At 38.0% G+C, this 103,354-nt stretch overlaps 1 protein-coding gene across 1 annotated transcript; it reads left to right on the top strand.

Annotated features, from left to right (window-relative positions):
* The first annotated feature begins 525 nt into the window (after window positions 1-525).
* On the top strand, window positions 526-74,740 carry LOC108676662 (SH2 domain-containing protein 3C-like). Its single transcript, XM_047881759.1, has 16 exons — window positions 526-1,126; window positions 33,881-34,032; window positions 38,594-38,705; window positions 60,714-61,566; window positions 63,365-63,431; window positions 64,635-64,781; window positions 64,990-65,090; window positions 66,121-66,211; window positions 66,371-66,525; window positions 66,797-66,916; window positions 67,121-67,257; window positions 67,854-68,307; window positions 68,720-68,932; window positions 72,150-72,342; window positions 72,567-72,773; window positions 73,171-74,740. Exons 1-16 carry the CDS (start codon window positions 1,027-1,029, stop codon window positions 73,480-73,482), a joined length of 3,414 nt encoding a protein of 1,137 aa, XP_047737715.1. The 5' UTR covers window positions 526-1,026; the 3' UTR covers window positions 73,483-74,740.
* Window positions 74,741-103,354: the final 28,614 nt, after the last annotated feature.

The raw sequence follows: 103,354 nt of genomic DNA on the forward strand, positions 1-103,354 counted from the left end.
AGCAGAAACGGCTCCTATGTCAGAATAATTTTCAATCTAGAATCGGGGGTTCTTCCAGCGTTTCTAAAATAAGAACAATTGCTTTTAGTTCACTGTTGAACTTCAACATTCGATTTCATTCTCATTTAATGTACATTGTTCAATAACTGGGTGAATCAATCGACGGCCAAGTATTTTGTGGTTATAATTCCAAAATAATGATTTAAGTAACGTTTAAACTATTTCAAGGTTTAGTTTGACAATTCTTCGGTTTGGAGTCAATACGGTAACCATGGCTTTTAATGGTAAATTGGGCCAAGTTGAAACTAGACTTCGCCCTGTCCAAACTTGCTGAAAGTGACACAATTCTTTTAATACCAACGTAAAAAATCAGCACATTTTGCACTCTTGGTTGTTGTAAATAGTTCATAAGTTTCATTAACTTTGCCTGGAAAGCTTGTGGACCTTGATTTAGTTCTTATAAACTAATTGCCGTGATTTTTGGCATCCGACTTAAACTTATCATTTGAATGCATCTTGGTTTTTCAGGAATCTATTCCGAGTTTGAATATTTATTGTTAATCTATGTGAAATTTTACGTTAGCGTCGAGTGATTGTGAAAAAATTTCAGTGATGGAATGTTGGTGAAAGTGTTGTACCAATGTAAAATTAGCAGAAAAATATCAATTGTGTGCTAAACTCTAAAAAATATGAAATATGTTGAAAGGAAGTTTGGCACACGCGAACTTCATTCTTGAAAGATACGTGTAATAATGTCACTTGGAAATTTGATAAAACGGGCTCGTGTAATCACCTGCTTTCACTTCCGGTAAAGTGGCATGTAGAAAGGTTTACCTGCATGTTTTTTAAATGCCGGAAATAAATGTGCAGCCTAAATGATTGTTAGATCCTAATTAGAAACTGAATCGATGTTTCTGATTATCTTTGCTGTATAATTAAACCGAATAATGACGTAAAACGTGCATAAAATCGGGCTTGAAAAGTTTGAAAACGATTTTCTGTTGACTCCTGGTCGAATTCTCCGCCATGGGCAACCGGTGGGGGTCCCAGAAAACGCAATCCGCGGCGGCGGCGGCGGCGGCAGTGAAGGAGAAGGAGGACAAGGAGAGCAAAGTCCGGCCTCGAGGTAAGGACTTGAGCTCGAGTTTCAAGTTATGGGTTGAGAATTAAATTGCATGCATAATTAATGTTGTGCTGCCCATGCTGAGGTGTCCATCTATAGCCATAACATCCGAACAATTATGATTTGAAAGCGCGTTAGAAAGCACTTGTATCATTTGGCTATTGCATTACAAGTTGTAAAATCTACGTGTTTCTGCAGTAGTTCAGTAATTTTCGTGCTTAGTGTCAAGTTAATCAGTATTATTACATATATTTCACCTAATAATTGTTGAAATATAGTTACCATGAAATAAAGCGTTTGTTTTCCTGAATACTTCCCTCATTTATATCATTTATAGAATATATGGTGCAGGCCTTCGAAAGTTCGGCCTGAAAGCTCAATAAATTCCGGCATCATTGGCTTCGTGGAGGGGCAGATGAGAATCGAGAGCCTCATTTACAGAGCTCAATTAGAGTGCGCATTATTAAACTACGAAGAGCATTAACGGAGGTGAAAGTTTGAGCCCCGGCTGCGAACAATGGCCACAGATGAATCAATTGCATGGGATGGGCCTCGTCTAAAAGTCGTACGAGTCGTTTCTACTGCGAAAATTTCCGTTTTCGGTCTAGACATTTAAATCGGTAACATTCTTTGCATTTAAAGCTGGGGTAATTATTGTCACTGGTCACTTAACTTCGTTGTTTATTCATATGAATTGTTCAGCTCACGTCAAACTCTTCATCTCGTACAATGTAAAGGCACACAGTAATTCCGATTGATGAGAATTGTTTTTGCATTCCGTTATCATGATCAAAAGTTATCAGTAAGTCTTCTCAATAGACATTGATTATGATGAACGAAAATTTTTTTCTGCTTTTCACAAATTAGAATCATAAGTTACTATACGTCTGATTTGATTAGTTATTCGCCTTCTTTGAAATTTGAGAATAATTTCAATGCCAAATTTATGTGTTTCTAGCTAACGAAACTCTTCATGGATTCTCAATTTTCTTCATGGATTCTCAATCTGTTTTACACTTCATTATTTTCCGAACTTTCATCCTTGCCTTCAACTCGTACCTTCCTAGCTTTGTTTGTCTCACTACATTTGCTCTGTGAAGCTGTTTCATTGGAGCGCTGCTGGAGGTTTGTGATGATGCCATCTGCCGCATAATGCAGCTCGGCAGGGCTGCCTCACCGTCGACCTGTCGCTAACAAATCACTCACTCCAGAATATAATGAAGGGAATTAATCTGCAGACTTGAGCTACCATTGTATTTTAAAAGCCTGTCATTGCGCAGCAGTTCTCAGCAGGACAAGCTCATGATATTTAGTAGGCAAGATTGATGCGCATGCGAGGTCATACTAAACACTGGCTTTGGCTGGAGCGCTATATAGGCTCCAAAAATGTTAAAATACACAAATGTAATGTTTTTGCCTTTTTATGTTTTGGTGGGCCGTTGTGGAGCTAATTAAAGTATAGATTCTTAATTTAAGGTGGAGTAAATCATGAATATAAATTTTTGGATGATCTATGATTCTTTTACTTTAGATTATTTAAATTAACAAAATTTAGAACGCTTCAGCCCGGCATACGTGCTATAACAACAGTATCCGCTATAACATTACAAAGCATTGCCTCTAATTTATAAGTTCAGCTGAAGTGTACAATTTTTTAGTTTACACAAATATTACCATTATCCACTATTCAATTGGAAAATCGTTTAGTCTGCGTTATAGAACTGGCAAAGGCCATTTTTTGTTAACTTCCTATTGTTTGCAAGAAAACTTTTATTGCAGTAATGTAGGTATATACATCTGTCCTGTTGATTTTAATATAAGACCACGCTGACGAGTTGGCAGTCAACGGACAATATCAGACGAAGCAAAAACATTTAATTTTTGTTGATGAAGCTAGGTATTCTAACATATTTTTCAAAAACATTATTCGACCTACAGAATTGTGAGAGTACGAACTTGGATGATGGCGGTCTATCGTTTGAATGATTTGGGTCGCTTAGGTTTAAAGCTGATTTCATAACACAAAGATGTCATAATTTAAATTTTCATCCAATGTTTGAATTTTGTTTAACATCTCTTCTGCAACATATTCGGGTTTTGCCAATTCGCATTTATACTGATGAATCTGTTACACTTGTAACGAAGCTATCACTGGCTAGCTATCAAACCATACAATCATACACTCGTCATGATCCAACTGTCAATCAATTTCCGCACTTCGCAACGGGAAAAACAACTGCGATTTATCACTCCACTTCATGATCTAACTATAGGCGCTCTGAATATATATTTATGTTGCACCAGCAATCGCTGCCTCGTGAAAGCCGTGGAGTGAAGTATGCCTGTTGTGGTCTTGAGATAGGATGAACCCTTGTGTATATCTTGCGATCGATCATAACAGCTCTATAATATGAATCGAAGATACAGAAATGGCTAATTGTGTTATCCTCACAACATAGGGAAAAATACGAATGCAATATTACTAATAGAACCAAGTCTATTGAAATTTCACATTACGCCGTTACGCACCTCTGCTGGTCCCATTTCGTTTATCAGTTGATGATAATATCGACGAACGTCTTAATCATTACAGAGGTTATATGATCATAATAAGGTAACCAGTAGAGTTGTCAACAAAACATCATTCTAGTCTTTTGCAAGCGACGTCTCAATGTAGTGTTTCTTAAAGATTATGCTTCGATTTTCTGTATAAGGTTTACCGGCCAGCACAAAATCAACATGATCAGAATCATATGTTTGTAGAGGTTATTGGTCCTCACAGATACATATTCAGTTTGAATTTAGGAAACTAGCTATTTGAGAAGTTACCGGCTAAATCACCGCCAGTCAACAGCCACCAATTAATGGTCTATCGACCAATATAACGCGATTTTTTCCATCTGGAATGATAGAATTTGGTCGAAGTCGAGTATGAATTCGTTTTTCCTGTAGTCGTCCCAAGATTTTCATGGGCTGCGTACGACATTGAGAAAGAATGTCTTGCAATTGATGTCTCAAATCGGTTATCACTTCTTTTTGAAGCAAATTACTAATTAGAATTATTCTAGAGTCATAGCTAGATGCGAAATCCAAATTCAAGACTGGATTCTTTTTCTAAAGTCTAATCACATTTTCTTCTATCTTCAGGAGAATGCTTGATGAATGACCAAGACATACATCAAATGGCCATTTCTAAAAATATATGCGTTGTAGCCTTTGCGGCCCATTAGTTCATGAATGTGTTGTCCTTACAACTAAATCTTAGGTGTTAAATTCAAGTATCACGAAATAATTAGGTGAACTTTTAGGTGTACGGCTTATAGTGCCTGCCAGAAGTTGAGAATATTCATGATTGCAGGTTTGATCGTTCATCTTACAACGTATTGTTGTAGTTTCTAGATAAAAACAGCAATGCGGCCACGTGTTGGTTCATTTAAAGAGTTTAAAATGAGGTGTAATCAATTAGTAGAAGAGTCATTAGCGAAATATGTACTTGGTAAACATGAATATTATTGAAAAGCACATGCCATCGTGTGTAGGCATCCTCACGATAGGAAAAACAGCATCTCCGTCAAGTACAGAATTTAATTATGTGTGCTTACTAGAAACATCTTCTGAGTGGAGTTAGTTCCAACTGCATTAAACTTAGCATCTGCGTGACTTCTTCATACTGAATATTATTTTCTGCCCTACAAATTGCAAGAAAAATGGCTCCGACTATCCTACCGAGCGCTGTATTTGCTTGCACGATTTTGTCAACAATCAAGACCGACCTCCTGAAGTGCCTGGCTTCGCTGTGAGAGGTTATCAAGAAATGCAGTTGAAGTTTAAAGGCGTCGTGCATTGTTGAAAGAATTAGCGAACAAACACAACCGACGTCTGGCTCAGTGACGCTAGGCGGGAGGAAACTTTTCATGAAACGTCATCGATGAATTAAAGTTTTTTGTCTCTAATTTTGTATTCTGTATCAATTGAACTTTGGGTATAGATTCACTTTTATTCGACACTTCCCAAGACGTTAGTCTGTTTGGTTCCTAAATACGATTTTTTGAGGAGGAAAGAGGGACAAGGGGGGAAGTTTTCATGAAATACTAAGGAACTCTTCTTAAAAAGTTCGATTGTGCCTACCGGAAAGGGCGTCGGTTTAAAATTCTGGATGAAATCTTGGGCGTGGTCGGCGCTAAAGAAAACCCGGCTATAAATGGCCAGAGTGCTTAAATTCAGAAGATTTTTATGGACGGAAGGCTTCCATCGGACTTGTGCTAAAATATTTGTGTGGTTTGTGGGAACTAAATTTGCATTTATAACGTTAGAAGTGGTGCAAAACTTGCAGACTGCATGTACTTACTGAAAATATCGTGTTTAAAGAAATGACCCACATTAAAATCATATGCTGACAATTTTACGAGTTGCTTGCTTCATACGCGGTACAATGTATTTACGTTTACTTTTAACTCGCCAATAACTCCTTCAAATAATTTTTCATTCATTCAAATCCGGGCGTTTCTTACTCTGAAAAGTGGCACAAAATTCCAGAGAATATTTCATCTCAGCATTCAATAATTTCACGGCTTTTGCGACAATAAAAGTTATGTCGAGGTTTAACGCTCAGAAGCCTGAATACCAAGACACCTCACACCCAAACAAGTGTCGAGAAGTTCGCTCGAGGAAGACAATGTCTGGGTAAACAAGCTTCACTTCGCCGTGCCTAGCTTCTGCTTCTACACGTGATGTTTGTTTCCTCTGGCATCGAGACGTAAACGTATGTAGTATACCATGTCACCTTACGAAGCTGTTGTCAACTTCGTGGAAACCTTTATTTTATTTATGCTATTGTGTTCTATGGCTTATGTTCCTTGTCCGTATTGCTTGTAAAAATTAGTTTGTATGGAAAGCACCGGGCAAAGTTTTTCTATGAAACCTCGGAATCTAAATAAAATATATAATAAGTAAAACGCATATACATCACGGCAATTAATATCGCCAAGTTAGAAAATATATATAAATGCCCTCAGAAAGACATGGCGCTGAAACGAGCCCTTACTGCAGCGAGTCTTTGAGCCAACATATTGTACTCTTGAAATTTGCCTGTGCTAGTTATTCTGTACGTTAGCATAATAGCATTAAAACAGAGCGTTTTAAATACCTGAATCAATTTCTTTGTGATATTTTTTTTGTAATTCTCTTTGATCATTGACCTTGTCGACGAATAACACACGACGTCGTATAGGAACTCCATTGTTATTTTTCGTGATGGCAGGTGCAGGAGGAGCGATAAGATTATGCTTCATTGTACACGCGATGACCATTCATTGCCAACAATATACGCCTTTCAAGTGCGACACCGCAGCACTTTAAGCCTTCATTTCGGAGGCTTTAATTGCATTCATGAAAATGTCTTCTTGTCCATTGATATGATTGCGCACAGATGTTAATTTTAGTTGCTTAATATGACATTGCATGAGTGGTTAGAGATACAGTACTGTGCAAATTAGTACGGACAGTGGTTGAAATAACACCATTATTTGCCACATTGAAGTTTTATTTGAAAAAAAACATGCCAATGGTGCCAAATATGATATAATTAATAGCAGATATGACCTACTTTTGCTTTTACAAGCATTTGAACACAATTTGTATGAAGTTTAAGTTTGCGCGATGTGTTTCGAGCAAGAACGTTAAGGATACCTCCCCTATATTCTAGACGTCATCGCTTAGTTGATAACGGCAGTTAAGGTCGGTTATTTTCCTTATCCTTGGACCATCAATGAGGCCGACTTGAGCAATAAGGGCCACTTAAGGTTTACGATGAACAACTTGCATACATGAGTCACCAACCCACGGCTATAGCGTAAATAATTGATTCAATGTTTAGCTAGTGACTGTGTGTAATGTATCAATTTTAAAGTGATAGCATCATAACGGCTCTCGAGCGGTAGGTGGTTGATATCATCTGTGATTTAATGTTCTATCGAATTGCTCTTTGATTCAAAGAGCTCAGTCTTTATTGATCACACTCGCAGTAACTGATCGAGCCAAGTACTGAGTGATCGAATTTCCAGCAGTGAATGCATATGAGTAATATTTTATAGCTTACTTTCTAATCAGCTTCAACATTTAGGCTCTTAATTCGCGCAGCAGATGCCACATTTAAACATGTGCGAATTACTGGTCAAACAAGATCAAGTCTCTGGAAAATGTTAAAATGAATTCTTTGTGCTTTTCGTCGCACCGCAATTGTCTTGAAAATTCATACTTCTGACAATCCTGAGTGAATTCAAATCTACGCGGTGATCTAACTTTGAATAATTATTCATCATAATTAAGATCTAATGAATATGAATGATGAATCTATTATACATTAAGCGAATTTGTAACTCGCCAGCTATGTCATTTTATGTACCTTCGTACATTTTTAGGATTTACGTTCCTAAAATTTATCAAAAATTCTGATACTTATTCGCATTTTCCTGAAAAACAGTCCATTCAATTTGTGTTCTATTAATAGAAACGAAACTTTTCATAAACTTTATTTCAAAATTTTTGGAAATCAAAAATTATTATTACGAAAAGTTTGTTTGACAGATCATAATGTTTTCATTACTCTAATTGGGTCATGGCCCGAAAATCGACCTTGTATTTCTTTAACCATTTCAAGTTTGAATATTCGAGGACTATTTACCGATACGGCAGATATTCCTTGACAGTGTTGCCGTGACCTGAAGGTGAAGCCATTCATCGAATTAGCGCTGACTTATTTAATAATTATTTTATCTCCAAGTATTGTGTGACTGTTAGCTTTAATTTCATTTTTGCCTCTATTTCTTTACGTTCATCAAGTGATCTTGTATTTTTTAGTGCAATAATATTATTTTGTCACACAACTCGTATCAACAGTATACGCTCCTGATCCATGGCACGAAACGCTGCCCCGACTCGACAGGTTTTCAGCAGCGCTGTCCCGCACCGCTCGACCAGATTCTCACGCTGTCACTCGACTTTAATATGATATCATTTTGTTGCCTCCACGGCTTCTTGCATCATAATGCCTAACAATGGGCGAGGTGATGCGCACGTTAATTGTACTATCTTCACTCTCGGCGTTTCTTTCATTTTCACTCAGCGTTTTCGACGCAGATTTTTCTGGTTTGCGTTATGTCTTTTGAACTTATTGCTTATCAGGATTCAAGTTGTTTTTTTTTACCGGTTAAAAGTTGATTTGATTCTCGTTCATTCATTCGATTTTGCGTATGATGAACCTCGTATAAGCGCTTTCTATTTATTTCGACCGTTACAAAAGTGCGGCGAGAACAGAAGTTCAAGAATAACTTGCTCAAGAACAAAGTAAAAATATTAATTACGGGTCCTGAAAGGAACATTATAAGGACTTACTTTATTCGTTTATATGTTGTCAAATCGAATCTTGTGATTACAGAGTACGGGGGTGTTAATGTTATTAAATGTGGTAATTATCGGCCTCAAAATTCATGGTTAATGCTTGGATTTGTAATTGCTTGGATTTGTATCCACCATGCAAAAAATTACCTACATTCAATCCTATCACTAAGAAAAGTATGATGTTTCATACGTATGCTTATTTATTAAAGGTTTGACTTCATTTACATTGGTCTAAGATATTTCCATAGTTAGAAGGAGCCATAAATTGTCATTAGCACCTTAAACCGTTGCCATCAACCAGGCTTGGTATATAAAACAAGTTATTTACGAGGACCAAACACGGCTACTGCGTTGACACTTTTTCATCGTAAACAAATTGTCTCATTGGCATTATAATTTCTATACACAACCCATACGTGCTTATTCGGCCCTTCCAATGTTTGCTGTCTCATTGAGCTCATTGACAGATGAGTTGTTTTAGGCACTAATTTCTTTCGTTGCCTTATTGAGGCTTGGCCATTGCACACCTTAATTTATTCAGGTAATTGCCTAGCCTTCCTTGCTTTCCTTGAGGGTGAGGCAATATTCCTGCGCCTTGCCGGGGGTATTTTACTGCCGCTCCTTGGCGGTGTAAACGCAGTATCGCTGTTCAGTGACTGCCATATTGCTACGCCTTGGTGGTGTTGCCGTATTACTCTGACCTAACTGAATTGCCATGCATCTTCATCTTTATGGTGTTTCCATATAACTGCGGCCTGTGTGGCCATTCCTCCGCCTCTCAACTGACGGTGTTGTAACGCAACCTTTTTAACAGGGTTGCCTTGTTGTGAACACTTGACAAGAATGCCATATATCCGCTTGCTGGCGGGGATATCAAGCATTTTGTGAGGGTGACCTGCATGTTTTTTTTTGCAACTACCTATACGGCAGATTCGTTGAACAATGTTCTCCAAACCGTGAACTCAATAAATTCAGGTAGTCTGATTTTATTGGTATAATTTTGTTTTGACCACAATGTTGATATCGTAGCGCGTTTGTTTCAAGCACAAACAATATTTGCAAAATCAACGAGCATTTGATGTTACCGAACTCATTGCAAAATTTCTACTTAACAGAATTTAATAGAAAGTGGTTGAAAATTTTATTTCTATTTGATGCCGGGAAATCTTTTGCATATATTAATTTCGCTAATTATCACAAATATATTTTGATGCTACAACTGGATACTATATAGAGTCGCAGTTTTTATCGTCGAGCCAACTGGGTAAAAACCTAATTACTCCAAATCAAACGCGTTACTAATGTAGACAAACTTATGTCTGCATGGTAGTAATGACCAAAATAACCCTGTATAACTATAGCTAATAAACTAAAACTTCTAATTTGCAACTATGTACCCGATAATCGTGGCCTTAAGCTTCTCACACGTGCACCTGGCAGCACAGAAGAGAAAAGCCCGGGCGTCTGTTCATTGCATGCGAGAGGCTGCGCTCGCTGAGTAAACATTTACCTCCGCGTCCAGGGTTCGCTTGGGTCGATTGCGCCGAGACAGCGAGACAAGCAACTGATAGGGGCGGAAGGATTGGATTTCTTCTAAAATTATGTCAATAATATTGTTTCATTATGCTATGAATGTCCTATCTTGGTCTTCTGTGATTGATTGAATTGCTGTAAAAATTGTGCGGTCGGAGGCATGACATCGTGAAGGCGAGAGTACCCCAACTGAAGGGCGCTTGTGACCTGTGATCGAGTTAGAAAAAAATCCGAACGATGCTAGTCGGTCATGTCCTAATTTCCGTGCTTAAATTACGAAAAATTCGGTGTTGATGTTCGTAAGCTGTCAGTTATTTTAAAGAAATTATTTATGACTGATGAGATGATTTGTTTTAGTCTGGCCTGAGATGTGGAGGTCGAGCGACATGAACTGAGCGTGTGACCGCGCGCGCCATCCTCGGCTGTTTGCTGAGGGCGGCTTGGTGAGATCCGTCCACCTGTTGCAGGTGTCAGAGTCGCCCGCGTGTGAGGAAGGTCGTGTGGTCCACCTGTCTTAAGAGTCGTGTGGTCCACCTGTCGAGAGCGTCGTGTGGTTCACCTGTCGAGAGCGTCGTGTGGTCCACCTGTCGTGGGCGTCGTGTGGTCCACCTGTCGAGAGCGTCGTGTGGTCCACCTGTCGTGGGCGTCATGTGGTCCACCTGGCATGAGAGTCATGTGGTCCACCTGTCGTNCACTTTTCTGCCTGAACCATGCTTCACATCATTATCATAATTAGACAAACGGGAAGATGAAAATCTAAATTGAGTCTGCATTTCAGACATCATGCGGGCTCCTATTTACCGCTTACCTTACTATATAATCGCCCGATCGCTCGTTAATACTTAACGCAATGCAGGCCATAAGAAGCCAAGATATTCTCATCATTTGTCTGCCCGTCATTCAAGGAACAGGTTTGCGTTGCAAGAAAAATGGTAATCCAGTACCGCGGACCCGGCCGGCGCGTCAGGAAGGTTGCCTGGGCGTCGCCTCCTTAGCACCCTGGCGCGCGGCCAAAAAAACCGGACCCTCGAATGTTGCTCCCTGTCAACCCGAGGGTTAATTCTGTGCCTGCCATTACCTGATTACTAGCCGTACTTGTACAGTGCATAGGAAATAGCGCATAACTGTTAACTCGTGTTTCTTTAACCATGAAACTTTAAACTACCTGTACCAACTAAATTTGTTCTTTTTAGTGTAGGATTAAATTATGAAATTGATAAAATCTTTTTAAACACTTTATAGAAGAAAAATTTGTCGTCACATAATATACCGTGGTTATCTATGACAACCTAAGCGAAAAGCTCAACAAGTTCATTATACCACAAATCGTTCATAAATTTAAAATAGTCCAGTTTGTGAAGGGGAAGCCTGAGATGCTGGCTCAGTTACAATGTCGGACCTGTCAGCTGCCGCATCAGCTGAAGCACCGCATATTGGCCTATAGTGATCGTTCGTAAGCTGAATGCGTTGTTTGACTATTGATTCGATAGCACTGACTTATAAAGGGCGCTTGTTGGCGTTTCAGTTCAATAATTTTATTCACGTAGCAGAATAATACATTTGACCACGAATCGGTATGGCTAAAGTTCATCTAGGATTAAAGCTTCGTGATTAAATCGTTCGGAACACTGTACACGTAAAAGATGGCGTATCATGGAAGCTATATAGAATCTGCTGTATTCATTGCCACGTGTCTCTTCCAATTGACTCTCCGGCTATCCTCCCAACAATCTACAGTTCGCATTTTCTAATTTGCTAATTTGACGACACAAAACAAGTCCAGATATTCAGTCTAATGAAGCCTGTGGAACATGCTTTTTCAACAACAGTGTTGGCTCCGTTACAGTACTGGCTCAGTTACAGTGCTGGGTTGTCGGCAAGGGATTTGGGGCTTGGAGGCTTGGAGGTCCTTAGCCATTCTCACCCTACATGGCGCAGCGATTTTATATTTTGTCGGTTGGCTTTTATGCAAAGCCCTATCTGCTGAACGAAATTAGTTGAATCATAGAATATTGCATGCCCAGGCATGATTATTCGCCATGACAGTTGTAAAATAATGTTCAAATATAAACTGTATAATCGCGCTTGTCATGATTACTTAGGCCAAAAACCATGATATGCTAACTATACATACTGTCAAATTCAATCAATCCTCAAAAATATCCTGGTCTGTAGTCCAAATTGATACACTGCACACATTGAAAACGTACATTGGACTGCACCATTCTGAAGTAAAATGTTATCAACGGACGATGTTTAGCTGACACATCGTGCAGGAATTTCTCAGGCATATATACATACATCAACGCTGGCAGGGAGGAACTGCCAGGCCGCAGGGCGACGCGGGTGCCGCTGTATTGAGCGTCACGCCGCGATCGCCTACGCCTTGAATTATGACAGCCGCTCTTGCCCATCACAATCACGCGCCGATCAGGCAACCTCAAACTTCGGCCTATGATTGGCCTGAAGATTTTATGCGCTTGACTGAATTGCGTCCCATCCAGGCTCCTCGTCTTTGTGCAGAGTACTTTGTAAGAGAGTCATTTTGATTTTTTAGTTAAAAAGAAGAGGAACGAATTTCATTTTTACCTCTGGCGCTTTCGCGAAGGTCCTCGGCGTTCATGCTCGTTATTACTTCCTTCTCCATAACAAATGCGAGGTTTTTGTGTTAACCCAACTGAAGAAATTTTTATGTGAGGTTACGTGCTCTGCTGCACTTACCTATGTTGCTGTCCTACCTTAAAAAATAATAGGGGCATTGGTTGCGTGCAAATTTATACTCGTGCTGCTGTCCTATATGAAGTGATGAAAATAGAATTGATGGTTGCGTTCAGCACACACATGCTACAGTCCTATCTCGGTGAGATGTAAATGTGATACTGTACAATGTGATGATACTGTACAATGTGTGTGTACAAATGTGATACAATACTGTACGTTGCTTGCGTACAGTATTGTTCTCATGTTGCCGACTTACAGGTACTTGAGGATGAAAAAACAGGATTTTTAGTTGCGTACAGTGTTTAATATATTGTGCCGGAAGATCTTCAGTCATGTAGCGAAGTTACGCTTGTGTGAAGGATTTTATGCGTATAGAGATTCGAAGTCTCACTGCGCTGCTCTTCCGCATGTTATTCCTCTACTACGCCAGCTCAGCTGCATTCATGTGTAGTAGCTTAACGAAGCACTGCGGTGACTTTACAGGAGATTGTATTTCACAATCAAGATGATTGTCGGGGAATTTCGGGATGATATTCCTCCCATGTGGCGCTGGACCAAGAATGTGCACTGTGGAATTGCATCTGAGATAAGCTCGGCAGAAGCAGCTTGACGTGCTGCGCCCTCTATTTAACCATTTGCATTCGACTTCACGAAGAAAATTTTAAATAATTCTCGACTTATTATTCCCTTATAGCGTACCGTACATGGAGAAATTTTCGAGCTTTTATAAGATTCGGCGCTCGAAAATTTTCACTGCAAACCGGTTGTTGGCCTCCATATGCATGTCATGAGCAGTAGAGCTTTTTTATGCATCGAACAAAAATGCAACTATTTGTAAAACCTCGCGTTCGAATTATAAGTATACCACCGAAATTAGTAATTAGCAAAAACCATTCAGCTCGGTGTTTCGAGGTTTCACAAATATACATTAGTATGCCATTGTCAAAACTATACATGAATATACCCTCTGTCATATTCACCGCGTAGTTGAAGTGTCCATTATTTGAAAACGGATATTCTTTCGGTGATGAACTGAGAGCGAGTCAGAAGGGCCGTTATTCCCGGCAGTGATGCAAGGATTGAAGACTGAATAAATTATGTTCGTTGGAAGGAGATAAGCGAGAAGGAGGAAGAGGGAGGCCGAGAACTGCGATTCGATGCTGAGGTTCGAGTGGTTAGCCTTCGAACGCCGTCAGCGATGCCGTTATATCATGTGAGGTATGGACACGCGTCTGTCCGCTCAATTTACAAGGCAGATAAGCGCGGCACAAGCTAGCGGCTTGATCCATATTTGCTCGATGTTAATATTTATCTGAGAGAGATTTAGTTTCTGAGATGCGCATATATACCAGCAAATTGTGATTATCTTCATTTAATTAATGTTAGGTGGCTAAAACGGTTGTGAAAAATTGTAGTTTTCTTGTGCTATTTTACGAAGAATGCTTCCGTCATGGAATGATAATGTAAATTCATTACCAACATCAGCATATTTGTTATTAATCAGCTACCACCCCGTGTGAGTGATTGTTATTCATTCTCGTACATAAATTGATTAAGGATATTACCCTCCCCGGTCATTTGTTAAAACCACAAGAAAACGAAATATATTTTAACTCGTAATCGAGAAGCATCTTTTATGGATCTGTTTTTTTTTTTCTTAAAGTCCCTCCCGTCAAACTAGTCCTTTGATCATGCCAGACATCATACCAAATTCAAACAATGTACTTCTTATCAGAACAAGGCTTAGTTTTGTCGTATGATCTCCCGAGAACGACAAACATGAGGGCCATTAGGCGCCCAGATTGCGCTGTCGCGTGCTTGTGTATGATTGCTTGAGTGCCTGATGTGTGCAGGAGTACCAGCTTGCGTGCAAACACACGTTTGGTGCAGTAATTGGTAGAGGCATGTACATGAAGAGCATTACATTTGCATAATGATGATGGTTATTCTTACTCATGTAAATGAAGAGTCGCACTTATTTTTATATTAGTTGTTTTACAGATTTTATAGTGAGAGATTTCAGTTCCCTCACAGACAATCTATGCGCAATCGCTGAAATCGCTGACGCCGTCTACGATTGTTTTTCTAAATACCTTATTTATCATTTAGTTTCCCCTTCTGTCTGGTCACTCTTATCGCCAGACAAGTTGCGCAGGTGGAACTGTACGCGCGAGCATGACTCAGCATTTTTGAAGCAGCGGCGACTGACGCGAGCCATGCGCCAGACTTGTCTTCCCCTGGCCGGTCGTCTGCCGCTGTTTACTGACAACGCTTCCCGTGTTTGAATACCTGGTTGTTATCAATATCTTTTAAATTATGGTTCCCATTGAATAATACTCTTTAATATTCAATAAATCCTTGCTCCTCCCTTGACGTATTGTAATTGGGCGTTATTGAAAATTAACTGTGCAGTATTTTTCGCCTGAACAAACTCGCTAGACTGAACTAGATACCCGCCGTGTACCGGCTAGCCTGAACTGGACACTCGCCGTGTACCGGCTAGCCTGAACTGGACACTCGCCATGTACCGGCTAGCCTGAACTGGACACTCGCCGTCCACGGTGCACCGCCTTGGGCTCCTGCCAAGTGGCCGCCGCTGCGATGCGTGCCAAATCTTGCGTGTCAACTGAAACTCTGCGACTCCATTTCCTGGCTGAGGGAATATTCTTACAGTGCTTACCAATCCAGTGTTGCATTTCTGCAGGATCGAAAGTATATCGTCTTAGTATGTAACTATTTGGAGGAAGAGATCTCCGAGACAAAAACGGAACGTTGTTAGTGAAAGAGATAGGTTCTAAGATATTTTAGGTATTGACCTTTACTCATTTTTAAACACGATTTTTGTCTACTCCTATCAAGCATATAATGAACTATAAATTTTTAATGTTGATTTTTAGTCGAAATTTAACCGGCATCAAGGCGTACGTCGATTCTCTAATTCGAATTTTTTCGTTAAAAAAATCTAGTTTTGTTTCTCAAATGGCAAAGCGTTCTACTATCCAAAAACAGTTTTGATCAGTGTTAAGCCTTCTACTGTTCTACATTTAAACGAATTTGCATTTCCGCGAATTGCAGTGTCACATTGTCATGTAACAATTAACTCTTATTATTTAGAAGTGACATTGGTGCTTAAAATCAGATGAAAAAAATGACAAACTATATGCCCGCCAACGTATCAAAAACACTGTTAGATGCTCATGTACATTTTCCCGCCATAATTTGAGTCGCCCATAGTCCTGAGTGGTCTTCACTTACCTCTACGATGTCCCCTGTTAAATGATTTTCTTCACTTACCCCTGCGATGTCGCCTGTTAAATTGTTTTCTTCACTTATCCCTGCGATGTCCCCTGTTAAATGGTTTTCTTCACTTACCCCTGCGATGTCCCCTGTTAAATTGTTTTCTTCACTTACCCCTGCGATGTCCCCTATTAAATATTTTTCTTCATTTACCCCTGCGATGTCCCCTGTTAAATGGTTTTCTTCACTTACCCCTGCGATGTCTTCACGTACCCCTGCGATGTCCCCTGTTAAATAGTTTTCTTCATTTATCCCTGCGATGTCGCTGGATGTCGGCTTTGGCAGCGCGCCCATCGCTGTGCCTGTAGCGAGGAAACTTTGCGCGGTGCTCGCGACGAGTTTTTTCCTTGAGCCTGACTTGATCGAGCTCCTGGAGATGAATATCGGCGGCTGTGTTGTGAGTTACTTCCGTGCTTTATTTGAAGAGAGACATCAGAATTTCAAGTCGTCTGCTACTGCTAGTACTTACATAAGATGACGGGTTGAAAGTGCAAAATTTGCGCTGTTTAATAAATCGATTTCTGGAAATCTTTTGTGATAATTATCAGCTGGAAAAATGTGAGTTGGTATCTTATTGCCTACTTTTCATGTCGTTTCATACCCTTTTTATGCCTCTAATTTCAAAATTGGCAGGAATCGAATATATTATTTTAATATTCGTATTTCTAGTACCGGTATCTCAATATGGATCTATCGATGACTCATTCGAAAAAGATTTCTTCGCCTCATGTGGTAATGACATATAATTTATTACTCATTTTTGTATGTTTTAACATTCTACCTAAAGAAAAAGGTTTGTTAAGAAAGAATATGTCTCGCTTCAAGATATCCCACGTGGCAACACTGACACCTTTTCAGCGGCAATTCCTCGACGTCCAACCAAGGTACATTTGCCGTCCTTGTGCGGTTTCAATGGATTGATGATCGTCTACCGCAGAAGTAACCGTTCGTCTTCTTCTGAGACAGAGAAGAAGAAGAAGCTTCTCATGTGATATGAGGGGACCTTCTCATGAAGTCTTGCGCAATAAACACCCCCCACCAAGGGTCACTTAATTACATTTGGTGGCTTTCAACAAAGACTCTTCTGTGCGGTTGAGAACCTTTACTGCGAGGGCTCATCACTCGGCCACTGAGGGTGTGAACGACGTCTCTGTCCTTGCCTACGTTCTCATTAGGAGGAAATTCTTACAGCTTGACGGAGATCCTTTGAGGATCTTAGAGTACTTTAGGGCACGGCGACGGCGCTTTCACTTACTACTGATCTCTGTACGTTGCTATTCGAATTTCAATTTTTTTTTCTGGGACTCCGTCTTGGTTACAAGAAAATTTTTGTCTATTACTGTATTTTGTCTATACTCTATTACTGTACTGTACTTGTAGAAATACTGTATAATTATTGGCACTCTCTTCAATTATGTTTGCCAATAATATTGATTATTCTCTTTCGAATATATATAGTATTTTATTCGTGCTATTATTCTTCAATTGTTCGTTAGTAATTTATTTAAGCGAAGGAAATTGTTTTAAAATTACTGCTAATTATGAAATACAGAAGAATCGAGGAACTTTTCTCCAATGACATCGTTGAAATAATGACCCTCCAACCCTTTGACTTTTTCTTTCAGCCACTCCTTTCAAAACGAATGACAGTGGAGGCAGATGATGCATTTATGGACAAATGGCGTAATATTGTATTAAATTCAACTGATATCCATGGCATAGATCGGTTCTAGGATGGAAGATTTTTTTTTCTAATTGAAGCGAATTTTAAAACCTATAATGGATTAGCGTAATTCAATCAATAAAATAATTTTGTTTCTACTTTCTCTATTTCTATCCTTCCTTATGTGTTCTAAATAATTTACAAAATATATCCTTACGAGGTACTCAGCCCTAAAATACCTTTAGTTCAGTCCACACCAGATCTCTGTGAAGCTGCTACCACCGAGCCTCCTCATCCATCAGCTGAGTTCAGCTCCTGTACACGCGCCCGCCGCCGCTTGCAGACGCGCTTCTCAGAAGTGTGACGCCATAGTAGCCTTGCCTTCACTTGACGCATCACGACTCAAAATAAATGTCTGACACTCGTATAATTATCGAATGCTGCTCTACTCGAACGCTCAATGATATCGGCTTGAAACACTGCACGCTCTTTATATTTGGATTGATGGATGCGATTGAATTATAAGGTTACTCGCTTTGGCATCTTGGGGGCTGAACACACCTTTTATATATTCTGCGCGAATTAAGTACAATTCTGAAATCTACACGTAATTCTCCTCACTGCAACTTCGTATTCTAGAAAATATCCACGTAACTCCTTATTAAAACTTGATAAACAAGAAACTCTCCACGTAACTCTCCTCACTACAATTTCGTACACAAGAGACTCCACGTAACTCTCTTCACTACAAAATCGTATACCAGAGACTCTACGTAACTCTGCTCAATACAATTTCGTATACAAGAGACTCCACGTAACTTTGCTCTCTATAATTTCGTATACAAGAGACTCCATGTAACTCTCCCCACTACAATTTCGTATACAAGAGACTCCACGTAACTCTCTTCACTACAATTTCGTATACAAGAGACTCCACGTAACTCTCTTCACTACAAATTCATATACAATTGAGACTCTCCACGTAACTCTCCTCACTACAATTTCGTATACAAGAAACTCCACGTAACTCTCCTCACTTTAATTTCGTACACAAGAGACTCTCCACGTAACTCTCCTCACTTTAATTTCGTACACAAGAGACTCTACGTAACTCTGCTCACTACAATTTCGTATACAAGAGACTCCACGTACGTAACTCTGCTCACTATAACTTCTTGTACTTCAGGTTGTCGCTGCTTCCTGGAAACCTGATTTGCTGCTCCTGGCCAGCCAGCCTCTAACAGGCCTCTAATTCCAGCACTTGTTTGGTGGTCTTGTTTTTATTGGCATATTATGTCTTGACTTCAGCTGTTAAATTTCTTTCTGAATTGACAGAAATTTCTTTCTGAATTCAATTCTTTCTTATTAGGTACACATTTGGTTCATGAAATAAGGCGTATCAGATTTTGCAATTAGATTTTTTTGGGGTTTGGAGTTAGTGTTCATGCACGCGATAAATATTTTGTTTGATGTAAACTTCTTGTTTAAATCCCTAGTAACATAATTTATTTCAGTTTCTTATAAAATTAACTGTTAGTTAAAATTTCAAAAAATTATGACGATACCGTTCATAATTATTAGTGCTAATAAAACTTAATTCATGCCACATTTCAGATATTGTCTTTTAAAGAGCAGAAATTACAAATTCTTCATTTCAATAGCATTAATGAATCTGTTAAATAGTGGATATTTCTAGTTTTATGTAATGTGACATCAGCTAAAATTATTATGCCAACTGCAATTGGGCCCGTTTATATCGTTATTAAGATTTCCGTTTTATTGCACATTTTCGAACCTGAATTTGGGTTCTGAGCCAGTTTACGTTTAATGAAATCAAGATTCAATCCAAAATCTGCTTGAATATAATCAAGTATATTATTTTAAGGTAAGTTTATTACCTCAATTTAAGCCGATGACCGACCTTCATTATTATTTTCCAATTGTAAATAGATTCGTCGAGAATGCTTGATCTGATAGATAATCGAAAATACTCCTTCATTACCTTAAAAAAAAACGCTAGGACTCTTGAAGTTCAGCACCTCCTATACTCAGAATAAAATTGGTTTTCTGTCGTTGCATTTCTTCTCTATTGTGATAACTTCTCTCTGGCTGCCGTGGCTTGACTCCAAGCCGGCTAGCTGAACTGCTCTCGTTATCTTTTATGGAACCTACTTGGGAATTCGTTGCACAAACTCGCCTCATTAATTCTCGACAGATCAAGCGTAGCATTCCTTTCGTTCGAGCCGGGAGGTTGATATCATTCCGTATAACCTGGTGGAGTGAGTGTAGGCAATGAGAACAGTGCCCCTGCTAGGTCATAGAACTCTCTTGATTTTTGATATTCAATGTGAATTATTGATGTCTATAAAATCGTGACCCTGTTTATTTTTATTGATTTTTGCCATAGTTCTCTAATGTTCTTTTGGTACCTGCTAAATTAAAAAAATAACTTGATAACTGTCAAGAGAATAGAAGGTGTAGCTCAATCATGAACTACGAATTGAAAATATATAATCTCGCGTCACTCTCTTTCCGTTGATAATGTTGAGATTCCTAATTGAGTGATTATGTAATAGATCTTTTAATGGTTCAATAGATTGATGAATATTAAATCCATTGGATTAACAAATTGGTATAGACTGTTTTGCATCTTTAATATATTTTTTTCAACTTCCCGCGTCAAATGAATATTCCAAAAGCCAATTTATGTTGCTTACTCTTTATAAAATTATTCTAATATTCTACTATTACGGACCAGGTGCAGCGGAAGGCCTCATTGGTACCTATATTACTTGACAAAGTAACTCGCAAGAGATAAACTGAAGCTCGACAAGTCACTTATCTTATCGCCGTCACTCTCGTATATGGGCTCGTATCTCTGATATGACATGACCGTCAAATATTTGAAGGGCCTCCTGTAATAAATGTATCTTTTATAGCATATCCGGCTCCTGTGTCACGCTTGCGATATAAATAGTTTACCGCCGTCAAATTTCTCCCGGGAATGAATCTTTGGATGAAATGGACTAGCTTGCACCAACCGGTATATTCCTGACATATTTACTCATTTTTAATTTATGTCTAGTATCAGTTTACTTATTTTTTTGTGAATCTGTGTAGTTGGTTCTACGTCATTAACCACTTATTAAGCAAGTTATCAGAATACTAGTTTTTGTCTTTCATTTTTACTCACAGTTTTTCAGTGCCTATTTCTGAATAATTACTTTTTTTTCATAACATTTAAGGTAAAGCCAGCAGTGATATTCAGCACACTGAATCCCATGGCCCTTTATTCGATTCAAACAGAATAAATGAAGCCTGTAGGAGTCGTCCAAGTTACCTGCCAGCAGTTATGTTGAGTGAGTAACACAACCAACCTTTTCACTCACAAACCGCCATTCCGTTTAAACTCAAAATGTACGGTGCTCTAGCCCGCTCAATAGATAATTCGTGGTCACTCTGAATAAGTGTGGTATCGCAACCAACCTAATTGTCAAACATCTGTTGGCTACTCACTTGTCTACTAAAAAATTTGAAATCGAGCAAGACCCGATTAGTCTCGAGCTGCTACTGATTGTGTACAGCAGCGAAAGTTTTCAGCCATCGAAGCTGCGTTATCGCGCGGCAGTTACGCTGTGGTCTTTCTTGTTTGAGTTACGATAGGGCAGCGATAACCGTGCTCGACAGTCCGTTAACGCTGCTGCATGTTGTCCATCAGGTCAACATTCATGTTGTCCATCAGGTCAACATTCATGTTGTCCATCAGGTCAACATTCATGTTGTCCATCAGGCCAACATTCATGTTGTCCATCAAGTCAACATGCTCGCATAAAAATCAAATGGTTTACGACCGCGTTCACTCATCGTGTTGATAATGCGGCTCTGTTAACAGGGTGCCCCCTGAGTATACCTCATGCAGTGTATGCTGTCTACTTCAGGTAGTAGTCTGCTTCAATTTACTACTCAGGCGCTTAAGTCACATTTGAATAATTTTGATCTGACACATCTTTCTTTCATTACTCTAGTGCCGATCTTGAAAGTGAAAATTTCAATTATTACTAACATTTAATAAGTAATAACTTACGTGCGATATTAATTGTCATTATTGAATATGCAACTTTCTTTAATTCTGTAATATTAGCCCTAATTACCTTCTTGTGAAGCAATCAGCTGACGGTAATTAAAAGCATGGAAATAACTGACGTATCACCAGCCGCTCGGCTGTGACAGGGTCTGCTGAAATTAGCTTTCTATATGAAATAATTATTTCTATCGGCGATGGTTTGAATTTAATTTTTGGGATTGCTCCGCTAGAAAAGAAATCTCAATCTCTTACTCTAAAGCGTGTCTGCCCGTAGCGGCTGAGCTCGCCACCTGCATTTACCATATTTAGTTTTTTTTTTCTCCCTGAGAGCGTACAAGCTCAGTGGCATCCATTGCCACCATGGTTGAGACGAGCTTTCTGCCTTCACTAATTCATTTAGACCTTGAAACTCCCCTCCAATTCATATTTAAATAAGAACAAGACAACAGCGCTCTGTTCTCTACATCCTGAAAGGCTAGCGCCAGGATGGCAGCAATAATATGAAACTCTGCACAGCACTCAGCACCATCACCGACATCACCACCGCCGCCTGGAAACGATATGATTTTTGTGCTCTTGGCTTTTGCTGAGATTTGATATCGAAGCTGTTTTCGCTGTCACCACCTCGAGAAACTTCAAGATCACTCTGAAAATAGGAGGTTTTGGAACTAATTTCAATCTAGTTCTGACAACTTGTTCGCAGAAGACCAATAAAAAATGACCAAAAGCGTCTATTCAAACTATCTAGATTCTATAGCATTCAAATCTGAAATCAAATTAATTATATATTTTTCACCAGAAAGCGTTAAACAGAAAACATCGCTGCAACTTTAGAGTGTTATATAAAAAGTAGTGCTCGAAGACAGTTACGAGTAAATGAATATAGCTCAATTAGTTGAATTGTGTAAGAGATAATTAGCTACGGATCCGGTTTGAAGGCTTCGGAGATCAACACTGATTTACGAGTTGCGCTTGAACGTAAATGTCTCTATAAAGCTTTTAACGTGGAACGTGTTATCGTGGATGCTCATTTCTTTTCATTGGTTTTGAAATTTTTCCTTCGATATTTACTCTACATATGAACATTTTCCTTCAAAAGTTGAAAGCAATTTCCGCTTCTTTTCACTCCATCGCTATATGACTCTACTACCATAGTTACCAATACAACTCATTGTTTGACGACTTCAATGACGACTTTACACCTCTGCGCCCCACCGTATAAAGCCAACTGCGTGTTTTACTGTGTAGACTGTGATGGGGGTCGTATAGTGTACAACTGTGATAGGATCGTACATGAAACTGCCCGATTCGAGACTCGAAAATTTTCGGGTGTCGATTTCGATTGAGGGTCAAAAGCTCGGCTCTGGCCGCGTAAAATTCTATAAAATTTTTTTGTCACTGCAATGATATTTTGTAGAAACTTGTACATTGTACGATTGAGATAAGATCGTACATTGTACGACTGGGATAGGAACGTACATTGTACGACTGTAGTGAAATCGTATAATGCAAGGCATAAATACAGTGTGGTTTCCACTCTTTGCTGAAGCATATCTCGTATACGGCCAATACTAATCCCAATGCTATAGTGTTCAATTTTTGATGCCTCTTTTTTCCCTCGCTATAACATTCAATTGCAGATGCCTTTTCCCTCTATTGCTTATTACTCAATTGCGGCAGTCTTTGCGGGACGCTCCGTTTCGACGCTCTAGAAACTGCCTTTGAAATTTCCTGTATACACTCAGAGCCGCTATAACATGACTCACGCGGTTACGATTGATGACCGACGTTGTGGTGAGAGCTACGGCCGCCAGCCGAGCTGACGATCCTAGTATTTCCTGCACCAGGGCTGACACCCTGGCCAGCTTCATGAATTCATTGCGGTCAGCTTTACATGGGGACAAATATACGGCTTTTTGCTTAGCAGGAATATAATGCAGGAAAACTTGTGAAACTGACGAAAACGCGGACCGGGACGAGAAAAATTACTTTTATGCAAATGATAATTGAGTAATTCCAACACGTTGCATGTTGCAATATGTTATTGTAACAGAATTATGAGTCAAAATACCGACAAAAATCATGTGTGAAGTTAACGATTTCTTTCATGTCCATTAACATTCGAATACCAGTGCTTCTTGGATATTTTCGTTAGGAGAGACAACAAAAGCACTGCTCTATAAATGGTTACGTGGTAAGAACTTCTTTTAAATGTTCATACCACAACGGGTATCGACTTCGTCAAATTCGAAAACCATTCATTATATATAATTTTTTCCAATCCTTGTTTTTGATAGGCAGTTGGATGCTTCCAGTTGAATGATCTCGACTTAATTATGTGAGATTGTTGAATAACGACATGTTAATGAGACCCCAAACGATCATTTTTTTGCTGTACAAAAGTAAATACAATAAGTGAGTTACGATATAGACTGTCACTGTTGAATTGAAGTGCCTTTTGTTGTACGGAAATAAGACTGAAGTACGCAACACTAATCATAAGCCAACCTTCGTTATTTGTTCCGTTCCGCAGCGCAGTCACAGAGAGCACTCCGCAGATACGATCTTTACGGGGAAATTATGTCCGGGGCTCAAGAAACATCGTTGTTCGAGCGCCGTTTTTCTCGACCGGTCTTCGTATCGGACTTGCAGATGCGCTAAATGAGACGTTATCTTGTCGCGTCCATCGCATGCGCTTTGATTTACGCCGCATTTTGTATCATGGTCCGCTTGATAATTCAGCCCAAAAAGCTAGAATATGTTATTTGGTTTATTGAGCCGGTTTTTTCAATTTTTAGACTCGCATCTCTAGTGCTACAGTGTTTTGCAGCATCTCTATAATTATAGCTAGATTTTTGCTGATATTTAAATAGATAATTTAGTTGGCAAGTTTTCAGTTAAAAAGGCTTGGCACACAAGTTACAGGGAATGTGGGATTTTTAATTTTTACACACCACCAGCCCTTTACAGCCGAGAACTGTATACCAGAGTGAGACATGCTTGCCATGACAGCGGAAAGATGGCTGCTGAGGGATCGCGATGACATTGTGGCTGTAGTGGAATTGTGGTTGCGGCTTGTTTTGTGTTTATGTTCGGTGTTGTTCATACTGCCTCTCTTCATTATTGTGAACTCGGTAATTTTCAGGGATTAATTACAAGAGTCTGCATCTAAATTGAACTGTGTAGCTTCGTATAGTCGCGTCTTTAATGAACTGTGTGGCTATGTACAGTCTGCATCTGCATTGAAGTGTGTAGCTATGTACAGTCTACATCTTCAATGAACTGTGTAGCTATGTATATTCTACGTCTACAATAAACTGTGTAGCTACGTACAATTTACGTCTTTAATGAACTGTGTAGAACGTGACGTTGCAAAAACAAAACACCCAACGCTCGAAGCTTCTATTTCTGTACCGCAATAACTTCCTTCAGTGTTTCATGTGATCCTTCCGCGCTTGGGAGTTTAAATTTAAACTTTCACGCTTTGGACCAGAAATTAATTAGTGTACTTACGTATGCCGCCAAGTTAAAAATTTATTTTGCTAGTTACAAGAAGTATATAACTATATATGTTTTGTGCTCGTATGCCATCACTCAAAATTATTCTGACTAAGACAGTAAAAATGAAATCGGACTCTATTTGTTTTTTCACTGAAAGAAGATTAAGTATTCACAAATAAATACTTTTGCTCACAATATTTCGCGAGTATAATGCCATTGTAACATTGGGTGCTCAAATGATTCCAGTGGCCATCATTTGCTTTATTTTGCGTAACAAAACTTCTACGGAATAAAGCTAATATGTGGATATGTTAAGGCATACTATTTAGTGGTATCTCTAATTTTGTATGATGGATGGTCTACAGCTTGATAAAAATTAATTATCATATTAAATGTAAAATAGGTCACCGAAACACAGAGCTTGAAGTTGGAAAGTAGGTTATTGTAGAAGTGATCGATTAGTTTCTTCTTTGGTTGTATGAAGAGCTCTTCGAGTCGCAGGCAGTTATTCTCTGATTGCGATTTATTAATTTACTGCGTTTGCAGGATTTGTAATAACCGTTTAGCAAGGCATGACCCTTTGATTTGATCCTAACAATGAGCGTATCACTAACACCGACTGTTGGAACTCTACCATCGTGGTTTTGGATCATGAAATTGGAGGTCTATACTACATTATGAAATTGGAGGTCTATACTACATTATGAAATTGGAGGTCTATACTACATCATGAAATTGGAGGATCGTGTGATGGCAAACGATGGGTCTACTGCCGAGACTTATCCAACGTTGGGCGTTACCTGAATTTCCCCAACAAGTAAAGCTGGCCATCTAATAAGAAAGAGGTTTGGACCACTAGCAAGCTGATAAACCTCTAATCAATAGTCACCTCACGGGGAGTCCTGCAATGTGGTAGAACGTGGATAGTATTTTGATTAACCGACTCCTATCATGATCGAAACTTCAGCCAAAAAAAAACAGGCCCTTAAAATTATTATCATTTATCCTTTCTGGGAGCTCATCGCACACGAATTATTATCGTGACGAATCTTTTCGTGGATTTCGAGGACGTCGCGTAATATTGAAATTAATTAGAGAATATCAATACCTCTGGAGATCATTTTTTTCTAAACCTATTACTTGGATAGAACGAGCCTCCATTTACTCCCAATTAAATCACTGTATCAGACTCCTGCTGAACGCCGTAGATGTTCATGCTGAATGCTAATCATAAGAGATACTGCTGACTGGCACTGTCTCGCTCTCGCCAGACATGAACTTGCAAGAAGCAGACGGCGTGCATGCGTGTGACGTCGACTGCGTGTGTAAGTACACGTTACACACGTGATGTGTAGGCATACGTAGCTTGACGTGCATAAGGAATGCTGTGTTTTGCTTGCCTCGACTGCTAGCTCAGTTGCCTGGCTGATAGCTTGCAAGGTCTCGCCGAGCCTCTGCATACAAATCGCTTATTTGCTTCCTTGCTTGACTGCATCAATGGTCTTCGGATCTTAGCAATGACATTTTGTCAAGATATTCTTACCGCAGGACTGAATGCTGTCTAATTAGTCAAATTTCTACTGAGCTCCTCAAGTATTTTGTCATTTTAAAACGCACAAGTTTCACTTTTTCAATTTAAGAAATGAAAGTTTCAACTAATGCTCTTCGTTGGAAGAGAATGGAGACCTGCAATTGTATACGTTTAATGTTAATTTTTACGTCACTGATGTGTGATTAACCTTTTTATTTTTTTTCGCGAGGAATTGTCACAATTTTCCTTGACTGTGGTGCGGCCAAGGCGTCTTGATTCCATGCGAGTCCGTGGGAGGTTTTGTTTTGCAGGCTTAACATCAAAACAGCGTCCTTGCAAACTCGCGTATCGGGAGACGTGAAATTAAAGTCAAGATTTTGGCGTCCAGTCTGCAGCTTGCCCTTTGTGGAGCGAATTAGGCTCGGAACTTTTATGGGAATATTCTAAAGAACGGATTTGTTTGTGATCCCTTCTTTGCAATTCTGATCTTAAGAAAGTAAAGTGTATGTAAGAATTCGAGTTAACTTTCAACTTCTGAAAATTTTTTTTAATCGAGGTGATTTTTTAAATGTCTCTTGATAAATTGACAGTCATGAACACGAAACCCAGTGCTGAGGCACCTAATTTTTCCCTGTCGGAGCTGCTCCATAATTTTCAAAATGAGGTTCCAATGACATTTGCCCAATGACACAACTATAATATTTCATCTTCGTTAGAACATTAAAAATTTACATGATGTTGACATGTTGGCAATTGATGTTTCAAGAGTCGCTTTCGTGTGCGAAAATGAAATGTTATGAGTCGTTTCTACCACTAGAGTCGTAATTGTGTCTATGAATGGCGGACGACTCCGACCTGAAAACGCCTGTTGCGCCGAGCTCGTTGACGACTTTCAACGTAACAAGAAATCGATCTTCCATCTCCCCGCCTCTCATGTGACGCAATGTCATTACCGACGATGCACTGCGCTCATTATTTATTGTATAAATTATCGTCTAGGTATTGGCAGTATTTTGGGTATGATGATGGGCTTGGGAACATCGCGCAATGCACCTTTCTTTTTTGTCTCCCTTTGTGCTATAGTGAAATTTCAATGCGTTGTATTTCGGTGCTTGTGAAAAGTTCAAACTGTTATTTTATACACGAATTTTTGCATGTTCTTGATATGATAGTTGGTAATTTTTTACAACACTTCGCTTCTTGTTGTTCGTTTGTTTGTTGTTTGTGTCGGAGACATTGCACGAATGAATTGACAGAATATATAATTTTGGAAATTTAAATTTTTAATATTAAAAAAATTTAAAATTAATTTTTTAATATATGAAAATAACATTAGAAATTCATTGTACATATGTAACATCGAAGACACTGGATTCTTTAGAAGTGTTGTCGTTAAAAAGTAATTTTAAACGTGTATTATTTAACTCCTGAGATCTTTTCACCGCAGGTGTTTCAACCTTTTGCATTTTTTCTGTCCAGTTTGCTGGCAAAGTTTTGGTGTGAAAGTTAGCGACAATGCGTGCTAGTGTCATGTCTTTAAGCACCCTTTGAGGCGGCGAAATCACACGCTTGTGTCACACTCGCTCCACGTCGTCATGCTACGCTGTCGCATGGGCTCGATTATAGGCCAGCTTTTGAAATTGTTTGGGTGTCGTTCGGTTGAGGCTTATCCTGCGATCTGCTCTGACATATCACTGCTGGTCTCCGTTGAGTCTTGCGTATCTCTTGGCATGCCTGTTGTTTTGTGTAATTTAGTTTCGACATACAGAAGATTGCGTAAAAGGAGACATTATTTAGTTTATGTTCTCTTGTGTATGTTGTTGAAATAAATCTGTTTTCAATGCAACAAATGAGTAGAAAAGCGCTAACATTTTAGTTGTCGTTAGTGATTATTTAATTCTTTAGTTGCAGACTTCGGCGCTATTCAAAGCTGTGATTCATGGAGTGCATCGCCTGTGCTTTTCTCTTCGCTGTCTCGACTTCGATTGCACTGGCGCTGAAAAAAATCAGCGCGGATCACAGTTTTTCTTTGGGTGAACAAAAATTTGTTACAAACTTAAAAATTAAAAACAATTCGGAGGTCTATGCAAAATATCACAGGAATTGACCTCGACATAGACTGAGTTCAATTCCCCTCAACAAGGAATGTATTTACGACGCCGAATATCAATGTTTTAATGGAAGGAGTAATATGAAATATTTGATGATTGATTTATTCAGGCCAACGGAAGGTATAAACTTCCTTACATACAAATGCCGGCTAGGCAAATAGTATATGTTCAGTAGTAGCGTCGTATTTATGGTTTTTCCCTTTAGCTCATTATAATAGCTCATTACAATAATTGCTTACTCATGTGCCATTGTACCCTGTTCTGTGAATATTAATTTTTTGCTTATAGTGAATGCGAACTGCCATTTACGTATTATTGAGACTTGGTCGCTGAAGACCAAAGCAAAATGAGGCGCATATTTCAGTGAGGATATACCCAGGTTTGAGTGAAGACAACCTTGCATCATATTAATAATATGAAACCAGCAGACAAATTCTTTAAAAATCTGGAAATGTAGACTTAACTCGTCACGATTAGAAGGTTGTGCGCAGTGATGCTGTGGAGCGCAGCGACTACGGACGGCGGATGTCACGTACGCGTGTCAGTGTCATGCGTCGCCTGCCTCCGGTACGTCACACGCAAATAAATTAATCTCTTGCTTTTCCCAAATAATCTCTTGCTTTTCCCCCTCTTAATTTTCCCAAAATAAATTAATCTCTTGCTTTTTCCAAATAATCTCTTGCTTTTCCCCCTCTTACTTTTCCCAAAATGAATTAATCTCTTGCTTTTCCCAAATGGATTAATCTCTTGCTTTTCCCAAATGATTAATCTCTTGCTTTTCCCAAATGGATTAATCTCTTGCTTTTCCCAAATAATCTTTTGCTTTTCCCCCTCTTACTTTTCCCAATTGGATTAATCTCTCAATTTTCTCATATAGATGGATTTCTTATGTTTTAAGATGGTTAGTTTGTTAGCTTTCACGAGTAAAAACAATGTTAAATGGTTATCGTTAAAATAATTACGTTCTAAGTGTAGGAACAGCAGCTTGTATTTATATTTTTATATATTTGCTGCTACCAGTGGTGATATTATTCTTCATTTGTGAGACAAACTGGGCGTTTTTTAGTACTTCTCCATTTGTATAAGGGATAAAATTAATCTTCATTTAAGTCGTGTATTTTCCTTTATAGCTGCCCACACATCTGAGAAATAAATCTCAGCCTAGCCCAATTAATCTCCCTAGAGGATATAATTTGTCTCGATCTGTCTCCTTCCGCTGAGCCGGAGGCTTTCTTAATTAAGACCGATACTGATGACTTTTATACACTTCTCGATGCCGTCGTGTAAGACACATCGAGCCTTGATAATAAATTTATGTATTAAATACCGGTTTATGTGCTTCGTTCATAATAACCTCATTTCGTTTGATGAGCTTTAAAATACTTCTTACATGACTCAGGACAATCAATGCCTGGCATACTCTAGCTGATGTCGCCACAGTTCCTTTCTCTTCCAAGCGCTATTTCTACGACTGATTCTGGAAGTTTGTGACAATTGCACAAAAATCGAATCATCACAGAATCATTTCTGTTCGTATAGTCAATCATCAACTATTTTATTTTGGATTTATGTTTCATTGTGACTACTTCGAAGTTAATTTCAAAAAAATTTATGAACTTTCGTAAAATTATGATCATGATTTGAAATGGCGTGACTTGGCTTATGAACGCTGCCGAAGCTTCCATTAAATGCTGTTAATAATTAAATTCACGTCATTTGTGAAGCAGCCATTTGCGGTGCTGCGTTGATGTTGAAATTGTGGGCGATAATTTGATGACGAATACGTTAGATGATGAAGATTGTTCCATGCCGGGAAAAAGGAGTATTAAACTCATGATCATGTGCAGCAGAAGCAATGCTTGTTGGCAGTGTTATGTGCAATAAAAGATTCATTGTTATTTTTGTGCGTCTTGCCATTGCTGTTGTAAGACGCATGCAGTAGAACTCGTCTTTGGGCGTCAGTTTGATGTCAATAAAACGGAAGCTTGACTTGAAATTATGATAAATTGAAGCGCAATGACTTCGAAGAAATTATTTATCTCAATAATTTCATCAACAAACATGATGGAGCGAAAGGTGGAATTTATTAGTAACGTTCGAACTTCGAAAGAATTTATATACATATACATTTAAACCAACTAACAATATTCGACAATTTTTCGCCAAAATCGACTATTAATTTTTCCGCACTTGCAATGGGCTGCTAAAAAGTAATTCGAAAAATTTCTCTATAAATCTTCTCGATTAATTACCCTTTTATATTTATATTTGTTCAGTTTGCATAAACCTACATCCCACCTCGTTTATGTTATATTTTCATTGTTTCAAACGATCTAGTTGATGCCAAATATCATTTTTAAAAGCATAATTAGCTACTAGTTTTTCATTTAGTTATGCAAGATCACCGCAATGGCAGCCGTTCAATGAACGTTTTTTTGCCGCGTTGCATTGCTGGCAAGTTTGCATGCAACAGGCTCTTCGATGCTTGGAATGCGAAGTTTTTTTTTATGCTATGCGTTTGCATGAGACACGCGCCCTGCATGCGTGCTGCTTGCAGAGAGTTCATTCACCAGATAGAGAGACGCTCAAACTTAAGAATTTGTTGTGATTCGCGAGTTTCAAGGGATATTGATGGTCAATTTATAAAGTAAATCAATTTATTTTCAGATTTAATCGACCAGTATTGAAATATCGCAAAATAACTTCTTAAATTTCAAGCGTCTTGGCAGTAGCTTGTTGGTGCAATTATTTCTGGATTTAATACGCTTTTTTTGTCTGTTATCACATCGAAATCTCAGGGTTCTGTGGACCAACGTATTAAATAACCAAATCAACGATTTTATTTGTTTGAATTTTCAATGGTCTTTAAATGCGTGTCCGTGTATCGAATGTAAATTTCCTTCCCTGCTTCTACGATATTGTATAACAGTTCAAATAAGTCGACACAATCTATGTTTTTTCTTGTGATCTCAAAGACTACAGGCAAACGTCTTTGATCATCGCCTGACATCATGATGACGTCACAAGTAAAGGCCGGATTGCTGAGAGCTCGTTGGGAATGATGCTGTTGCTGCTCCCATGGTTTCATGTCAACCAACTTGTTACTTTTCCTTTCATCATTATTCATGTCGTGTTCTTATGCCCCATTTGAGAATATATACAGATATTTAAACATTGACCTCAATCAGATCGCGAAACGGTATTCATCAGATTACAATATACTTTAAAATGTCTGAATTCAGGTTAATTTTCCTTTCTATTTTTTTCATCACTATGGCATCAGTGCACGTATAATTCGAATCATTTGTGCGTAGCCATAATATTTAATATCCGTACATTAACAAAATTCTCGAGAATTTTTTAATCTCGAGAATTTTTTTTAATCTCGAGAATTTTTTATATGTTTCCTCTCATTGCTGGTAATAGTCGTGAATAAGTTATCACAAATTAATATTTCTTCATACCGCATTCTTTCAATGTAGTTTTCGTTGTATTTACTTCAAGTTATAAATGAGCAGTTGTACCCAACTCACATTGAAAAAAATACGAACGAGTGGTCACTTTTACTGCGCTAAAATTGCCATGTTATTCAAAAAGTCGTGTTTTTAAAGCTACTCAAAGCCTTCTTTAAATGTCGTAACTTCTGAGCGAGATGCATAATAAAGGCACTGAATGGCCGCATCTGCCGCGCTCTTTTCTGCCCAAATAGTTGCAGCAATCTATGTTTATGTTCGCCTGCTGACCAGGATATTGTTAAGCGGGCAGACTTAATTACCAGGCAGGTAAATGCCTTTCCGAACTGGCGATGCGAGTTTCACATGAATTACCGTGTTGCATGGATGGAGCACTGTTGCATTGCCGTGTGCTTCACAAGGAGCAGTGTTGCATATGGTACCGTACCGGTGCTGCACTGTTGAAAAAACGGTGAAAAAGCGGTCCCACTGGCGTTTTAGTGGCCGGACGCCCAGTGAAAATAAACTGTTTCGCCGTTTTTATCAGATGTTTTACGGATTTTTAGTGTTAAATTAGAATAAAAACGACGACACGGTGTTTCTTTTCACGTGCCAACCGGCCAGTGAAACGCCAGTAATACCGTTAACGATAATTATTCTAACAGTGTGTACTGTTGGAAGTGTTTTATGTGTCATGTTATCGACTGATGTTGCGTTAGGGATGACGAAGTGCTGAGTGGAGCATGAAGTAAAATGTCACCGCTTCATTTTATTTGATCTCATTTGTCCAAATATATTTTAATATCTTCAATGTGTATTTTAGTTTGCTATTTGTTTGTGCATATGTTGTGGGATTTTGAACAGATGAAAGAGCTGTACTCCGAAACATTTTCTCTTATAAATAATTGGTTATTTTTCCGCTTTTAAATTATGGGTAAATTTCATTTGTTATACATTTCGAAAACCCAAAGATTTTTATAAATGAATGGAAAACAACACGTCAAAGAGTTCCTGATAAGATAAGCCAGTCATCAGAACGGGTGACACTTGGTAATCACGCTATCGATCACCTATCAATTACGTCGTGCTATGTTAACCAACAAGTGTACGTACCCGAAGGACAGAGTCGGTATATATTGCAAATTAAATTTCGGTGCACCCATGCACATGAGCATATCATAAACGTGTCCATCCATCACTTGGCTGTTATCAAATTGATTTACTTTATGGAAGTAAAGAAAGAAGAAAATTTATTTTCGTTAAAGTAATAGTGCGAGCACAGCATCTGATATGAAATATGTGAGATCGTGATCGTCTATCGAAACGTAAAATCCATATAGGCGTATTTATAAATGTGGAATTGACGAGGACCCATTAATAAGCTCCTCATTAAACTTCATTGATGTTCTGTCCATGTAATAAAAGTCATTAATACTGTATTTGACGTTTTATTTTTTGTTAATTAGGTTGGTCGATCTCATCGCTACGGCGCAGCAAGCGAGCGTCGCTGCGCCGCATGTCGTGGATCCCGCGCCCACATCTGGACGCCGCGTCATGGCTGGCCGCCTTAGAACTGCCGCAGTACGGCCCTTACTTTAGTCACTACACCGGCGTCGAGGTAAGTAACTGAATAATTATTGATGTTTTTGCACTTCTTTAACTTGAACTTTTATCTTCATCCTTTTGTTTTCTTTCATGTTGCAATAAACTGCAGGACTGCTGCTACTACAATTTTAACCTGAATCGACATCTGTTTTATGACATCCAACAATCATTTAATTGTTCTGTTCAATCCAACAACTCCTGCATTGATTGTCATTCATATTTTAGTACTTGGAAGACTATTGAAACCAATTTTTTCAATATCTATCATATGTTGAGTACTACAATAGGTACGTAACTTGGTTTATCCACAATCATTTGATGATTCACGAAAGCTTTCTCATTGATTTTCCTCTTAAAAATCATTATAGTTTTAGTAAGACACTGAAAGATTTCTAGTTAAATTTGAAGATTTTTATGTTAGTTTGAATTGAGGCTTTGAAGAAACGTATTGTGGATCATTATTCGCATCGCTTGCGGATGTTGCTGTCTCCTGGGCATGTCATTCAGATGTTTGGATGCGACATATTGTCTGCATTCATTTTTTTTAGTTATCATTCAATTGTACTGCCGTTTTAATATAAAAGTTCGTCATTCCTATTTTTCATGCAGGTCATTTATCGCAAATGATTTTAAATTACTGGCTACCTTTCCAGCTACGAGCGTCGTAGGAAAGCTTCATTGCTTGAAGTATCACATGAGAATTATTTCCTGCCCTTTGTTCCACTGGGAAGCTTATTGATTTATTTATTTTATTTTAGTTGTCTTTTTATTGCTGTGGGACATCAATTGCTGCGTATCAGGACTTCATATTCACCATATATCTGTCGCGAGCTGGTACAGAATAGCACAGCTCGTTTCTATATATTTCTGTCAAATTCTGTGTACTATTGAACGGTACAATACTAATGCGTTATAGTGTTGTATTTTAGAGCTTTCTGTTTGACACTTTTCTGGTACCTTAATTTAAATCTTCTTTTCGTATAGGTAGATCTTGTAAATTTTTATCGAAGGTTTGATGCCAAGTTCATGGAATCTAATTCTCAATAGTGTCTTTATTCATTTTATTTATACCACCGTTTATTCAAACGATGCAACTTTACTTTATTTTTTACGCTTCAGAATCTTTTGTTTGTCTGTTAATCTCGAAACTTTAGATATTTTTGAATTTGTTTTCCAGTACCGCATTTTATTTTTGCATCCTTACAAGCTTTCTGCATCTCCACCGTTGCCGTTATATAGCACAATAAGCTCCCATATCGCCACCTATCATATCAGTGATTATTGCCTCTGCCTAAACACTCAGCTGCTATCGACTGAACTCGAGTTGTGTTAGATAGACCAGCACCAGCAGCCGTTGCGGCAGAAGTGCCAATTGCCTGCTCAGTGCAATGCTGAAGCTGTCTGTGCTTGACTTTTATACCTTTCTACTGTCGATAGAAATTGTTGATTAAGTTTACAAATTTATGCGTGTTATGTATATCAACTATGTGAAAATAATATAAATTCGTAAAACTATTTTCCAATCGAATTGGTTCTCAATATTGAAATTTCAATTGGTTTTCGATTGATTCAAACTCTTTTTTTTTTATAACCGTCACGTAGCACTGACAAATGATTATTTCTTTAGTTCAATTTAGTCCAGATATTGATTTAGTCAAGATATTGAACAAAGAAGTCCTGCCTTTCAAAATGCATACCGTAATGTACATGTATATAACGATGACAATTCCAGAATTCAAATTTGTCTTCTGATTTGTGTTTCTATGTGGAAATTCATTCAAATTTATTCGATTAGGCTGAAAATGAACTGGAAATAACCATTCTGTGATCTTATATATGGTTAACTTTTATGCTTAACACGGATGAGTATCAACATATGTTCTGAAATGATCGATAATACCTATAATGTAAAGCATTTTATCTGCAATTTCATCTTAATCCTTTTAAAATGTCGTCTTTGCGTCAATAACAATCTCTTTAAATACATTTATATAAGTGAATAACTCCACCCTGTTTTTTTACAAGACTCAAACTGAATATTCGTGCAATCAACGAGCAAACAGTAGCCATATTATATGCTCTCTAGTGAGCCGTAAATGTTATTTGATGCGCGTTATCTCATCCAATGCAAGTTGATGGCTGAACTAAACGTTCTTCGACCTGGCATTGACTATAAGATTGATCTCTATCAACGAATCAAGTATGAATATTTAAATTAACATTGTGGCACCTCGGCGAACTGACGCCAGTGATTTGTAATAGTTTTAAATGATGGATTTTATGATTTGTTAAATATTATTGCTACTTCGATTCTACGAACATTCAATGCGTCTTTCTAAAGCTAGAAAAATCAACACCGTAAACATTATTTGTTTTTCATAGGGATAAATTATATAATATTAACAAGAGTGTTGATGCACAATCTCTTCACCGATCGATGAGTCTCGACAATGATAAGTTATTTATTTAGAGGCCCTGCGTGGAGGTCTTGATTGGCTAGCTGGTAATTGGATAGTTAACTAATGAGGTTTACTTATATTAATTTGTTGCAATATGCATGAAAGATATTACCAAGCTTCGACCCCTCTAATTTGGTTCGTTGGAGCTTAAGAGTTCAATTTATACTCATTAAATAGTTTAATTAATTATTATAGAGTTGTTGCGGGTGAAATGAACGTTGAGGTGTGATTATACGATCGCTAAGCCTGTTGATTGTGATTAATATGATTAGAATTTTGAGTATGCTTGCCATTCAAATTTTTAATGAATAGAAAAAATAAAAAACCTTTTGTTTCAATTCTGTCACAGCTAAATTCATTGATACGGTTTACTCATTAAATTATTTATGATTATACCCCATGTAAAATCGATAATTGAATCACTAAAACTGCAAAAAAAAAAACATTTTTGCTTATTTTATTCCATTCAAAAGAATTTGTAGCTCTATTATAATTACCAATCGTATCTTTGAGTCCTTGCTGACACAAGCTTTGCACAAATTGATTAAAAAGTCCCAACGTCCAGGATTGTTGATCGAACGATCCTTCACCTCCGTAACCTTCGATCCTTATCGGCCTCTGCATCCAGAACTTGCGATCTGCCGCCCACTTGCTGTCATTTCTCATCACGATGCTTATTAGATAAAAATTTCCTGTAATAATTCTCCGATTACATCCAAACAAGGCAGGACAATTCGACCTATCATAAATCATCTTGCCAACCTTATTCATGTAACTCGTTGGTAAAGAAAAAGCTCTTGTTTTCACTGGATGATGGATCTAGATTGAGATCGCTGTTCAGCGTAGCATTAATGGCTCTTGAAGCACTCAAGTCGGGCAGCTTTATAGCCGCACCGATTAGATCGCTAGCCGCTTGGTGAGCTGAGAAAAAAAATATTTTGGCAGGGAAAGTGCATCTGAACCGTCTCACCTGCATGTGTATCTCTTTAAGCCCTGAGAATACAGTGATATGGTTCTCATCTCTCTTTCTATTTGGTTAGTTAGTCGTCGTAACTATAGTTTCTTTTAATTTTAGTTTAATCGATCTGAATTCTAATTTTGTTTATTCATATTCCTTTTGATTTAGTCATCGCCAGGCATTCGTCTTTCCTTTTTTCGGACCCGATTTTCCACTCTTATAACTTCCATTGTAAAAAATTTTTATTTCGAGACCGTGCCTCGCTGATTTTATCAGTGCAACATTTGGGCGCCTCCTTCAGATCTCTCAAGATTTTTTTTACCTTGTAAATTTCATTAAGCACCTCGTTCGACAGCCCTATGACTTTTCTCATTTCAAAACATCTTGCGCTTTGGTGCGAGAATCTATTCAAATTCAATTTATTTAAGTGCTTCTGCTCTTTGCATGCATTAAGAAGCGCCTTGCAGTCTACCGTCGTTGGCGCCGTTTTAAGCTGCTGTGTCGTTTTAATTAGTTCCGCTTCTCTTGATGCATTTACTTCAGAGATTCTTGACTTCCCGTTAATTTGTTCATAAATTTTAATACATGGTTAGACTTTCTATACGACCGTGCTACATATGGCTCACCTTCACTGGAACTTTACTGCCTATGGAAATAATCCGACACTCAAGCAATCCGACACTCAAGCTTACGCTGGCATTCAGGGTTCCCATCTTGCTGTACTCTTTTGATTCTCTGGTGTCCACCAAAATATTTACATGCGCTTGAGGCTTGGCTGATTAAATAAGCAAGCTTGCTTACACGCATTTTTATATTAATACCATGATGACATCGTTTGGGTGAAAGACATCGATTAAAATTTATTTTATTACGTGTGTGCTAAACGGTTTCTCATTTATATTACAGGTACTCTCCTTCTGGAGGAAAACATTTTGACTATGCAATTACCTCATTTAAAGCCCTCAGTAATGAGGGCTTTGTAAAAATATTGAGCAAGCCCGCGCTATCAAGCCCGAATATTCTTAATTTTGATAACGGCTGAATTCTCTAGTTTTATGTTATATAAAATCCATAATCAATAAAAATATTTCTCAGGAAACATTATTTTGCGTGTTATTCTCTTGTTCGTGTGATGGTCATTGAACTTGTTTTTACAGGACTTCCTGTATTTCGAAGAGGGCGACATCGAGAAGCTTGGCGTGACCTGCGGTGCACATCGCACCCGAATCATGAAGTCCCTACGAGCGCTGCGTGACAAGTACGAGAAAAGTGAGTACCTCATGGTGTTTGTGTGAGATTTATTCGGAAAGTGAGTTTAGTTAAATGTTCAAATGATATTTAAACGAGATTTCCTGAACAGAAAATGTCATTCGTAAATTTCGGCAGTAGTAGTAAGCGAAAAAAATGATGCAACAGCTATGGTACGGTATTCATGAAGCCCAAATTTAACGATTGTTGAAGAAACGTATGACTTGTGGTCACGAATTTATCTTTTTTACTTTCTTATATGCGAGGCAGAGTTAACCAAACTATGCTATTACTCTCCAATTGATCACAGAACGAGTTTCTGTTTGCAATTAGTTGATGTTATGTGAACTAATAATGCAGGGATGCTCAAACTTGCATTTTCCTGCAGCATCAGTAGCAGACGCTTAGATCTGGAGATACCAGCTGTGTGAGATGACCGCAGCGATAACAGCAGCGATAACTACTACAGATTGCTATCCTCTTGTTCATAACTCCGTAGTTTGGACTCGCAAAATAGACCCTGCAAAAGTGTGGTATGCTTGGCTGAGCGGTTTTGAGCTTGTGTTTTTGATCATCTCTGACGGATGAGTAGAGGTGAACCAGAACTGGCACCGTGCTGCTGTTGGTGCTTGTTGCTGTGATTGATCTTCCTATTGCTTTCAGTACATGGTGTCTAGACGCTGCTCCAGCTTCCAGGAGAGAGTGTTATTGTTATTTATTTACTTGTACAGATTAACAGGGCTTTGCGTATTATGTAGGTTTCAGTTTTATTTATTTTCGAGCAGATATCGGCGTGCATTGTCGTTTGATCAGTTTAACGTTTGCACGCTGTGGCTCGGCAGATTTAATTGCAGGTTTTGCTTCATAGCCCGAACATTGGATCATCGATATTAGTTCCCAATAGCAAAGGCTTCAGACGAAATGCAGTATCTCAGTTTGCCTCTTCTACTCTATCGTAATATTAGGTTGATTTGGGTAATTTAAATAGAGTAATTAAGCCATCTGCAGCTTTGCGTCATTATATTAATGATGCTGTCTGTATTTTAGCTCGAAGCCTAGAAAGTGCTGGAGCTCCTTATAAATAGGATTTGTTATTTATTCCAGAGTAAACCTACAAAAAGTCTTGAAATGACGTTTAAATCCCAAGTTAATAAAACGCGTATTAACTGCTACTTCTATTTCTATTAGAAATAGAAGTAATATTCTATAAGTTATTATTAGATGACAGGATTTACTTGTTTACACACGTGCGATTGATGACCAGAGAATTCGTTGGTTTATATTATCAGGGAGTGGAACTTTTCTTCAGATGACGGTAGATAAAAAGTATATTCGATAAGTATGCATGTAATAATAGACAGAGGACATAGTACCTCACGAATACAGCGCCTGCACCCATGGCCTGTATCCAGGCTACATGACCTACCTCGCGCGGGAAAGCAGCACCACAACTTGTCTCGTGGGATCAGTGGTCTGCCCAAGATCTCGTTTCTCAAGTTTATTTCTGATACTTTCCCCGTCGTATCCTATGCAACCGATGCCCATGAGCGTTCAGTCAGTGTTTAGGTCTTTATCATGAAGTTTCTCATGATCTTGCAACGCGAAAGTTAAAATTGTTAAGGAAGGAATTTCTTATTCAACACCGTTCACGATTGTACGGTAATAAAATCGTAAGTCAAACAAAGCTCTTAAATAATAAAGTTTGATAAGAAAACTACCGGTCACAGGTTAAACCCGCCCTCTATCACTGTGAAGTGTTGGAAACTGCACTGAATAAAACATTCTCTTATTTTGCATAACAATGGCTGTGAAAAGCAATCTACTTCAAAGGAAATCCATTTACATTAAGCTTTAAAGTCGGGCAGCTTTATAGCACTCTTCAATGTTGCTATCTATGACATCTAAAAAATGACGAAAGGATCGAAAATGGAATTGAACAATTTTTACTGCGCCGCCCTGCCGTGACAACACGACTGTAGGTTTCTCCGTATGAATGACGTCGCAGGTGCTGGTGGAAACACGACTGTGGGTTTCTCCGTATGAATGGCGCCACGGGTGCTGGTGGCAACACGATTGTAGGTTTCTCCGTATGAATGGCGCCACGGGTGCTGGTGGCAACACGATTGTAGGTCTGTCTCTTATACACATCTAGATGTGTATAAGAGACAGGAATTATTTCCTGCCCTTTGTTCCACTGGGAAGCTTATTGATTTATTTATTTTATTTTAGTTGTCTTTNGTCCCCCGACATGTCAGCTGGCAAGGCGAGCGTGACGTGCCTCAATCATTGTATGATAATGGCTCCTGTAGAGGTCGCTGCTGCGCACGACTCTCCATCACTTCAATATCACCGACCAAATCTGAAGCGCCAGACTTCTTATTGTATTTCAACGCTTCCGTCGATCAGTGGAACGATCGTTGGATGTGTCTCTTGCAAGGCATCTTATTTTGTGCCGGGTTTATTTAAGGTGGCATATCAAGAAAATAAATTTAACAAAGGAATTGTAAATGGTTGACATTATTTCGTATTCGCTGGATATTAGTCCCATTTTACGTCTTCGGTAGTGACAACATGGTTTTTTTCTAAACCTTGAGAGTAAATGTTATTATGATACATCATATAAATTTGTCAAAATTCGTGTATGGGTTTAAAGCCTCGTGCCGCAAACACAAAGCGGGCGCGTATCCAAAATTCATATCGTATCGAGAAATTACCTGGACCAAAAAATTTATTCTTAGGTAATGAATAGCCAGGCATTGCTAAACTGGTAGGAAATTTTTGTACCAAAAATTGAAACGTACATGACTTAAATTTCAAGTAGCATTTTTTTATTGCATAATTTAAAACGAATAACATGTGAGAGCCTGATGTTCATAATATGAGATTGAACGGAGTACTTTTAATTAGCATACATAAGTATGATTGTGAATGGGATTATGGACAACGGGAATGAAGGGATTTGTGACATCGGGATTCGAAAATTGGAGGGATTATGTCGGACCCTGGTGATGCCAGGCTAACCTGCTAGTGTTGTACCTCTCTTAAATTGAATAATAAATATCTTAGAAAAGTCTTCGAAAATTATGCAAAATTACGTGTTCGAAAGTTTTGTCATGCGTTCGTTCAGGATCCAATAGAATCCCTTTCATTAATTAAGTTCGGACTCTCCCTGATATCATCAAATGAGTAATTTTTGCTACTCATTCTTTCACTCGCGCCCGTCTCACAAATCGCTACATGCATGAGTAGTAAGGGGCTTGCAAAACATAAAGCTTTTAACTTGTTTGTTGCGGGCAGAACGTATGCAGGTGCCCTGAATATTACAAGGCTTCACGGCTGTGGCCGCCGCGTGGGAAGGGAGCCATTAAGCCCAATCTTCGCTCACGTATCCATGGTCGTGTCTCGATACTGGATCATACTCGTGTCTCAATACTGAATCATACGTGAATACTAACAGTGCTTTTAACCGTTTTTTCAGATTTTTTTTGTAAATTTTGTCTTCAAAAAAATTTTGTCTTAAATTGACTTGTATAATTATCTTGATCTATTTTACACTCACGCCGCCTTTGTTTTGGAGTTTGTTTTTACACATGAGCGAGTGGTTTGATCGTGAAAGCAATAAACATTAGCTAGATTAATACTAAGGCTATGATTATCTATGCCTTCCCGGTGATGGTGGGCTGATTTTAGGGTAAACTAGCACTTGACAAAGTGATGCCATGTTTCCGTCACGATATCTCTTGCCAGCAAAGTCTTGTCTCGTGAGCGCAATTTTCAACTATTCACTCGAATNCTATTAAATCTAAATCTAAAGAAAATAATCTCTTACATTCCATGACATAATTTTTTTGAAGTGCTGCTCGTCACCATGAATACGTAAATCTTGAATTTCATGGTATCTTTGTCTGACTTGTTAGGTGAGGATTTTTACCTGTTGGCTCATTCCTATAGCATTCTTGAGAGAGCTTAATTTAAGCCTTTTCTGTGCCACACTAATTCACGCCGTCGGATTCGCTCCTTAGCAAATCAGTTTCTCATTTTAATAACATCTCACAACTAATGGCCGTACTCATGCATGTGTCTCTTATATGTATCTGCATTCGGTGATAAAATATTTGGATAGGTTTCAATTTTGAATATGTGATTTTTTCATGTCGTTCTTATACGCTCTGGATAATTCAATTAATTATTTAGTAAATTATTCCTGCATTAAATCAGTTAAGCAAACCTTATCTTAAACGGTACAAATTGCAAGATTATAGCATGTTTCCAAGTGTTGCGATCAGGAAGTTTGAATCAATCTATGTTCTTTCCGTGTGTAGAAGAACATGCATGAATTGATTCGTCCCTAGTAACATTAATGCCGGCCATCAACGAAAAATTTGTTGTTGTCTTTTTTATCTATATTTTCATGTGATTCAAGGTCAAATCAGGAGAAAATATTGTGTAAAATTAGTCATCGTTTTCATTAAGAGATTCACTCATGTTTTATGCGATACATATACCTTTTAGGCCCTGATAGAAATAATGCGAAATACATTGCACGTGAATGGTATAAATTATAACTTAATGATATGTAAAACACATGCATGGCAGGTACGCAACACACGAATATTATTAACTGCTAGTCGACATGTATCGAGTTTGTGCACGGGTATGTTCAAGATTTCTATCATAGAAATGTTAACGTTCATTGCTCGCACAGATACATCTTGTAAAAAATAAAAATGCATTTACTACGAGGTCATGCTATTTTAGAAGTCATGTCATGAGTCTCTACCTTCATGACCTTGTTGTAGAACATGGTTTATCGCACACGACGAAATGTTCGCCCCCTATCCATGAGTGTTCATACATGTCGTAGATGATCTCAGTATAGCCTTCCCCCTACGCTATGCTGGAACTCGTGTCGAAACGTTGTGCAGCACAGCTTCGTTATGCAGAGTAAATAATGAATTAAACTGCGCCGTGTGTCGTAATAATGATTTTTTTCCCGGCGGCGAGAACTCTCACTGTCTCTGTGCAGTTGGTAGAATGCCAAGCTTCCATTCCCTCCCTTCTGAATTGCGTTCAATTTGGCCGAGCCTGCCCCCAGGTAGCGCAGGTGTCGACATCTGGTCGCTCAAGCGTAGCATTTCGTAAGCGCCGTGCCAATCCTAAGAACAATTCCCTTCGCACGCACCTTGGCAGAAAAACGCGCACCTCTTGTCTCTGTTATGGAAGTGCTGAACTTTGTCAGGGCTCAGAGAAGATGTCCTTTTTCCTGTCAAGGAGAACGTTACGACAGATCCGACTCGCGATAAGCAAATTAGCGCCCTGAACTTTCTCATCATTCATTTTCGCTGCAGCTTGAAAAAATTACCTGGCCGGTTGAACTGTTCAAACTATCCATTGAAAATTGTGTAAAGGATGTTATACAGCATTTTTGTATGGCGCTAGTTGACACATCTTGGATTTAATGTACAATTACAATAAGAAGAAATTGTAATTTTCCATTGCTCTGTATTTATTTCTGTGTTTTTTTTTAGCTGGAGAGCACTTGTAGGACTCGAATGTCAAAATTTGATGCGCGGCAACTGTATCACACCCGACAACCGAATGAAAGTTATGAAGGTACCAATGAAGTACCGAATGAAAGTCATGAAGATATGAATACATAACCGAATGAAAGTTAAAGGCTTATCCAATGTCTACTAATTAAGGCTTCCGTCCATATCCTTATCAGTGCTGGCAAGCGAGGCCACCTAATGTGGCAAAGAAAAGCGTCATCCAAAGTTGGATCGACAATCACGAACGATAAACGCTTTCCAGTGACCTCAGTGAAGAATATTTGATGGCAAGGCAATTCGCATGAGAATATATTTTATTCATCAACCTTTCACATTTTACCCTTAGGTTGTCCTATCAATGTTTTTTCGAATAGTAAATCAAAATTAAATACATGTGGAGATCAGAGTTAGCCTATTTATGCGAAATGCTGTAAATATTATGTATATTACTATATATTATTATATCACCTAAATTTTTTTAAAATATTTTGTAACAAATTCTTAGGATGTGCTCAAGGGAAACCTAGTCTTGAATCACGAAGTATTTTATCAACTTTTCGTGATTCAACTAAATGAAATATCAGGATATGAAGTTCCGTGGAAAAATTTTATAGTTGGTCTTCAAAAGTTTTCTTTGTCTTGAAGGAGAAAATACTTTTTGAGGTTAACTACGAAGTTTTGTTCATTCATACATTATGCTTCAACACTAACTGAGGCCTGAGCGAGTTAGTTACGTTACTTACGCAGACTGCATATTTTGATTATAAGAAATTTACTATTCGCCCAATTATGGTTAAGAGCATAGATTAAGACTCAATATTATTTAATATTGGCCGAGCAGCAGGGCCGCGGCCGCGGCGACGCGCGAGGTACGGACCGCACGGTCAGGCGGGTCAGCGTGTCAGGTATCCGTGCTGACCGTGCGTCCATCCGCAGTCGTTACCCACTAGTCACTACGCCCACACCAACACCAGGCAGCCCTAAGAGGATAAAATGCAGCATATCTCGTATTCCATGAATGTTTCAGTCGCAATGTATAATATTTGTTACAAGATTATTTTAGGAAAACAAAATGTGGAACCGTGATTAGTTTTCTCTGGCCAGCGACAAACTAACTGATGACATTGAAGCAGTCGTCGAACAGGGCCATGGTTGGTTGTGCATCACTTTAATGTTACTTGTCAAGTTATCCTCTTAGATCTACTATTGGAAAAACAGCGAATAGAATGTTGAAGTTGAAAGCAACATTAAGCCTTTTCCGTAATCAAAGGTGTAAAACAATGTATGTTTACGTATGTTTTATTTTTAAGTGTTGAATCTTCTTACCCAGGCTTTACACTGGAATTACAGACTATTATTATTTTTTTACGAATGCTCTATTCCTGGCTGAATTTGAGATAGTCTTTCTATAATTAGTTTTCTATGAAAGTTTTACTATGGCGGTGGTGCAGGGCAAAAAGGGGGGAGCAATTCTAGTAGTAGCACCTCCTTTTCATTGATCAGCTGTTGCTATGACAACAGAGGCGTGAGTAGCAGCGGTGGACAGTTCAATGCTGCGGGCCATTGAGGCATTCCAATCTCATTGTGGCATTCCAAGAACTTCTGCTGGTTATTCGTCTTCTGATGGAGTTTCTTGCTGTTTTAATAATTACGAAATGACAATACATTTATTGAATGTGTGAAATGATTTTGCTTGATGGTGCCTGGTGCTCGATTTATCCTTGGCATGTTTATCCAAGGTTGTGATCGAAATTAATTTTTGTCTTTGGCATGTCGAAAAACTATAAAAATTTTGTCGAAAAACTATAAAAATTTGTCCAAAAATAATGCAGGAAAAGAATGAGTTTAATTATTGTAACGGTTGCTGATGTGTGATTTTTAAATCTATTTATACCCAAGTCCAATGCTCAAAATTTTTTAGGGAGTACGCTTTGTAGACACGTAGCTATTGAATAATAATCAATATAAGTTTGTATGACGTTTTAAGGTCCAAACAATTCCCTCTTTGCTATGATAATTTGATAATTATCGATGTAACTTCTGATACTTTAATTACCTATAAATGTTGTCTTAAAAATCGGAACATTTCGCGACCTTGTATTTGTGGAGTTTTGTGTATTCACTGTCATATTCCCTTGAATTAATTGGTCTGATTAATAGCTTCGTTTGTTAGGTATGGTGTAACAAAGTTCATGTATATGAGCTTTTTCATAATGGGAGAGCTACCGAATGTGCAGCTCAACTATGACTAGTTTATCAGACAGCTGATAGCCGCTATCGGACGAATATTAGAAGACGAGGTGCTGATGGTGACGTGTCGTATGGGGGGTGGGGGAGAGAGGAAAGCTGATTCATGCACCCCACGGTATCGGACGAAAGCAGAGGGGAAGGGAGGGTTGCAATTTAGCTTCAATGCACTGCACCAACTCCAGTCACGGTGGCGACCAGATCGAGGTAGCGCAATCGTTGAGTGCAGCTTTTTCATTACTGCTTCAAATCAGGAACGTTATCAATAAGTGTTTACAATGTGCTTGATAAAGGCATTAATTACTAGAGAGAGGTGCTGCGATAGCAAGGGAGTTAGAGTGAAGCGGCCTGCTGCTCGCTGGTCGATACTTTGAAGGGGCAGAGCCCAGCCACAGACGCACGCGACTCTCGTGAAACGGGCGTCGGCATTCGTGAAGTTAGTCTTGGTGCAAGTTCTTACGGCACCTGACCGAGGGCTGACCAGTCATATTGTAGAATAAAGGCAAATGTCAGCAGAAGTGACCTTATCCTGTCATAGAATAAACGTTTGTTGTTTCACTTGGTGGTATTGTTATGATGTTTAAAAAGTGGCAGTGGAAACAACGCGACAGGTGTCGGTGCTGTGGATGAGACGCTCTATGGTTTCGTGTGAAGTTTATTTAATAATTTATTGTCCGTATAATAGAATTCATTGTATGGAATATATGACTTGAGGTCATAAATAATATGCGTTTAAAAATTACTTTTTAAAGACAACACTTCTGAACAATCCAGTGTCTTGGATGTTACACATGTACAATTAATTTCTAATTTTATTTTCAAATATTGAAAAAATATATATTCTTGAAAAAATTTTTATGATATCAAAATTTTGTAAATTTTCAAAATTATTTATTCTGTCATTTGATTCATGCATTGTCTCTGACTTTATGCAATTGTGCAAAATTTCAGATCAATTGGACAGGTCAAATTGTGTTATATATGGATTATAAGATTTGTAGCAGACGAATTTATTTTTTAATTTTTTTTATAATGAAAAAAAATTTTAATTTATAAAATTAATTATTCTGTCAATTGATTCATGCATTGTCTCCAATTTTCGATCGATTGGACAGGTAGAAGTGTGTTAAATATCGATTATAGGATTTGTAGCAGACAGACAGACAAACAAACAAGAAGTGAAGTTAAAGAGAAGTGTTGTAAAAAAGATCTTTATGAACTTTGGATGTTGAGAAGTTTCTTTCGTGAATAAGCCAAGAAAATCATTCCATTTGAATTATTCTACCGTGTTGCTAAATTCCAACTACTCTTATCGAATTGTCACTTGTTTTAAATATTCATTCCGACCTCATGACAATTGAACTCAAAAATGTCAACCTTCTAGTCTAGTCATATCCTTCAAGCGTAAATTCTCGAACATGACTTACTCATTGTATGTATGAGTGAGTCATATGCTGGATCGTTCGCTGCTGGCCGTTCATGATTATCGTTGTGTTGTCACGAGTGTTTTGGTCCAGCATTCCTAATAGTGACGTTCAATCATGTAATCTTAACAGAAAGGTTGTTCGCTCACGCATTAGTAGCAGAGACGTACGGCGTTTTATTTGCTTCCAGATTGTTAATTAAATAGATAATAACTATTATAACTTGAAAAGATTATTAGGGAGGATGTCGACTTGAAACTCTGTCTGCTATGCTGTCGATTATGTCAGAGCAAAGACAAAAAAAATTATCGTCTGAATCATGCAGTTTATAGCAAATTTTCATGCTTTAAGCGTCAAAAATGTATAAATAATTAGCACCGATTGCGTTTCTCCATTACCTGAATCCATTAACGGCCCACAAATGTCGTGAGCCAAATAGAACTATGATGATGTGTGATGACGAACTAACAGAAATATATACTTGGTTATACTTGGCTGGCAAGCGGGATTTCCATTAAACTAACTGCCAATAGAATGCGCATTCATAAAAAATTAGGAGAAGATTTTTGAGCAAAGGTTCCGGAAATTGACCAATTCTCGCTCGTCTTGAAGTGCAGGATTTCGTGCGGAGTATTCGCAATGTTTGTCATAACCACCTGACTTGGCAAAGATGTTGAAAGTCAACAGTTGATGCTTGCTCCAAGCACTTCTATTCATCATACTCGCACCGACTCCCTCATTTTGTGTGACAATTTGAACCTGGTCGCATGTTGCGCTCTCTTTCGTCCTTTCAATGAAATTCTGTTGAGTTTGTATGATTGTATTATTGACCTGAGCAGACTTATGAGAACGCTACGAGAAAATAGCGTCTTCTTTAGTTCTCTAACAAACTCATTCGTTCAGCTCTTGAATTATAGATTTTTCAGAAAAATATATTAGTTTTTAAGGTTTCACTAGCTCCACTGAATCGACGGGTTGTTGAAGCAAAATATTTCATTAGATTAAATTATTTTTGGTGTTTAACTGACAACTGCAGTTGGGTACCTACTGTTAATTACATGATTGTGTGTATTTTATTCAAACTCGTGTTGGGGAGATTCAATTTTTTAACGCATTTTCTCATTTATGGAAAAAGGCGCTATTATGTGCTCGTCCGTCCGTCCGTCCGTGACTTCTGAAGTTGAAATAGCAAGAGAAAATGCGCTCTCTGTCACTCACTGCAGTGAGTACTGAGTTATATTTTTTCATTGTGAAGAGAGTCAAGGTCACAATACTTCTTGATTTTTAAACTCGAATTGCGCAGATAAGCTGTTTAGTTATATGTTTCTGCACCGTGCAGTGCGATAAAAACTTAACAAGTGAATAATAGGCGTGAGATTTTTTGCATCTTCTCATGTTTCAGGTTACATAATTCAAGGAAAAATTATCTGTTTTTACTTGTTTGAAATTTTATTGAAGAAGATTGAAAATGAAAAAAGTTTCAATTGATGGAGTAGTTGGAGCATTTAATGTGTTTCACGAAGTAGCATCTGTCTCACCATTGAAGTGGACAAGCGAAGTGCAACACGTGTGGCTGTAGATGCCAGTCGTCACAATCAGTGCCGCCTTCTTTTGAATCCCAGGCTCAGGTGAGTGCCGACCTATTCAAGATATCTTAAATACCAGATGTAAGATAGTGGAATCGTATTTTTATCGTGGGTATTATTATCATCTCGGTCTTTCGTGATACAAGACAGACTATTTGCATGGGCGAGGTATAGGGAATTAAATGCTTTATTTTTCGAATTAAAATCTTCCAATTTTTATTGATGCATGAAAATTTTGCCAATCGCCAAAAAAATGTTTTTTTTTTCTTATTGCGGCAGTGTTCTCATGCCTTCTCGTCCGAATAAAAAATTAGCAAAGTATTTTTTGGCGCCCAGATGTAACCGAGCATACCGCACCCTCATAGCGCTTGCTGCATCCCAACATGGACGCGTTATCAGTACGATCTGCGGCGCTAAACTTCATCTGGAACCCTGCTATTATTGAGGCATCATACCCGGGCACATTCTCTGTACGACGCTCCGGGCCTTAGGCTGGGAAACGTTTGGGCTGGCGGTGGCTACGCTCCTTCTCAAGCTAACTTCTTGAGACCAACAACAACATCAGTCTTGTCGGCTGTCGGGCCACCAAAAAGTTTTGCTACGCAGAAAAATTGCGAGTAATGAGCAAGCCGTTTTCGTATTTTTGCTTATTTAGGTTTGTTGCAATACTTTTACATGTAAAATTCCCTTTTTTTTGTCATGAGCATTGGAGCAAATAGTGAACTTCAGGTTTTAGAATTAAGTTCATCTTATTCTAAGCCACATAAGAGCAGCCGTGAGTTGCTCACAACTGTTGTAATTGAGTGTCCCTGAAGTGCAGTCTTGCCACTTGAGTGCAATTTGAGGTCAAATGGCGAGTAGCGGTTCTCTATTGAAGACGAAACGCTGTCCGGTCCATAAAGTTGGCTTCTACATTCAACTCTAAGTTGAGGTCAATTCCAACTCTAGCGCTGTTGGTGTAAACCTGCTATTTTAAGCATGTTGACAGCAACAAGTGTTGCTCATTTTTCAGCATTTTTTTAATAATAGGCTAATTTTTTGTGCAAGTAAAGGTTGCATGATTTTCTTTCCAATATCTGCATGGTTTACTGTGGCTTTAAATTATAATGAATTATATTTTTCATTTTGATTTTGAACCTCTTTTGGTTCAACCAAACATCAACCAAATGTTTGTTTAATCTGATTTTAAATGAACTTGTCAGATCACCTCCATCCTTATGCATCGATTCAATCAAGTATCTTTGCTTGATCTTTTGCAGACTTGAAATAAACAAATTCGACGACCTCAGTCCTCATTTCATGGTTCAATCAAGTATATTTGCCTAGGCTTTTATCAGACTTGAAATGAACTAGTCACCTACTAGGATCTAGGAGCACCTCCTGCAGAATCTGGGATGTAACTCGCCAGTGTTGTTACGACTGTCGCGGTGTGAGGCTGTTCGATGAATCGCTCTCGAAGCCCTTGTCGGCGACGTACTATAAATTTCTTGCTCGTTCCTTCTCTGTCGCGATTATTACGCATGTAGAATTCTTTCATATTTCCAGTGGATAACAAAAAATATTGAGCGACAACTTATTTGTCGATTCGCTCAGAATCTTTTTTGAGATTTTTAGCGTGTCGCTGATAAATTTCATAATTGAACATCCTTTTTTTTTGTTGGCATGACTGTAATGACATTTTTCGGAGGTATAGAAGTATCCAACTAACTTGAATTAACTGATTTTCGAATTTATCATTTCCCCGCCCATGTTCAGGTAGAGTCAGGCAGCAGTTGCCAACTTAGTACGATTTTATACATTAATTAACAATTACGAGTTGGAAATCAAGTGATGCTGATCTTCAATTTTTTATTTTGTAAATATATAGTTTGAAAATTATGTACTTTGAAAATTTTATGCTTAGAAAATTTTATATTTTGAAAACTTAATGATTTGAAAATTTTATATTTTAGAGTCGTTAAAATTCAGCACCAGCTGAGTTTAATGTTGAATCAAATAGCGTAAATAAGCTCAGCTTTAACATAATAATGAACATTCGAAAAATATCGAACAGTTGTTGCTTTTCAGCGGAATTTTTTCATTAAATTGATCGGTAAACAGTCCTACGCAGTTACGTATGTGGGAGACTGCAGCGTCCTCGGCTCACCAGCAATACTTCATTACTTTATCACAAATTTGTAGATCCTATAGTTCGTCTGTATTTTAATGCATTTTTACGTTCTCTCCACTTATCTAGTATCATTAAATATTTAAAAGCTGTTCCTACCGTCATTAGTCCCTAATGCTCATACATTTCAGTTCCTAATTAGTTACTTGAAATGACGGCACACGTCATAAAAATCTTATATTTCTTTTGCTGAATACTATGAATACAAATTATATTTAATAAATGACTAAACTGACACTCGTGAAATTATATCAGACATTTTGCCGCTTAAAAGTGAATAAATTTCTAGGTTTACATCTATATTTCTAGGTTTAGAAAGTCAAACAAAATGTTCCGTGCTAGTTGACGATTACTCACAAACTTCTTACCTAAAAGGGACTTATTTGATCATTTTTGTTTCAGGAAGGAATTCATGAGATTTTGATATAACGTAGGCTCATGCAAGGAAAAGATGCGTTTTATTTTTTTACGTGCATTTAATTTGATGATCAGAGACTCGACTATCGGTGTTATTGGTTGTTAACATTCAACCATGAGTTATTAGGGGAATTACGGAAAATAATGAACGGATAAATTCTAAGTCTGAAAAAAACTAAGATCCCGTCTGTTTCCATAAGTCGTACGTTATCTATTAACCAATAATTATTTGGGCGAAAGTGTGCTGCCTATTCACTCTGAATAATCTCGGCAAAAGTTTTGCCTCATTAAAATTGACATTCCTCCTCGAGCCGGTTTTTCTAGCCCTGCTCCGGTTCAGATCTGCAATTGGAGTCAGGCTCTCCAACCGCACTAAACAAAGTGGCATGCAATCCGCGGCGCCTTTGCCATTACTTTTGTCGAATTCTCTAAGCTTTGAAGCTTTTCGGAAGAAATTAATTCTTACGTTTTTTTATGCCTCACTTAGTTTTCAAACTTTGTGTACACGAAGAGTTATGACAAGAAAACCATTAAGTCGAAAGTATGTGTAGGTAAAAATGTGTAGTACGTCCGGCTGGAAGTCATCGATATTGTAGTTGCGCGTTAAATACAATAAAATTAGAGAAATTCTGCGTTTCTTCACCGAACAAGAAGTGGTGTGACTAAGATGTGGTGTGATCCCGAGGTGCTCAGACAATGTGGTTACAACGGGGCAAACGCTCCTGCCAAGGTGTTGTTCCAGTACTTCGGTGGACCGCCCCCTTGTGACAAGCGGGCATGCTGCTCTAAGGGTGAGAGAACGATATGTAAATTTCCTTACGATTATTATTAATTAACGGAATATTAGTGGTAATCTTTGAGAATTCCGGTGTCTGTACGAAGTGAAATTTGCTAAATTGATAATAAATTTACATGAACCAATCAGTAATTTTATAATAATACTTGTTCGGGACACACACAGTGCCAAAGATGCGGGCAAATTCATATGATCCTTTTTCTAACAATTATTTACTCGCTGTTTTTATTTATATTTGTTTGTATTGTTATCGACTATCGGTATTTCAATGCAATCATTGTTTATCCAATTATTTATCTCAGTTTTGATTGCATGTTGTTTGAAGGGTGAAACTTTCATGCATCCCCACACAATCATTTGCAAATTTCATTGCTGCTCACTACATACAGTATAATTTTTTTACGCCGTGCAATATTTTGAGGCTCAGCTGTCGCGTTGACTTTATCCTTTAATCTAAATGCTCGACTCAAAGCAGGACGATATCTCTGGTTTATGCGCGTCTTTTGTTATCAGGATTATGGCAATACATTTGCCGCCTATGGTCGCGGGCCCTGAGAAGTCTCCATAAAAGGAGGGGGTCTTATCAGTCCACTTTGCTTACTTATGGTGTCTTGTTCGACGGTATCTTGCACGACCAGCATCGCATTGTGTACAGTTTCATGCGAGTATGATCTCTTAACAATGATCTCATAGTTGACCTTATGATTTAGAATTGAGACATTTTTCCACATTTGTGGTTGATTTTAATTACTGTGCATTTTTATTGTTCAGATGTTCATGATTAAAAGTTTACTGTTTCGCTTGAACTTACGAATAGAGCGCTTGTAAACAAATTGATTGGCAATTTATATATTTATTTTCGATTTTTGTATAGAATGTTCGACTCATGATGAGAAAAAATGTCGTTTTAATGTTAATCGTGGTATTAATTTTATTGATTTTATTTAGTGGGGGCCTTCAGTGATGCTGTTGTTGTTGTGGTTCCCCGGTCTCGATATATCTTGATGCTGTAGGTATATTTTGTACAGTGATGCTGTCTAGGGTCCTGGTTGTATCGCGAAGCTTCTCTCATCTTTCGCCTTATCTATAAATACATACAATTTGTTTGCGACTAAAATTGTCTAGCTGGTCCACTGCACATTAAGAAGTCTCGAAGTTATCGATGAATTGAATAGAAATTATTTCAATGGAGATCGATACTTTGATTCGTCTTGCCTGCTTTACAATCATTGGGATTTAGCCTTCGCTTCCTGGAGTCCAAATTTTGCGCGGCTAATGCATATGAGTTAAAGGTCTAGTTTTTATTCCAGACTCATTAAACACCTAGATGTGCTCGCTGCATTAGTTCCTTCATGATGCTCCGATTGTTATTTGTTTGGAACCGCTTTCGCGAGTTTTCGCGCGTTCAAATACAATCAATACCAATCAACAAGTCTTTTTCGCCTATTTATGCGATTTGTGTGTTGATTCTGAAATCAATTAGACATGTAATTTAAAGCTCGCACTCGCCTTTCATTGGCCTTACACGTTACCCGACTTGTATTCCGTCAAACCTTAAACCTTGTTGTTGCTGGAGCCGCCTTACCCACTTAAGCATGGAGCCTCCCACGCTGTCTGCTGCAAGCGTTGCTCGTGGCAGCTGCATGCAGGTGTTGCTGTCAAGAACTTTCCTTATAAGGAATGCAGGACACTTGAAATTAGTCCAAAAGTGGCCATTCATTACTTTTGTGGCCGCGCCCCCGTTTTGTGGATCACCTTTTCTCAGAAACGAGGACGTAATTGTTACGACGCGGCTGTTTTGAAGCGCTTGTTTTAATGATTTGCGCAAATCACATCTGCATATTTACTGTTGTGAAGTCATGCTGGAATTGTTCGGTATCTCGCTATTTATTAACTGTTAATTTAATTCATTTCTCTTCTGAGTGGCTTTAAAATTAATACAATTTCAGTAGTACATCGTTTTATTTAAGATCAAATCTTCAGTCTGCAAAAAAACTTTTAAGTAAAATTGTTCTACTGACACCGTAATCTCTTCCTTTCCAAAGGAAGCCACATCTACCAAAGCCCCCTTTTAAACATTCTTGTGTTGAAGTTGAAGTTCCCCCTGCAAATAGCGCGTGTTACCTCCGAACTCGACGGCTTCACCCTAGGTTCCCAGAGCGCGTGTTTGTTTGGACGTCTGCGTGCGACGTTTACGTTGCGCGTGCGAGTCTCCATTTAGGTTCGAGTTGCTGAAAAATTGTAACCCTCAAGCCAGCTAGAATATTCAGTGACGAAGCGAGCATCAAAGTTTGATGTTCGATTCATTCTAGCAAGACGGATAAGCAATTTACACTTTTTTTCTCCAATAAGAGTAGGTTGTTTTTTTCGCTGTTAAATGACCGCTCAGAAATGTTTTATGCAGCATAATTTATTTTGAGTAAATATTTAAACTAAAACGAATTTAATTGAGCACGTGAAGGAATTCCTGTCAATATATATGCACTGACTTTTCCAGAAACATTTTTCTATACCGACCATTTCATGAAAAATCTACCAGCGTTTTCCGTTCCACTTGAAATGGTGGGATTGTGTTGGATGTAAAAATTTTCTGTTTGTTCTCGACTTCATATTGAATGGAGGAGACCTTTGCCTTCGGCTACATTTTAGGATCTTCACTCGCAATCGCCTGCAATAATTAACTACGAGAGCACCCGCCACCCGGTTGCCAATTCTCTTTTAATTTCGGGGGTTTAATTTACCCTCTATTAGTACATATGTTCAAAGATTCACAAATCGCAATGTTGTGCTCTTATTTCCATGGTTCATGCCTCTTTCTTATCACTTCCAGCCGTCTAAGTTTTGACTCGGTTAAAATTGGTAGAAAGTTATTGGGACTATTAGGTTCAAATTGATGTTTAATTAGATTCAAATGATTTAACCAGTAGGTTCAAATGATTACCTGATTTATAATAATGCACACTACTGATGAGTCATTACATTATATCCTCAACTTTTTCAGTTAATTAAACTTAATGATATTGTTAATGAACGTCCCATTATCCTAATGTCTATGTCTTATAAAATTATTGTTACCACACCATAATTACAATTAATGGACCACAAATTACCTTCATGGTCCCATCTCGAGCTTTCATCACGTGACCAAAGTAAGTGAAGCTCTTAGCGTTAACTCGCTCTTGCCGTTTCGACTCACAATTGATGCACTCAAGAGTTTTGTTACCATATTATTGCCCTGCTTGGGGTATCAGGTGTAAAATTCTTAACTGATAAGAACTAAATTTCAAGTCGAATAATTTGAATGAAGTCAATGCTGCTTTCTTACATTACATATTCTATTACATTATTGGAATTACCGTGCGATGTCGTTCTATTACATACTCCACATTGAGATATCAGATGCATAAGTGACTTTACTACTGTTGCCTTGTAGACCATGCAGCTACGTCACGGACCTTGATGCAAGTACTAAGCTCAACATCTGATGTTGGGTGAGCGATCTCTCACACTTTGTTTTTATTGAAATCATACACTGACAGCTCGCATTGCGGATTTAGAGACGGAACTCTATACTGAAGCATCACTTGGTCTGCTGTGTGGCTTAATTTAGCGGCTGCAATACTAGTGTGTGATGCCCACACATCCGTTCCATCACGCGTCTCTGAAGTCTTCTTAAGGAAATGTATAAAGTTTCATGTTAATAAAATGTATTACGCAACACTTGATGCGATATCTCTTCAGTAGATCATTCAATATTCATCAGTGCTCAGAGGCTGTATTAGCAGAAATATCGCTCGTGATAACTTATAAGTCATTTCGTGCAGTTAATCAATAAAATTCAGCCGGCACAGCATCCACAGTTCTTTAAGTTCTATCTCTCTTCCTAATTACTGCTTCACCATCGTTTTGTTTGAATGAATATGCTATTTATTCTTAAAATGTATTTACGCTGTATAATTGATTATTCTATGGTACTCTAGATAAATCAATAATCAATTATTATTAAACTCAAGTTTCAACCTTACCATGAACAGAGTCTCCATGCAGTGTTTGCCGAGGAACACGTTTCCTCAGCTCAGACTCACGTTATTTACATTTTTGCGCATTTTCTCATTTATGGAAAAAATGCACTATTAGCTCGCCATGTCCGTCTGTCTGTCTGTCCGTCCGTCCGTCCGTGACCTCAAGTTTTTGTCGACGAGAAAATGCGCTCTCTGTCACTCACTGCAGTGAGTACTGAGTTATATTTTTTTAACTTTCCAAAGTAAAGTCTTCAGCTATACTTTCCTATTCTCCGTCAAGAGTATCTTCTTTTAACTGATTTCTTCTATATATCTAATTTGCCACCTTCTAACAGCATTAGCACTCAGAAGTATCAAAATTTTAGGTTTGTAAATTTTGTCATTCTTTTTCGTGTCATTTTGAGAAATATGGAAAAACGCCATATTTTGCTACCATGGCATTCACTGCAAGATTGCAATCGCCTCGGTCATTCTGTATATATACTCCAGTATATGAATATTTCAATTCAGCCGCCTAATCAACTGGCCCGACCAACGCCAGTTACAATTGCATGTCTTCAATTTCAAAAAATATCAGCTGAATCTATTATTGCTTTATTTTTGTCCGATTGTTAGAGTCCAAAATTCCTCACACTGCATCCGTGCACACCTTAAGCGTAAGGCTCAGGCTTATACAAAACATTTTATTATTTTACCTGCAAGATCCTGGCCTTCTGTTTTGGTCAGCGCCTGAGATAAACGTTCGTACGTCCTTCTTGAACCCGGTCGCTGCCAGCCATATTAGCATCGCTGCTAATCCTTCACCCTTTTAGCTTCATGTTTATATTTTTGGAGCAAATAATTTTGATTGGATTCCCGCATCTAATGTTTAATTTAATTTGTAGTTCATCACTTTTGAATTACTGATCAACAGTCTTAGCATTATTTACTCCAATTTCTTTTTTGATATTGTATTTTGAAATGTTGAAAAATGAGCTAAAACTACCACACAAATCGAGTAAAAACTTCCCCACAAGAATGAATGGCCAAGGCGATATCTTTAAATGGAAGTTTCCTCCTAACCCGCATCTGGAACGCCACACGCGCAGTCCAGCGCCGCTTATTTGGCCACCGCGCCTTGTCCACCGTGACGCTAACTGCGCCGCGCCTTTTTGGCCTGCGCCGTTAACGCCGTAAGTCTCCGTCGCCTGTCGTGGTGCCGTTCGTTCTCCGGCGCATTAACTTCCCGTCAAGTTCAAAGTTCAGCATTGCATACAAAGTTTGGGTATATACTGGATTCGTTGTTTGTTTGATATATATAGCATATTATACATAAATATAAAGGATAATAAATTATAGCGAGGGATATGGAGCTTGATTTTCAACAAACTGATTTCAATCACAGGATATTTGCATCATTTGATATTTACAAGTAAACACAGAAATGCGTAGAAATTTAGATATAAAAGGTTAGTGCATGAAAGTTTGGTTGATCCTTATAAATATTCACTCCAGAGGATTGCTATGAATTTTGGAAATTGAAGATGCATATAAGACTTGAAGAATTATATAATTAATTCTGGTTACTGCACTTTTCCATATGATATTATTTAAAATTGATCATGCATATGGAACGGGAAACTATCTACCTGCAATTTTATTCAATATAAAAGTTAATATTGATAGTTATTTAAGGGACATTACACATCTCCCTTTGATTTAGAAAAGGCTGATAGCATAAATTTTGGTGTCGAACACTTTGAAATATTTTATTTAAATGCTCATGTAATTGCTGATCATTTTAGGGGCCATTGCGATGCACGGAAAGATGGGCAAATGATTGGTGATAGGCAACGGTATGGTAGCGTAGCCTCAAACACATTCCACGGGACGTATATGGTGCAAGGGCCGTTTTGGGCGGAAATTTGAAGTCACCATTTATGGCAACTTGCCCGCTAACGGGTTAAATATAGTCTGTAGTAAGCTGCGTTCAGGCATTCTTACTGTGATATATTTTACCGCGCCGTTTTTACCGTTAGAAGAATAATTTATTTGTTTACTGTACAGAAAATTCAGTTCCAGAAGAATTGGGCTAACAAGATCTCTCGCACGAGTACTTCTCGAACAGCAAACTATATAGTAGTCAACATTCTTTTTTATAATGTTTAGATCGTACTCTATAATATATTATGTATTACATTTTCTACCTTTTTAAATGCTTTCAATCAAAGGCAGGAACGGACAGCTTACATTCCAGAAGCTGCACAGCACAGAAATCCTTCCCCGATTTTAAGCGTCTTTCCAAAATTGTTAGACCTCAGGTTACCGATCGAGGCAAACTATAGCGCTGCGAGCTGACGTATCTAATTATCTCCGATCGAACCGGTCTGTATCTCCCAAAAATTTTCTTGAGGACAAATTTTTTCGTATGTTTAATGTCGCAATTATATACGTTAACTTCGTATCGGTAACAAGAATAATGCAAGACAAATCCTTACTATATGTCATGAATATGAATTGTGTTCCTGTATCCGCATTCATTAATTCATTTAAGAACTGAAATTAAATTTGAACGTTTCGTTTTTGATTTCCCTGTTGTTGGTCAAGGCGCCGAAATTCAATTCAGAATTTTTTCTTTTGAACGAAAATGTTTCTGTTCAACTTGGAATAAAGAAGTCCGTCATCATATTGATTCTCGTACAGACGATTAGCATTGACTCGTGTATAGGGTTGTGAGACATCATCGTATAATGTGGTCTCGAGTTTCAATGATGAATTAGTTTTTTTTTTAATGGAGAGGATAGCTTAATGTATACGTATTCTTATTAAATATTTTTCGCCAATTTATCGATAGTTTTTATCTGGAATACTCATCCCACAGCTATCTGTTTCTTCAATGATGAATTAACGTAACAATAATAATAATTAAATGCTTTGCAATCGTATAGCTTAAATTTTAAAAATAACTCAAAGTTTACTTATTTTATCTGCCGAAAACTAGCACTGAAGAAGAGTATGCGTTAAAATTGATTTTAAAACATTTCATATATATTAATTTCAATCAATTTCAATTTATTTAGTATAAATCAATATAAATTTCTATCTTTGACTTTATTTTGTTACACACGCGCTTTTTTCTTGTCAGTTGGTGCTTGTCAGTTTTGCATCAGTTGTCTGCTTGTCAGTTGGTTGTGCGTTGGTTGCGGTGTTACAGACTTTCTTTGACCTTCGCTACTTTCTACTCACGGAAATGACGTGGCGTTTTCGAGACACTCGTTGCGTTGAAGTTTTCGAGACACTCGTTGCGGCGTTATCAGAGAGGCACAGGCCGGTCTTTGCATGCAATCTGTACATTGTTGTTGGATACCGGAATGCGAATCTCTGTTGGAATTAATTTTTTTCACACTTATAAGTTGAGGTGCTTTGATTTTGTTAACCAAATAGTTGAAACTGCATTCATTTTTTTAATGAAGAATAATTAATAATGATATTTTACATTTCTTAAAACATCATCGATGGACGTCGACATAAATTACCTGGAAATGATTATTTCTACTAAAATGGTAGATCGTTTCAACTTTTATATTTCTCTAGTCTGGCAACGCCTAACTTAATTGCAAGGCGGGCTCCATAATTATTTCTTAATAACCATATTAATTACAATTCATGGAAATTTCAAATAATTTCTATGGTCATTTTGATACGTTTATTGCAAAATACAATTCCTTAGCTTTGTGTATATGAAAGCTATGCGAGAAAGTTGTTTGTCATTAATTTCCGCTTTGCTGACATTCACATTGAGATCAGAAGAATAAAATCTGTTTTTGTTTTTCTCTTTTCAGATCACAAATTGAAGGGCGTGGACCCAAAGCCACGGATCAGTCTTGTGGAAGACCCCGACAATCACTTCTCAGTGATCCACACTCCCCTTCCTCCCACCCCGTGCTCCACATCTACTCCCATCTCTTCCAATAACAATTCTACACTTTATTCCTCTGCGAGAAAAAATTCCCACAGGAAATCTCACGAGCCTCTTTATTCTCCAGTCAAATCAAGCTCCTGTGCCGATCCCTACAAGAAAAATTTTGCATCCGCCGACTCTTTGCTCAATGATTCCAGTAGCCTCTGTCGAAATAATACGGATTATCTCGTTGATACTACAAATACTAGAACATCCAATTTATCAATAAACAATCGGTATAACAGCCCATCTTTACAGGTCACTTCATCCACTGGGCACGGGAAATCTTTTTCCTCCAATCCCAACATTTTATCAGACAGTGGGTCCCTGGCCCCAACTAACTCCCCAATCAGTCCTTCGTATCAGACTAGATCCCACTCGATCCAGCCTCTCCAATCCCAAGACTCTGATATTAGAGTACGGCATTTCTCACGTCACAATTCTATATCTCATTATCCATCAGAAAATATTTGTAAAAGTCCCCAGAATCCTGTTGTTAACGGACACACTCCGGTATCAGATCGCAACGGGTTTCCTATTCAGAAAACAAGCGGCCAGCCGAGTCCAGTAACGGACAGTTCCAGCTTCTCTAACTTCTCGCGATCGTCCTCGACCCGCGCTCATTTCTCGCCGACTTCAACGCCTGCAGTTTGCGGACGTGCTTCTGAACTCTCGTCGTACGCAAGTCAACAACCCGGCGATGGCCAGCCTGTGAGGCTCAGAGATCAGCCATCGTGAGTATAACGTGAACTGTTTTAAATAACATTAAAACAATGCCTAAAGTTTTAAATTGAACTTAATTTTTTGAATGAAGGTAAAGACTTTTGGCTATAGACCTTAATGAAAAGGTAGTACCATAAATGGACTCTATGATAGAGTTTCAATTAATTGACGATTCTCTGAGTGTTTTCATCTCATGGTGGGTTGGCGGAATAAATTTTTGTCCATGCAATGAAAGAAACAGTTTACCAGTTGGCAGCTAAATAATTTTTCTGGATCTCACACTATCAACTTTATTCATAAATTTCTTCGGTGGAAGCTAAAAATACCTCTTTTGGTGAAGTTGTGTGACAATTTTGTCTCATCGTTTTCACTTCTTAAATCATTAGAAGAGTTGGGGATACGAAATGCTTGACTATTTTAACACTAATACATATCATTTATACTTCAGCTTTATTCAATAAGATGAACTGATCTAAAAACCCTTTCAAATTCTCTCTTTATGCCCTCAAATTTATTTAGATCTAATATTGAAAGTTTATGTGCCTCATTCCCTTTAAACCCCCATTTTATTGCGTACGGTATGCGAACACATGAAAATATGCATGCATAAGCATAGACATGAAATGAAAAAAATTCGTCTCGGTAAAATTTTGTTCGCGATTTACTGCCCTTAACTTGTTGAATTATAGCACTCCCCATGATAATAAATGGTGAGTAATATGATTAAACACCGCCAGGGTTGTGCGGTGTGCATATAAACCCGTCCGCTACTCCCACTCAGTGCCGCCTCGGCTCGAGTTGCTGAGCACATGGCTGGTTAGATGAGTGGCAGCTGCTCGGGCATTTGCTTCTATATGAACTGCTTTGAACAAGACAAATCTTAAAAAAACATTTATACGCTATTTATCACTCTAGATAGCTGTAAGAACTAAATTATTCACAAAAAATCATAACACTAACTTATTTATAAAATCAGTTTCAAAAACCATATAAACTAAACTTTTCCTTTTTTATTTCTAATCCACAAATGACTTCTAGTCGCTGAAACATACCATAACCTCATGAACTGGTTTTATTTCTCTGTAATGTTGAATCTGTTATAAATCAAAAGAACAATCAATATTACTATATTGGGTCACCAATTGGCAAGAAGTAATGAATCATTTCCGCATAACAATTTTTATCTCGTACCTAAAAGCTTTTTTCATTAATGTTGGTTACAGTTAGAATGTTTTTTCTCCATTTTTTCCTCAGTGACTCATCATTGCAGACTGCAGAGCGGCCGAGACATTGTTAGCTCGCAAATGAAGTCAGCAGATGCCTTCTTTGTATCGTCGTAGCTGTCGTGGCATCGACTTACTTGCCGGACGTTCAGTTTTATTTGTATATTTTTATCTTCATCTTGCATCTATCGTTGAGCTGACGCAGCAAACGACTGGTTTTTTGCTCGCCTTTTACCTCTGAAATTCCGGTATTCGATCAGACTTTAAGACTTTTCAATTGGCATGCCTATCATGATTGTTTCCATTGAAATCATTTATTTCATCTTGCGTTCTTTTATTCGAAGTGATTGCCTAATCGTGGTCAACTCCTGCTATAGGGTCGTCGCTTGTTATCGATAGCCTTCTTCAGCATGTGTGTATTTTTGATGGATTCTTTTTTCTTTCATTCCGTTTTAATTATAGATAACTTGTATAGCACTTTACTAAAAGAACAGTGATCGTTTCTACTCGTGTTATTCGTTACAAAACATATTGGTTGTTCAGAATAAATACATTTGCTTTCATCCCATCTCTTTTTTGCCAACAGAAACCAGCGTCAGAATCACCGCAAGAGATCTGCTGGTGTGCTCAGTCCTGCAGCTATTGCCAAAATGGTGAGTTTTCAGTACCGAATTGTTGGTGAATTTTAACTTGATCGAGAACAGCAATATAGTCTGAAATAATCCGCATAATACTTCTAAAGCATTTAAATTTTTTAATCCAATCACTAAGACTTCACATATATTTGCTGACCATTTAATATTTCAGCTACTGACCTCTTTTGTCACGACGATATCATTGTATCTATATTAACATAGTATCTATTTTAACCTCGTTTCTATTTTAACCTCGTATCTATTTTAACCTCGTATCTATTTTAACATTGTATCTAATTTAACATTTTACCTAACAGTACTTTGTGCTGAGGTTCTATTATCACAATTTTGTGCTGCATTCTTGCATGAGTGTGCTTGACTTAGTCATGCAGTGACTTATCTATTATATGATAATTTATACGCATGATACATTTACTGTTGAAAACTTCGTCAATATATTGAAGCTAGTTTTTCATTTCCATTTAACCCGACAAGTTTTTTTAAAAGGTATCTTTTTATTTATTCATTTATTATTCTCTATTTTTTTTTTCAATTAAACCACTCACTGGCTTTAATTCACACACCATCGCTCTTCATCACCTATCAAGACTAAAACACCACCCACCTCCACAATCACCACAATCACCCCTCCCACCTTCAACACACTCCCCCCTCCCCCAGCAGCATTGTTTAATCTCGTCTCAAGGACGTGACTCTAACCAAGGATCTACAGATATATTCGCTTACTCAATTTTGTTTTAACCAGCAGAACAGAAGATCAACAGACCGCGACGCTGTATTGTTTGAGCTCTGATGTGTCTGCTCTAATTCAAACTTGAATTGTTACACAGCTACCTCCTGTAAAAAAATTTTAGTACCGTAGAAGTTTGTTTCATCGTTGATGACATAACGTTGATACATAAATTTTTTTAATGGTTTTCTAAACAATCCGCACATTTTAGCACAAAAAGTAACTAATGGAATACTAATCCTTTTTGAAATTCTCAGTCCTCTCGCAAAAATATTGCACCATCACATTTGCCCAAAACATCGATCTATAATTTCCTTCTTTTTTTCTTATTTTCCAATTAAACACAATCAAATTGCATAAAATACTCGAAATTTCACATTCCTAAATTGTTTTTCTCTAATATTTCACTAGTTATTCTATTTTATTCATTTTCTCCAGTATTCTCTTCTCAAACTCTATTATTTTACTAGAGCTTCAATTGTGACTCCGGGCTGTCACTGGACGCTACCTCGGACGAGCTGAGTCACCTGCTGGAGTGGGAGCTGAGCCTTGACTCGACAGACCTGAGGTCCCACGCCTGGTATCACGGCAACATACCTCGCGCCCGCGCTGAGGAGGTTATAAATAATTAAAGAGGTATCATAAGCTACAGGTTTACTCGAGAAACAGTTTAGTCATTGTGTGTGAAATTCTATTTCACTTCGAAATAAGATCGGGGGGAACTCGTAGTTATGTGCGCCAGCTAAGGAATCATTGTTCGATCATGGACACCGTTATTACGCGGCACAATGCGGTTCATATTTGTAATTTTATTGCACATTTGAGGTGCAGAAGGCGAGCCTTCATCATTGGTGGAATTTACGAACACAAGTTCGATACGAGGAAGATCTGTTAATGAATGACTGGTTTGTACCACCGAGAGCTCGGTTCGAGGCATGGCATAAAGAAGACGGATCGTTAACTTCCGAGTAAAATAATGATTTCCTAATGCTTATTCAAGTTATAACTTAGGCCGTTTTTCATTGTGAAGTGAGAGGGACATTCTGTCTAGTAAATTGTTAGCTCGTTCGTGTTCTTGTAGCTTTTGCAATTTTGTTTTGCGCTAAACATTGCATGACGGGTGTTTTATTCGGAAGTTGCAGAAACGCCGATGCCTTTACTAAACAAATACTATGCAGTTTTCTCTTGCACTGTTTAGCGAACGTGATGTAATAGAAGATAACCTGAATCAGATTAGCAAACCCAACTGATTCAACACGAAGTAATGATTTCTAATCAGGCGAGTTACGTGTCGTTAGTTTTGTTCATTACTTGCTAAACTTGCTGTATCAGCGACACCTCCACGATTGGCGTTTCGAAGTTAAAATGAGCTTGAAAACTGAAAAGTTGAGCTTTGTGATGGGAACGGTGACGCTGTGATCTGTAGTATGTAAAAAAATTTAATTTCTTTGTGGAGTTGACAGCAAAAAAATTCACTCTTTCGGAAAATGGTATCGTCTAAATCATTATATTGTTCTGAGTAATCTTTTACAATTTATTTTGTTCGTGTCGGTTTGATCACATTGCCTTCATTTTTTTCATTTGTTGCGTAACTCTCGAGGAATCGCTGATCGATGAATGTGAGAAAACAGCACAAAACGATTACTAAAGCTCGCCGTCCTGCATTCGCAGAATGAAACAGCACACATGTTTAACTTTTTTAACGTATTAAACATGCATTCCAATGTTATGAATGTAGCAAATAATGCAGCTATGAAGTTTGACTTGATATTTAACCTCAATTATATTATTATTCATGCTAGAAAATTCCATCAATCTGGATGTTTTCCTGTTATGTTGAGGAAGTTAAAATCTTAAAAAATAATTTTTAAGAAATGACCAATTTGAATGGAAATGGAAATAAAATTGATTATTCAAAGTCACGTATGTACTTAAATATCAAGATTATTTACGCAGATTTTTCAACAGGGACTGCACTACACAGCCTGGCAATTATGTGTTGTCGTGCCTTTGGGACTCGAAAGTCCTGCACTTCGTAATCCAGATGGTCAGTACCCGAGTTTACGCTTAATCGGTAGGTAAAGAACTCAATTTTTCAAATGCAAAAAATCAATTTACATTGACTTTTGTTAACTATCGAGATTGCTTTGCTTGTATTGAATAGTCTTGTTTTTTATTATATATAATGCCATGTAATTTATTACAGACAATAGTGCAGCCTGACACCGTGTATGAACGCATTCAGTACGAGTTGGAGGACGAAGGCTACGACACGATCCCTGACCTCATCTGCGCCTACGTCGGCAACAAGAAAATCGTCACACAGGCGACGGGAGCAAAGATTTTAGCTCCTGTTAACAGGTCGGTCTAAATCGAGCTCGATAATCTAGTGTTTGTCTTTAAGTTCTGGATACATTATTCCACCTCGTCTGTAAAAAAAATTTCGTAACGTGAAATCATCCGGTTTAAATTTTTAGGTTTACTTATAGAACATGTCTATTAAAATTTCAAACAAGTGTCAGGTTACAATAAATTATGACCTGAGTAAATATTTGAGGGGAATGCTTTGAAGCACTTTGTCTGTTTATAATTATCGTATTCGCTATTAATTTCGCTATTTTTTTATTTTCAGATGTAAACCTCTAACTTATTACGAGTCTTTGTACAAGAAGGAGCCCTTATTGGCGGCTGAATGCTCAACGATCGATGGAAGCCGTTCAAGCTTACCGCCTTCAAAACCGGCGATTCATAGGTATAAGTTTTCGCTTGACTATGTTTCAGGATTTGTTTTTTCCTAACGAGTCTTAACACAAATCATGTCATACATTTTTGGCAAATAGCACAAATCATGTCATAAGTCTTGCATTGGCATAAATCAAAGCCCATAACCCATCGGATAAAACTTTTTGCTTTAGAACATCTTTTATTTTTGATTCGTTGGTAGTAATTTTTATAGTGTCTCCAGAACGTACGACAACCGCCAGACACCTGCGTTGCCGGCAGCGTCCGACGGCGTGAGCTGCAGCATCGTACGATCCTCGCTAGGCGACACACATTGCCAGAGAAGGGCGTCACAGGAGGGTGTTTTGTCAGGTGAACATAATTGATAATGATAACAATTGCTTACCCCTTATGTCATTGCCTATGAAAAAACAGAAAACTCAGAGTAAACCAGCATTTTGAATTGATGTTTACGGTATCTGCAGCCTCTGTGTCAACACCGTTTTCATAAAAATCGGCAAAAATTCAATATTGTTAATTTGGCCCCTCATGCTCACATTCACTGATTTGAGCCACCAACTTGTTTTCATCATGTGATGCAATTGCTGGTGACCGAGTTTCTAAATACATTTACATTTGACATTTCTCTGAATCCCTAAACAGCGAGTAAAAGCGTAAACATTATTTAAGGTACAAAATTACTGATATTGAGTTAGTTCAACCAACCTAGTTAAATTAATTCATATCGAAATACTTATGAGTGACGGCAGATAGTGAAATAACCCCAAGTTAGATCTTTGACGGAGCCCCATTTCGATTAGAATTGGTATACGGTTGGAAATTTGCTACTCACTTGAAAAAAAAAAATTAATTATGACGAATTTTTAAATAATTATTTTAAGCAAGTGATTTGATAAGTCAATAATAATTTTGGCTCATATTGATATGAAAAATATTCATATTATCAGATGAAAGAAGCAACAGCAGCGACGGCATCATCGGCCAGCGGCAAAAGAAAGACTTGGCAGCATCTACGCAATCCTTGCCACGCAGGATACACGCTGGAAAGACAGAGCTCTCCTTACCTCCTTCTTCTTCACTTACACCTGCCGAATCCGGAACTGAAATACACAACGCCCCACCCAAGCCCTCTAGAATTCCTTCATTCAAAGTTAAGGCCAGGAAGCCTCCTATTCACGTCTCAGATCGCGTCTACGCTGAGATCGACGAGAAAGAAGAAGGTTCCGAGAACGCAGGGGCTTCCAAGCAATCAGAAGGACATCATGGCTCACCTGGAAATGCTTTGAATTCTGAACAAAATCCTAGATTTTCTAGATTGTCTGAAGTGTATAATCCCTCTGGATCTGATTCTGGCAATGGATCTGGTGACTCAATACAAACGACCGTCAGTGATGCGAGGAAGTAAGTATGAACGTCACTGCGGTCGTGTTGTTATCTCGTTTACTGTCCTTTTATTATGAAAAATGATGAGTGCATAAATAAAGAAAGCTATTGTATTGATGTTTTCAGCTATGTTTAGAACTTAAGGAGAATGGAGAAGAATCAATCGGCTTGAGAAATTTAATGTGGATTAGATATTTACCTGCTTCCAGGTACATATATAAAATCTATTCAGTAAAGGGGGCCTAGTTTTTATCTATCTTCATATTACCTTTTTTTTTAACTCAGCTCTGTAGCTTCTACATCCTAGCCTAAATATTTTACGAATATGCATACACGAAATAACTTCTTGCTGTATTGCACGTACTATTTGCTTAATCGGCGAGCGGATTGTCTCGGAGCTGAAGGAAATCTTAACTTGATATCTTTACAGCCGCGACAGCCAAAGCTCCCTGGTGTTGGACGGCGGTATCGCACCCATAGAAGACGACTCGCTGGCCGAGGACACGCCTCTCTTCAGCGTGCCGGAGATGAACCCGCCCTCCTTCTACAACTTGGAAAAATTTAGTACATTTCTGCTGCCCCATGGAGAGAACCCACCCCTCGATGCCACCGCCCTCAACGGCATTAAGAATACTATTATGGAGTCATTTATTTCAAAATTCAATTTTTTCACACTTGAATAATGTTAAATTAAAAATTAAAATAAATTTCCGGAAAAAATACCTAAAACTTGAAAAAAATTCCCCCAATCGACGTATGGTTAAGACAAACCCCTATATACAATGAGCAAAGTATAATTTTTCCCTCATTTTCAAGGTTGCGAACATAACGTAAATGAATTAATAATACTTAAAATTAATCAAATACTTAGTGAATGTACTTGCAATTAATTTTTTTGCATGTGAAGAAAACGCAACAGAGCAAAATGTGAAATTTGAATGATTAACAATAATTCGGTGGAATAAGATTTTTAAATGGACTGATAAGATAAGCTGTTCTAAATGAGCCCGAGGAATATAGAATTCTCTCTCAATGGCACTGATTCAGAACTTTTCACAAGCCCGCTAGAATACGAACTTCTGGCGCTGTCTACTAAGAACTACTCGATAGGCGGTAGCATGAAAATTTCTCAATGGGCGGTAGAACAAAAATTTCTCAATGGGCGGTAGAACAAAAATTTCTCAATGGGCGGTAGAATACAAATTTCTCAATGGGCGGTAGAATAAAAGTGGCCAGTTCAACTGCACTGGATTGAATTCCGTTGCAGTTGAACTGGAGGACGCAGACGTGGGAGGGGCCAGCAAGGGGGGAGGCCGGGAGAGCGGGGAGGAGGGTGGTCTGGCGGGTATTGGGTCAGACCGTTTGCACGTAGGGCAGGTCCAGTCTGCGGAATATAGGTGGATGGAGCGAAGGCCGGAGCACCGCTTGTGGCACCAGGCGTTACACGTGGAGCACCAGAACGAGTAACATCGCTTTGTAACCGGGAGGGAGCAGACTGAGCAGGGGTCGTCGGCGGGGCAAGGGTTGGGATGGATACCCTGGGTCAGGAGGAGAAGGACGAAAAGGAAGAGAAGGTGAGAGGAGAGAAGGGCATAGTCTGCCTCAGGAAAGATAGGCGGCCAAAGAAGTGGGTAGGGGGAAGGGCCCCGACCCTCGGTCGAAAAAATGAAGAAAGGAGCCTCCGTCCGGTAGCGATCCGGGCGGGGGGGCCTCTGCCGTTTGGCCTGGCCTGCGAGCATGCCGGGCATCCGGACGACGCGCAGGCCAGGGTACCCCCACGACGTAGACGCGGCAAGTCTGACCGTAGATCTGTTACGTAGTGGGGGTATTTTGCACAGTCTCCCCCTTCTCTCGTTATGATATGTCTTCAGGATGATTATGATATGTATAATCATGAAAGTCTCGCTCTCAAAGTTTGGTGCCAATCCGGTTATCATATTCCAGATGTACAGATCCTCTCCCGTCTCCCCTGCAGTGAGTATAGACGCAGGCGAAGTGAAGGTTGTTGGACCCCTTTCAGTTGCCGCATTGCGCCGAGTGAGAACGGGGTCCAGAGCTGGCAACAGTACCTATTCAAGGAAAAGGTATTACAAGGGTTCTAAAAAATGTGATCATCGGTTTCACTTCCCTTGGAGTGAACGTCCACCAGATCAACCCCATCTGTCGTCTACCTCTTGCGGTTATTGCCGCTATGTGATCATCTAACTTGACCTGAGGTATCACCAACATTCCTTGATCGCGAGCGAGTCTCTTCTTTTCGATTGTAGAATTGTCATATTTCAGGTAGCTGCGTGCTCCATACCAGCTTTTCCGCTACCTCTGTATCTCGGAACCTCAAATTTGGTTCCGTTGAACTGCCGCGAATGACGATAAAGAGGCGTGATTCTATGTCAGCGATGTGAATGAGGAAGAGGATTGAGCAGATTATCGTTCCCTGTGGTACTCTACTCTTCACCCTAGCCTCGCTCGATCTCGAGCTTGCAAGAACGACAGTTTGTAGTCTTACCGTTAGGAAGCTGTGGATCAATGCAAGCAAATCACATCCGACCCCAGTAGTCTAAAAGGGAGCGTCTGGGTGGTGAAAAAAACTTTTTATTTCCGGACGGATCAATTTGAAACTTGGTACGCCTATGCAAAACAGAATTCCAAGACTTTTTTGTTCGTGTCAATTTTTCGAAAAAAAATGAAAGTAAACGTAAAATTCTTACAAAACGGCAAAAAAGGGGGTACTATAGAAATCTATCTCCTCCTAGAGTTGAAAAAGTCAACTTCCGTCATGTACTGCACCAACCTACTGGCAACAACCTTCTCATATAATTTGATTATGTGTGATGTTAATATAACCGGCCTGTAATTTGGGGGTTTGTCTCTCGCACCTCCTTTGTACATACCCCATTTGGCTCGGGAGGAATGAGCTGATGATTCTTGGATACTCCTATCTAGATCCGGTGTCTATGTTCATCAGCACTCGCCCCCTCTCTAAGTTCGTTCTCCCGTCTCAAGTATCGGGGTTTGCTCAATACTTTTTCAAACTGCTCTTCTAGCAGTTCGCACATGCCCTGGTCGTCTCCAATAAGGACATCGTTATTTTTCAGTGGCTCCACTGATGCTCTGATTTGGCCTTTGACTGGGCATATATATAGAAATGTTTGGGATTATCTCGAATGGCAGACACCGCTTGCCCCTCCGCAACTTGTTGCTCAGCCTCGTGTGAGTCCTGCAACTGTCGTTCAGTGTCCTCAATTTCCTCCCAAGATGTTCCAGCCTCCGCCTCTCCATATTCCTGGAGGCGGCTGTTATCTGGTTGTTCAAGTTCGCTCGTTTTCCCATGAGGATCCGTCTGTCCCTTGGAATTGTGAGCCGTTTGAAGGTCGTTCTTCCCGGCGTGTGACGCACGCATACCTTACCTGCAGTAATACTTCGCACAGTTTGTTGTACTACATGTTTGTATACTACATTGCTTCGGACTTCAACTCTAGGATCTCAGATCTCCAGTCGCTTTCTAGTAGTTCGTTCCCTATGAACTCCCAGTCTATTCTTCGATGTTTGTACCTTAGAAGACAGAAAAAAGACTGGATTAATTATTCACACACAATTGTTATAATCTTATTAGTCAATAAATATGATTTAGTGTGATTTTCTTGAATAAATTGACGAAATTCTAAGCTAAATGACTTTCGTTCTAAAGCTAATTATTAAGTAAAGATCCCCTATCCAGTTTAATTTTTCATATTTATTCACCGAATTTCAGCGCACGCATTTTGCAGGTTGTTTGAAACAGTTTTACTCTCCTCTCATTCCTTCCTCCCGTAAATATCGCATTAGTTTTAATAAATGAAACTTTAGGTTCACTGACCGTATTACACAAGAAAATGTTGTCGCAGGACGGAGTGCATGAGACTCCTGGTAGCCGTGACCGTCCTGAAAGAGGAGGACATCCGCGTGCGGGCTGAGCTCATCCATCGCTGGATACAAATCGCCATCGACACCAAAACCGCCACCGGCAACCTTTATGGCTTCAATAACATCATGCTGGGTCTCTGTAACCCACAGGTGAGTGATGTGTCGTCTTATTGTAGCATCAATAACATCATTATGGGTCTCTGTAACCCTCACTCAGTTGGGCGTTTTCTTCTAGCCTCGGAAACGTCATGCTGTGTGCTATTAAACTATTACCTTGATTCATAATCCCCTGAAAATTCAATAGTTCTTCGATAATATCTCCTAATGGTCAAGTTTATTCGCTTCTTGAAATTAATTTTTGTTTGTGTTTACAGATCCAGAGACTGACCGCCACGTGGCACATGGTGCGGCAGAAATTTACTGACTCGGCATTCAGTTTTGAGTCGAAGCTCCGGTCGACGTTGAAGGCGATGAACGAGTGCAACAACCCTCAGGCCCCTAACACGATCATCCCACACATCCTTCCTTTTATTCTGCTCTGCGAACGCGACCTCGAAGACATTTACTCGCTCAGGAGGAAGGTTAGCAACTCCATTACATTGGTTCAAGTCTCGGATAACATAAATATAGACTTTATTAGTGAAAATTTATATGTGGATGTTGGGTTTTGTCTCATTGGAAGTATATAAAAAGCCGCGTGAATTTTTCCTTGGGCATAAGAACGGCTCTGTTGTTATACTACTAGATGAGTATGGCTGTAACTGCAAGTATAGTTGATAACGTCGTAGCGTAAAGTTTCTTGCCGCTCATAAATAAATTAGCAATGAAAATCTGTTGCACATACATCTAATCCAAATTTTTACCACGAATTTTCGTGCGAAGAGGGTTGATATTGACAGTTGATTTCCTAAGGACACTGCCGTTAAAATTGGTGGCAGTGCTCCCAGTGCAGACTTTGATGTTGCCGCATTACCACAGGACGAGTCTCTGGTGCAGTGGGAGAGCGCCACCTCGGACTACGGACTACAGATGATGCTGCTGCATCTTCTTGACGGCCGCAGCTTCGCTCAGAATCTTATGATGTATCGACGCAACGCAGATCTGATCCTCGAAGACCCCGAGACCTTAGAAGACCTTGTCTTGGACGTCTTCAGGACAGAGTTCCACCTGAAGTTCCTGTTCGGTAGTCGCGGGGCGCTCAGGGACGCGCAGGAGCGGCACGCAAAGTTCCAACAAATTCTAAGCGCCTTGTCCAGCCACTGTGAGTCGGCGATCGAGTCTTCGGTGTGAACTTTAGTATTGCTACTTAGGAAAGTCGTTCAAATATGAAGTGAAATTCATTCTATTCAAAGCCTAAATTAATGGCATGATTTTATGGTATTATTCTCGTGAAAAACAGTCAAATTTAGGCTGAACGTAACACCAGAAGTTATTTTCATTTTTGCCATATTTTGTTCCTCTCTTGCATTCTCAAACCGTAATGCAGTTCTATTACGAGGCCTGCACTGAGATTCTGATAAGTTACCAGTACCATGCAGTAGTGATGGTGTTTTAGCATGCATGGCTTACGGAAGGTTTTTAATCTCGTCTTGTACGCATGCAACAGGTAACCAAAGAGTTCCATAAATATTTGTGCTGGAGAATATTCCTTCATCGATACGTAATCTGAAGAGTGTTATGTAGTTAATGTGTTTACATCACTGCCAATATATCCCCACGAGACGAATATGGAATCACAGCCAGAGGTCAAGTCACAATTTCCAACAACTTGTTGTAGAAGTCCCATTTTACAGAGTTATGTTCCGGAACTTGTTGCTCAATAAATGAGTTAAGAAGAATGACGCAAGATTTTAATATCGAAAACGTTTCACCGAACTTAAGGCTTAATGCAAATCACCATAAGTCAATTTGTATGTGTTATTTTTTTCATATTAATAATATGAGTGCAATATTCGTCGATGAATTCTAAGTGAATCAATCAAATGCTACCTCAGGTTATGCACGCTGTACTTCTGCTCTTGCTATGACTTTCATAATAATTTGTTTTTGTTCTGTAAATCAAAAAGTAATGGTTATTGATTAGATCAAGTCACATAATTGAACGAATTTACTAATTTTGAGTGGATATTGTTTTTGAAGCGTCCTTTTTTACACGTTGGAGGACGTTGAGATCGATTTTTAGTTTTAATGTTCAGCATTTATCCAGAAAAAATGACTTGTGCCAAAGATATGTACATTTCCGCCGCACAAAAGTTGCTTCAGCCTTTAGTTTTTACTTTATTTTTTTTCGAAATTTACGTTGAATATGAGCTCGCAAATTATTTCGTTTTCCATATAAATGCTGTTAATACTTGATTTACTTTTTAATGGTCTTGTGACAATCTTGTTTATAATTTGTTAGAATTTTCAAATGATTTATCACTTTGGAATATTTCTTTACGTCTAGTCGATTATTGAAGCGTTTTTGTACAGATAGCGTGTACATATGTGCCCATTAGTATCATTATAATACATTTATGACTTTATGAATAAACTTATCGTATCGATATTTTGTTGTTCTAATTCTGCCTCAATGAAATTCTTAGGCAAAATTTAAAAATCAGTGGAGAAATAGCTGAACTTTTTTAAACTTCTCAACTATTTCATTACATTTAAAAATATCGCCGTACGAAAAAAAATTGAGACATAACTGCTTACCACATCGGAGTAAGTTATACAAAAAAACGCTTTACCTTATATAAGAACAAGGCTTTAAAAAACGATGTGAGAGACAAGAAACTAATATGCGTTTAAAAATTACTTTTAAAAGACAACACTTCTAAAGAATACAGTTTCTCCGATGTTGCACAAGTAAATAATTTCCAATTTTTTTGTATCAAATATTACAAGAATGAATTTTTAAATTATATTGTAATATTAAAAAATTAAATTTGTCAAAATTATTTATTCTGTCAATTAATTCATGCATTGTCTCCGTTTTACGCAAGTGTGCAAATTTCAGATCGATTGGACTGGTATAAGTGTGTTAAATATCGATTATAAGATTTGTAGCAGACAGACAAACAAACAACAAGAAGTGAAGAAGTGATGTAAAAAGGTTGATCTAAATTCACATGAGAAATGTAGAAACTCTTATCCTTTTGTATACAGGATATGCGGGAATTTAGTTCTCAATTATTACTGCAAATTGATATTACGCTAATTCACGGGACGTCAGCCTGAAAATGATTTGGTGAAATGCGTGAACTTCTACCCGTTTTACGCAATCATCCTAGCCTTATAATGGAAACAAGTTATTTAAATCTCTTATTCAGAATATCAATATATCATCAGGTGAAGCTGATAATGTTTTGGCCGGAGTTTAGAAATGATAAGAATGATTACACCCGAAATTTGCTGTGGAGGCTAACTTTTGTGACTCGATTTTAAAGCAAAAAACTTGAGACTTCATTGGCATGTGTCTTTTCATTTTTAATCAAGTGCATTTTTTACATCACAGTTTTATGTTTGCTATAGAATATTTTAGATCAATCCTTAAATTATTACCCCATATTTCACTGTGATTGCTTATAAGCGATTTCCAATATCTTGAACTTTAATTCACATATGTAATGTGTCATAAGTGAATTAATTATCTGCTCAGAATTGCAATGTAGACCCTATCATAAATTTTAGCCGGCCAACGCAATTGAGAAAAACTAAATCACGGAATTTGTCTGGAAAAAATGACCGTCTGGCAAACCTGCTTAAAAAAAAGTACAAAAAATGAAATAATAGTACAAGATGAAGCAATCGTAGTCAACGTTTTAAATAAACGGCGTGCACAGCAGACCTCGTACTACAACATGCATGCACTAAATGTAATGGCATAGAATTTAATAGATTATGGTATCTCTGAGCTGCGAACGGTTTCCAGACAAGTTGAATCTCGCCAGTCAATGAACCCAATTATTATATGAAGCGGATTACAACAGTTATTAGGCCTTATTCAACACATACAAGAAAAAAACACAGCTCGTAGTATTGTTATGTCCAATTAATTTGTCCAATTGGAAGCCAAACATTCATATGCGTAAGTTCTGAAGCAAAACGACAAAGTTTATTAACACTCTAGCAGAGTTATTCTCATTGCCAAAAAAAATCTAAATTTTATTTTGGGGGCTCCACTGGGTTCGCTTGAATTATCGTCCTGAAACTTTTTTTCAGGTCAAGAAATAATTGATACAAAATCATTATGAAACGCCTTTACATTTCTATTGATATTCGGCCAAAAGAAGGAGACAATGAAACCGCTCATTACAAGCATTTATGCCCATGGAATATATGCCCTAAAACTCACGACCGCAAGTCATAAAACATTTTTCACTTCATAAAAACATTGCCACAAAACTTAACCTACTATATTATTCATCTGCAGTCACCAGTTCTTCTTTTGGCCTCCCAGCTAATCATATCACCGTGAAATTATCATGTGTGATCAGTGAGTTGTTCTGATGCGAAATATATTAGGTTCTTATGAAAGTAGATAGATACGTCTTACTAGAGAGGATGTCGTTTGAAAGTAGATACGTCGTACAGGAGAGGATGTCGTATGAAAGTAGATACGTCGTACTAGAGAGAATGTCGTATGAAAGTAGATACGTCGTACAGGAGAGATGTCGTATGAAAGTAGATACGTCCTACTAGAGAGGATGTCGTATGAAAGTAGATACGTCGTACAAGAGAGGATGGGTCGTATGAAAGTAGCTACGTCGTACAGGAGAGATGTCGTATGAAAGTAGATACGTCGTGCTAGAGAGAATAGATTTTATGAAATTGGATATGTCAGAAAGAGAGGATGTCGTATGAAAGTAGATACGTCGTAAAGGAGAGAGTGGGTTGAATAAAAGTACAAAGCAGGAGTAGATAATGACAGTAAAAATACATCACGAATGCATTACGGCTGAGCTTTCCTTGACTCGGATCGACAAGTTCTAGAACTTTGCCGCGTTTCTGGAACCGAGTTGTTGGATTCACTCAAAGCATCGCGACCATTTGAACTGAAGAATCCTACAGACGGGCCCAGCAGCCTTGCATTACGAAGATTACGACCACAATCCGACATTCCTTCTCGGCGCTGCCAAGAAGAAACCATTTCCTCAATCGATAAGAGGCACTCAGCATACTCCCCCCGCCCGAGTATTGACAATTCAAAGCCTTGCTAAACGAAAATTTGATCAACATCCCGATAGCAAATCAACCGAACACCAAAGCAAACAGCGTCCTCCGCATCACTGAGAGAGAGAACCATTTTAAAATTCTAGATATTTAACTTCGAATGAATATGAACCAATGTTGGATTCACTATCTTTTTCAAGTTATATTGAGAAATACCAGTGAACAGCAGCGCCGGAGTCTCAGCGGAGGCCGTACGAAACTGTTACAATCAGTCACGCTGACCGCTCAACCTTTTCATAGCAAGATTTTTAATAGTACACTAGATACAAATATTCAAACGTAATAAGTAAGCAAACATGCATATGATATAAACTATTAGCTAAAAAAATCATTACCAATAAGAAAAAACGAATAGTAATCAGTTCAACATTTAATTCATTTCAAAAATCGCTCGGTCGATCCGGAGAAATATTTTTGCTCCGCATGTCAAAAATGTCTTGAATTTGCAGTGCCACTTGAAAGTAAAATGCAGATGAGAGTAAATATTTATCCCTCGTATTCCAGCATTCGATTGGGCGAGAAAATTAAATTTATAAAGGCGTGCATGCTCTTTGTCTCAATTTCAAATAGTTAACAGATTATCCAATTAGGCTTATTTAAAAAATGCCAATGCAAAAAGTTAATGCAAAAGCGTTTATAGCCGGTAAAAATAAAATGACTGCTAATAGGCGCTCGTTTTTCACTTGGTATAACATTTCAGAGGTTAATGCCACACTCAGCTGGCACTTGAGTGGCTTTCATAATCCACTCAAGTCGCGGTTCCTCCGGCCAAGCCACTTAAAGGATTCAGACGCTCATGCGGCGGCCATAGGAGGCTTTCTTGCAAATGCCACAGTCTCCCGAGAGTAACTTGTCTCCTCAATCTTACTTGAAGGTACAGCCGTAAATACCACAGCCTTTCAAGCCTTGCAGTTCATAGCTGATCTATGAACTGCAAAAAAATGAACCTCTAAATGACCAGTAAAAATAAATGCATCATGCAAATTTGGAAGAGAACACCTGGGTTGTTACTTGAAGGGCAACAACGAAGAAAAAAACGAAGTAGATTTTCTACGTTGATTTTTTCGATTTAATTATTTTTTGTGTTTCCAGTTCTTACATTGCACGAACTTATTATCAAACGTTTCTGCCTCACGATCTCCAACCTTCGATCGTGTAACATTCTTCTCGAAAAAATAAATCCAACAGCGATGTCTAGGAATAGTTTTTATTCAACTTTTTAACAAGTCATACATTCCTCGATCAAAGTGATTGTTAAATTAAATAACAATTGTTATCTAAACATTTTCTAGAAATTTAGATTGTTAAAATCACAAGCTTAAACAAGGCTGAGAGAGAGGTTTAAAAATGTAACTAATTTAATAAACTTAAAAAAAAAATAAAAAAAAAAATATTCCTATTGTCCTATATATATTAAAAGCTCAATAAACCCTGCTTTGAACTTTCACATTACGCCTGGTGCCTGACAACATATATAGTTTGAGCTTTTTCGGAGGTACCGATCTTTCTTTATTTCTTCGTTAAATTAGTGAACAACCCAAATTGTTGGCAATAAATTGAAATAAAGTTGAAATTACACGAGTTTACTTTCAACTCGTCTAATAGCTTCCAAGTAAAATTTTATAATGGGGGTTAATAAACAAAAATTGGTGTCCTAGGTTGATAAATTATTCCTTCTTAACTAATAATCATACTCAAAATCCTAGCTTAAGAATCATCTAAGTCCCTGCCATTCGTAGACATGGTCTCTTGAAAGGTAACAACAAAGAGATAATACTCTTTCCCCAGCGACTTTACTTTCATTTTCCATTACAGACTCAAGTTACAGGGCGTGCCACGAGGCTCGTCTCGTGGGACGAAATAATGAACGTAATTCATCCCTGTGATGCTAAGCGCTTTGCTCACGAGAGGCCCGTAGCTTAGTGACGTTGTATCCTAGATAATTAAATTAAACTAAAAAATTATACTCTCATTGCTATAACAACTCCGAGTAATCATTCTGTAATCGTATTAAGAATAATAATCGTGCGAGTATAATTGTATTTTTAAACCCGCATGTTCAGTGCTTCATGGGGCTGTAGACTTAGAAGAATTTTTTAAAATGTTTGTTCGAATAGCATGCATAGTGTTAGCTGATGCAACTGAAAATTAATATTAGGTGCAGTCATTAAAGTTTACGATTTGAAATTATAAATAGACTTGAATTGATATTGTATAACTTATGTTTATAATCACCATTGTACACATCTTTCAATGAAGTATGTAAATGTTAATACGAATTTCTAGCTGGCGGCCGAGGCATAATTAAAAGGAGCGGCAGAATCATGCATAAATATGAGAGCGCCGGAGTTCCTTCATTACGGCCAAACGGCCGTCATTTTTCTCACAGTCGGCGCTCAGATCTACGCTTGAACTGAAGCTCGGTCCCATGGCGTCTTATTTTGTAGAACCAGTTGAGCTCACTTTTAAGTTATATTTACTGCAATTGAAAGCACAAGATCAAATCGTTCTAACATAGATGCTTTTATTTCTGCTTTTTCAAACACGTCTCAAAATAAAGAGATGTCTTTGAGTGGATATTTCTTTTTATTTCAAAATTCAATTTTTTCACACTTGAACAATGTATACGTCCAAAAATAAAAATAAATTTCCGGAAAAACTACCAAAAACTTGAATAAAATCCCCCGATCGACGTATTGTTTAAGACAAAACCCAATATAAAATGAGCAAAAGAAAATTTTCCCCTCATTTTCAAGGTAGTGAACTTGAAGTGAATGAATTATTAATACATACTTAAGATTAATCAAGTACTTAGTGAATGTACTTGCAGTTCATTTTATTACAACACTTCTCTTTAACTTCACTTCTTGTTTGTCTGTCTGCTCCAAATCTTATAATCGATTTTTAACATACTTCTACCTCTCCAATCGATCTGAAATTTGGCACACTTGCATAAAGTTGGAGACAATGCATGAATCAAGTGACAGAATAAATAATTTAAAAAATTATAAAAAATGTTATTTTTAATATTAAAAAAATTTGAAAAACTATTTTTGTCTGATACATATCTTATAATCGCTATTTAACACACTTCTACCTGTCCAATCAATCTGAAATTTTGCACAATTGCATAAAGTTGGAGAGTGGAGACAAAACATGATTCAATTGACAGAATAAATCATTTTGAAAATTTAATTTTTTTTAATTTTGAAAATAAAATTTAAAAATTACACTTTTTAATATTTGATGATAAAATTAGAAATTCATTCTACATATGTTACAGCGCAGACACTGAATTCTTTAGAAGTGTTGTCTTTAAAAAGTAATTTTTAAACGCATATTATTTTTGCATATGAAGAAAACGCAACAGAGCAAAATGTGAAATTTGAAGAATTAGCAATAAGCCAGTGGAATAAGATTTTTAAATGGACTGATAGATTAATTGAAATAAGCTGCTACGGTAGAATAAAAATTTCTTAATTGGCAGGAAGAATGAAAATTTCTCAATTCGCCGGTGGTATAACGATATCTCAATGGGTCGGTAGAAAAATTTCGTAAATTTCGTAAATTTCGTAATGGGCCGGTGGAATGAAAATTGTTCAATTGGCAGGTTGAAAAAAAATTTCTCAAAGGGCCGGTAGAATTAAAATTTCTCAATGGGCTGGAAGAATAAAAATTTCTCAATAAGCTGGAAGAAAAAAATTTCTCAATGGGCCGGTAAAATAAAAATTTCTTAATAGGCCAGTAGATAAAAAATTTCTCACTCGTACATTGGAACGAAGCAACTGAAAAACAAAGAAAATATTCGGAATTACACGAGTCGCGAGTTGCAAATTGCGCACCGCGAAATTCTTATCTTCATTAAACTTGTAGAATTTCCCTAAGCGCACCGTGAAGATGATATGAATAAACCCGAAATTAAGGATAAATAACATCTTCTAACTACAACTGTCATCTCTGCTCCGTCACTCACCGTCCATTGCTTGCGTATTCAGGTTTCTTCATATTTTATGCATTCAATATTAGTTTATGTAATTGTGTCAATGCTTTTTGATTGCAAAAAAATTCGTGTATCTGGTAATCTTACTTTACAACTCACATTACAAAGCAAAGGTTCAAATTCAGCTCATTACGTTACATAATGCGAAGTAAATATTTAAATTCAACATTTCAGTTATACATCATTTTTATCACCACCAAGACCCCAAAAAGTTCGAAGCGATCCGTTATAACGCGCAGAGGCCTCGGTGTTCTTGTTACGGCTGCGTTAAATAGCGCATTTTTGACCGACCTCGCCGACATAAAGTAACGAGGTTGAAACATCCAACAGAAAACAAAAATGACGGGGAAAGAACAAGTGTGTCTGGGCAAGCTCCTTTGTAAGGGTCCTTTGTTGTTCTCTGCTGTCGGTGATGCATTCGGCGATCTTTTGGTAGTTTTATAAGACTTCGATAGCCGTTACGATATCAAGGCAGAACAAAGCTTCTAACGGTGCGAAACAAATTGCAGGACATGACACGAGATCGACTGGAGTTCTGGGAAGCGTCGTCTGCACGGCCGCGCTCAGAGAAAGATAGTCATGGAACCTGGAGAAATTTTGATGGTCCCTGGAGCAGGCGTACTGTTTTGGAGCGGTGCTTGGAGCATAGTAGATAGAGTAAGGCAGTAGTTGGAGCTGACCATTAGTTGGAGCAGGGCAGTATATGGGTAGTGTTTGGGGCAGAGTAGTTGGAGCAGAGTAGTTGGAGCAGAGCAGTTGAAGCAGAGTGGTTGGAGCAGAGTGGTTGGAGCAGAGTAATTGGAGCAGAGTAGCTGGAGCAGAGTAGTTGGAGCAGAGTGATTGGAGCAGAGTCGTTGGAGCAGAGTAGTTGGAGCAGAGTAGTTGGAGCAGAGTAGTTGGAGCAGAGTAGTTGGAGCAGAGTAGTTGGAGCAGAGTAGTTGGAGCAGAGTAGTTGGAGCAGGAATTGAGCGAGTTGGTTGCCTCGCTGCTGTTATAGCTTACCTACGTTAAGTTCCATGATATTTGCAGTTATAACGCAGGTCACGAAGCAGTAGATGATCGGTAGATAATAATTCTATTGTAATTTTGCATATATTTACAGCGGAAACACAACAATAGGTAACAGAAAAGTGGTCTAGGGCGTTTAAAAATAATCAAGTTTGATGAACTATCGTAACTGCGGCAGTATAAGTTAGATTAGTGCTGCGAACCAAGTTGAAATTATTTATGACAAATCAAACCCTTATCTTGATCGCCAGTCCATTGTTACGACATTTCTCTCAACGGGCATTGATGCTGAGCTTGGAACTAATGGCTATAATTTATTTTTATTTTGATCAACTTATTAGAGACATTGAAATAGTTTTTCATTAGTCAAAGTAAGTTAAACTTTGTTAAACTAATCGAGGATAGAGATTTCAGATTTGTATTGAAACTGAAGTTAAAATTTTGAAGCAACAAGTTTTGAAACTGGCTTCTTCCATATTATTATCACTTTTTGGTAGCATATGACGACATATGATGTACATACTTTTTCTCACCCCAAGAACAAAAAAAAAAACATTGTGTGATTTCAGCAACATCACTGCATTTTCTGTTAGTACCAAAAACGATTCTTCGTCACCAGTAAATTTCTAGTCTGGAAATAAAAGCGCTATAGCTAACTAGCAGGCCATTTATAAATACCTGAAGACCATAAAATAAACTCACCATGTCGTCATGTGCAAGCTGCATGAAAGGACTAAATGGAATATGTTAATTATAAATCCTTACGTAAACCTTACATTGAAATTAACTTACTTTCTCGAAATAATTGTCTCATTTGGAAAAATACCACAAAAAAGCTCGAATAAAAAATACACGTTAAAAATATTTCTAGAAATACTACCACTTTACGGTGTTAATCAGGAGTCTTCTTAGGACTGCAAGATTACATTATTAATCTAATCCAATTATATCGATGATAATAATTCTATCAATCTATATTCGATACATTAGCTGCCTTCCTCCGCAGTCCTCTATACTCTCCACCAAACATTTTAGCGAAGACAACATGCCACATGAACGGCGCACCAGTGCCTGCATACACTACCTGGGCGTGCAAAAAAAGCTTCTGATATACAGCCTTGTTCCTTATTTGTCGTAATTTCTGTTGGACACGTACATCGCGGCTGAAGAAAGCCCTGGTCGCATGAAGCAGCTGGTGTGTCCCCTACATCCGATAAGCGTCTGAAGAACGCAACCTTAGCCTCGCTGCCTCGTCCCTGGCATTGAAGAAGTTCTGAAGAAATATTGCCTATTGAATGTCACAAAACCACCCACGCCAAGCCAAGCTTGTAGACCATCAGGAGGACGCATGTGTCCATGAAAAGCCGATTGTTGCTTTACAATCGCTTGGCTAAATATGGACACTAAGGCGAAGAAAGTAGCATGGTCTAGCAGGGCGGTGGCTCTGGCGCTACAACCTTAAGTGATGGTCCTAAGCTATGTTCGAATCTAGGAGAGATAAATCTTCTTCTTGAAAATTTGAAATTTTTGGTACAGCTGTACAAAGGCACTATGGAATAGTATTTATGGTGCGCATTTTAAAAAATTTTGAAAATAAATTAAAAGTAACTCGATAAATACAGATTATGAGATACATTTCAGTTCATTTATGCTAACAGAGGTTATCTCTACAGTTTCAGAATACCTCATGAATAGAAATAGCTATCATTTTTAATTATCTAAGTCTTTTATAGCTTACCGGATCTGTGTCTCCAAGTTACCCTGATCAAAATTCGGTCGTATAAATTGCCACGCCTATATTCGGCATCGGTGACCGAAGTGCGGTACCAATTAAGTTCAATTAAACCAATTAGCAGAACAAAATAATATTAACTTCATCAGCGAAAAATCCTTCAATAACCGAAAAGTTTCCTGAACTTAGCTAACTGAGGTGGCTTCCATTTAGACACGAGTGCGGTATCACCGTACCGTGTAACCGAAGATGCAAGACACTCTCGCTTTCTAGGTATCAGTTGAGCTGTCCCGACCTTTGCATTCCCTGATATTGGCCAGACAGACTCTAGACGCCTGCTATCAGGTAACATACATAAAAGCTTTCTCCGTCTCCAGACCTGAACCAAGCCTGGGCAGTATGCCTCTCTTGAAAGGCTATAGTTCACCAGAGAGCGTGCGCTATTAATCTCACTTCTAGTGAGATTAATAGCGCTTCTAATCTTATCTCACTTCTCACTTCTAGACTACGCGGGTATTTTCGAGAACTGAACACAATGAAGTAAAAAAATTCAAACAAACCATATTATGTTGACGTAGACTGAAATTCTGACCACAAATTTACTAAAAAAGTACAATACGCTATGTTAATCAAAAAATTAAATACGCATGAAGCCTTTAATTTGAATTAAATGCTATAAACTTAGTCATTTCATTCGTGCAAAATAGTCAAGACACTAAGTGTTGAATGTACTTTGCTAGGCCAGGCATGATAAGACAAAGTAGAGAGCAATTTGCGTGGAGCATGCCGAGGCATACTTTTATCTCACCTTCGACACGAAGCGAATTACTCACGGCATTCTGAATTTCTCTGGAGATCACATTGATTTACGCATTCCTGAAACATTGCCTCACTCAGCAACACCATATGAACCTTAACTTTTCTAAGCCTGCTATTTGACACCATAATAGATGGAGGCTTTAGTACCGGAGATGCAACGATCACGAGCACTTGCTAGACGCACGACTGGTGGAAGACATTTTGCTCATCTCCAGTTCCGGTTAAGCGGAATTTCAGGAAGAGGAAACGTAGATGTTTAACCATAAATAGGCCACGTTGAATTTCCTTAGGTATAAAAATGAAAAAAATACAATGCAAGATATGGATAATATTACAAATGTATTCGCAATACAAATATCGCGGTTAAGGTTAGTTATTAAAAAATATCATGATGGCGTTACTCTCATGCAATTTGAAAGTAACTAATTTAATAATTTTCATGTTTTAAGTTAGAACTATAACGGTACAACTTCAGGCTGCGATTCAATTTTAATCACACCAAATGTTAGCTCGATTTTTCAATGGACATAATTTAGCTCGTCAAGACTCAAATTAAAATCCACAACTTTCCTTCGAAAAATCTAAAAATTTCGACACAAAAACTCGAGCAATCAGTCCTGGCGAGAGATCAAACTGGATGAGCATACGTTATAAAATCTTAATAATACAGTTTTCTGAAGCGAGCATTCGTAATTAGATTGATTTTTAAGCAAATTCCGAAATTCCGTGAAAATATTTAACGCGATTCTATTGGTTGTCTTTCTATTATACCTCGTGGCAATGCTCGTATAATATTTTGAAATGAGTTCCTTGACAACTCCGAGTAGCGCCAGGCAGCTAACCCAGGTAAGTGACCGTGGGTTAACCATTAATGCGATGTCATCGTGCAACGGAAGGTTAATCTGCTACGTCAAGTTACCCTGTATAGAAAAGTTAACCCCTAATTCTTTAATAATCGCTTACATCACTCTAAGCAGCACCTGATTTATCTGCAATACACGTGCGGCCTGACAAAGATCTACAATTCAAAACTATTGTTTGCGTGTTAATGTACGATCAACAACGGCCAATAATTAGGCATAGCTTTAGCACAAAACAATGTGTTGAAATGCTGGGCACGGCAAAGTGAAAGTGCGGATGAGCAGGACATGTCAGCGGCCGTCGTGACGCGGACCCGGACGGCTGTCCGAGGTCGTGCCGAGCCTCACTCCCTCTTCTGCGAGTTTGTGGTTGGCCCTCGAAATTTATTAACTACGTCGTGAGGTCAACGATGCAAAAATATTTGACTTGAGTGATTTAATTTAGACCCCCGTGAATTGGAATTTTTTCAAAATGAACCGTGACAATGAGACGAGAACCAAATTTTCCAGAAAAGAAAATAGCTGGACAATGAAAGAAAATTCCGGAACAGCGTTGCAAGTCAAGACAATAATTGTGACCCTGACATTATGAAGCAAAACGGCACAAATAGATATAAAAATATACGTAACATATCGAAACGAAACATAACATTACAAAACAAGTCACTCTGATCGAGCTGTTCAAGGATGAAAAATCCAACTTTTGATTATTAATGGGCCTATATGGCCGCTTTTGGCTGCCAACACAACTTAATTGGCAGTTAGGTCAATGGGAATACCTGATGTTTTATGGTTGGCAGGAAAATTTTTCTGTTGCTAATTCCTCAAATACTGGGTCATATTTCATACACTTCACATGTTCTTATTCGTTGAGAAAGCATTCCCAGTGTAATGGCGTCAGCAAGAGTCGGGGACGCAGAGTCTATATGTTTATAGGTTTTTACATAAATATTTTATAAAAATATTCACATAAAAGCCATCCTAATTTCTCGATTAATAATTTCTGAATACCATTAATGATTATTTGTGGATTAGAACAATAGTTAGAAGTGAGCTACAGATAAGTTTGCGATCTTGGTTCCGAAACTTTCCGAATAAAACTTTGTGTATTTATGATAAACGAAGCACGGAGAAAAGATTAGGCTGTGCCTGCCGCAGCTAATGAGTTATGTTTGTAATTCCATGCAGATCAATATTGTGCAGGTACTGTGCTAGGCACCAGCAAACTAATTTGGAGTCCCAAATTCCAGCCCAAAGATGCTGATGCGATATTTCTTGGGTTCTCGAAATTAAAATAATGAGCATAGGTGATATTATTTTCATGATGAAATACTTGAAATGTTGAAAACTGACAAAAAGATGCTCAAACAATGTTTTAAAATATTAATTTTTTTATTTGATATTAAGGATTGACTGTTACGTCCCGTTATTTCTCAAGAAAAGTGTTGGATTCCGGGCAATAGCAAAACTCCTAATTTGTCCGACACGTCTCGCATTGTCTCGGTATCATCTCGGCATTGACTTTAAGTTAAAAGTTGGCTCAATCGTTCTCGCAAATCGCAACCAATCTTTTAGGATCATCTAATCTCGTTTTAGATAAAAAATAATGAAGCACAATCACATCATTTGGACACCTTTTTCGTTTGATGGATTTTGTGATATTTTTTATCAATACAAGACGAACACGTAACAAAAAAATAAGGTGACAAAACAGTCGAGTGCCTGAAAGTGCTAAGAAATTTGTGTTAAAATAAAATAAAAATAAACTACCAGCAGCATATTAAGAAAGGAAAGAATTGCACGAGAAAGCTGAATTATAGAGAAAGTAGAATATTATAATCATCATCTATACGTGTGGGTAACTGAAAATTTCTTCGTCATCTATGAGTATATATCGCACGTGTTTATATATCTATACTTGCAACTTGTATTACGTTCCTGACGAATGACTTCAATATAATGTGCACTTGGAGTCAATCCCTGGAAATTTCTCTCTCGGCAATCGTTATGTTACGTAGTTCTGTTGTTCCAAATTAAGGAGTTCTTATAAATTAAAAAAATTGATCAAAACTGGGCAGTCAGAAAATTACTGACTTCGATCAATCTAACAATGGCGGCAATTTTACAATAATAGTGAATATTTTAATGTTGAACACGTGTGAGCAAGCTGCGGTTTGGTACCATAACCCCATTTTTACCGATTCGAGTGTCCGTGTGGAGAAGAAACGACGTTTCGAACACCATGTCCTAACATCGTCACGATCTGCGTGATCAACTCGATCGTGATTAGGTCATTAAAATACCACACTCATTATGCCTGTAGCTGTCGCTGTACAGTGATCAATGCTTGTTCTAAATTGTACCTCGAACATCACGTTGATCATATAGTGTCAATGCCCAGAGAAGCAACACGTCTCTATTCCACACTGGCTTAGTAATCAATATTACGACATTCATAAAAATCAAACTGTAAATACTATATTTCAGTTTTATTCATGACCAATCGTTGTATCAGTTGGCTGACGCTGTTAGTGTCTACAAAATGTGAGCTACAATTACTCATTCGTGCAATTAATTCCTAATTTATCGCTAGGACTTAGATAGTTATCATCCGTATAATCTGCGACACAAAACCTAACATACGACCAAACCAAGCCATCGAGAACACTTCGTCCAATGCGTCCCATGCGATGCACACTGAGCTGTAAGGCTGCAGAGCTATTGCCAGGTATGAGTCCGTTGTTCTGTATCGTGTAAGGTAATTGGTGTTTATACGAACTAATAAATAATGATATTTTTTTATTTTTTTGTGGTGCGATTATATTGATATTAATTTGTGTAAATTTGGTTATCTTGTAGGTGAGAGTAAAGGAGTCATGAGGAATATAAGAGGAGTAACTCTTTTATATTCCTCACGCCAAACGCTGTGGAGTTTCTCGCTGTTACAATATTCAAGGGTTATTTCTTAATAAAGGTAAAGGCTGCATCTATTGTGACTGACATAGGAAAACATTCGTTCAGACTTGTATGAAATTGGTAAAAAATAGTATCCTAACGTTTTCATTTTTTGATTTGAAACAATACATTAGTTTTAAATTATCAGGAGAATTTTCTCAAATGAAATCTAATTTCTCATACCATTGTTTATTTTCTTTTTATTTCTTTTTGTTCAGTTAGTCATTTTATTATCAGGTTCCAATTCGAAATTAATTACGCTATATGGTTGAGAAATTTGAATGCTTAGCGACTCATGCATGAAATCTTTGCTTTGGTAATATTGTGTGCGGGAAAAATTCCCTTTGAAATGAGTGTTCTAAATCCGATGCCAAATTGAAGCTTAATTAAAAATGTGGGCGGTATGAATACTTAACACTATTTTTTGTCTCAAATTTTAATTTCTACACAATTATTCCATGTACAACAAAATTTTCGACCGAGATCATAAGTTCACAATTACATAGAAGCGACCGTATGAATTATAAAAGTCACTTATGCATGCAGGTCGCAAATAGAATGAAAAGACTAAATAGCCTTGAACACCAAATTTAATATTGTGTGCCAAGAAGATCTCTATCCCTTCAGCAAAAACACCCTAATAATTGCGCGATCCTGCGCTATGAAGAAGGACAGACAAGCCCAGAACGCAAGCCCTGGTATCTGGAAACGTTCACCGCGGCGCCTTAAAACGAAGCCTTTCTTAGAAAGGTCGCGCAGCCATACAGCTCGGTAACAGCAGGTCCTGGGTAGCCGCCCTTGAGGGCGTCCTCTTGCCGGCGCAATTAAGGCGGTAGCTATTCAACTTCCGTTGAATAGTTTATTTATTTGTTCGATTACTTTATGATTTAATTAATAAATTTACAGGTGTTTCCAGTTTTGCGGTAGTAGTAGTGCAATAATTTAATGGAAGTTCAACGAGCGTTAAAAATACGAAAATTATCACGCAGCATGAAGAATGGCTTAGAATCGAGGAAATATAATTTCCATCAGAGCCTCAGTCGGGTTCCTTAAACGTCTCCTTATCAGATGAGGTTCTCAGAACCTCGTCTCCAGCGGCAACGATTTCGTCGTCTCCGGACAAGGATTTGCAGCCTTCCTGTGAAATCGCGCAGTTCTCCTAAAAACAATGAGCGTCATATTAATTAACGTTCATCTCGACCAATTGTAATTTTGGGAAATCGTACAATATAGAACGCGCTTCTCATTGAGTACATAATATTTAACTTGACTATTGCGATTGGATTTAGAAAGTGGCTTTGCTTATCAAAGTTCTAACGTATAAGTTATTCAACAATTTGGTGAAGAAATGAACTAAATACATACGAATTTTTTGATAGATTGTGGCGTCAAGTTTACTACCTGCGTGATTCAGTCGCAAGACTCAAATTTGTAAGCAGTGTTGCAAACTGGAGAACCAATTCGGAGAAAATTATTCGCGCGGTCAATCATCGGTCGAGTCAGCACTGGCTTCTCAAACTTATCTCGACGATCACAGAAATTGCAGCCAAAATTAGGGTCTTAGGATAAACTTACGACCCTAGCAATAAGTTTAAGGAATGCAGCAGTCGGGGTTCGATGATGGTCGTAATTGTTGTCAAACATTTCATTTCCAGGTTTATGAGATTCATGATAATTGTACCTGTTATATAGATTCACGCGTAAGGTTGACACGGTTTTTGAAAAAATGTTTGATGCAAATAATTCGGAATCTAGTACAGTGGTTCTAACCAACAATAATGCGCAAGTCCAGAGTAGTCTAGAACGCCGATAACGCTGCATCTACACCGCGTCTGCTGATAACGCTGCATCTACACGGCGCCTGCTGATAACGCTACATCTCCACAGCGCCTGCTGATAACGCTGCATCTCCACAGTGCCTGCTGATAACGCTGCATCTCCACAGCGCCTGCTGATAACGCTGCATCTCCACAGCGCCTGCTGATAACGCTGCTTCTACACCTCGCCTGCTGATAACGCTGCATTTTATAGTGCCTGCTGATGAATCATCAGTAATACTTAAAAACGCCAATCGCACAGTCAGGCGATACTGACGTATGACGACTGGTGCTGACAAGGCTGCTAGCTCGACGGGCTTGGAAGGAAGGCTGTCACGCTCTCCTTCCCCATGCACAATGAGCTCATTCCTCCACATCAGTCGATCACAAACTCGTCAGGAACGTTCGGGTGATGAACTTAAGAGTTTTTGTAATTTAGGCCACAAAAATGTTATTAGTGTCTAATTCGTTTTTTATTCATTTTCAATTGGTCTCGGAATCGATGTCTCTGGAGTAAAATTAAACGGTAAATAGATTTAACATATTCATTATCAATCCATTTAAAATTTATTGATGACGGTTGCACATTGTGGTGGGATCATTGCAGGTTTAATAAATAAATTGATGAATTCATTCGACACACGAAATTTATTTTTACTTCACTGCACACAGGCCACGGTTTCCTGTCTTTCAAGCTGTCGATATAAAGACATTAAACTCGTAGTTGAATTTCGACGTTAAATTTTTAACATAAATGAGGAGCTTCCCTCTCAGAATTGACTAGCCTGACGTCATCAGACGAGCATGCCAGTATTTTAATTTTTTCAGTAAATTACATGGTACCTATACATGCACAGACAACCCAATCGGAAGTAAGTCATTTCGGGCAATCTCATCCTGGGCTGAATGTTTTTGGCTGGTTAATCTTGTTTGATGCTCCTTGAATAATTAAAACATATTTTCAGATGAAGCTGACAACCATATTAACCAAGAGGACGTAACTTCTACTTTACTTATCTTAAATGCAACATGAAACAGTACTTAAATTTACTGTATCTGTTGCTTCTTCAATTAAATTGCTTCAAGTGAAGTTACATAATCACTTGTTACTTGATTCTTTTTGACCTGGCTACTTGGCACTTAACCTTTTGTGACCTGATAACTTGTAACCTGATTCCTTGAGACGTGATCACTCGTGAACTTGTAAAGGAATGTAATGCTTTATAAAACTTAGTTTGCAAATTTCTCACTTTGACCTGATTCTTTGTGGTCCTAGTCACTTCCTAACCATCTCTGGGCTGAGTGGCCGAGGTGTCAGGTTTTCAGTTGTCCTCAGATCGACCTCCAGACTTTCTATCCGCACCGCCCGAGTCCGAGTCTCTCTCTGGTGGCCTTGATCTCGAGACCTGGATTATGAAGAAAACTCTTCTTTCGAGGTGCATGGTAGCATGGATTGTTTCTTGAGTGCAGTGAGTCCAGAATAATAAATTTTACACATTTGAAGATTAGGAGGCGTTTTGTTGTGTTTCACTTTGCAATCTAAGGCTGCTCCGATGTTAATACTGAACAAAACACGATAGGATAGTTTCCGAGACTTAATAATCAAAGATTTTGTAGGCTGTTGCCAAACTTCCAAATTCGAGCAGTGTGTTTTAGTTATTTTTTATTTGTGGTTATAAATTTTTATAGGTTGCAGCAAGCAAATCTATATCATTCGTCAAAGAATTTCTAACTTTATCTTTTCGTCATCGACAAAACTTTAAGTATCGCAGCACCTCATATCCCTCTGTCCATATCCATAGAAAATTTTCTGTTAAATCTAAACATCCATTTTTAATACAAAATCTATCATTTCCTAGCTTATAAATGGAAATACTTTCAACGTCTATGCCACACATCCGAATTTTTTTATAAATATCGTCCTCGAATAAATTAAAAACCAATAAATCCAAGGGCATTCAACCCCAGCGTTTTCAACCGCCAGTCCTCGCGTCTTGCCCTGCCAGGAAGGCAGGAAAGGCCGCAAATTCCGTGTCTAGGAGTTGCGGCGCCGCATGGCTGAGGAATTGATAAGCCACGCCGCCACACGGCCATCTAGAGCCACATGTTCTCCAGCCGACGTACAGATGTTCCATGCACCACCGACGATGTGGCGTGGTATAAATGGTGTGAAGATGCCACATGATTCAGTCAACTGGCCCAGAGGTATATATAGTAGTGTCGCTTGACATGTGTCTCTAAAATTATGGACTGCATACCAGGAGAAATATTGTGAGTTTCAGCTATTAGAAAAATGCGCGTTTCATTTTCTTCGTAAGCGAGACATTTTAAAATAACATGTAAGGAAACGACTCGACATCTCAAGACATTATCATTATTGCGTGAAGATTTCTTTGGCCTGTCTTAAAGGAAGACAGGCCAAATGCGAAGACAGGCTAAAATGCGAGGAATGTCATGATGGAAAGTTATCTTCAGCCGTGATTTAGAACCTTACTGTTACTGTGTGCCCACAACGATGAAAACTCAAGCGATTGATGACGTTGAAACATATCGCTCCTACGTTTCTTTCTAGCTTGTACCAGCAGTGTGTCGTATGTGTGCTAGATGAATTGGATGATAAAAGGGGAAATTAACAAAAGTAATACCGAGAAATGCAGATCTCTCAAGATAAGACACACTGCTCGCCTTATGAACTCAGTATGTAAGTTCATTTACGATTTATATAAATTCATAAGAAAACATGAATTTCTGACAGTACTTGAGGGATGAGTAACTGAGACTTCCAAGACATCGATACGCGTAGAGTGAAAAAAAGTCTGTGGTTAAGGCGTGAAAACTGAGTGGTGAGCCTTAGCGCCCTTCACACAAACTGAGTGGTGAGCCTTAGCGCCCGTCACACAAACTGAGTGGTGAGCCTTAGCGCCCGTCACACAAACTGAGTGGTGAGCCTTAGCGCCCGTCACACAAAGTAAGTCGCATAACGCTTCTCACTAACTTTTGTCACGCGCTCCGGTGCTTCTCTGCCGTTACGTCGAGACCGAGGAACGTCACTTCATCTACGCCGTACGCGTGACGTTGCGTTATGTCACTGTTTACGCAATGGGTGGGGATTATATTGTATTTTGCATATGAGCTCTGATACTGGCATGTTTTCTTATTTGACACATCTTTATATTGTTTCAGGTCGAACTGTAAGCTTCAGAACAATATTTTATAAAGTTTTAAAGTTACTGGCAAGGAATCCAGATATTTTTTGGATTATTACTTTTGATTTTTTTGACATAAAAAACGAAAGGTTTGCTGCTCTGTATAATTCGAGTTGACACGCGCACAATAACGATTCTCATGTGCACAATACGCGTTGTTTAGTTTTGTTGTGAATAAATTTTTCTCTTTTACTGTTGGTTTATAAGCGTGTATTCTGGATCCATTCTACTGTTTGAGCGAACCTTGATTGAATGGATCGTGCGAGAGTTTAGCTGCAATTATGTCCTCTATTGCTATTTAAAATTAAGGAGACTCGAATATGAAATTAAATACAAAAATCATAATTAAATTCTGTCGGCATTTCTAAAAAAATTAGATCGGTACTCACTGCATTGAGTGGAAGAGAACGCATTTTCTCAAAATCGACGAAAACGTGAAGTCACGGACGGACGGACGGACGGACGGACGGACATGACGAGCACAATAGCGCCTTTTCTCCATAAATGAGAAAATGCGCTGAAAAGCTTCTACATATGAAATTATTAATTCATTTGTCCAAGTCGTCAAGTTCTTTAAACTATAATATTTCAATTTACCTTGATTTTCAAAGTCCCTTTCGCGGCTTCAACATGTTTTCCTCCAAAGTAAGATATGTAAGTACTTCTCCAAGTACGATAAGTACTACAAGTTTCTACTTCTATTTAGTTGTCTAAGTACGTAGGTCGTGTTGTAACATGCCTATAACTGACTCTATTAATGCTACGAGCTTTACTATGCGCTTGAACGTATTCCCCATGCATGCAGTTGCAGCTCAACTCACGTTATATAGGCAAATGGCAGCGTTTGCCTCCACGCTCCGCGGCGCACGATAATCCGTGGGAATTTGGTCAAGTTCGTCGCAACGCCAGCTTTGCAGCCGAGGACTCACGTCTAGGTTGTTAGAACTGAATTATACTCGAATCTACTAAGGAATTGGCGTGATTATTGGTTATAAAATTATTAATTGATTATTAATAATTATTACATTAATTGTGATTAACAGATTCCGTCGAAAGAATAAACGGTGATAATTTTGGCATTCATTATTTTTCATTAATACATTGGAAATTCAGTCATCGATCAAAGAGTGAACACATAGATAGACTTCAGGTACACATATCGTGTTTGGTATCCTGGATAACGTCGAGTTCGTTACTTTACGTTTATTATCAACTTGAACGGGATTTCTATTATAATGAATCGGGTTTGTAAGTCACGATATGGACCCGCGACCATACACTGCGCCTTCGCTACAGGAAATAGTCAGAATCACAGCTCAGTAAAATCAAATCATAAACCCGTTCATTAAATAAAAGATATCAAGTCAGAACCGGCGCACCGGAAAGGCTGAATTTATGAGAAATAAATGCGCTAATGGGTTTGTGATGCGCGGATGCGCGCCAGAGAGCTTGCGGCAACGCGCAGAGCCATGAGCTCGGAGAGTATAACGCATTCGCGTTCAATATACGGAGGAAAATTACTTTATGGGCGAAAGGATTTAGAGATTAAATAGTTGAATAGCGCCATGTTTCACAATGAGTCAAATACCTGAATTTGAAAAATCCATATAGTTAAGTTCATCAAATGAGTTCCACAGGTTTATTTCAACCTTGATGAATTTAATAAAAATTGGTAATGTTAATAATATCTTGAAATTCTTTGTGAATGAAGATTTAAACTTACGAGTAACAGAATAATTCGTCTTGCATCGCCATATGAATTTTTGCAAAATCTTCCTTATCCAGCGATAGTTGAATATTTTAACAAAGCCAAACATTCAGGCGCCCATAAAAAATAAGTTCATTTTATATGTCAAATCGACATCTTCCTTCAACTCTAGCCTAACAGAAATACATTTTGACAGAAAACAAGTTAAAACAATAAATTCATGGGATCTGTGTTGAATATGACACGCTTCATCGGTTAACATTTCTATTTACGCTTCAGGCATACGTTGACGTTTCAGGAGTTGACCTTCATAATATGTTGACGATTCAGGAGTTGACGCTCCATCTGTTATCGCTTCAGTTGATGTTGTAGCAGAACACGAGATATATATATACCAGCGTCGCGATGTTCTCAGACGCCAGGCCCAATTCTTCGTCCACGAACTTCAAATCCTTCAATACTACAACAAATATCAAAGGTGCACTCGATTTGGCTTTCATTAACATAACGAATTGTTTCAATAAAATTCAATTTTTGACATGAATACAGATGTCTCAATATAAATGAATAAATAATGATGTATAAATTTCGATTAAATTTTGATGAAAGCGTCTGTAAGAATTGGAGTCATTGCAGTGATCGGTTCATTAGTATGAATAAACTAAGGGACGCTGCTGCCGTAATGTCACCATAATCCTGTTCTGTGAATAGGTTCCTTTGATGTTATTATTTAACAAGGTTATTTTCAAACCGTCTATTACCCGCAGAGTGTTGGCTCATTTTCACGATGGCTGGGCAATATTTAACGTTTCTCATTTGTTTTTTTTTGAGGAACTAGTCAATGCTAAGATGAAAGGGGATCTTTCAAAGCGATGTGAGTTTGCTTTTGATTTCTCGAATTGAACGTCTCGCAACATTGACCGTTTGCCACAAAGTCCTACATATAATTAATTCATTGATTATACATACATAGGCATTAATAAGAACCTCTGAGAAAGACTAAAGATGAAATAACATGACATATTAATTGTACTAAATCAAGTAGATCTTGTATAATCTTGAGTCATAGTAACATTTGTTATTAATGACATGTTACGCAAGACTGCAGAAAAGATCGGAGACTCAGATCGTTTGTTAGTTTGACGCTAAGAAGAAAATTAATCACAGGATCTGCATGCGAATATGCGTTAGGAAAGCCTGCAATGGAGATAGGGACTCAGGTTGACCTACCATGAATAATAGAGCCTTGAATAATAATTTCCAGAGAAGGGGACAAAATCACTATATTGACAAAAACTAAGCTCTAATATAACCTTATGCTCTGATTAGAATGCCATTTTATGGCTGGCATTGACATCATCGAAAGATCATGGGCGCATACCGACGTTTGGATCAACAGACTAGGAACATCGATCAAATATACGTTTTTGTATATAGGCGGGAATGAGGTTAAGCAATCCAATAGGCTTGAATTTTAAATATATTTTTCAATTTTTAAAATCGGAGGAAGTAAAACCACAGCTTTGTTGCTGCGCGGCTGATATAAGCATATACTTCAAGGCTCGTAAATAACCTTAAAGATTGTTGCAAAGTAATCCTTTAATTTAAGAGAATTATTTTATTTAAAGTAAAATAATAACGCAAAATCTGTAACAATATATTGAAAGTGAACAAGGTGGATTTTAAAATAAAGAATTGCACAAATCAGTATTCATACCGAGAACACGAAGCAATTTTTACAACTGTATTTCAGCTCGGACCGTTTCTTTATATTAAAACTGATAATTTCTTTTAATTTGACTCAAAATACAAATAAAACTGCAAGCAGAAAATCAGACGGAAGTTGTTAATTTCACTATGCATTATTGGACACAAGAATGATCCATAATTTGATATATTTTTGGACATCTAACACAATTTTTGGCCTAGGCAAAAACAAATAGAGCCAATGCAATAACATTAATTCTACGTAAGGAATAGCAGATCGATTGTTGCCTTTTTGGCAAGGTGAACGTTTTCGTGGATCGAAAGCGGGCTTGAAAATTCAAACACATTACAGAAAACGATTGGTGGAATATAGAATATTTAATTGCATTGCGTGAATCAGTTAGGAATTTGTAAAATCAATTGAGCCGTTCTGGTACAGAATAGAGATTTATAACAAATTTTACTGAATTAACATTTGGTATATTTTGTTTCGAAAATTTTCCCTAAATTATAAGTCCTGGGATAGTTTGTTATGTGCTATCCTACTTCAACGCGTATAGGTAATTAACAAAATTATTTAGCAGCAGTGAATTCAGAAGTGCAATGATGAACTTCAACGAGTAGCTTTAAAATTTTGCTCATACTTGCATTGACTTTAAAATTTGTTAAATTATATCATGGCTGAAATATTGTAATAGCACCAATATTTTCCTAACAAGTTCGCCACATAACCTAACTAATAAAAACTCCAAGATCAAATATAAGTTTCAAAACTTCTATCAAAAAGAGAGACCAATTTATCACAGAAATAATAAATATGACGAATGACTACTGAACATCCATAACATTTATTGTAATGACCGCTCGGTTGTAAGTGAGCTGAGAGAACCTCGTCAATATTTACTGCAATAAACGTACGAAATAAGTGTTTACTATACCATAGAAGGCCACCACGTGCAGCGCAACATTTAATTTCAGACAAAGTTTACTTCAAATTTTTAAACTTTAATCGTGTTAACATTTCAAACATTTTAAACAGTTCAAACCATAAAGAAAGATTTGCTCTGATTTGAAAAATATATTCAAGTTAGTGAAGTATATAATGATCATGCAGCGGAAAAGTACATTCCGGAAAATTTTGCCATTGCTTTATTCAAATTATGATCATGCAGTGGAAAAGTATGGATTTGCAGTGCCAATGCTTTATTCAAATTATGTGATTGATTTTGTTGCGATCGTGACATCGTAACCTACGAAAAGCTGGGTATTATTTGCTCCGATATAAACAGAAATCACTAAACTCAGTATGTACTTTCAAGTATTCGTCCCTGATTTGGCGATTCATCACGTGAAAATTGGTAACTCCAAACCATACTTGTAGGTGAGCATAATACAGTTAATCTTAGATTCTAGAATATTGTTTCTATAAATGCAAAGCATCTGAAACTTTTATATTTAGATTGATGATATGCCACACATTACCTTGATTTTGTTCCCTCTGAAATACTTGATGTAAAAACATTACTCATCTGCATAGAAACCTGCCTGACGTTTGCGCTCTAGTTCAATTCATCATCCTAGGGCGCTTCATAGGCATTGAAGCGAGATGATAATATAAAGTTCTTTTGGATTTGCAATGCATAACTTAATATGATATGTGAGTGAAAAGTTCTCAACCTGTAATCAACATTTCTTATTTTCCATTCTGCTTCATCCGTCAACCAGCCAAGCGCGGACTATTTGGTCCAAGTGTGAATTGGTTGTTGGTCATCCGCAAGCCAAAAAGAGTTAGGGATCAAAGAGTTTTTAAGATATAGGTCGTCTACTAGCAAAACCATAGTAATTAAATTTACGAGTAATTAAGATAAGTTGTTCGTCTACCAGCCAAACAAGAATTATTGAATCTAAGAGTAATTAAGATGTTGTTCGTCCACAAACTAAACAAGGATTTTTGTATTTAAATGTGATTAAGCTGTCGCCCGTCCACCAACCAAACAAGGATTATTGCAGCGCTCAGCCAGGCCTGAGTATCAGCGCCCGCGATCTAAAGGCTATTGGCCGTGTCGTGTTGGGCGTTATTAATAAATGATAAAATAAATGGGTTGATCGAGAGCTGAAGGTTGATGCTTCGGCTGAAATTACTCACCGTCACTCTGCATCTACTCAAGCATTAGGTCGCATAGTAGCGTGGGTCATCAAGAGCGTGATACCAACCCACGTGTCATCTATGCAAACAGGCCTCGTCGGCGTTAAAGGCCGCGTGGTCATAGGTCAGAAAATCGTCCGTCTCGGCTGCAGTCGCTAATAAACGACGAACCAGTTTTTCTTCGATGTTTGTGCAGCTTATACAACATCAGTTCGCAAGGAGCTCGGGTCAACTTTTTCATACCAAACGCCAACGAAAATTATAAGGTAATATATGTTGATTTTATTTCAACCAATAAATTTGTTAGGATTTCTGAAAGTATTTTCACTTGATGTGAATACATTTAAAGCCATTGTAGGTCATGAGAACTAATTCTGCGGAGAAAATAACTTCAGCTTTCGCCTTCTGTTTGCTGTTGTAGCCGAGAGCACGCACGCTGGCCGCTGCGTGAAAATGAACTATTGATTTATTTGGATTGACTGTTTTCCAACGAAAAAATGCAGCGAACATTAATAAATCATTAATGTTAAAAATTAGTATATTCTTATTTTCAAATTTAATTTTTTACTATTTCAATTCTGTTTTAATAGAGAATTAGTAAAGATCAAATCATTATATTTTACGTATAATCGTATTATTATTTAACTCATTATTTTTAATAGTTGCTCTCTTCGCCATTATTTAGAAAGGCGTTAATGTTAAAATTTTTAATGCGACATTTCGGGTACTGAACAATGCTACGGTAATATGAGTGTTCAAAACATGTATTTTCATTAATTTTAATAAATATTAAATAGGGTTTTCTGACAGTGCAATGTACAATTACTAATGCAAAGTTCCCAACACATGACGTGCAGGTTCTGGAGAGCTCACTACTTACGGAGCATTGAGGTTCCTACGAAATTTATAATGAATCCAGAGTTGTATAGTTTATTCCACGATGTATAGTGCATTATTCACTTTTATAGTATTCAAGTTATGAATGATATGAGTAATGAGGGATTATTTCGTATTCATATATTGATGCGTGACATATCCTATGAAATATGCGAATGTGAACCTGAACATCGCATGGCGGAGGAACTGCTGGACGGAGAATTTTGAGTTGAAGTTTTCGATGCACCCAACTACCTTTAAATGATACGATTTCTCTTCATACCTGTCAAAATTTCTTCATAATATTAAATTTGACTTCAAAATTATTCGAATAATTCTATTAGTAATGGCAAACTGTGTGTCAGTCACTTGATGGTTATTGAACGGCAAGTCATCTCTCACGTACTTTGCTCAGCAACGAGACTTTCTTCCATACACAACAAGATATTTAAACAATGATTGGAAAGGAAATAAAACATAATTTTTTCAAAACTCTTCACAACTTAAATAAAATGTATCGAACACCCTTAACAAAGTTGTGCTGTAAGATTTGTTAAATAGATGCTAATTCTACACAAAGAATGTGAGAGCGAATGACCGTTTCAATTTTTTCTTCATTTAGCTTTATTTTCTTGCTAGGCTGATGCCTCGGTGAACTCTACCATGCCCCGCGACCGTGGGAAGGCAAGCCGGGGATGACTGAGACTTCCAATTCATTGTAGTTTCTTCTCTGCACGGCAAGCAAAGCTCGGGCGCGGGTGTGGCTGATGTCTGAGTCCATGCAGTACTGGATGAGTTTGGAATAAATTATTATTATTATTATTTTTATTATTATTATTGTTATTATTATTATTATTATTATCATAACTCTAATAATAATAATATCATCAGCAAGAGACAAAAATCAGCATCAGCAAGAGACAGATAATTTTTTCAAAACTCTTCACAACTTAAATAAAATTTATCGACCACCCTTAACAAAGTTGTGCTGTATGATTTGTTGAATAGATGCTAATTTTACACAAAGAATGTGAGGGCGAATGACCGTTTCAATTCTTCTTCATTTTGCTTTATTTTCTTGCTATAGGCTGATGCCTCAGTGAACTCTACCATGCCCCGCGACCGTGGGAAGGCAAGCTCGGGATGACTGAGACTTCCAATTCATTGTAGTTTCTTCTCTGCACGGCAAGCAAAGCTCGGGCGCGGGTGTGGCTGATGTCTGAGTCTATGCAGTACTGGATGAGTTTGGAATACCCTTTGCTGAGGCATCTTCGTAGAAATGCGCCGCTTGTAGAAACGACAATGGGAAATTCAATCTTAATAAAATATCACTTAATTTCAACTGTTGAAAATATATCTTAAACACGCATTCCACAATTTGATGAAAGGAACTGTACACTGTAAAGTTTAGTTAAGAAGCCAGCAGTGTGAATAAAAAAGTATAATTTAAATATTTTATCAGTTGGTAACGAGCTTAGATATACGGGAGAAAATATTATAATAACGCAATTCTAATGGAAAAACTTTTCTTAGTATCAATCTTTCATGACGCGTGATTTAGTTTAGAAACGTGCATGGTCTCGCACGCTACATACTTTTCCACGCTTCACCAGTACAGAAACTCACGGATTAAAATTTTTTTTTGGACGATCGCTCCAATGCAAAAATTAGTTATGTTGAGAAACAATATATTCAACTATCAATTTTGAATCACAAAAGAACAATCGTCCTTGTGTCTGAAAAATGAAGGTTTTTACGAAACAACGAAAATTTAAAGAATTTAGGCACCAAATAATGTGTCACAGTTATAACTGAACAATAACACATAGTATTTAGATACCAAAATATCAAGCACTCGTGTATCGCGAAATTTCAACTTCTTATACGTATCATGTTTATCTAAGCTTTTCGCACTTTCATTCCAATTTTCGATAATTTGATGAATTTTACGACATAGATGTACGACGCTCGACGGCACAAGCGCCGCGGTACTCGATGGTATATATGCCTTCTCTTGAGAATTTGCCAAGCATGATGTTGTATTAATCAAGCAGGCTTATCACAAAAATAACGGGTAATTATGAACGGAGTGTTTATGGAATTTATATAATTAAATCAAAGAAACCTTATCCATTATCTGAAATTAATAATCAATTATCTGAATTGATCGTAGAACATTGATTACGTTGCTTATCACAATTTTTTGAACGTTTGCTGGAAATTATTAAATTGTACTATTGCAGATTTTAAATTTTTGGTTTTATAGAGCTTTGAATTAAACCCTTAATTGCTTCTCTAGTGAACAGGTCAGATAATTAAATTTCACTTCAGTGTTTAGCCTTTTTTTTCCTGGATATTTTTGAGCGCTTTATACTATCTATTCGTTCAACTTATTTAGAAATAAAAACATGCATTTAAAAATTTATCATCGAAGGCTTGGTGTACGCTCAATAGGTAATTTCAAAGACCAATAACAATTCTTGAAAATGAGTGAGACTAGCCAAGATATCTGAAAATTTCCCAACACTTTGCTGTTGACACTTTTTGCGATCATGAAACTTCGCCGCCGTGAAGTTTCCCTTGAGATTTTTTGGAATAAGTGTCATTTTTTCTATTTTGGGTTGGCTAATTTTGCAGGCAAGGCTCGGCGAGGAAGGTCAGCTGCCAAATTTGGAAGCCTGAGCATCGGTTACGAATTTGTTTTGAGTATAGAAGCTGCTTTTGCTCACGGGTCCGGTGAATAAACATAGTTTTAGAAGGTTTGACGTTACGGTGAGAACTTAACCTGGCCAGCCAGTGAAAAAACTGGGATTCATCGAAAAACCCAAGTGAACTTGGAAACCTAACTTTTTCGTTTATAATAGAGCGTAAAGTAAATCAAACATGTGTTAAATTACGTTTTTTAACAGATTTAAGAGAACTAGTTTTATAATACAGCTTTGAATGTAATGCATTTGCATTCACAATTATTTTGAATTGTATTACAGCAATTTTCAGAGTTGCATCATTGTACGCATTTTAAATCCATCTTAATATCTTCATCAGCAATAAATAATAGTAATAATTATAATAATGATAATAATAATAATTATTATTATTATTATTTTTATT

The sequence above is a fragment of the Hyalella azteca genome, unplaced genomic scaffold, assembly GCF_000764305.2.
Source record: "Hyalella azteca isolate HAZT.00-mixed unplaced genomic scaffold, Hazt_2.0.2 contig8774, whole genome shotgun sequence".
Taxonomy (NCBI): Eukaryota; Metazoa; Arthropoda; class Malacostraca; order Amphipoda; family Hyalellidae; genus Hyalella; species Hyalella azteca.

Excerpts from the sequence above, each read along its gene's own strand:
- LOC108676662 (XM_047881759.1), top strand. The coding sequence starts at position 1,027 with ATGGGCAACCGGTGGGGGTCCCAGAAAACGCAATCCGCGGCGGCGGCG. Across the intron at positions 66,212-66,370 it reads TGCACTTCGTAATCCAGATG|ACAATAGTGCAGCCTGACAC; the intron begins GTCAGTACCCGA and ends AATTTATTACAG. Across the intron at positions 72,774-73,170 it reads TTTACTCGCTCAGGAGGAAG|GACGAGTCTCTGGTGCAGTG; the intron begins GTTAGCAACTCC and ends GCATTACCACAG.